Source organism: Cynocephalus volans, chromosome 1 (genome assembly GCF_027409185.1).
Source record: "Cynocephalus volans isolate mCynVol1 chromosome 1, mCynVol1.pri, whole genome shotgun sequence".
Lineage (NCBI taxonomy): Eukaryota > Metazoa > Chordata > Mammalia > Dermoptera > Cynocephalidae > Cynocephalus > Cynocephalus volans.
Genome location: NC_084460.1, coordinates 45,904,039 through 46,025,934, shown reverse-complemented (window position 1 = coordinate 46,025,934; position 121,896 = coordinate 45,904,039). Strand labels below are relative to the sequence as shown.

The 121,896-nt window shown below is 46.2% G+C and overlaps 1 protein-coding gene across 1 annotated transcript; it reads left to right on the top strand.

Annotated features, from left to right (window-relative positions):
* The first annotated feature begins 4,176 nt into the window (after positions 1-4,176).
* Positions 4,177-102,571, top strand: NFATC2 (nuclear factor of activated T cells 2). Its single transcript, XM_063095021.1, has 10 exons — positions 4,177-4,306; positions 22,297-23,326; positions 27,859-28,030; positions 67,075-67,277; positions 68,476-68,648; positions 83,239-83,379; positions 97,039-97,094; positions 97,485-97,611; positions 99,964-100,653; positions 102,513-102,571. The coding sequence occupies exons 1-10, from the start codon at positions 4,177-4,179 to the stop codon at positions 102,569-102,571; spliced, it is 2,781 nt and encodes a 926-aa protein (XP_062951091.1).
* The last annotated feature ends 19,325 nt before the right edge of the window (positions 102,572-121,896 follow it).

Here is a 121,896-nt window from a genome sequence, read left to right as displayed (position 1 = left end):
CAGAGAGCACTCAAGGAGGGACCACAGGGTGAGAGTGTGTGTCTTTTGTGTCCTTCCACTTTTTTCTATCTCCATGGCTACCACCATAGTCCAAGCTCCCATTATCTCCTGCCTGGATGGCTGTAAGAACCTCCTAACTGGTTTCCCTGTTTCAACCCTTGACCCCCACAGATTCTTCTCCATACAGGACCAAGAGCAATGGTTTGAAAACTCATATATGATCATGTCATGTGCTGCCTATTACTCTATAGTCATTCCTCATTGCTTTTAGGTTCAAAATTCTCAACATTCCCCCTGGGCCCCACTTACCTCCCCAGTCTTACTCTACACCATCTTCTTATCCATCCCTGAGCACCTGCCACTCTAGTCTTCTTTCAGGTCTTCCAACACTTCACACTTCCTCCTACCTCAGGGCCTTTGCACATGCTTTCTCGTCTGCTCATTAGTTCTTCCTTCCCATCCCAGCTTAAACATCCCCTCCCTAGGGAAGCCTTTCCTGGATTCGCTGTCTACATCAGGTTTTCTTGATATAAGTTCTGTAACACTTTCTCCTTTCCTTTCATGGCATGGATCTCATGTAACTATATCCCATGTAACTATACACTGGGGTATGTGCTTGTTCAATTGAGCTGAATTCCTGGGCCAGGGTCAAATAGTACCAATGTATGCTAGAAGTTTCACTCTCAGTGGCATCCCATTGCACTTTTGTTGGAGAGGCTGGAGAAAGACTAAAAGGTCAGGCCCTTTGCAAGAAGGTCAGCCACAGGGCACAGAGAAGGTTGGCAGAGCTGTACTGTCAATGTCTCCATCCCTGCCCCCACCCCCTGGAGTGGCCTCTCAGTGCATAAAGTTCATGCAATCTGCTCCTGGGCCTTGCTCCTAAGAGCACAAATTATTTATTTTGGAATTGAAAATATATCTTCCCTCAACCCCAACCGCACCCCAAACCTCCACCTTTAAGGTGACCTTTAGAGAAGAAAACCCTCTCTTCTCCACTGCTACAGCAGAAACTCTTTTATGGGTCGGGAACTAGTCTGAACCCCTTCCCTTTGAAGAACTCTGCTTTGGTGTAGACTTCAAATCCTAGAAGCTTTGAAAATATATCAGGTGTTCAGAGTGAGAGCTAAGGTAATTAGAATCTTATTTAAAATGTCCTGAACTGTCCTTCCTAAGGCTGAAGTTATTGTAGCCCTTAACCAGTTGTGATCTTCCCTTTATTACTTCATCTTATTATTGGGTATTGCAAGAACATGTTGAGTTGGGGGTAAGAATTTGGGTTTCTGCCCTAGCAATTGGGTGGCCAGGGTAAGCTTCAAGACGGAGGACCCTTAAAGAGAAATCTAAGGATCTTATATATACAAGGAGAGTCAAACTCCTCCATCCACCCATCCATAATCTGTTCAACCACGCATCCATCCACCCATCCTCCATTCACCCACAGATCCATCCATCCACCCACCCACCCTCCATTCATCCGCACATCCACTGTACATATTGAAGCTGTGAATGAGGAAATCATGGCCCCTGCCTTAGTGAATCTCATAAGCTAGTGGAGATAAAATTCTCCGATTGGCCCAGCCTGGGTCATTTGTCCACTTTCTTTGCCAGGGGATTTTGGGACAACTGGGTTAATTGTTCTATCAGGATTATGTTTAGAGTAGTTTCCCAAGGAACCCACTAGGGTGCTGTTATGAAAAGAAGTGGGGGAATGATTCTGGACAGGCACGATCAACATGTGTCTACTAGATTAGAGGCATTTAGTCATTATGGGATGGAGAGATGAGAAAAGATGTGTGTGGGGGTGTCACCAGCTTTTCTCTTTATCTACAGGACAAGGGAAGCCTGATTCGTTTCTTTACTCTGGCCAAATTTGGGGGTCTGGACCTTTGGTCCCTGTCATAAGGACCTAAGAGTCCATCTCCTTCTAGATACTTAGCTAAAAGTATCTCAGCTGGGGTCGTTGCTCTCTCTTCCTCCACCTAAATTTATTGGCCATCCTTAAGATGCTTGTTGGATACACACATTCTAGCTGTGAGTATGGTTAGGAAACAAAGCAAGGGATTTCTTTATGTTCTGAGAACCAGAAAGTGTTTCCCAAGACTCTGAAATGAGTCCTGAGCCAGGCCCAGGCCCCTGCAATGGAGTTTGATTCTAAACCAATGGTTCGCACCTCTGGCCACACATTGGAAACAACCAGGGAGATTTTACAAAATGCTAATGCCTGGGCCCCACCCCCCAAACATTCTGATTAAATTGGTGTCTGGTGGGGCCCAGGCATTTGAATTTTTTCACAGCTCACTAGGTGATTCTCTTGCGTAGCCTGGGTCAAGGACCAAGGTTCTAAGTGCAGTTTGAAAACCCTATTCATAGCTGTGCTTCTTTGCTGCAGGGTTTTAATTATGAGGAGGGTGGAGATTGTGCCTTGTGCTAGATCCCCAACATCTGTAGCGGTGCCAGGCGCTCAATAAGTATGTGCAGGATGCATGGTGATGGATGACTGACAGCTTTGCACAAATCCCTTTAATGCAGCAGAGAAGGCTTCCCCCAGAGGGTGCACATCCTCATTCTCCTGGCACTTGGGGAAGGATTCTAGTGACCTGAGGCAAGCTGTGGTTTTAATGGGGATCTTAGGACCTCTCCCACCTAATATTCTGACCCTTAACACCGGCTGCACTTTAAATTCAGCTGAAGTCTTTCAAAAAAATATCTTCAGACATTCTGGTTCAGTGTTTGGATTGCCACCTGGGCACAGGCATTTAAAAGCTGTCCCAGGTGATTCTAATGTGCTGTAAGGGTTGAAGGCCACTTTCTAACCTCCTTTTCTCCTTCTGTGAGTCTGTTTTCTGACTTCAGCTAACTTGGTCTGAGATCGCTGGAAGTATTTTACTGGGGGGTAGGAGGTACTGGGTTCTTAAGTGGTGTTTGCCAAGCATACTGGTTCATAACACTCACTTTGGGTGCTTGATTAAAAATACACATTCCTGAGCCCATACTCCAGACTTTTGGAATTGGAAGCTCCAGGGAGGGGCCTGGGAATCCATGGTTTTAAACAGCATCCAGGTGCACTTGTTACTGCCAACCTTTCCAACAGTACTGCACTCCTGGCTCTGCCTCCAACAAACCAAGCCCTTCTATCTCTTGCTCTTTCTCTTGGTTCTCATTGCCAGGCACACTTCCCCCAGATCTTTCCACCATTCGGGTTCGTTCAAAGGCCACCTCCCCAGGAAAGCTCTCCTTGACCACCCAAGGGACTGAAGCCTCCCCAGCCTTTACCCCATGCCCCTGGTGAGCTCTCTCCTGGCACCCTAAGGAGATGATCCCTTGTTCCCTTGTTTATCTCCTTCATGCCTCTCCTCCTTCCAGAACCTGAGCCTCCCAGGGCAACAGTGTCTGGTTCATGCTGGGTCCCCAGCATCTGGCACATGGTAGGTGGCCAAGAAGTGCAGATATAAGGATGGGACTTGTGCTTTCCGAGTATCTGTGACTCTTTCCAGGCCCTAGGCAATTGAGTTCAGGGGCACGCAGGTGTCTGAAGTGCCAGTGAAAATCACGCCACAGCTGTGGGTACACAGCGGCGCCTGGAGACAGGTGGGCGATGGAAGGGAGTAGGTGACTCCCTACCCCCTTGGAGAAGAAAAGCTGGGAGAAGGGTGGGATCAGATGGTCCCTTAGGGCAAAACTACTAATGGCAGCAGCTTTCTTGTCCAGACCCTGGCTCTTGCAGGGCGCGCCGCACTCTCCCCGGGGAGGAGAAAGTGTGACCGACGGCGATGGCACCGGCCGGTTGCTAAGCGCGGTGGCGGGCGCGCGGCCTCCTTCCTCCCGGGCCAGCCCCGGCCATGCGCCCCTCCCCCCAGCCCGCCCCGGTCCCCGGTGGCGGCCCCGCCCCCGCCGGCCTGGCCGCCCTGTCCCCGCCTCCCCCCTCCCCGGGCTGCAGCAGGTGCCTCCCGGAGCAGGAAGCTCGCGCCGCCGCCGCTCAGCTCCCCCGAGCACGTCCAGGACCCGCCGCGCCATCTCCGGACACGGCGTGCGTCCCCACGAGGAAAGTGACCCCGCCGCGCGAGCCGCCCCTCGGCCCCGCGTCCTGCCGCCTTCGCCACCCCCGGCGAAGGCCACGAAGACAGCCGCGCCTGTCCTCGCCCCCGGCCCTGCAAACCTCCCGCCACCTTGCGCGGCATGGACGCCCCGGAGCAGCAGCCCGACCCCGACGGCGGGGGCGCCCCGGGCCACGAGCCCGGGGGCAGCTCCCAAGACGAATTCGACTTCTCCATCCTCTTCGACTATGACTATTTGAATCCCATCGAAGGTCGGTGCAGGCTCCCTCCGGCCTGGCCCTCGAGCCCGGGCAGGGGCTTGGGCTTGGGCCTGGGGCGTGGGCACAGTCTCCTGTCTGCCCCAGATGTCACACTGACTCGGGGGCCTGGAGGGGGGGTGCCCTACTCAGGTGAGAGGGAGGGGAGGCGGCGTCGGTGACCGCTGCCTCCCTTAGGGGGCGGTAGGCTCACTCTTGCCCTGTCGCTGCGTCGGTTTCCAGTTACTTGTGACTTCTTCCTGAGGCTCAGTGTTAGCAAAGCAATAGGTGGCAGGTACCAAGGCTGGGATGGCGGGCTCTGCTGGCCCTTCGCCTGGGACCTTGTGCTCAGACGGCAATGGAAGTGATTTATTTGCCTTTGGAGTGAAGAGGCGAGGAAGCAAAAGAACAGAGTACAGAGGGGGCCTATGCGACTGAACCTGATGTTCAGGGCAGGGGACTGCTTCTCCTTCTCTCCAGGCACTTAAGTGAGACAGCACTGCCCCCAGCACCTCGTGTGAGCAGCAGTTGTTGGGGACTTTGTGTTGAAACTAAGGAAGAGGTTGTCTGTGTCTAATGCTGGAGAGTGGTTTTACTTTGGTTTATGAGGCCGGCCCATTTCCTCCCTGGGTTCTGCTGCTGCTACGTTTGCAAATCATCCTCAAGTGGATCAGTCTGAACTTTATCAAGGGATCTTCTACTCCTGAGGCATAATGGATGGGGGAAGGGGTGGGGTGGGGAGAGCAGGAGTGTGGATTCAGGAAGACACAGGCTATTTCTGCCTAAACTCAGCGGTCTGTGCCTGCAACTGCCCTCTGTTGCTGGGGGCTGGGGACTTCCCCAGGCTGGGCCCAGTGTTCATCTGTCATTTCACGTGTTCAGCAGGAGCATTCATGAGGAGGTGGAGGTAACGTGCCCAACCTCACTGTATTTTTCTGGTTAGCAGGTTGTCTTGGAAAAAAACAAAAAAAAACCCAACCAAGCTTACTAATTTTCACAGCCCAGCCCAGCCCTTGCTTGCTGAAGGCTCAGGAGCAAGCCCAGTGGTAACTTCCAGATGCACTCTGGGCCTGCCTGCATCTGGTGTGTAGGAAGGGCTTGGGCTGGCTGGCTGGTGCAGGAAGTCTGTCAGGGATACTCAGTGGCTGTTTCCCACAGATGCTGTGTTGGGCAGATGAATGAAGTTTTAATTTTCCTTCCATCACTGTCCTCACTGGCCACCTTAGGTGAGGGGCTTGCTTTGACTTTGGGTATTGTCTTCACTTGAATACCTGAAGATGGTAAATAGTAATAATTTTGTGTTTTGGCAGGAGATGGAAATAATTAGCCAGCCAAAGAGACTAGTCTTCTAGAGTTGCAATCTGGACGACATCCTTTGCTTTGAAAAGATTCAATTAAGAATCTGCAAACGATCCATGCTAACATCAGTGGTCTTTCTGTTCATTAAGATTAAAGTCATGTTTTGCAGTGAACTAATACTTAAACCCCTCCCAGATTTGCAATCAGCTAACATTTGTGTGTATGTGAAGTGGGGGGATGGGGGTGATTTCCGGGGAAATAGTTTCCAAGCCAAATTTGATGGGAGGTATTTTTTATAGTTTTTCTTGGCAAGCAGTGCTTGGTGGCCACCAGATGGGTGTCTAAATGACCAGTGAAAGTCTGGAATCTGTTTTTTTCTTTTTTTTGAAGTGAAATTATTTTTTTAAAGTTTCAGATTTACAAAAAAGTTGTAAAGATAGCACAAAGAGTTCCCATATACCCAGCACCCAATTTCTGCATATTATTAGCATTTACATTAGTATGCTATGGTTGTTATAATTAATGAACTAGTGTGGACACATTATTATTAATTAAAGTCCGTACTTTATTCAGATTCAGAGTCTGACTTTTATGACCTTGACGTTTTTGAGAAGTACTGGTTAGGTATATCGTGGACTTTTCCTCAATTAGGGTCCTTCTGATGTTTTTTTTCCATAATTAGAATAGGGCTATGGGTTTTTTGGAGGAGGGTCACAAGGGCAAAATACCTTCTCATCACATCATGGCAAAGGTGCATACTGTCTACATGATTTATCACTTTTGATGTTTATCCCGATGACCTGGCCCAAGTAGTATTTGTCAGCTTTCTCCACTGTACTCCTTTCCAAACTGCTCTTTGGAAGGAAGTTATTATGTGAAGCCCATAGTAATCTGTTTGTAAAATAATGACTCTGGAATCTGTTTGTAAAATGATGACTCTTTGCTGGGAGGTAGAGAGAAAGGAGTGTCAGCTTTGGGAGGCTAATGTGAGATGTCCCAGATGTGGCTCTGGTTTACCCAGGTGTTAATTGCAGTCACCTCTCTTTGCTTCCACATGGTGGAACTCCCCAAGGGCCAACACCAGCCTTTATCTTGCTCTTGGGCTTTGTCCCAGATGACAGCATATTGGTGACTTATGTGACATGTTGTCCTTAACTCTGAACATGAGCTTGGCAAAAACCAAGTAGTGCAAAGGACTGCTAATGGGATAGACATCATTGTCAGAATTGGTGAAGGTACTTAAGGAATTTTGGGGAAGTTGGGTGCTCATTTTATGATATTTTAGAATGTAGTAGATATTTATTAGCCCATATAGTACCCCTCCAACCCTAGCAGTTAGGAACTATTATTAGCCCCATTTTATAGAGGAGGACACTAAGGCACAGAGGTAAACTAATTTTTCCCAAGAAAACAGAGCTGGTAAATGCAGAGTTGAAATATGACCTCAGGAAGCCTGCTCCAGAGCCTGTGTCCCAAACTACTATGTGATGGTTCCTTACTCCTTCATGGGATGACAGACACACGTAAAGCACTGGCAAGGTGCCTGGGGCCATGTCGAGGCTAGACTTGAACATTTACCAACAGGTTCATCTTAAGCAAGATCTCTGGACCTCTGTTTGCTTATCTGTAAAATGGCTGAATAACTACTTACCTCATAGGGTCGTTGTCTGCCTTGAATGGGTTAACCCATTTAATTTTAGTTAATTAACACAGGGTGTGATTTGTTGGTAGCATTTTATTAAACTCTTGTATTTGTTAAGAGGTGCTCAATTAATGTGAGCCATTATTCGTTTACTCATCCAACTGACTATTTATTGAGCACCTATTATGATGGAACCTAGGGCTACAATGGGGAATAAGATCCAGCTCCTGCTCTCACTGAGCTTGTGCCTCTAGTTATGCCTCTATTCTTTTCTCTTATCTAACTGTGTTGACTAATATCTCTGGTAGAATGTTACATAATAGTGGAAATGATAGGCATCGTTGCCTTGTTCTTGACCATAGCAGGAGTGCTTCTACTGTTGGCTTTAAGACTGAGGTATATGTATCTTATTATGTTTAAGAAGTATCCATCCATTCTTCTTGAGAGTTTTTATTAGGAATGGGAGTTGAATTACAACAAAGGCTTTTTAGCATCTAGGGAAAAATATGATTTTATTCTTCTTAGACCTATTAATATGTTGGCTTATATTAACAGATTACCTAATATTGAGACATTCCTGGTATAAACCCCACTTGGTAACTGTGCATTATTATTAGTTTTTTTTATGGTGGTGGTAGCATTTTTTGATAATATTTTATTTGGGATTTTTTTTTCAGTAATATTTATGAGTAATATTTGTCTGTAACATCCTTTTTTGTGTGCTATCAGGTTTAGGTTTTTTTCCTTTTCCATGCTCAGGAACAAACTGGTACTCTCTGGTGTCTAAAGGTGGGATAGAATTCTTCTGTAAAGCGATTGGAACCTGGTGCTTTTTGTGGAGCTGTTTTTTGATAGCTTTCTCTACTGTGTCCGTGGGAATTAGCTATTTATACTTTCTATTTCTACTGAAGTCAATTTTGGTAAATTGTGTCTTTCTAAGAAATTATCCATTTCATCTCTCTAGGTTTTCAAATTTATTTGCCTAGAGATGTGCAAAGTGGACTCCTATTTTTTTCTAGTGAAGGAGACAGCCAAGTTCATAGTGATAGAAAAAGTGGGTGCAGGGGTGGGGGAGTCCTTACTGGGGCCACTGATGCCCCTTTGGAGGAGGAAGATGTGTGGCTGTCAGCAAACCACTCAGAAGTTGAGCTCTGTGTGTGCTTGTTGATTAAATGGATTCTTGCTGCTCCCAACTTGTAATACACTAGGAGAGACAGGTGAGTACTGGGAATCCCTGGTCACCTCCAGAGGTGCCAAATCTCCTGTGTACTATGTTGGGGACAGACATGTTGGGCGTGCTCACTTCTGGTCTTCCTCAATAGGTCTGGTGCGTCCCTCCTTTGATTGGAATATAGCACCAACTTTGGCCTTTCAGAAGGGAAAACAGACTCTTCCTGGTCATTGCTTGTTGCTTTATGGAATGTTTCCTGTGATCCTTAAACTTTTGGGGTCACAGCCCTATGAAAGCTGCAGATTCCATACACACACATACACAGTACAGGAGTAAATATGCACACACCGTGCATGCACCCTGCATCCCTTTCCTTTGTGCACGCCCCTCCTCCTGCATCCTCCTCAAACGCACACCCCCACATGTGCATTTCATACCATTTTTCAGGGTGAGTCCAGACTTTTCTGTTGTCAATTCCGAAATGTCACCTGCATTTCAATGGAACACCTGCTCTCAACCCATTCACAGAGGACAATGCAAACCTCTTTTTTTCAGCAAACACACTGAATGCTGGGTTTGTGCCAGGATGTATGGGGGTATAGGGACAAATTAGATGTGGTACCTGCCCTTACCTGCCCCCAGGCCAATACAAGATACAGCCTGGTAAACAAATAGGGACAAATGAGGTACTGTGATACAGTATCTGGTGGTGGTTTTTTTTTTTTTTTCTTTTTTCTTTTTGGTGCTTACTAAAAATAGAGTTCTACACTAAGCAAGCAGGTTCACTAAACACATGTGACATTCAGAGATTTTGCCGTCTGTGTTGAGTTAAGGACAGACCTTAATAAACCTGCTTTGGACAAATAAGTCTCCAGGTACAGCTGGAAAGGTGAAATGGGGGCTGGCACTGAGCAGTGGCCTTGTCAGGGAGGTGATGGAAATGGGGATAAAGGGGCCTCAATCATTCCTCACTGCTGAACACATGTCATCCCAGCTTCCAAATTAAAGGCCCCTGTTATTTAGGTGGCCCTAGAGGCTCTTAAAACCTTAAGGCAGTGTTATTCAGATTGTATCCCAAGGCTCTCTAGCCCCAGAAAGTGGTGGGTTAAACACATTTAAAAAATGCAGCATGGAGGCACATATTCTCAATCCTGGCTGTGCGCTAGTATCTCCCAGGCTGCACGCTGGACTAATGAAGTCAGACTCTTTGAGGGCGCTGAGAGCATGCATCAGTAAATGCCAGAGCAGGCCTTGGTTCTGGGCACTTGGGGTCCCAAGTCTGTGCCCTCGGCCCTACAGGTCAGTCAGAAGGAGGCCACTGAGACAGCAGGTCCCCATTTAGAGCTGCAGTCTCCAACTTTGTCAGGTGTGTCCTAGGTATGGTAGCATGTGTGCACGTTTGCCCCTTATAGTTGATATTTACATAACTTAAAATTGTATGTTTACTACCCTCCAAATGGGATTATGCTCATTATAAAACTTCCAGTAAACATAGAAATGGAAAAGTACAGGATTTAAATGGGAGTTCTGCTTTTTTATTTTTTATTTTTTTACATTTCTTCCCACATCTCAGCGGGTTGTCATGTATACCTCCTGGGGTCTCTGTGTCCTTGTTCCCTCAGCAAGTCAGAGCACCAGGTCTAGAATCAGAAAATGCTGTCTCAAAATTCTGCCTAAGCTGCCTTCTACCTGGGTGACCTTGGCTAAGCAGAAGTGCCTAACATATGGCAAACATGCGATAAATACCTGCCGAATAAATGAATGAAAAGTTGCCTGATTCCTTGTTAGTCGAACACTGGGGGGCACGTGGCCTGGGTTCTCTGGGCAGGCATTTTCTTATCTGTGAGATGGGGCTGGTGATGGCAGTGATGACTAGAGCTGACTTGAAGCTTCAGTGAGACTGTGACTCAAGCACAGGCAGCAGGGGCTTCGTGAATGAAGGATGCTGGTGGCGGTGGTGATGGGCTCTGAGAAATCTTCTAGCTCTCCTGAATTCCTAAAGGCGTTGAGTCCTTGGAGGAGAGAGTCTTTCCCTTGGACTCTGATCAATCTCGAACCTTAGAGAGAGATGGGCCAGGAAACGAAGGAGTGTGCTGCCTGGGAATGGGAGAGGAGTGATTGGCTGCTGGGCTGGAGTCTGGCACTATAGCAAGATCTAACTCTCATGCTTGTTCAGTTCTGACTCTAAAAACTCTCATCTGTCCCTACCTCAGCCCTGGAACTTGGCTGGCTGCAAAAACTTCCTCAGTTGTCCAGATTCTGTGGCTGGAAGTTTCCCATGTGGCTGCCTCTCTTGGGGATGCAGGGTCTCCCCAGGTGTCGTGCCCTGGCCCTATGGGACTGCCTGAGCCAGGGCCAGGAAGGAGTAGCCCTGAAAACACAGTGTGATGGATGCACTGTAGCTTCCCCCAAGAAGAGATTTCCCCCTCCCTCCCTCCTCAACACAGGAAATAGCTACAGTCTCCTCAGAGCTCTAGCCAGCCTCGGCTTCCCTGGGCTGGTGCAGGGTTAGATTTTTGCTGATTGTCCCCAAACAGAGCTCAGAGAATAAGGCAACACTTCAACCCTGAAGCTCTTCCTGGGGGGGGCCAGGGACTGTCTGCTTCCCTACAGTTCCCCAAACCAAGAGGAACTGCCTTTGAGTTTTTTCCTGAACTTTTATTATGAACTTTCCCCCAAGTATACAAAAGTAGAAATAATGGTGAAATTAACTCTCATGTTCCCATCACTCAGCCTCCACAATTATTAACATAAAGCCAATCTTATTCTGCCCCTCCCATCCCAATGTATTTTCCCCACTCTCACCCCATTACTTTAAATCAAATCCCAGATGTCATAATATTTTATTAATAAATAGATTAGTATGTATATCTCAAAGATAAGGATGCTTGAGAAAAAATTAAATGCCATTAAACAAAAAAATTACTTAATATTGAATATCCAGTGTTCAAATTTTCCTATTTGTCTCACAAACGTCTTTTCCTAGTTATTTGTTTGAACCAAGATCCTAACACGATCTTTACATTTTATTGCATTGACATGACCATTACATCTTTTTTTCCTATAAAAATCCCCATCAGTCTGTTTTCTTGCCATTTATTTGTTGAGGAACAAAGTCATTTTTCCTGTGCAGTTCTCCACTCTCTGGATTTTGCCAGTTGCATCCTTGTAGTGTCTTTTAACATGTTCCTCTGTCCCCTCTATTTCCTATAAACTGGCATTTAGCTCTAAAGCCCTATGTTTTACACCTTTAATTTTTTTTTTTTTTTGCCTCTGCAAAAGAAATATGCCAAAGGCAGATTATGAGCTACAAGCAGAGCAGGGAGATCGCTTTTTCTGAGTTTGCATTTCAGACCTCTCCTACCTTCTAATCTGAGGTTTTGGGAAAGAGCAGTTTTTCAGCTTGGGCCTATTTTAGGTAATAAAATGCATTTCTGAAAGCCAGCCCTTCACATGTGAATTTTAATTGAGCCATGCCTGAGTGAGCTTTCTGAAGGGATGAAAGTGGCCTGCAAAGCAGGATTTGTAAAGGTCTTTATCAAAATAGACCTGCTTGGGCATGCTTGCAAATTGAGAATGTTAAATGAGTGGGAAAAACCACCTTAAGTCTGAAATGCCTGCAAAAGTTATTTTAAAGGCTATGGAAAGGGACTGTTTACCTGTATAATCCTAAGAAGGTATGCTGTAGGTCTGAAATCCACAACGGGTTACATCACCTCTGTTGCCATGGAGTAGAGAGAAATGTCTAAATGATGAGGGGTTGGCAGGGGCCACTGATTAAGTGTACCCAGCCCCAGGAACATGGCACTGAAATGAAAGCTCCTGCAGAAAAGTATAAATAAAGAACCCGTTGGTCAATAATGTATTAATTTTAAATCTCTGCCTCTGGCCAAGGGTTATGTGGGCCCCACTGTCTTCAAGAAGTTTCCATTTAGATTTTAAGTTGGCTGAAAGAAAAGTGGGAATCAACTTTTTGGGCTGTGCCAGAGTGTGTAGGACTCAATAAGTGGCGAAGCTCTCTGAGGTGGCTGGTGTGAGGGTGAGGACTCTCTGCTAAGTTGGTTAAGAGGTGATAAAAATGGAAAGCGGCTGTCACCCCCCCCCCCAGCCCTGCCCATGTCCCCTTCTGCACGTCTTTGATGGAGGGGGTGGTTTAGCTGTGGCGAACCCTGTTTTCTGCAGGAAGATTATCTGAAGTCTATTTCCAGTTAATTCTTCTGACCAGATCTTTCCTTCTCCTTTTGGTGAGGAAGCCACCCCAAGTTCTGCTCTCTGTCATGCAGTGTACTCTCTTCTGTTAGAAACAGACCTCACTACATCATAAGTGCAATCTTAAGTGGCTGTCTCCTTTAAACATGGAGGGAGTACAGCAAGGTGATTGTATAAATAAATTACGGTGAATTCATACAATGAAAGACTACATGGCATTAAGAGAAATGACTATTGCACACAGTAAAGATAAATCACAATGTCGAGCAAAAGAAGTGAGACGTACATCCTGTATGATTTTATTTATTTAATGGTGGAGAGTAGTTGGACTCAGTTTAGGATGAGAGAAGTCAGGCCAGTGGTTCCTCCCGGGGGAGGGTTACTGGCTGGGTGGGGCCACGAGGGAACCCCGTTAGGGGGCTGGAAATGTTCTATATCTTTAGTGTGTGTACATGTGTAAAAAGGCACAAAATGTGCACTAAATATTTGTGCATTTTACTGCATATGTGATGCCATAATTTCTTAAATTTTTTGTCCAATTCTATGAATCTTATTTATTTTTTCCTTTTTTTTATTGTGGTAAATTATATATAACATAAAATTTTCTATTTTAACCATTTTTAAACATATAATTCTGTGGCGTTAATTACATTCACAATGCTGTGTGACCATCACCTCTATTTCTGAAACTTAGTGATACCACAATTTGACTCCCAGCTTTGCCCCTGACTATTTTTGTGACCTTGGGAGTTTCCCTGCACCCTGAGCCCAAGTGTCCCCATCTCTAACTCAGAGGTGTGGATAGTACCTGCCTCCCAGGGTGGTTGTAAGCTGCAGACAGAGGTAGTACAGGCCAAGGCTTGTGGCACAGTGAAGATCAGCTATTAAAATGAACAAAAATAGGAAAATCTCTGGAATTCTTAAAGGCAGGAGGGCTCCATGAAGTGGCTTTAAACCAGCACGAGGAAGTTCTTCCCATCCAAATTTGAGGATGGAGATGAGTCTTGTGTCTGCCTGATGCCTGGGCCCTGCCACCCCCATCTAGAAGGTGACCTCGAGACCTGTGGGTTGCAGATTCCATACGTTTCTCCACCTCTCTCCAAAAGCAGTATGTGTCAGTGCGTGGGCGCGTGTGTTTTTGCAAACAGCCATGCCAGCAGCCAGTCTGTAAGGCTTGCTGCTTGTGGATCGTCCCAGTCCTGTGTCCTGGGCGCCCGGCCTCCTGGCCACCTGCCTGGGAAGCACTGCTGAGCCCTCCTTTGGGCCCCGTCTGGTGAAGTCAGACAGCTGTCTTAGCTGGGGCAAGGTCAGCAAAGACCATAGTATTCAAGGTGGCTTTTTCCAGTGGTTCCACATTGACGAGACAGGACGGTAAACGTCCTCCCTTCCCTTTCTGGCATTTCTGAACTTGATTTATCTGGATGGAATTTCTCAGCTTTCAGACCTCATGTCTGGATGTGTCACCTCTGAATGGAGGGTGTGACCACCTGATTCTCCATCATTATTAATACACATGATTCATTGATTGGGAATCCAATCACTGTGGTGTGTGTGTGCATGACGGGGAGCAGAAGCAGTCTGGGGGGCTTTTTGGAAAGTTTGCTGAGTATCAAATTCCTTACTTGAAGGCAGTCCATCGCTTTTCAAAGAAGTTCTTTCCTGTAGCTTGTGCAAGCTGGCCAGATGAAAAATCCATTCGCCTTCCCGCTCCTGTTTGCTCCTCTGCACAGCCCCTCGTGTGCAGGAAGTTATGAGAGTGGGCGGGTGGCAGGACCCGTCCCCTCCACCTTCTCCCCTTTCCTCCGGCTGCAGATCTGCGGTGCCAGCCTGTGGCATCCTCAGCACTGCCATGGCGACAGACTGTGATGTCTCACGCCCAGGACCTGGGACTCACACCACCTCATGTGGGTGTGAGCTCATCAAGCGGTGGGTTGGATCCCCTTGGACAGGGATGGGCCATTGCTCTGCGGCCCTGTCACCAGTCTGAGGGGTGTCTAGCCTCCAGGACAGGCCTCAGCTCCTCTCCTCCATGTCGTCGTTCAAGCCTGAAAGCACCTTTTAACATTCTCTCCTCCTCCTGCCCCCCTCGAAGGACAGATGCCTCATGTAGGTTCCCTAGCTGAGTTTCTATTTTGGTCATTGTACTCTGCTTCCCAAAAGTTCCACTGCCTGTAGTTCTAGGCGGAGATGTTCTCTTGCTGTTCCTTTTTTCAAAAGCGATCTGTTGGCTGGTGGGTTGGCACTGAATTGCCACCTCAGACTCATGGCACTGAATGGCCACCTCAGACTCACGCCCAGGACCTGGGACTCACACTACCTCATGTGGTGTGTCCATCTGTGAGGGCGAGCGACAGGCCTGCAGGGAACTCCAGGGGGACAGACACTGGTGGAGACCACCGTGTGGCCTGAGTGTGAGTTTTAAAGTATAACCTGATTTAATCCTGGGACAGATGGAGGGATTGTGAACATTCCAGCAGAAAGGAATTGGTATCTTCAGTTGTCAGTGGCATTCTACCTCCTGAGTAAAACGATGGGACCCCCAGAATAGTTCCTATTCCAGGGTGAACCTCATTTCCCTGTGTAAGGGTTAAGGTGTCACTGTCCAGAAAATAGCCCCTTTCACAAAAAGTGGGGTAGAGTAATGGTTAAGGGGGGGCGGTAGAGGAGCCAGGTTGCCTGACATTGAATCCTGTCTCTGCCACTTAGAAGCTGTGTGACCTTGAGCAAATTACTCACCTTCTCTGAGCCTAATTTTTCCCATTTATAAAATGGGGAAACTCTATCACCTGCTTAATAAGGTTCTTATGAGACAAACGTTAATATGTGTTAGATATGTACAGAGATTTTTGGTATAAAAGGTTATAAAAGATGTGTTAGTTATTATCATTTTTGTTATTACAAGTAGCTCACTGAACCACTAACACTTTAGTAACATTTAGTGGATCCACTTCCAGGTAGTGAGATTTAATTGATCTGCTTCCGGGAGGTGGGAAGTACAAAGCATGGGGTGGAGGGGGGTATTGGAGGCATTCTTTACCTACTCCACATTTTCTGAAGGTCAGCAGAATCTGCGATGAGAAAGAGAATTCCCAAAGTGCTGACCAATCCATTTTATTTTTGTAATAATTTCTTCCTTTTTTTCTTTTTTTTTCTTTTTAAATGCTTTTGAAGGGGTTAGGTGCTAATTTCAAGGGGTTAGGTGTCACATTTTCAAGTTGTTGTGAAACAGAGCAACTCTAGCAGGGAAAGGGCAGAATTTTCACTTCAAAGATCATTCTTTCAATAATAATAATTATCTGAATAGACCCCATTATTTATTCCATGTGTTTTGGGATTTGTGTGGATTAGCAAACTGTCAGGTTGGTATCATCACCTCTGTGTTACACATTAGGATGTGGAGTTTCCCCAGGTCTCACAGGCCGGGGGTGGGGGGGGGGTGGAGCTAGGCTTCTATTTTGGTCATTCTATTCTGCTTCTTGAAAATTCCACTGTGCTTGCCTTCTGTTGACTGAGACCTGGATCTCAGGGCAGATCTCTTGCTGATGGGAGCAAGAGAATTCTCTGACAATCTTGGGAATTTTGACAATATTGGAAATTCTCTGGCAGTCTTGTCCTTCAGTTTCTGGGAGTGACCAAAGACATCCCCCCTGCCTCCCAAGTATTCATGGAGCCTAGATATTGGGTAAGCACCCAGGAACTTGATGAAAGGAAGGGTGGTAATAACGAGAACTTCCAGATGTCTGCTGCAGAGATGAGTTACCTGCTAGCACTGCTGGTGGGCAGACGTCTCATTTCTGCATCGTTTCGGGTTTGAGGGCATGACTCATGGTTGACGCTTCCAGCAGTCTTTGGCCTCTGCTGTGTGCAGGCCCTGTGTGCCATGCTAGGCTGTAAAGCACAGAGCAGCCCTTCTCAGCTGAGGGCAGTTCTCCCTCGCAGGAGACGTGTGGCGCTTGCCTGGAGACATTTTTTGTTGCCACAGCTGGAGAGGGGCAGGGATGCTATACTGGTTTCTAGTGGGTAGGGGCCAGGGATGCTGCTAAACATCCTACAAACCTCCACAACAATCATCCAACGCCAAATGTCAGTTGTTCTGACTTTGAGGTCTCTGGCCTGGGGAGGTTGAGATTAGGTTTGCCTGGGGTTAAGTGGTAGGACTTTAGGCAAGTTAATTCACCTCTTTGTGTCTCAGTTTTCTCATCCATAAAAGGAGAATAAACAGCGACCACCTTACAGGTTGTTGTGAGGGTTAAATAATTTACTACATGGAATATGTTTACAACAGTGCCTGGCACGTAAGTTTCTCAATAAATTTTAGCTGTTTTATAATTATTGTCATTATTAATAATTATTGACATAAGACCCCTATTTGCCTTCAAAAATCTCAGAGTCTAGGGGGGAGACAGACAAATGAATCTGTAGATAGACTTTAGTATGGAACTCTATAGGATCTGGGGGCGTAAAAGAGCTACCTGATCCAGCCTGGGGGATCAGGGAAGGCCTCCAGGAGGAGATGGTTCAAGTCAAATTGTGATGGACCAATAGTGGCTTGTTAGGAGAAGTGAGATCAGGAGGTATGGAAGAGAGTTCTGAGCAAGGGGAATAGCATGTGCAAAGGCATGGAGGCGCAGAGGACCTAGAATAGCAACCTCGGAATCCCCTGTTACTGCTTCCACCTTCTTCCTGCCTTTTGGTACTGGTGCCTCAAGGCATGGCAGGTAAAATGATCTTAGGTAGTCCACAGAGGAGTACATTGCATATAATGAGAGCTCTCTCCTTTTCAGTACTATTTTCTCCTTGAGCTCATCAGAATGAGTGGAGTCTGAGTTGGGTGCTACTGTGTCTTTAACACCTTTCCTTCTAATACTTGCTATTCTCTACCCTTACCTCCAGACCATCACATAGGTAGGCTTTCTGGGGTTATGCAAGTGCTCCATATCTTGACTGTGCTGTGGTAACGAGGGTGTATAACATTTGGCAAAACTCATCAAAGTCTGCACTCAACATTTGTATATATAAATTGTACCTCAATAAAAAAAAAAGGATCGGGGGGATGGGGGTGAGTAAGCCTCAGTCTCAGAGCCTTTGGCCAGCCACTGTGTCTCACTTGAATTTGGTAACTTTTATTTTTATTGTATTTTTACCCTACCTTCTATTTATGGAGGTGACGCTGATTTTCCATTTGTGGTAGTGGTGTAAAGTTTCCTTTTAAAATTAAAAAAAAAAAAATACGTGAGTCAATGTAAATAGGAATATTAAGTAAATAATATTTATTAGTGGGCCGTGGGTAGAGCAAAGATTGTACAAGTGGTAAGAAAAGCAAGATTTTTGGAAATCCTCCTGAGAAAATCTGGTTCTGAGATGAAACTAACCACCCCGTGCCATGTGGCATTGCAATGGCTATGAGAGAGCTGTCTTTAAGGGGAAATAGCAAGGAATCTAAGCTACTTAAAGAAATATTTTACTGATGCACTCCTTGTGAAATTTACTGTCAAATTCCCAATTAAATGATGATCAATTATCTTCATATTCCCTGCTTGCTGTTAAACATTCAAAGTCTTAGGGAGAGGGAAAAAAAAAAAAAAGAAAAACTCTGCTGCTTGGATTAATTAATACCAATGTACACACTTTAAACACTTTGCTTAGCAAACCAGGGCTTTCTGTTTTTCAGTGCTTCCAGGGAGCATGAGCGATGTGTGTTTGCACGGCCATGTTTCTACGATTTCACATCAGCCCCAAGGGTGTGTTTCTGATAAGATGCAGTGCAGTTTTTTGCTCAGAGACTTTTTGTGTTTTGTTTTGCTGGTTCACAGGGCAGCGAATTCTCAAAATATTGTCAGACATGGATTTGACATTGATCTTTTTCTGGATTAAAAATCTATGCTCTGTTCCCTGCCAGGGAAGCGTGCGCATGTGTACGTGTGTGTGAGTTCAAATGCAAGTTCACAGGGAACTGCAGCTTCACAAGAACACCAGGCCCTACAGACTCTAGCTAGAAAGATCAAAGGATTTCGGAGCCAGAAGCAACCAAGGAGACTGATTCAGTTGAGCGCCATTCTGTCATAAATGAGAAAGGGTTGAGGCCTGGAGTGGGTGGGGGACTTTTCCAAGGTCACACAGCTAGTTAGTGGCAGAGCAGGACTAGATTAAGTTTCCTGTTTCATAAACCAGGTTTCACTACTAAATATCATGTTGTGTCAATACCACCACCTATAAAGTAAAATTAAAAATATTTGTTTGGGGATGTTTCTTTTCTCCATATAATATAAAAATAAAAAAACTCCTTTCTGCCATGCTATTGTCTCCTAATTACTTAGCTCCCCTTCCTAGAGGAAGTCACCGTTACCGGTAACTTGCAGAGAACCTGTGCATCCATCAGCTGTGTGCGCGGCACGTGTGCACATGTGAGTGTGTCTACGTGCACACTCTCTCACTTCCCTCTTTGCACCATGCACATTGTATACATCTTGCTTTTCTCCTTTACTACTAAATTTTAGTGATTATTCCATATCGATGCAGAAAGAACTTTTTCAAGCTTTTTAATGGCTGTATTGTATCCCATCGTATGAACCAGAATTTAACCCATCCTCAACTGATGGGCTTCAGGTTGCTTCCAGTCTTTTGAAATTGCTAACAGGGCTGCAGTAAATAATCTATGCACACTTCATTTTGCACAGATGAGTGTGTATCTGTAGGATACATTTCTAAAAGTGGCATTGCTTGGTTCTAAGGGTGCATGTGTTCGGAATTTTGATAGATATTACCAAACTACCCTCTCTACCTTTTGGTCTGGATATGAGAATCTTAGAGTAGTGGTTTAAATATTCCACACTGACTCTTTTGAACTCTCATCATTCATTCGTTCACCCAGCCAACAAATCTTTTTTGAGGGCCTGCTTTGCAGCAGGTCCCACCAGGTGCTGGGGTACAGTGTGAAGCAAGATAGTGGCATTTATGATTGGTGGGGGTGGGGCTGGAGGTTGGGGAGAGGCAGACAATAAACAGAGAACACCACAGTTAATTGGAATGGCGAGAAGTTCACAGAACACAGCAGGGACCATGAGTGGAGCCTGAGCTAGTCAAGATAGTCAGGAAGTCTTCCTGGAGCACATGGCACTTTAGCTGAGCTCGTGGGCATGAGGGGCTTTAGTCAGGTGGAGAAGGGAACCTGGGTGTGGGTGGGGGAGGAGCTGTTGAGGCAGGGGGAGGAGCAACTGCGAGGCTCCTGTAGGAGGAAGGAGCCAGATGCTTTCTGAAAACTGCAGTTTGGCTGGAGTCCAGAGAGAGGGAGGCAAGAGAGTGGAGAGTGGAGAGGCTAGATGGGCAGGCAGGGCCTGGCAGGCAGGGCCTGGCAGGCAGGGCCCAGCCAGGCTGGCCTGGTTGAGGTCACTTATCTTTACTGTAATAGTTGGGGGAAGCCATTTGGGAGCTCTCACCTGGCATGGGGGCACCATCTGGACCCCAGGGGATCAGCTCAGCTAAACTGAACAGCGCTTCCTCTAGGGTGGCCCAGAAAGGGCACAAGCGCCGGTGGGCCCTTGGACATGATACTTTCATTTACTTATTCTCTCTGCCACTCAACAAATGTTGATGGAGGACCTACAAGTGCCAGGCACTGTGGTAGGTGCTTGGCAGACAATGCTGAACCACAACAAACACGTATCCAGCTCTGGCGGAGCTTAGAGTTAAGTGCAGAGTTGCAAACTTCTATAAAGGGCCAGACAGTAAATATTTTGGGCTTTGTGGCCCATACTGTCTCTGTCACAGCTACCAACTCTGCAGTTGTAATGAAAAAGCAGGCTGTAGACCCTATATAAACAAACATGTGTGGCTGTGTTCCAATAAAACTGTATTTGCAAACAAAGTTTGTGGGCTGGATTTGGCCTGTGGGCTGTAGTTTGCCTCTCCAGGTTTAGTGGGACAAGGTTCCTCAAACAGATATCTGATGCAATATGAGTAGGCAGCAGGTGCCATTGGAGAAATATGGCAGGGAAAAGGGGTGGAGAATGACATTTCTGGTGGGCCAATCTAAGGAGGTCCTGGCTGAGCAGATGCATGAAGGAATTAAGGGAAGCAGCCACGGGAAGTTCTTGCGGGGAGAGGGGACAGTGTGACACAGGAGCTGCGTGAAGAATAGTGAAGACAGCAGTGGGGCTGTTCCTGAGCCAGCTTGGGGAAAGTGGGGATGGGTGGGGGTGGTGAGATGGGCCAGGGGACAAGCTGTGTTAGAGACTTTAGGTTCCATCTAAAGCGTCAAGGGGAAGCCTTTATGGTGGGTTTTGCAAAAGGACATTTCAAAAGTCTGCTGTGTGGAGAACAGACTGTGGTGGGGAAGGAAGGAAATGGGGAGATTAGACAGGAGGTGACGGTGATAGTCCAGGTGGGAGAAGATGGTGGCTTGGGTCAGAGTGGATTTAGCAGGTGGGAGAGGCAGGCGAATTTGGTTTATGTCTTGACAGTGGAGCAGTTGGGGTTTGCTGATGGACTGGACATGAGGCATGAGAGCCAGAAGTCAAGGCTGACCTGAGTAACTGCTGGAGAGCATGGAGGGGCCTCTGCTTGCAGATGGGGTAGGGACCGGCTGGCAGCAAGGAACAGTTGGTTCCCTTGCTAACTCCACAGGAATTTCCCAAGCAGCCCTGTGTGCCCAGACCTGTGCAGGATCCAGTGAGGGACACAGATCAGTAAGACAGGTTGTCTGTCTTAAGAATTAAATACCAGTGTGAGGGGAGGGGTGACAATGTCCTTAGACGGTTGCGTCAAACAGTCTACTTAACATTCTTCAGTGGTAGGTCTTTTAGAGGTGTCAGCAGAAGCCTGAGGTAGATGGCCCCTGTTAAAGAAAAGATCAGGCCATTCTGCATCCACTGGTTTTAATAGTTTAGAGGAATCAAGGTAGCCATGACCCTGCCTTTTGGGGTCAGGTGGCTCATCTGCGGGATTTCTAAGCCTGCTACTTCTGTGGGTTTAGGTGAGTCTTCTTCCCTCTCTGGGGCTTAGTGTCCTCATCTGTAAAATGACAAGAGATGAGACATGAGTCAGGAGTCCTGGTTCTATATTATATTCTACATTCTAACACTTGGGTGTGAACATCTGGGATTCAAGCCCAGAGCTCCCTGGGACTCTGGCGCCTATATTGTATGTAGAGAATGACAAGATAGGTCCAGGTCAGTGTTTTTCAAACTGCGGATCACCACCTGCTGGTGGGATGGGAAATCTGTTTAATGGGCTGTGTTGTCACAAAACCACCCCAGGCAGCAGGGAAGGTCAGAGTGCATCATAGCAGCAGGGTAAGTATTGTCTCGGGAAGCTTTTGTTTCAGTTGCGGGTGTATGTGATGGTGTGAACTGGGTTGTGAAATAAAACTCATTTCTCCTAAGGGTTCCATTTAGACGAAAAGTTTGGAGGCACTGGCCCAGCTCTGCAAAGCAGTGTGGCTTGGACGGGCTGTGCTCTGAGCACCTGCACTAAAATCGTCCTATTTGATCTCTTGTCAAGGAATCTGGGATAAAGTGGCCTCACTTTCCTTCTGATGAGGGACGAAGGGTCTGTGTGGGGTTTGGCATGGTGGGGATTTTAAACCAATAAACGACAGAAGGCAAAACCCAACCTGCGATTGCTCTGCATCGGGAGTTCTGTTTTAGAGGCTTAAAAAGACCCCTCCCTCCCCCCTTCTCTTTCCAGAAGAACCGAATGCACATAAGGTCGTCAGCCCACCCTCCGGACCCACATACCCCGACGATGTCCTGGACTATGGCCTCAAGCCATACAACCCCCTTGCCAGTCTCTCTGCCCAGACCCCCGGCCGATTCGGAGAGCCGGATAGGCTAGGGCCCCAGAACTTTCTGAGCCCGGCCAAGCCAGCAGGGGCCTCGGGCCTGAGCCCTCGGATCGAGATCACTCCGTCCCACGAACTGATGCAGGCAGGGGGCCCCCTCCGTGGGAGAGACGCTGGCCTCCTGGCAGAGCAGCCGGCCCTGCCGGGGGTGGCCGCCAGCCCCAGGTTCACCCTGCCCGTGCCCGGCTTCGAGGGCTACCGCGAGCCGCTTTGCTTGAGCCCTGCTAGCAGCGGCTCCTCTGCCAGCTTCATTTCCGACACCTTCTCCCCCTACACCTCGCCCTGCGTCTCGCCCAATAACGGCGGGCCCGACGACCTGTGTCCCCAGTTTCAAAACATCCCTGCTCATTATTCCCCCAGAACCTCGCCAATAATGTCACCTCGAACCAGCCTCGCCGAGGACAGCTGCCTGGGCCGCCACTCGCCAGTGCCCCGTCCGGCCTCCCGCTCCTCGTCGCCTGGTGCCAAGCGGAGGCATTCGTGCGCCGAGGCCTTGGTGGCCCCTCTGCCCGGAGCCTCACCCCAGCGCTCCCGGAGCCCCTCACCGCAGCCCTCGTCTCACGGGGCCCCCCAGGACGACGGCGCCCCGGCTGGCTACCCTCCCACGGCTGGCTCTGCTGTCCTCATGGATGCCCTGAACAGCCTCGCCACGGACTCGCCTTGTGGGATCCCCCCCAAGATGTGGAAGACCAGCCCTGACCCGTCGCCGGTGTCCGCCGCCCCCTCCAAGGCCTGCCTGCCCCGCCACATCTACCCTGCCATGGAGTTCCTGGGGCCCTGCGAGCAGGAGGAGAAGAGAAACTCAGCTCCCGAGTCCATCTTGCTGGTGCCACCAACTTGGCCCAAGCAGCTGGTGCCGGCTATTCCCATCTGCAGGTGAGCAGGGCTTTGAAAATGACTTATTCCATGGTTTAGTTTTTAAGACATGGTTTTCTGGTTATGAGTGTGGGGTTTAGAGTCAGGTGGACTGGATTTAAATCCAATCCTGGCTTTGCCAGCTTGCTGGTGTTGAGATCCTGAGAAGGAAGTTAAATTCTCCAAGCTACAGTTTCCTCATCTGTGAAATGGGTATTATTAGTGTACCTCACTTGCCAGATGGTTGCTATGGGGATGTAGTCACAGGATAAATGAGACCACTCATATGGCACTTTGTGCATTTATTCATTCATTTATTCATTCGACAAGTATTTAGCAAACACCTACTATGTGCCAGATTCTGTTATAGGCACTGGGAAACAGTGGTGAACTAAGCAAAGATTTCTGCTTTCATGGAGCTGACATTCTACTAAGCACAAAGCAAGCCTTAATATGTAAAATCTATCTCATTATAAGAGTCATTGATGTTTGTTGATACCTGTGTGCCTCAGTACTATGCTTGGTGAAATGGAGACTCTAAAGAAAAAATGTGTGAGCCGTAATCCTTAAGGAGCCTAAAATTTTGGCAAGCTGACGAAATGCATATAGATAGCAGCATATGTATGGACTTTGGGGTCTGTTAGGACTGAATTTGAATCCTGGCTCTGCCACTCACTGCCTGTGTGATCACAGGCTTCTCTGTGCTGCCAGTCTGATGCTGTGCCCATGGCAGACATTGCTAATCAATCAGGGCCCGCATTTTTACTGAGCACCTTTCTGCCTCTGTGAGCTGAGGATAATAATAGTAGCTACTTCATGGCATATTTTTCACGTATTAAGTGAAATGATATATGTCAAACTCTTGGCATAGAGCCTGCACAAAGTAAGAGCTCAAAAGGGGACAACTGCTGTTATTATAGGGTAATCTTCTTGCTGTAGGGGAAGCACTTTCTAAAGTACTTTCTCATTGACCAACCTTGTGCTAGGAGATTGAGCTCACAATCGTCTTTAGAGCAATGACAGTGACAGTAATAATCACCCACATTTAAGGATGCTTGCTTTGTGCCTGGTACAATTCTGAGTGTTCTTATGTATGATTTTACTTAATTCTTATATAAACTTGGTTTAGAATTTTTTAATATTCATTTTGCACAGATGCACAGAGGCAGATATTATTCTATCTGTTCTAGTAGATGAAGAATTAGAAGATTTATGCTATTACCATCATTCCCGTGGTTTTCAAACTGTTTTTTGCTTTAGCACATGGAAACATTTAGCAAATTTCTCCCCAAATAAAGTATAGACGGTCCCCAACTTACAATGGTTTGGCTTACGACTTTTCACCTTTACTGTGGTGTGAAAGTGATATATGCAGTAGAGTGTGCTTTGATCAGTACAAGCATTCTGTTTTTCACTTTCAGTACAGTATTCAATAAATTCCATGAGATATTCAGCACTTTATTGTAAAATAGGCTTTGTGTTAGATGATTTTGCCTAACAGAAGCTAACGTTAAGTGTTCTGAGCACATTTAAGGTAGGCTGGGCTAAGCTATGATGTTGGGTAGGTTAGGTATATTAAATGCATTTCAGTTTATGATATTTTCAGCTAATGATGGGTATATTGGGATGTGACCCCTCATAAGTCAAAGAGCAGCTGCATTGAATCAAATACCAAAATAGCTGAAGGTGAAGCTGTTTTGATTGTTGTGAGGTTAAGGGTGGCCCAGGGTCCTGCCCACTGGGTTTTGTTCACCCCCACACCAAAGTGGACTACAGGGAGCAGCCAGTCCGATCTTTCCTCCAGAACAGGTTCTGACAACCAGCAGCACCACAGTAGGTCAATCAGTGTTCCTTAAAAAAGGAGTTTCTGGGTTTAACAGAGTTAAACAGGTGCCCCCCTCTGTGCAGGCCTTCTCAGAGCCTCTCATGTGAGCAAAACGTGCAGAGATTTCAAAGGCCATTTGACTACAGAGTTCTGCGTTCCATGACTGGCATTTCACAGAGCCACTTTAGGAAATGCTGGTCAAGACCAAGCCCTGGTACAGGCTGAGAAATTTGGGCACGGGCAGGTGAAGTGACAAGATGGGAAGCAATCACTAACTAGCTAATCACCCAGCTGGAAACTACAGTCTGGGATTCTTGACTCCTCGTTCTTTCTGCTGCACATCAGTCTCAAAACCATGATTTTACGTAATGATTGAGAGTGGGGCAGAACACTGATATAAAATATGATGGTGATAGGTTTATCTGAGACCTTTGCTTATAAAATCCTTCCCTCTCCATTCTGCAGCTTGATCTGAGAGGTCTGAGTGTTAGAAACTTTAGTTCCCAATCATGTCAGCCAATGAGATATTTGCAAGAATTTTCTATAAGGTTGAGAGGATGGGGCTTTCAGGGAGTCTCATGATAACATTTATCTAAAGGTATGTGGACAGCTCGGCAGAGAGTTGAAATTCAAATGCACAATTTTAGGCTGTCTCCAATGGTCTAATTCTTAAGATTGTATTTCAGTGCCAAATACCTATTTCAGAACCAAACAAAATTGTAAATTAAAACTTGGGGATATCCCCTGAATCTTCTCACTAAATTTTTCGATACTTCAAAAGTTATTAATGCAGGCTGAAGTGATTTTTTATGACTATTATTTTGCAAGCTTTAAAAAATTTTAACTTGCATCCATGATACGAGTAAGATTGTTTAACACATGTGGCAGGTTGGTTGCAGGCAGAAGCTTGAAGGCTGCTTCTTGGCACCACAACTGAGGTAGAAAAATAGGCACTTCGGGCACCCTAAGACAGCAGACTAGGGGGCAATCTGGTTGGAAAGAGGGGATGGAGATGTGCTTGCATAGTGAGGGTATAATTTTAAGTTAGATTCTATGTTCCAGACTCTGGCATTATTGGGGTTTATGGAGGTGCTACCCACCACCCCACCCCCATTCTCCCCTTGGTACTGCTTCATAGAGAAGGGATGGAATTTGCTTTACTGCAGGTGCTTAAGTAAGTCCAGTCGATAATGTCAGCTTCTAGCAGCCCTGAGCTAAGTGGAAAAGAATACTCTGATTGGATAAATGATTTCTGCCATATGTGAAAAATCAGGACACAGTGACACAAATCTATGCATTTGCAACTTCAAAGCTACTTTGAATATACAGGGATTCTTTGAAATAAAACTGAGCATTCATCCACTCACCCCTTGAATATTCACCAAGAACCCACCAAATGTCAGGCATGGTTCTAGAGACATTCCATAAATGAGATATTTTCTTGGACCTAGTTTAAATAAATTAGTCAATGAGATAAGCAGTGTAGAGATGTGACTGGTGTGCTGGACTTGGAGTCAAGAGACATATGTTTGAGCTGTGGCTGTCTCTTGCTGTGTGATCTTGGAGAAATGTCTTTATTTTCTCTGAGGTACAGAGGGAGTGGTCTAGACAGATCTTCAAGAGCTCATTCTACTCTTAAATGACATAATTCTAACCACATATCAAGTGCTTGTTGTATGAGTATGTGTTGGGTAGTGCTGAGACTCTATAAGAAAATAAAACTTAATGCATGCCCTCAAAGATTCAACACCTTCAGATGTAGAGATATGTATATCTAATATCATGACTAAGTCAGATAGTCTATAGGAAGGAAATATATATTGCAGGAAAAATAATTAAAGCTAATATTTATTGAGCACTTATTGTGCTAAGCTCTTTATGTGATGTCTGTATCCCCATTTCAGAGTTGAGGGAGGTAGAGACATTTGCTCAAAGTCACATAGGTGGTTGGAGGCAGAGCTGGTACTTGAACTTGGATGTATAATTTCAGTCATGTTCTTGACATTTAGTCTTCATTTAGTACTAGGCGGTCTGAATGGTTTGGTTCATCTATATCAAAACTAGACCCCTCTCTGTGTGGTTAGATGTTCAACACTTGACCTGATAAGTAATGACTGTGACAGGAAATGACCTCTGCCCCAAATATACTTTTAATTGAGATCATCAGACATAGAAATAAGAGCTGTCATAACCCTCAGATGCCATCTGGCCCTTTGACATGTAGTTATAAGAGACTGCAGATAAGAGAGGTGAAGTTGCTTATTTAAAGTCACACAGCAAGTTAGTGACACATGTGGAGCCCCTGATTTCCAGTTAAGTATTTCTTCTCTCACACTCACTCCTCTGAAAAGAAAAAAGTCCTTGCTTAGGACTTGCTTAGGGGTCTTTTTGAGAGGTGGGAGGTGATGCTCTTCAAAATCCCCAGAGGAAAAGAAGTTATAGCAGTTAGAAACAGGCTAGAACTAACATATAATGAATTTAGCTTTGTAAATTAAGAAGTTGGTCACTCTGTCTTCATCAAGATGGAAGAGAAAGCAAAGAAAGAGATCTCTACATTGTGAAGAGCCATACCTGTAGTGTCTGAGAAATATGCACCTCCTCAACATTCAGCATTTTATTCATATACCCACTGGACATGATTTTTAGGAAAGGGGCTGTTTGTGTTTATTGTACAATTTGACTGATTCCGGTTTATTGTACGCATGACTGATTCTCTTTCCTCCCTCAGCATCCCAGTGACTGCATCCCTCCCTCCACTTGAGTGGCCACTCTCCAATCAGTCAGGCTCCTATGAGCTGCGGATCGAGGTACAGCCAAAGCCACATCACCGGGCCCACTATGAGACAGAAGGCAGCCGAGGGGCTGTCAAAGCTCCAACTGGAGGCCACCCTGTGGTTCAGGTATGGACTTGAATTCTCTTCCTTTTGTATCCTGTGTTTTTCGCTAGGTGATTCACTTCTGCTAAGCCACTGCTCGTTGCTTCTTAGGCTGAGGAATGTGTCTCAGCATCTTGCTCCTTTGAGGGATGAGAAATTTGGGATTGAATCAGTTTCAGAAGCTAATCCAGCTACCCAGAAGCTGGAGAAGAAAGTCTTCTTGAGATAGATAAGGATAGAAATGATATTCATGTGCAAGATATTTTTTTCCTTTCTCTTTCTGAGGAACTGCTAGAGTTTTGCAGAGTTGTGTTGACACGAGGTTTCTGGAGCCATTGTCTTAAGTTTCAGATGAGGGTTCATGGAGGAAAAACAATATATTCATAAGATACAGAAAAGTAAAAATTAATTAATTAATTAAACCCACACATAATCAAACTACCTAAAGTAACTGTTATTAGTATTTTGATATGTTACCTGTTGTCTTTTTTTCTATTCACAAACATGGCAGTCTCTACTACTGTTTATTTACATGCTTGATGCTATAGTGAACGTGTAGTTTGAACTCTAATTTTTTTTTTTTACACATTGTACCATGAGCATTTCCTCCTGATTATTCTTCAATATATTTTATGTCTGTGGCTTTTGATTTAACCTCAGATTTTGTTTTCAAAATAACTAGAGAAGTGTGCTTTTTTCTCAAAAATAGAGTTGAAGTATTTTTCTTAATTGTATTGTCTGGTTAACCAGGAACTGCTGACCAATTAGCTTAATTAACCAGAATCTTCAATAAACTTAAATTAACGTAACTTCTTGTTTTCATTTTTTTTTATTTGCCTTAAAGTGGAAATATTCTATGATAAGAGTCTGGTCCTTAATCCTCAGTATGCATCAGAACCCCTACAGTAGTTCTTAAAAATGCACATTCTTGAACATCCCAGAAACTATGTAACATGAGTAGAGCCCAGACAAGCAAGTGAGCAAGCAAGTCAAAAAACCTCAAATCCACAAATCTCTGCAGGTGATGTGAGTGTGTACCCTGGTTAAGGACTTCTGTGGTAATATTATGAACTTATAAATCCTGGCAGTTGCTTTTTCTAAATCTGCCATCACAGCCATCTTGGAATTTGTTTCTATTTGTTGATAAATTTTTTTTCTCGACCATGAGTCACATTTCCCCCTTTCTTTGTATGTCTAGTAATTGTTGACTGTATTCTGATATTGTCATGATCATATATTGTGGATATTGTAGAGATTTTGGGTTTTGTTATCTTCCTCTAAAGACAGTTCAGTTACTGGCTGATCACCTTGAACTTGTGTAGACTTGATTTTACACTTTGTTAGGGTAGATCTGTGGAAAGCCTAAGGCTTTTCTAACTTAATGGAGCTCAGCGTTTAAACTCTTTTCTCTGGATCTAGTTGAGGACTGGTTTTAGACCCTGTTAGAGCAGGTCTGGAGTAGCCCTTCCTCTAAGGCATGCTTTTTCCTAAGGTATGGCCTTTTTGGATGCTTGCCAGGGAGGTATCTCCACTCTGGTGGGCTGGAAATCCAATGTGCCAGCCCCACTCCACCTCTAGTCTCTCTGTTCTCTTCTCTACCCCACAGCAGTCTCTCTCTGGTAAGGCTTGCACAGTCTCTTTCTGTGCTTACATAGCCCAGCCCTTGGCCAAGAACTTGAACCTCCTCCCTGCCCCCACCAGCAGCTTCCTCCTCTCTGATGCCTTGTCCGCAGACTCCAGCTGCTTTTGTAGCTTGGGACTCTGAACTCTGCCTCCTCAGCACAGTGGGACCACCATGCTCTGCTCAAACTCCACTCCCTGAACATGGTAGGGAAGCCAGCTGGAGTGAATGTGGCTAGTGTGGGTGCTTCCTTTTCTGTAGGGACCACAGTCTATGCTGCCTGCTATCCAGTGCCTGAAAGCAGTTGCCTATATACTTTTGCCTTGTATTAAAGTTTTTATGGTGGGAGGGTTGGTCTGTTACCAGTTACTCAGTCACATCTGAAAATTGCTTTTCGCAAAAGAAAGTCTTCACATCATTACTGATCTAGGCTTATCTATTTTAGGATGGGAACCTCCCGGCTTGGAGGTTGCTATGAGACTGTATGTTTGGGTCAAAGCTTTTGGTAGTAATAGAGAAACTCATTCAAAACAGATTAGGAAAAGGAGGGATGTATGAGGAGGCTACTGGGATATTGCTTAAAACAAGGGCAGCAGATCCAACTCAAGAGTACCTGGACTTGGGAAGTAGGGATGCAAGATTTCTTTGCCTGGTTAGTTCATTCAACAAGTGGATTCATTTTGCAAGTATTTGTTAATCACCTGATGTATGTTGAGCCATATACTGTGCTTGATGCTGAATGCAGTGAAGAATAAGACAGAATTATGGTCTCTTTTTCACAGAGCTCATGGTCTAGTGGGGAGCGAGACATTGACTCAATACTCATGCAAGCGGTAGAATTCGACGCTGTAGCAAGTGTGGCATGAAAGACAAGCAAAAGCATGTGAAACAGAGGAGTTAATGTAGAAGGGGAAGAATATCAGCTAAGATTTCCCTGAGGAAGAGACCAGGGCTGGGAATGCATGGGGGAACAACATGTGCAAATGCCCAGAGGCAGTAGTAGACCATGTCAGAGGCACTTAAGAGGGCCTGTGTAACTGGAACATGAAGAGCCAGAAGGAGAGAGGAGAGAGGTAGAAGGTGCCAGAGCATGCAGGGCCTGGGTGGCTATGTGAGAGTTTGGCTTTTCTCCTGAAGACACAAAAAACAGGATAGAAACATGATCCGATTTAGGCTTTGACAAAACCCCCACTCTGATTGCTCCATGGGGGATAAGAGCTTTGACAGAAAGTTAGAAGGCTCTTCTCAGGGTCTCTATCCATTTGAGGGCTGTGTGGTATCTTCATTCCCTGATCATTCAACAAATGTTTATTGAGCACCTACTTTGTACCAGGCATGGTGCTAGATTCCAGGATATGGTAGATGAATGATGTCCTCCCTCTCTGTGTCTCTGTTTCTCTCTTTTGGTGGTGATTGGAGAGTGTTCCACGCACAGAGCACAGCACATACAAAATAGCCAGAAATTCTCACCCTTTTGAGCTTACATTTTAGCAAGAGAATAACAAACACTTAGGGAGCATGTGATACCCTGCTCTGTGTGCTGTATATGTGTTAACTTATTTAATGGGCAAAAATGCCCTATGAAGCCAGTTACAGTTAGGTCAGGGAGAGGTCAGGGAACTTGTTCAGGGTCATAGCTATGAAGTGGTGGAGCTGGGATTTGGACACTGCAAGTTCCCCTGCTGCATGGCTTTTCTGCTCGCCCACATCTCTCTGCGGTTCAGCTCTCCCTGCCTTCTCACTCATGCAGAGAAAGCCTGGTGAAAAATGCCCACGCCTGCTGCATACTCCGCCCTGCTCAATTTTACATGCTATCCCTGTTCTAGCACTGTCACTAGCTCATTGGTGCCCAAATCCTGACCCTGGTTGGGAAATGTGCCACCCACTGGTCCAGTTAGCTGTGGCCAGGGAACTTGGATCATGTGTGGAGCTAGGCTCAGCTCAGCCATTCCTCAGGGGCTGGGACTGTAGAAATTTCAGGAAAAGGAATGAACTGTATGCACAACCCATAAGACACATGCACCTGAAGTTTATGCCCCTCCCCCCAACAGCTCCCAAGGACCCGTTACTCTTCTTGCCTGTAATTTTGAAAACCCAATGTATGATTTAAACATTTGTAGCCATATACTGAAGAGATGCAAAGTGTAGTATTTTTTCAAAAGTTATCTGGAAAAAAAAAATATATATATATTTTAAATGAAATGTGTTTATTCCTCATTTTTATCATAGGAAGTAAGTTTTTTTAAAAAAACACTTTTTTGAAAAATGAAGAGAGGACTTTAAGACAATTGCTGCTCTTGATTTTAAGTGGGTGTGAAAACCTCTTCTGAAATCTGGAGGCTTGCCCTTTTCATTCCCAGAAGAGAGCATAGCCCTGTTTGTATCTTGCCTAAATGCTTCTGCCGGCTTCTCTCTTCATCTCTGTCTCTCTCTATCTCTACATCTGTTTCTATTTCTGTCCTGCACCGCAGCAGCTTTTCCCCTCTCAATTATTTGGTCCCCACCCTTCTCTTTCTTATTTGCCACACCATAAAACTTTTTTGATTTTTTGCATGCCTAGTGGTTTTATGTTCTTCCTTGTATAAAAAGACAGTGAGTACAAGACCATTTTATTCTCTCTCCTTAAATACAAGGGTTCTTCAAAAAGTTCATGAAAAGATTTGTATTACCTTTTAATTCTACTTTTCCATGAACTTTTTGAAGTAACCTCGTATAAAATTAAAAATCTCAAACATAGGCCATGCCCTTCTCTCTCTCTCTCTCTCTCTCTCTCTCTCTTTCTCTTTCTCTTTTTAAAATGACAATTGGTCTTGGAAGAAAGTTTGTTTCAAAGCCTTAAATACTTTTCAGATCTCTTGACTCACTCATTGGGCAAATGTTTTGTTGAGGACCCGCTGTGTGCCAGGCACTGTGCTGGGTGCCGATAATATTGTGCTGGAGAGATCAACATAGTTCTTATCCTAAGAGAGCTCAGGGGCTAGCAGAGGTGAAGCGTAGACCAGGACAGTTTGGCGTGACTGTTGCTGAGATGTGGGTGGGTCAGAGTGTCCTGAGAGGCCAGATGGGGGCCATCTGAAATGGGTTTGTAAGCTGCCACCTGGACTCAAGGTAAGATGTGACAGCTGATTAGGAGCTCATCAATTGGATTTACAGCTTGGGGGTAAATGCTCCAACAAAATAAACCATGCCAAGAGAGACGGTACTTGGAAGACCTACTTTAGAGGGAGGGTCTCGCGGAGGAGGTGACTTACTAGCTGGAACCTGGAACAGGTGATAGAGCCAGCAAAAAATGAATGATGTCTTCCCTGTCTCTATCTCTCTCTCTCTCTCTTGGGGGTGGTGGGAGAGTGTTCCATGTGCAGAGCACAGCACACATAAAGACCCCAAGGCAGGGAAGAACTCAGTGTCTAAGGAACTGAAGAGGGCCAATGTCATTTGAGTTTTGCTTGGAGGAGGATGACTGGAAGGCCCAGGCTGTGCAGGGCACATAAGCCGAGGTGAGCAGCTAGGGTTTTATTCCAAGGCCTGAGAAAGGGAGTGATGTGTTTTGAGTAGAGGAGGAACTTGAGTCTAATTTAATGTTTTTAAGATCACTTGGGCTTCTCTCTGGGCACTAGAGTAGAAAGAGTTAGGGGAAAAGCAGGGAGATGAGTTTGTTAGGCTGTGGCAATGCCAGGGGGAAGATCAAGGTGGTGAAGACTAGGAGTGGCAGTGGGCGGAGAAGAGATGGATTGTATGGTGTGATCTTCAGGACTTAGCCATTGGAGGTAAAGGAGCAAGTGGGTGGATAGTTCACCTGGATGGATGGTGATGGAAGACTTGGGGAAGAAAAAGTGTTCTTGGGGGAAGATTATGAGTTCAGTTAGGTGCATAGAAGGTATGAGGCTCTGGTGAACCATCCTGCAAAGATGTCAGGTAGGCAGTTGGATAGCTCAGATGCAAAGTCCTGAACTTTCTAACTGTCAGGTCTGTGGAATGCCACAGGACCACACACTCCATCATCAGAAGGCTCGGAGAGCATCTGTTTGCAAGGACTTATTCCCCACACCCTCCATAACAACCTGCCTCAATCCAGAAGCAATGGACTAAGGTGAGAACCAGAGAAGAGACTGAATAAACAGGGTCACAAACAGACAAGCTCATGGGGCTCAGGCAATGAAAGGAAATGACTAAATTGGCCAAATGTCAGGGAGCAGTAGGGAGTGGTGGGGAGTAGGGCACAGCAGAGTATGTGCCTCATGTCAAGAAGGCAGACACTATTCAGTCCCTGTAGGTTGTGCTATGTAGGAGTGTGGGTCCAATGTTGCCTGGCTTTATAGCTTTGTTTTTTCAAGAGGAGCCAGGAATCTGAATTTTTATCTGAAGTTTCTGATTTTGAAGTTTTGGTCACTAAATCAAACTCTGGGTTAGATTTGGCTCAAGGCAGATATCCTCAAGTTCATATCCTCTGGAGTAAATAAGAACAAGAACTGTGCTACTTCAAGGTTTATCACATAGGGAGGGAGGTAAGAGAGAGGCTGTATTATGTGATTTCTAAGAATTGTGCGGTTAGGAAAAGAGTATTGCGAGCAGCCAGATCCAGGTAGTTTCTCCTACAAAGCTCTAAATCTTACTGAAATAGGAGTCTAGGATTCTTTCAGAGGAGCCAGTGAATCTTAATTCATTGGCCTGACTATGGTCTGTAGGTGTCAGATGAGACAGGGAACCACTTGATCCATCTTGAAAGAGCCCCACGCCTTTTGGTGGGACCATGCCATCGTTCCCTCTTCTATTTCAGCACAGGATGCAGTGGTCTTTTGGTGTACAAAACTTCTATTCAAAGCAGCTTTGCAGGGTTTCCATGGCTCTTCAGCTTATGGGATCTAATAATACTCCAGTTGAGAGTGGCCTGTATAATGCCATTGTCACTGAATTCTTTCCTTGCTGCTTCCAGACCCTGTAACCATATTCTGCACAGAGATTCCCTGCAGAGAATACTTTGTTCTATTCCTTATCCATCTCTGTGCTGGGCTTTCAAAAAACGTGATTCTTACGACTTTCTGGGACATGTTTTCAGCTGAAAGAATGATCAGAAGGGCATCCTTTTAGTTGGAGAGTAATCAAAATATGACAGTGTCGAACCATAGCCCTCACCTCCAAAGACAATACTCTTGATTCTTTCAAACAGATGTTCAGACATATGGAAAAAGCATGGGTAGTTCCTTTAGGAGAATTCCTTACAGATGTAGAAACCTGATAGCTCTTTCATCCCAGGGAACAGTAATGAGCTTTGCAGGGCAGAGAGTGAGAGGCTGTGGTGCACCTGTTCGTGTTAATTCCCCCCGAGTCCCAGGCTGGAGGAGGCTGGGGAAATCTCCAGGTTTTCAACTCGTAAAATAGATTGTGGGACACTGATGTTCATTCTGTTGGATTTCAGCTTTTGTACTATCTGCAGCTCATCACTTTGAATGATATCTGAGAAATGGAAAAAAGAAGTTAGACGGGGTTTTCTCCTTTCCTGGCGAAACTGGAATTGTGACAGTAGGCGGCACTCCCTTGGCAATTGGCCTGGCATTTTGGATTTTATTTGACTGATACCATTCTGTGCTTTGTGAGGTCCCCCCCCCCTCCATTGTTAAGACATGAGACAGGAAGCAGGCCTTGCTTATACTCATTTGTCTTGATCAGGGCTGCTGTGTTGGCATCTGCAGAAGGTTCAATCAGACCTTCCGGAGGTGGGGAAGGAAGAGAGGAATCAATTGTGATCAGGAGGTTAGATCTTCAGAAAAGGTTGGAGGAGGAGAGTGTTCTGAGATCCTTGGGGTTTCATTTGCTTATTCATTCATTGACTCAAAATATTTACTAAGCACCTACTAGATGCTAGGCACTGGGAATATGGTAGTGAATGGGACAGACAGAAATCCCTGCCCCCACAGAGCTGATGTTCTGGAGGGGGGCAAGGGGAGAGAAGCAGCACAGCTAATAAATAGGAAAACTAAATAGTATGTTGGAAGGTGATAAGTCCTATGGGAAAAAACAACCATGGTGAGGAGAACAGGGAGTGGCCGGGCAGGCCACTCTGAGAAGGAAGTGCTGGGGTGAAAGGTGCAGGGATCTGGGGTAGAGTGCTCAGGCCAGGCGGACAGCTGAGGCCAAGCCGGGCGTGGTCTTGGAACAGAGAGGAGGCCACTGTGGGAAGAGCAGGAGATGGAGAGGCGGGGTGGGTGGATCATGGGTCTTGCATGCCTCTAGAGGACTTTGACTCCAAGTGATGGGGGAGCCAGGAGGGTCGAGCCTGACTTCGGTCTTAGCAGGATTCCTCTAGCTGCCCTGTGCTGATGAGGACAGGCTGTAGGGGGGCAGGGGAAGACACGGGATGGTGAGGGGCTGCTGCGGTGGGGCGGGTGACAGGATGGTCACTGAATTGGTAAGATGGGGGAAACGAGACATGGTTGGAATTGGAGTATATTTTGAATGTCGGGCTAATGGATGTTTTGAGAGACTGGCTTTGAGTAAGAGGAGGGGTCATCCTTCTGTATGAAGTTGTAGCCTTAGAAATAGCTCAAGTCCCCACTACTTTCAGAGGGAAGACAACTTTTAGAGGTGACTCAATCTAGCCTTTTCCTTTATAGAGGGACTGAGGTGGGATTTAGCAGAGCGGACTGTGCCTTAGGAGGTACTGTCCTGCCCACCCTCTCCTTGTCCATACCAGTCTCTTGATTATAACACTGATTTCATTAAGAACTTTCAAAAGAGTACAGTTCAAACCAAGTACATCGTGGGCTAGTCGTGGCCCCCTGTGTGTCCCCGGCTGAAGCCTGGAGCAGTCGCAGAAGGCCACGTGAAGGAATGGAGGCCGCTGTGCTGGCCTCCAGGGGCGAGCAGGTGGGGAAGTGGGGAGGGGGTGTTAGGCTGGGCCAGAGCAGGCATAGCTGGGGGGTGAGGAGGGGGCCATGGGCTGTGCTAAATCCCCTACTTACCCAAGACACCGCAATAAGTAAGTGGTGCTTTCAGTACACTTTAGAAGACAAATTGTCATACATGAGCCTCAGCAAAACGTTTCCCCCAGATGTAGGCAGAAAACAGCAAGCTTCCAGAATCTTGGAGAAACAGTTGTTCCCAAAAGAGAGATTAAATCTGAAACTTGCAGTATTTTTGGCAACCAATGGGAACATACAGAAGAAATTTCATTTGTCCTACAAACAATTTCTGGGGTCCCTACTCCATGCCGGGGACTGGGGCATAATGGTGAGAGCGACACTTGCCATGTGATTTCCTTAGAGTGACCTATTTAATCTTTGCAGTGATGCCATGGAGCGTAGGTGGTAGAGTCACTATGCATGTTTTACAGGCCAGGATGTTGGGACACATGGTGGTTAAGCAACTTGCCTGATGTCACCCTCGGCTAGCGAGTGGTGGCACTTGGTCTGTGCCACCTCTCAGAGGGATAAAGAGTGGTTGTTCCAAAGAAGGAGGCTCTAGCAATTAGCTTTGGGGTCTCTGGGTGACTCACTGGGCTGCAGTCTCTCCAGTTATAAGGTGATGAAGAAATCACTATGTCTTTCAGACTAGTTGCTTCAGTTCTGTCAAGAGTAGTGAAAATGCTAAGCAAGTGTCCAGTATGGTCTTTGGCACTGAGCAGGCATTTATCCATTGTTATTCTTTCATTGAGAGATGTGGCAGTCGATACATGGATCTGGGATCTTTCGAGCTCTGTTAGCCTAAGATTAGATCACTGTGCCCGTTCCAGCTTTTTCTGGCTGAGTTAACCAAATCTGAGACTAATCTAGGATATAGAGAGTGCTCTTAGGGTTGCTTATTTACATGTTGTTTGTTACATGTGTGACTTTATTTCATCCTTGCAATGACACAGTCAGTTGGGTTATTGTTCCCATTTTACAGATGGATAAGGAGGCACAGGGAAGCAAACATAACTTACCTAAAGTCAGGCAGCTAGTGAGCTTTAACTTCTGGATTCGTATCTTCCCACCTGCCCATTCATTCCTCCATCAGCCGTGGCTGCACGGAGAATAACAAGCACATGGACTGTGTCTGGGCACTGGTGAGCGTTCACAATGGGGGTATATGTGGGAGTGAGATGGATCAGGCTTTAGAAAAGGGTCCTCTGCAGCGGCTTAGGGCAGCACCTGCTGGACCTGTGATTGGAGCACTGGGCATTTGGTTCTGCCGCTGAGGGACTCAGGTGAAGCTGGCTTTCTCTGGTCCTGTAGGAGAGGAGGCATCTGCTTAGGTGGATTTTCAAGCACCTGTCAGCTGCAACGTGTCACAGAGATGGTGGCCGTGCCTGGGACATTGCAGAGGCCCCGAGCCATCTCACTCTGACCCATCTACAGGTCAAGGCTGATGTGCTTTAGGAGCTCCTGTGTCCCCAGCTGGCCCTGCCATCCTTCCGGGTGCCCTGTGGGCTTAGTGGTGTGGAGTCTGAGGCCTCTTTATTGAACATTCAACATTTTCTAATTTGGTCCAATGAATGAGACTCCTCACTGCCTTGCAAGGCGCCAGCTCCATTGACAAGAAAGTCATTAACTGGACCATGGGGGGCTGGGCAGGAAAGCGGGAAGGCGATGGCCTCTCACGGGACCCTGTTCCCTCTGGATTCTGGAGGACAGTGGATGTCAAAGCTGTTCATTCTGAGCCTCTTGGAAGATGCTGGACCGACCCTGGCAGTAACCATATCTGTTTATTGAGTGCTTACTATGTGACAGGCACGGCACAAGGATTGGCTCAGACAGGTGTGTTGTCCCTGCTCCATGAGTGAGGAAACCCAGCTCAAGGTGTTGAGTGACTTCCCCAAGGAGCACATCGTCATGAGGGAAAGCATGCTGACCCCGACGGAACTTTTCCTGTGCACCAGCTTCAGGAGGGATTGCTGCTGTTATTAACCCCATGTACAGATGAGGAAACTGAGGTTCAGAGAAGCTGAGTGGTTTTCTCAAGGTCACAGCACTCTTCAGTGGGGATGATGTTGATGCTTGCCTCCTAGGGTCATTGCAAACATAAAATGGGTTAATGTGGTGACGTGCTTAGAACAGGGTTTGGCACTCACTGCCTGTTGGTACGGTTCCTTCTTATTACTTATTTTTCCTTTGACCATCCATTAGGATTATAAAAAGAGAGAGAGAAAGCATTTGTTCTTACGTGGAAGTTTTGATTTCATGCTGTGACCCCTGAGCCAGAGTGGACATGAGTTGGCTGCTGATGACACGGGTGACATCTGCGATTGTTTACCGAGCACATGCTCCTTGCTGGGTGCAGCTTTCATCCTCACACGTCTTAGCGACTATCCCAGGTCAACAGGCAAGGAGACTGAGCCTCGTGAGGGCAAAGGACTTGTGCAAGGTGCGCAGGCCGGACATGGCAGAGCTGGGCTTAGAAGCGTGTCTGTTGGGCACCTTGGCCAGACCGTCTGGACCATACCATGCAGTCCTCAAGCCCACTGCTTAGTGACTGCTGATTCTGAACACTCTGACATGGGCCTGGAAAAGTTCATGTGTGTGTATATAGATGTGCATGTACATACAACACAGACGAACACACACATTATAGATTTTTAATATATAAACATATATACATATGTATATATGAGGGTACTTCCAAAAGTTCGTGGAAAAATAGAATTAAAAGATAATATGAATCTTTCCATGAACTTTTTGAAGTACCCTTGCTTGTGTATACATGTGCATGTATGTGTATCTGTGCCCTTGCATTTTTATTCAATTATTATTTATTATTTTGTTAGTTCTTTAATATGTACTTATTGTTTAAAAAATACAGGAAAATATAGAAAAGGAACTAAAAAGCGTCCTCTGTCACCTGATGTGAACTGCTGTTACTGCTTTGGAATGCTCCTTTTCAGTCTTCTTTCCTGTGCTGCACACTGAAACTCCTAGCACCAGCTCTGCTTCCTTACACACTCGAGTCTACATCATGTTATTTTGACGACATCAGGGAGGAAATAAAGCATTTACTGAGTAAGGTCAGGAATTGTTTTAAGTGCTTTTTGTGTATAAATGGATGTGATCCTCTGATTTTTTCTAGGCAATACTTGGAGACACAGAGAAGTTAAGTAACTGGCCTAAGGTCACACAGGAAGTGGGTGAACCATGAACTGAACCTAGGTGGTCTAGCTTGAAAGCCCACACTCTTCCCTACTTAGGCCACAAAGAAGAAATAGAAATCATTAATGACCCTGAGATCATTTTCCAGGTTGCTCCCAGGGGCTCTCATTGTTGCTTAAGTATTTTGAAAAATTGAGGAGATAAATCTAGGTTGATCAAGCATGAGGTAAAATTGTTTTTCTCATGAGGTTGCCCAGGCCCATGTCATCCATCAGTGCCTCCCCACCCACCTGGCTTCCTTCTCCCCCTGTGTTTGGCGCCAGCAGCCAGAAGGCCACTTCTGGGTGCAGGCAGAACAATAGCAGCTTGTAGGGCAGGTGCAACCTCACTGGGGCCATGGGCTTCTGTTGACACTCTCTAGCACGTCCTGGTGAGAGGGATGAAGCCAGGGTGAGGAGAATCCAGGGAGGCCTGTGTAGCCGGCACTGTGGCTCTGAGACATCTACACCCTCCAAGGGGATTAGCTCCCAGGTGCAGACAGTGATGATCACACCTGTGCTGAGATGGTTGCAGGACCTACCTGACCATTCTTGCCCTTCAGCCTGAGTTTTCTCCCCATACGAGTGGCATGACTGTGAGCAAGGATAAGCTGATCTCCTGGAGCCTCAAGTTCCCCAACAGCAAATTAGAGAGAATGTAACTTATAAGACTTCTGCAGGAGTAAATGAGAATGTGTGCAGAACACTACTTAGCATTAAGTAGTAAAGCTTGCTCTGGTTTCAAAAATCAATTCATTATACATTAATTTGGGGGGAGGAAATGCATTCATATGGTTCACAATTTGAAAGGTACAGCCTATGTGCAGGGCAAGGTCTCCACCTCTTCTTCCTGAGGTTCCAGTGCCGCTGGTTTCTTGAACATCCTTTCAGAGAGGTCTGTGTTTAGGCTTGTGGTTGTATGCATTGTCCTTATTGCCGTGATCACCAGCGCTGTGATTTATAAAGGATCCAACAGAGTGCCCAGTACATTTTAAATTCCCAATAAATGATCAAGGCAGTTATTACTGTTGAGCTGCAAAAGGTGTTGCATTTTGATTTTCTGAACAGGAATGGAAGCCAAATTGATCTTCATGGTATTTGTTTAACCGAATATGAAGGTACTTCAAAACGTTCATGGAAAGATCCATATCATCTTTTGTTTTGTTTTGTTTTAATTTACCAATATACAATGTAGTTGATTTCTGTGTCCCTTTACGAATTCCTCTTTCCCCCTCCCTCTCACCCTCGCCCCCCACCTACGTCATATCTGTTCACTTGTCTTAACAAGCTTGAGGAATTGTTGATTGTTGTGTCTTCTTGCTCTGCCCCCCCATTTGTTTGTTTGTTTATTTATTTATTTACTTTTAGCTCCCACAAATAAGTGAGAACATGTGGTATTGCAGCATGTTTATTGCAGCACTATTTACAATAGCCAAGAGTTGGAACCAGCCCAAATGTCGATCATCAGATGAGTGGATACGGAAAATGTGGTACATCTACACAATGGAATACTACTCAGCTATAAAAAAGAATGAAATACTGCCATTTGCAACAACATGGGTGGATTTAGAGAAAATTATATGAACTGAAATAAGTCAGGCACAGAAAGAGAAATGCCGTATCTTTTAATTCTATTTTGCCACAAACTTTTGGAAGTACCATCATAGACCTTTCCCTGTGAAACTTAGGTTTCTGGTTAAGTGACTCCCCTTTCTATTTGATGTTTATTATAAAGTGTACATGCTGTTCTAGTGAATACAATTTTTGCAACCTGCATCAGGTGAATGCTTATTAAACCTTGGATACCTGACCCCAGGCCTAGTGACATAAAATAAACCATCAGCATATACTTGCTTTATCACACATCTATCCAACCATCCTTTATCTATCAAAAAATGCTCCAGTAAAGAGAAAAGCTGAGTCCTGTGTAGTATCAGTAAGGACATGGCACCATGATTAAAATCCAACAATAAGTTGAGTAGGATGACGAGTGGTTTCCCTCTTATCCTGTATTTATTCAAGAATTATTGATTGGGTCTATACCACATGCCAGGCTCTGAGCTGGGTGTTCTCTGCTCAGTTTGGTACGTGGATAGGAGGCATGGACATCCCTGGGAGCTTGTTAAAAATGCAGAATCTCAGGCCCAATTGCAGCCTGCTGAGTCAGAATCTGCATTTTACAAGATCCCCAGGTGATTTGTGTGCATATTACAGAGCCTAGACACATTATGCTAAGATAGGACTCATCAAACTATGCCAACCAAACCCAGCCTACCACCTGCCCAAGTTTTATTGGCACACAGCCACGTTGTTTATTTACATAATGTCTGTGGCTGCTTTTGTGCTAAGACAGCAGAGGTAAGTCCTTGCTGTACGGTCTGCTGAGCCTAAAATATTTACTCTCTTGTCCTTTACAGAAAAAGTTTGCTGAGTGGAGAGGGAGATAGAGTAGTGAATAGAACAGACAAAATCCCCTGCTCTCAGGAGCTGGTGTTCTGGTGGAGGGAGACATACAACAAACAAATAAATCTACAATCTTTCAGGAGGTAAAAAAAAACAAGAAGAAAAGTAAGTCAGGAGGGGAAGATGAAAGATGACTGTGAGGTGGTGAGGATGCTATTTAGGGAAGAACTTCTGAAGAGGTGACATTTAAACAGAAATTTGAGTGCAGTGAGAGGGTAAGCTGTGTGACTATCTTGGAGGAAAGTGTTATAGGAGAGGGAACAGTGTAAAGCACCTGAGGCAGGACCTTGCTTGTGTCCTCCTTGGACATCAGTACAGAGGTAGAAGCCAACTGGGTCTGATTCAGAAATTAAACATCGACAGTGAATGTCATTTTCGGTTTCCATGTGAGCTTTACTGTGGTATTTTAGTGCCTTTCATTACACCATGAAATGTAGATAGAGGTCCCCAACTCACAGCCCAGGAAACTCTTCTATATGTCACTGGGTACAGTTGCACAGGCTTTGCACTGCATCTCATGAAGGCACATTCACATTTGCATATTTATTAAGACAGTGTTCTGACATATACCTGCTAAAGGTACAGAGAAAGGGGTGTCTTTTGCTAATCTGCACAAAAAGTGCCAGGCAAGCTAGCAGTGGCCCTGGTGGTATAATTCTTTAAAGGAGGAAAAACAAACAAACAAACAAACAAAAAACAACCTGCATGTGAGTGTCTTTAGGTTAGGACTTTAGTCCCTCAGTCTTTGTACTGGTTGCTGAGCTCATTTACATTACCTGCCTGGCACCTTAAGGTATTTGAATTTAACTCTTGATAGCAAGAAAGGTGTTTCTGCCGGTCTAAAAGACATCCCTCCTGCATTCATTTCTTTTGGACGGGGTGTTTGCTGCTTTCTTCTTCCCACCCTCTAACTGACTTGACTGTCTAGCGTGGAGGAGTGGGGTGCAGGGGTGGGAGCGCTCAGCTTCCTCTTCTACCGGTGCCTCGCTGTGCACTCTCAGCTCACATGCTTCTCCTCTCTGAGCTGTGGGAGCCTCTGCTCTAAACTGAGTGGGAGTGCTCCATGAGCAACCTCCTACCTTCGAAGTGCTTGGTTCTATGACTCAGATTAAAATGTGTGACATGAATAGAAGTGTCTGCTTCAGTTCTGATCTCTTTGAGGTGGGAGTTCCACCTTCCCTTCAGCTTGGCTTGCCTTAACTTGCAGCTCCAGGATTGATTCATTCAGGGACTTGAAGCTTGGTTTTTTTTCCCCCCTTTTTTAAGAACTTGAGGATGATTGAGCTAGGTGGAGACTTAGAAATCATCTAGTTGAATGACTAGTGTGTACAATTCATATATCTTTTTACCAAGGGCTTCAGCTACCCTCTTATCGAGAGCTTCCGATGTGCCAGACTTTTTGCTAAAGTAAAGTTTAAAGTTGTCTCATTCAGTCTCATATCGAGCACTTGAGGTGGGTACTGTTATCATCAGTTTACAAGTGACCAAACAGAGACTCAGAGAGGGGGTGTGAACTATAAAGATGACACAACAACTAAATTGGCAGAACCAAGACTCAGGTTGTTAAAAGTAGGGGTTAGGAATGTATTATTTATTGAGCATGTGTGATAGGTCAGACATTATTTAAGCAAAGACTTGCATTGTTGTAACCCTATGAACTGGGTCCTGTTATCTTACAAATGGGAAAACTGAGCCCCAAAGAAACGTGTGAATTGTCTCAGGTAAGGCTTATGCAGGTAGGAAGCAAAACCAGTTCAAGTTTCTGGTCTTTTTCTCCTTCTCGTCCACTTCTCTTTGCCTTGTGGATTTTTATGTGCATCCTGTTTACCTGTTGGCATCCATCACAGGTCTGTGCATCTGTGCCAGGGAGAGGGATGTTGATACTTTGGGGGCCTCTGGCTCAACCATTTCTTACGTCCTTCCCTCTGCTACCTGGGGCCAAGCTGCCATCATTCTTTGTCTGGGTAACAGCTACAGCCTCCTAAATGGATTCCCTGCCTCTGCTTGTGTGCTTTGTCCAGTCTGCTCGCTGCACAGCTGCCAGAGGAATCTGTTCAAAATGTAACTTGGTCCCCACCAATCCCCAGTTCTGAGCCCTCTGTGTCTCCCGTCCCTCAGTACACACAGACTCCTTACCATAGACTGCAAGGCCCTGTCATCTGGTCCCTGCCCACCTCTGTTCCTCACTGACTCCACTCCCACCTTCTGCCAGCCTCCGCAAGCACTCCGAGTAGGCACCTGCCTCAGGGCCTTTGCACTTGCTGTTCACGTCTCCCAGATATGCACAGGGCTCCATGCTCTGTTTTATTCAGGTCTCAGCTCAGTTGTCACCTCTTCAAAGAAGATTCACTCGATTCTTCTATCAAAATAGTCACTCCTTCTTCTGCCATCCTCTGTCCCTCTCTTTGTCACTTTTTTCAGAGCTGACATGTTTTATCTTCCTTCCCTCCTCCCTGCCTTCCTCCCCTTTTTCCCTCTCACCCATCCACCCAGCTGCTCATCCATTTGTCCTATGCACCCATCCCTCCGTCGTCTCTCCATCATCCCTCTATCCCCAGTCCTGAGCACAGTGCCTGTCACTTAGTAGGCATTCAGTCCGTTGCACACACAGCAGTCGAGTGAGTGCTGCCCAGGCTGACCAGAGTAACAGCGCTACTGTTAACTTTGGGGCACTGGTGAGCCCTGTGAGTCATGGCCCCTCGGAAGATTGATCCCCTGGGAGTTTGGGCAATGGAGGTGCTGACGCAGGCGGCTCCTCAGTGGCTTTCCTGTGCTAAAGGAAGCGGAAGAAGGAAGTCACAATGATTCAGAAGGACCAATTCAGTTCACTAGGATGTGCCCAACTTCCCCTGCCTGTCATATCTGTGGCCAACGTGACTTGGGTTCGCCTGAAGCAAACAGAAGTCGTGACTTGATGGAGTAGTCACAAGTTAGTTTTATAATGATTAAGAAGGGGGAAAAAAACCCCTTATTTTTCACTTTCCTTTTTTAATCAAGAAGTATGCTGTGGGTGTTCCCTTGTGGTTTTGCAGTCAAAGAGCGTATTGTTTTGAGCTCCGAGTTCCCCTAGGGGCTGCAGCTTTGCGTGTATCTGACTTTAACTTTGAACTCATGCTTTTTGGGCTGTGCTAGTATTGGGGGTCTGAGGTCCGTCTCTGAACAAGTCACAGGCTTGTCTATTGTGTGCAGAGCGTGCCTGCCAGAGCTCCCGTTGTCTTCCTGTTTCCGAGGCCCCTCCGCGCCCCACCCGCCCACTCCTCCCGGCTGTCCTTCCCTCCTTGACCTAGGGGGCGGGCACGGAGCTGATTCGGTGGAAGGTAGGAGCTGCAGAGACTGGACTTGGAGTGAAAATCTGTCCCCAGGGGACATGGGATGAGCCATCAGCATCTGGTGGGGGCTTGTGGGCAGGCATTGAAATGAAGGGGGTTTAGGGCTGGGCCAGGGGTTTCTACCAAGTAGTCTTGGGGGGAAAAAGTTCAGAAAAGTGTTATACCCAAGTTCAGACAGTGGCCCCAAAGCAAGCCCGCAAGTGTGTCTCTACTGAAGATCTCTCTTGCATGTGTTCTCGCTCTTTCTTACACACTCGTGTGCCCTCATTCTCATGCACTTTGTCTTTTTGTGTGTATTTTTGGGTGGACTTGTTATTTTCTTGCCAGGGAGCAGGAGAATTAGGCTTGATGCTCATTGACTTTGGCCCTGGGTTGCTGAGGTTGTCAGGCAGGCATGTCACTGCCCCCACCTTAGGCCAAGACATAGCCATGCAAAATGCATTCCCAGGAAGAAGTTGGGCTTTGGGAAGCCGTGACATGTTGAGGACCTGGGTGTGAGGCCTGGCTGCAGCCAGTCCCCTGTCCCCTCTCAGGAGCAGGATGGGAGTGACATTTCTCAGTGGGGTGGTTTTCCTCATCTCTTGAATCCATATTCAAGATGAGATGCTAACAGAGTGGATTTTATCACCACCCCACCCCTGCACCTTGCCGCGGTATCTAGGAGGTCAGACTGAGCAGCAAAGTGCATTCGGTCAACAAACCGAATGTCTGCTGGGAGAGACAGATACAGGAATAATTGAGATCACAAGGGGGGCATTTTAACAAAGAGGTTAATAGCAGGGGATGGAGCTAGATGGACTGGGTTTGAATCCTGACTCTGCCACTTACTGGCTTTGTGACATTGGACAAGTTACTTAACCTTTCTGTGCCTATCAAGTGGGATGATGATAGTACACAAACAAGAGATGATGATTGCAAATCATTAAGCAGAGGTCCAGCCGTATGTGTTCAATAAATGTTAGTGATTCTCGTATGTTTATTGAGATAACAGTTATAATGGAGAGATAAAGGCTATCATAGAGGGAGGGGGTAGTGAGGGTCTGGGTCAAACTGTTCACTCTGCCTCAGTGAATCTGGGATGAATCTGGGACAGCTTCCTGGAGGAGGTGACATTTGAGTGGGGTGTTGGAAGATGTAAAGGAAGAATGTTCCAGGCTTCAGGGGCAGCCTGGTGAGCATGCCAAGGTGGAAGGAACCCTGTGTCTGAGAGCTCAGGGCCTGAGTCTGTGCACAGGTGTGTTTTGGCCCACTCAGGGTTTTAAACAACAGTTGACACTAGTTACCAATATTGACAAATTAGGAGATTTCTCATACAAAGTTGCTTCTAGCTGATGTTAACATCAGAAGATCTGGCGCCACTGGGCCCACTTCCTGCATGGCAATGGTTGTCGGAAGCTGAGCAGTGACCCTCCCTTAAGACCAGGCCTGGGCTGCCCAGTCCCCCAGTGCTAACCAGGCCTAACATACTCATTTACATCCTCACCTAGCTCCTCTGGGCATCTTGCTGGTGACCCTGGGCAGGGGTTCGGAACTTGCTTTGGGAAATTCTTAGAGAACCGAACCCAGATCCTGCTGACTTTAATGTCCAAGTGTCTGCTCAAAGCCTTTTTTTCAGTATAGAAAAAATACTTCCAACTGTAAAGCTGACCCTTCCTTCTCACCTTATCCTCCTCCTTTTAAGTAGACTGGGAGTCCATTCTGATTCACAGATTTTGCACAGAGAAAAAGGAAGGATAATTGAGGCTGAAATTAAATTCCTCTGCTAGCACGTAGAACTGGCCAGTGCAGTTGATGTGAGCTCTCTTATGCCTGGGAGTGGGGAGGGGGTGTGTATACGTTGGCTTCAAACTCAGAAGGTAACAGAATTGAACTCCACAAATGTATAAAAATTGAACTCCACAAATGTATAAAACCAAGTCGGTTTTCCTTGGTCCCTCCAAATTCCATGCTTGCTGAAAATGAGTGCTGTAAAATTTATTTGCATTCTGTCAGTCAGTGAAGGAGATTCCAGCTCAGAACTGGATAAGACAGATACCCAAATAGGAGAGAGATGATATGTACGCACTTACATAGCAATAAGGTTTGTCTTGGGCATTTACTATGAAATTTATCCCCTCTCCCATTTAAATTATGGAGAAGCTGCATTCTCTTTGAACTGAGTATTGTGTTCGCACTCAAATCCCTTTAAGAAAGGAGGCTTTGGGGCTAGCTGGGATTCTGACCCCACAGAGTTGGGCTGGGTCTTATTTTTCCCATCTGGAGGTCATTGCCAATAGCACCATGCCTGTCGAGTGACTGGTGTCCATTTGGGGGCTATGATGGCCTTGTTTTAAGCATGTGTGAGTTGCAGGAAATGGGCACACCCATTTGCAGTCACGTTCAGGACCGTATGTGGCTGTCATCTTGGTAGTGATCTTTCTCAGTTAACAGAGACCTCAGAGTTTGAGCTCAGAATTTGAGCCCAGGCCTTGACAACCCATAAGGAGTTAGAGTGAGCTTTTCCCTCTTATGAAAAATGTCATTTCCCTTTCCATAAAAAGGTTCTTCCTGGAAAACTGTGGCTTCTTAGCCTGTCACCTCCCTGCTGTGGTTCCAAGCCTGGTTCCAGCTCCCCAAACCTCACAGGTCCTTAGCTTCAGGATTCAAGATGGGATGGTGTTCAACTCTTAGCCAGGGTAGGTTGTAGACTCATGAATGAAGAACTGAAAATAGGAGCAAAGGAAAAGGGCTTTCGGGCATTAAATAAAGGGGAGAGGAGGGAGCCACGAGGTTCCCGAGAGAGTTAAATGTGGCTGAGTTCCTCATGAGTGCTACATCTCCACTTGAATGTAAAAGGAAGAGTTTTAAGCAAAGAGGAAATAGGAGGAGCAGGTGTTGCAGAAAGGCGATGAGCTGGGGAAGCCGCCGGACTTGCTTCTGATTTCCACTTGCACTCCTTCAAAGCTGGATAGCTTAGGCAGCGCAGTTAGCCTCTCTGAGCTAGTATGTGGAGACACAGGGCCTGGTTCAGGGCTCAGCATGGGGGGTGGAGCAGGGCAGGGGGGCTTGTCCTTCCTCTGTGTCCATATTCTAAGAAGGACTAATAAACAAACTAGTGGTGACATGAGCTGCCTAGGTGATTTGAAGGAAGGTTTGATAGCTGCTGCTGTTTATTGAGCACTTAACTATGTGCCAGGCACTGTTCTAAGTGCTGTACACATATTGTACCATCTAATCCTCACCATAGCTCATGAGATGGGTGGCTGTTATTATCCCCCTTGTACAGATGGGGGCTTGGAGGCATAGCTGGTGTTCTACAGTCCTGACGAATCTCAGATTGGAGACATGGATGGGGATGGAGAAGGCTGATGGTCAGAGGCACCGTGTTCTGGGTCAGGCGCTTTGCTAAGAGTTTCATACCCATCACAGTGGAGCAGCAGCCCACTCAGGGACCTGGTGCTGAAGTCAGCATGGGTGAGCGAATCATGGATGGACCAAGCTGCCCTCAATTCCTTGGACTCCGTCCCTGTCTCTCAGCACACCCTGCCTCTTGGAAACCTGGCCAGGCCAATTCCCCTATGGTGGCATTGGGCAGGGTTGCTTCTCCTTTAGAGGAGCCTCAGATAGAGTTGCTGGTGGAGCCTCAGATAGAGTTGCTGGTGGCATCCAGCACCCTGGTAAGGGGACTCATACTGGGGGTGGAAAGTTGCACAAATGATGAGAGGTGTGTCACCCAAAGAGGACAGTAAGATCACCATGTCCACGTGGGATGCTCCCCTGTGAGTGGGAAAGTGAGTGGAACTGCCTGTAGGATTCTGTTATGTCATGCATGTCATGTCACACTCAACTGTGACATGATGCCATCGACCTCATACCATGCTCACAACAATCCCAGGAGAAAATCATAAGAATCATAATAGTGAAGATGAAGGGTAGAGTTTATTGTGCACTTACTATGTGTTAGCACTGCTTCTAAGAGCTGCGCTTGTATCCCCTCATTTAATCCTGGTAATTCTGATGTAGATAGTGCTCTTTCCATCTGAACGTGTGTAAAAGCACTTTCGGAGGTCTGAGTACCCTGCCCAAGGTCAACAGCCAGAGTTTTGGGCAGTTGGGACTTCAGCTTAGGTTAGCCAACCCCTAAGCCCCTAGTCTAAACTACTGGGTTCTGCTGCCTTGGAATCTCTTCTGCTAGTTTCCCAATGACAACAACAGGGCCCAGATGGTTTCAGTGACTTTGCAGATGCCACATGGTTAACCAGGGGCCCAGAATGGGAGGCACATTGTTGCACCCTCTCTGAGACTCTGGCTCCAGCTGCAAACTCCATTGCTCACACTACAGTTCTGTGCACACACGGACACATCAGTGACCAGGGGACATGGGGCAACATGAAAGGAACACGCTTGGCCTTGACAGAGGCCCAGCCCCGGCGCTCACTTGGAGACAGTTGAAAGGAAAGTTCCCGATAAGGAGGCGCTTTATCACGCCTCTTGACAGACTGCACTTCCGCCCTTCTGTGCGTGAGCCTTAAACCTCTTCCAAGTCACTGGCCGGGAGCCTGGCCGCCTCCTGCTCCCACTGAGGGCCCTGGGGAGGCCCGTTAGCTAGCGGGAGGGGGTCTGGGGTGGGGGTGCCAGCCTTTGAAATCATCCAGGGGGAGCCCACAGCCCCTTATCTCAGTCTTTCTCTGCCGGAAAAGGGAAGTGCAGAGAGGAGAGGCTTGCTTTGTGGCTCTTGCGTTTGGTGCACATTAGACGAGGCCACTGGGTTTTTGTTGTTTGTTTTCCCACTTTTCAGCGCAGGGATGATGGATGACGCTTGGCGGGGCGCACGCCTGGCTCTCTGGGGCTGGCACGGCATACATGCCACACACACCCGCGCTTGTGCACCGGCTCCTCCGCGTCCCTTCTGGAAGCTGAGGGCTGTGCCAAGTCCCGGCAGGGTCTTCAGGCCCTGGGTCAGCCCCAAGAGCAGCAAGGGTCTCACAGTGCCAGGGCATGGAGGGCTGGGAATTCATTCACTCTGGGGCCCTGGCAGGCGGTGGCCTTGTCTAGACAGGAAAATCTGTGTGACTGGATTTAAAGAGGAGGCTCTTGCTCTTGTTGGGGTGACAGGGAGCTTGGAGCATTGGGGCCAAGGTGATTTGGGCTGTAGTGTCCACCCATTTCTGGGACTCTCAGGGATACGGCCTTCTCTGGGCCTGAGGGGAGCCCAGGCTGGTTGAATGCAGGGGTGTTCATGGCACTACTGGCGGGCTCAGGGGACAGGAAGAGTCTGCGAGTGCGGGCAGGTGGAAAGGGGATCAGACATGGCAAGATCCTTGCACCTTTCATAGGGAGGAGGTCTGGTGACAAGGCATGGGTGGGTGGGATTTTCAATTGCTGGAAGTGGAAATTGGTGAGAGAAGAGAGAGTGAGAGATGGACAGACAGACACACAGATAGATATGCCCCTAAATAGATGTGTGTAGAGACCCATGTACACCCGGACATGTCCCTGAGCCAGTTGGTACTAGCTTGTGAGAGCTGACTATAAAATTTTCAGGAATTCTGCCACATGACATGATAATCTATGCTCTTTTTTTTAAATTTATTTTTTATTTTATTTATTTATTTTTAAATTTTATTTTGTCGATATACATTGTGGTTGATTATTGTTGCCCCTTACCAAACCCTCCCTCCCTCCTCCCTCTCCTCTCTCCTCCCCAACAATGTCCTTTCTGTTTGCTTGTCATATCAACTTTAAGTAATTGTAGTTGTTATGTCTTCTCCCCCCCCCCGTTTTTTTTTTTTTTTGTGTGTGTGTGTGTGAATTTATATATTAATTTTTAGCTCCCACCAATAAGTGAGAACATGTGGTATTTCTCTTTCTGTGCCTGACTCGTTTCACTTAATATAATTCTCTCAAGGTCCATCCATGTTGTTGCAAATGGCAGTATTTCATTCGTTTTTATAGCTGAGTAGTATTCCATTGTGTAGATGTACCACATTTTCCGTATCCACTCATCCGACGATGGACATTTGGGCTGGTTCCAACTCTTGGCTATTGTAAAGAGTGCTGCGATGAACATTGGGGAATAGGTATACCTTCGACTTGATGATTTCCATTCCTCTGGGTATATTCCCAGCAGTGGGATAGCTGGGTGATAATCTATGCTCTTGAGGCTTTTTACGCCCACCGTACCCGTGCAGTGGGAGTGGTATGTAGTGGTGAGCTACTGCACATCTCTTCCCATCCCGTGTTCAATGCGGTCACATTGGTAGCTGGAAATCAGCCATCGTGGGAGTATTTACACCATGGAAATGGGCAAACAGTACAAACCAAGCATTTCCCCTTGGAGAGCTGGTGGTTAAACATTTACCAGCCCACCGCTGCATTCCCCGCACACTCACACATGGAGCAAGGAACACAGATAGAGCTGGCTGATCCCTGAACAAAGGCCACTTCTTGTTTCAGGAAAATACATTTTATACATTGGATGATTTTCTTTTTCTCTACCCTTCTCTGAAGGAACCCTTCTTCTAGCACATGGGCAGAGCAGTAGTATTTTTTCTTCTCATAGTCAGGAGCCTCCAGCAGATCTTCTTGACTCCTTCAGCAAAGGTTTGTAGAGTGACTCCTATGGGCAGTGACCCAGGGAGTTTTCTTAACCAGTCCATGGGTGATCTACTGACTTTGAACACAGCGGCTTCCTACCCTGGGTCTCCCCAGCCCCAATTCTGTTCTCTGGCACCCCCCTGGGATATATTTTGCCATCCCAGTGTCTATAAACTGTAATGCCTTGGGCAGGGGGGAGGTAGATTAATTTTGTGTTACTTAATCAGCATTTTCAACGTTTGTAATTATTTTAATAGCACTTTCATTTTGTTGTATATTTACTCACACCTTTGATTTTCAACTGGTGATCCTGGGTTCCTATTTATGGTTGTGACATAAACTTAAAAAAAAATTCTGTAACGAAAATAAGAGTTAAATTTTAATGAGAAGGATTCACCAACTAATCGTCCAGTTAAAGATGCAACAAGAGCAGAATATCATATAGTGGTCAAGAGAATGGGCCTTGGAGCTAGACCTGGCTGGATTGGAATCCCAGCTTCTCCCTTCCTGGCTGTGACCTTGAGCGAATTGCCTAACCTCTCTGTGCCTCAATCTACTCCAGTATAAAATAACAGCACCCCTCTCACAGGGTGGCTATGAGGATTGAGTGAATGGTATGATGCCCAATATTTAGCAAGCAATACATTACTAGCTGCTACTGGTATTGCTGTTATTATCATGATTAATTATAACATCCCCTGTTATACAAATTTTTCCTAGTTTGTTTATTTTTTGTACGTGTGAATAGGCAGTGCTCCACAAATATTTGTTGACTTGAATTGAATTTTAAATTTTTAGAAAGCTGCCAAGCCTGGCACATTTCAACCAGGAAAAAGCAATTCGGAAACCAGACAGAAAGTAAGCAGCAATTTTATTTCTAGCAAGCATTATCGTCACTCCTGCGAGTGTCAGACAGCTGTCCTCTCCCCACTTTACCTCTCTCTTGGGAATACCTTTCTAGATGCCCCAGATTGTGAGTAAGATGGTGAGAGACCGACAGACTGACTCGGGTGTAGCTACTTGGTATGTTTCGGAGCAGTTGGGTCATTTCACCTTTTTGTACATGGCAGTTTTTCTCAGATTCACTTTCAGCACTGGCTTTTCAAAGAAATCATTTTTTTTTTTTTTTTTGACTTTTTCGTGACCGGCACTCAGCCAGTGAGTGAGTGAGTGCACCTGCCATTCCTATATAGGATCCGAACCCGCGGCGGGAGCGTCGCTGCGCTCCCAGCGCCGCACTCTCCCGAGTGTGCCACGGGCTCGGCCCTCAAAGAAATCATTTTTTATTAAGGCTTTTATAAAGCTGACTGGAGCACTTTTGCCTCTACTGTTTGCACCTTGAGTTTGTTTAAACTGAGGCTCATCTAAGCATGGTTGCCTTCTTCCCATTGAAATGCAGTTGAGGAGAACGTGAAGGCCCGGAGGGCATGATGTTATGGTGATGGGATGATGGGTCTTTTAATTGGACTTAGGTTTAATTGCATCTAACAGAAAACCCCAAATAACAATTGCTTAAACACACAAGAATTTATTCTTCTGTAGAAAGTCTAGAGATAGGTAGTCCAAAGTGCTTGAAGCCATCAGGAATCCAGGTTCCTTCTCAATTCCTCTTTCACGCAAGGTCACCTCCTGATGCAAAATGATTGCTGGAGCTGCAGCCATCACACCCACATCCCAAGCTGTGGAATTGCGAGGAGAAAGGAAGGCAGGGTAAAAGGGGCCCATGCCCCGTTTTGGTCAGCTTTCTCTTAGGAACCCTTCTATAAGTCCTTTGCACAATTCTGCTTATATCTCATCGGCAGAATCTAGTAACATGGCCATGCTCATCTGCAAAGGACACTACAAAGTACAGACTCTTAGCTGGGCTCATTGCCACCCAAGATAACCAGGATCCTGTTACTAAGGAAGGGAGAATGAATAATGGATAAGAGAGCAAGTGTTCTCTACCACAACAGATATCCTTTAAGAAAAGATACTGTAATGATGTTTTTATAGTAAAATTTTACAGTTTTGAGAGAGATGGTCCTTCGTTTGTTACCTGGCTTTCCATAGCCTGTGGTCTAGAGAGGCGAATATTAACTCGTAGTCATGACAGGGCTTTGGGAGAGGTCTCTGTAATGAATGGTTTCCAGGGACCTTTGAGATTCTCTTTTGAGAGCCTGGACCCAAAAGTCAAAACCCCAGCCTTCCCTCCAACAAGCTCTGTCTTTTTCAGTGCTGAGTTTCTGGTGCCCAGAACTGTGTGTGGCATATCGTAGGTACTTTCTCTATAGTCTGTCAAAAAAAAAAAAAGTGAATCTGAGTCTTGGTGTCCTCATCTACACAATCCAAGTGAGCCCTTGTCCTTCTGGATTTTACAGATAGAGCATGTTCCGAGGTGCCAGAGGCCTTTAAAAGTCAGTGCTCAAAGTGCTGGGCAAGGCATGGCTATTGTTACTTTTTAGTAAGATTTTTTCCCCTTATAATAAAGGTAATATATGCTCGCTGTAGGATATTTAGAAAATACAGACTACTCACTATATATTAGGCCCTTTTGTGTAGGGTCTGAGTCCATCCAGGTGGAGACAGGTAAGATCTTAGCACTCCTGGAGTATCTATTCCAATGTGGAGATGGACGTTGAGCAGGTTAAACCATAAACAGAATAATTTTAGATCATGATGAGGCATTTTGAAGGGAAAAAATGGTTGACGTGAGAGAATGCTTGGGGAAGTGGTTTATTTTATATTGAGGTGGTCAAAGGAGTCCTCTCCAGGGGTGAGTTCATTTAAGTTGATATTTGAATGACGATAAGGAACCCGGCAGGTGTGAATAGGAGTGTGTGTTCCAGGTAGAGGGAACAGCAAGTGCAAAGCCTCTGAGGCAGGGTGTGTAGTTGCCTGCCGTGGACACTGGAAGGGACAGGAGGAGACAAAGCTGGAGAGGGAAGGAATCGGCTGGTGCAGGACTTTGCTGGGCATGGAATTTGAATTTAATTGTTTATGCACTGGGAAGCCATTGGTGGGTTTTAAGTAGGGGAATAAAGTAATCTGGTTTGCTTTTAAAAGATCCCTCTAGCTGCTTATGGAGACTCTATTTAGGATGGTGGGGTGGGGGCAAGAGAAGAGGGAGAGAGATTAGCCAGCGGGTGGATGTGGTGGTCCTGGTGAGAGGTGGTGGTGGTGGAACCGGGGAGGTGAAAGAGTAGGTGAGTGGTGAGAGGGAGGACTAGGGGTTTGCTATGAAAGTGCTGCCAATGGCACTTTCTGATGGACAAGGGATATGGCTCAAACCTGCAGAAAATCTGCAGAAAACCCCCCTTCCCTGCAAATCTTAGCTAAATTTAAGAGCGGTTCTCAATGGGGTGATTTTGTCCCCCAGGGGATATTTGGCAGTGTCCAGAGACATTCTGTTATAATTAGGGAGGGAGTGGCTACTGGCTCTAGTGGGTAGAAGCCAGGGATGCTGATAAATGTCCCACAGTGCACAGGACAGCCCCCACAACAAAGAATTATGGGGCCCCCAAATCAATAGTCAATCTTGGTCAACAGTGCTGAGGTAGAAAAATCCCAATTGATGAGTTTCTTATCCCCTTTGTTAAATAAAGTGTGGGGTGATGGTAATCCCAACTGTTACCGTCTGTTGAGTGAGGTGCCCACCCCTTCAGCAAGGGGAGGTGTGTTTTATTCTGAAGAACAGCCTTCAGCTTTGCATCCTTTTCCTGAGAGGCACTCTGGTGAATGAATGACTAACCAGAGGAGTGAATGGACTTGGTACTGCCTCCATGGAGAGGTGAGTCACACTGGACTGGCCCGCAAGCTGCCATCGTGTTTATGAAGACCAGGCCCTGGCGCGTTCTGCACAAGAACGGGCGCCTTGTTCCTGAATGATGAGTTTTGTTGATCTGCCAAAGGGCCCCGCCTCTCCCCAGGTCACCCACAGAGGCCCGTCTCAGAGCTGTCTCGCCATGCTCAGAGCAGAAGAGTTATGCAGAGAGCCCTCCAAAAACCCACCCTTTGAAACTAAAGAAATTGGATCTTAAAATCCCAAAATAGAGTGAGGAAAGGTACACATCACGTCTGCCTTCTCCTTTTTTTCTCCCTTGTGGCAAAAGTGACTCAGAATTCTTGGTCTGGATCCAGACAGACCTGCACAGCCTTCAGAGTGGGAGCAGGGGGTGGAATTTGATTGGGAAAAGCTCACCTTTTTCAGACCTCAGTGGGCTCAGCCAGATCTTCACAAGTCCTGATGTTTGCCATTTAACCATCTCAGGTCTTTTTCAGCTCTTGGCCACAGTGAGAGGGGAGAGGCCAGAGCTTGTGCCTCATCTAGATGTCCCTGTCTTTGGTGGAACATTTATGTGAAGCCAAACTGCGGTTTCCTTGGGGCATTAGTGTCTGCAGGATTCCCGTCGCAGCTTCCTCAGGGCATTCACACACAGCCGTTCTGGGGACCGTCAGGGTCAGATAATTGCATGCAGTTTCTGCAAGCTCCCTTCATGCCTCAGTCTCATCCTCCTGCAGATTCAGTCCTCTCCCCCTGCCCCACTTCTCCCAGAGCCCAGGTCCCCTGTGGACAGTAGACACTTTCTCCCTAAATATCAGGCCAGTGCCCTGAGTGAGAAACTGCTGGAGAAATGTTTTTGAAGGATGCTTTCCCCTTGTTGTCTGGTCTTTGGGCAAACACATGGGCTGTGGGGGGCATTGCTCGTGGATTGCTTTTCCCTCACCATCTCCACAAGGCTGCCAAGTCACTGTACTTTTGACTCAGTCTCTCCCTGTGGCGATCCATAAATGCTGCTTGGAGAAGAGATTGTAAACTTCATTTTTCCAGCTCAAGTTTGTCTCCTCTTCTGACTTCCAATGTAATTGGCCTGGTATAATATGTCTCTTTCATGGGGAGACACATTCCTGCAGACTGGCTCAAATGGTAGTGAATTTAGGCAGACTCCAAATGTGGGGTTTCTCTTCCAGACATGAATAAGCCTCCTTTCTCAGGGTCATTGGAGGATGAATCACTTGGAAATGTGTTGATCCACATAGGAACTCAAGAATCAATCTATTCATTTATTTATTCAACAAATATTTATTGAACGTCTACTATATGCCAGGTACTGTTCAAGGTGCTGGGGCATAGTGATGGACAAGCTTACATTCTAGTGGTGGGAAACAGATGACAAGCAAGTGCCTAAGATACCACTTATCCCTGTCAGGAAGGAAATAAATGGGAGGAAGTGGTGGAGCGGTGCTGGGGGGGTCTCTCCTTTAGTCAGGCCACTCAGAGAAGGCCCTGCATTTGGGCTGAGACCCAAAGTATCAGGAAGAACCAGCTGTGGGAGGATCCGAGAAAGAATATGCAAAAGTCCTGGGGTAGGAACAAACTTGGCCTATTTAAAGAGCAACAAGAAGGCCCATGTGGCTGGATCATAGTGGGGGAGATGAAGTTGGTGACATGCACAAGGGCCAGATTTTATACGCTGCAATGAGGCATTTGGATTTTATTCTAAATGTACCTGAGAATCATTACATTTTATAGCTGAAAGACAACCTTCAAGATGATTTCTTCCAACAACTGAGACCAGAGAAGAGGAATTTAATTGCCAAAAGTCACCCAGCCATTGGTGAAAGAATACAAATGGAAGTTAACATTTATTGAGTGCTTGTTATGTGCCTTAGACATAGCACACTTGATCCTCCCAACAGCCTGATGAGGTGAACACTGTCATCAGCCCCATTTACAGATGAAGAAACTGAGGCCTGGAGGTGTAAACTAACTTCTCTACCATGACACAGTCAGTGCAGGTGTTAGGATGTAAAGCCATATACTCGGACTCCAGGGCTCAGACTCTTGATCTCAGTGTCATCCTGGCTCTATGTGAGAGGAATAGAGAAAGCAGACATGTGAAGTACTTATTTGGCTTCTTAAAAAACAAAACAAAACACCCCCAACTCCATCCAAAGGTAGACTCGGAGAAGGCTTGCATATTTCAATCCAAGACGTCCAGACTCATCTTCTATATGACTCAGTCGCTCCTTGGCCCAGAGAGACAGTTGGTCAGGACGGGAATGCTGGTGGAGAGCCCACGGCTGAGTTGACATTTCTGTTGAGTGGACCAGAAGCTGGAGATTGAGAGCTGAGAAGGGAAAGTTAGTGTTTCCAGACCCTGGGGGAGGGGCAGAACGATCCAGTTTCTTTATTCAACGACCCCCTGGGGGGCCATGAGGAGACTGGGTGCAGCCTTTGGTCCTGAAACCCCATCAGGCTAATGTGCCTTGCCTCTGATCTTTCCACACTGGTTTCTAGGGCTTCCTTGGGGTTTCAAATGTGGACATGGTAATTGGAAACAAATTTAGCATGTTTTGGGCCATCAAGCCTCTCTCAAGTGAGCGTGCTTGCTATGCGGTAGATATGTCTGTTTCTAATTTCCAGTGATGTGAGAAATATAGAATGACTTGATTCTTAATTTAGAATAGCAGGAGAAACTGACTTGTCTTGTTTTCAACCCTGTGCAGAATGTCTAATTCTCTTTTTATAGTTCTCTGAATGATTTCAAAATGTGTCCCTATCAGTGAGGCAGCTGGTCATGATGGTCTCCTGCTGGGCTGGTGACATATCTGGCCAGTGGGGTCCCAGCTGGGGTCAGATAGCAGGCCTGGGGCTCCCTTTTCATTGAATTCTGGAAATGCTATCTCCTTTGTTTGGAACAGGGCAGCTCAGATACCGGTTGTCCCACCAGGTGAATCCTGCCCACTCAGAGCAGGACAAGGGCCTGTGACACAATGGTTACTGTGGGCCAGGAGGAGAATTGCCTAAGATGGAGAAAAGCTGGTATGGGCAGCATACCCACTCTTTGTCACGGGAAAGGGAAGGTCTGGAGAAATCTCAGCTACTCTGGCCCCTCCTGGGTAGCTCACGCGCTGACACCTGCATGGTGTTCTAGGCACTGAGAATGCCACAGTGAACAACACAGAGAAGGCACTGCTTTTGGGTGGCTCACTAGTTTCTGGTGGGGGAGGCAGAAAAAATCAGGTAAATATGTCATGCCATGTCAGGTGGTGACGAATGTCAGGTGGATGGTACAATGTAAAACAGGAGAGGTGGGTGAGCAGGCAAGAGGGGTTGGGGCAGTGATCTGAGGACAGATTTGAAGGAAGAGAGGGATGAGCCCTGTGGGCATGGGGGACGAGCATTCTAGAGCCCTGGGGCTAGAGCCTGCATGGCACATGCCTGGTTCGCTTGAGGACAACCAGGCCGGCGTGGCTGCCGTGAAGGAAGTGGGGAAGGGTGGGCTGGAGGTGGAGGAGCGGGGCTTCTGAGTCCTGTGAAGGACTTTGGCTTTTTGATCTGAGTAAGATGTTTGCCAGGATTTGAGCAAAAGATTGACAAGCTCTAACTTACAGTTTTAAAGATCATTCTGGCTGCTGTGTTGGAAAGACTGTGTGTCGGGGGAGGAGGAGAGGCAGGCAAGGATGGAAGTGGGGAGACCAGGCCCCCTCTTTGACTGGGGGCACATGATGAAGGTGGATTTGAATGGGATTTAGGAAATAGAATTGATGGGACTTTGACATGGATCCAATATGGGGTTGAGGCAGAGGGAGGTATCAAGAATTAGGGTTTTTTTTTAATTGAAGTTATTCATGCATATTCATTAGATGGATATGGAATGCTTACTGGGATGACTGAGATGAGAATCAAATTGTAGTCTAAGTTTGGTCTCTGTGTGTGTGAGTGTGTATGAGGTAGGATTGGGGTATGGGGGGGCAGGTAAGTGCTGTGACTTTTGCATGCAAAAATAAATGCCAAATTCAGGATGCATGTGTGTTTGTAAAAATCCTCTTCTCATGTGCTATGTGGCCATCGGGAATGACAATCAAAACACCTCACTGGGCTTTTCCCTTCTTTCAGGGTGAAATCTTTGAGGGTGATACCAATTTCCTAATATTCCCCATTCAACAAAAATGCTACTTAACATTGTTAATGTTTGATTTTAGTAAAATTCAAAACTGTTTGGCCAGTTGCCGTTTTGAAAATCAATCCCATATTTCAGATCTGAGTTGTCCAACTGAGAATATTTTAAAAGCTCTGAGCAGAGTTGACAGAAAAGTCATTTTCAAGGAAGTACTATTCATAAGAGTTCCCATTGCGGTGTTTGTAATGGGGGAAAATTGGGAAAACCTACATGCCCAGCTGTAGGGGTTAATTAAAACTCTGGTCCATGGTCGAATGGAAAAGACATGGCTGGGACCGGGGTGAAGGAAGTGAGGCACAGGGGACAACATTTAGGGTGGAGCTTGCTTTCAGGTGCCATCACCTGGCATTTGCACAACCCTGGGAGTGAGCTTCTCCTTAAATCATTTGATAGTCTGAGCTCTGGGAAATACTATGCAATCACTTGAGATTGTCTCATAAAGCAAGATTTAATGACAAGGGACATAGTCACACTATATTAAGTGGAAACAATACATTAAAAAAAAAAAAACCCAAATATGTTTATGTGCTTAGAAGAAAAGTCTGAAAGGATATAGCATTTCAGTTAGGTGGAATAAGCATTAGAGAGCTATCGCACAGAACGGTGATGCTAATAAATAATAATGCATTGTATATTTCAAAGTTGCTAAATGAGTAGATTTTAAATGTTTTCATCACAAAAATATTAAGTATGTGCAGTGATGGATTTGTTAATTAGCTTGATGTAATTGTTCCACAATGTGAACACATATCAAAACATCACACATTGTACCCCATAAATATATAATATATATAATTATTATTTGTCAATTAAAAATAAATTTTTAAAAAAGTGACGTAAATAATCTAAAAAATTGTGAATGGGAAAAAGAAGTTTGGAATGATGTATACTAAAATGCTTACTTATTTTGAAGGGGTATTTTCTTTATAATTTATATTGTTTGTTTTTCCTGCAATGAATGAACTCTCACTACTTTTATAGCAAGAAAAAGGAAAAGCCAGAATCAACAGGTATTGACGCCCCTTTATCTTTGCATCAGGACAGTTAAATTGCTGCTAAGAGAGGGCAGAGCTTTAATTTGGGGGTTTGAGGGTTAAGTCTGATCTGCTTTTGCTGTGAAACTGTGGGTCTTGGAGATGTGGAGATCGTGTTTGTTTGCCTCTGTTCCCTTTGCTGAGTCGGTGGGGTGGACCTGCCTGTCTTAAAATGCATAGTCCAGACTCCCAGGGGATTTTGCCTCTTTCTGAATCAGGAGCCAGCAATGAGAGAGAGAAAGCCAACATGGCAGTGGAGGCTGTCGCCACCCCACCACTTAAGAGCTGCAGGATCGTGAGCCTCAACTGTCATCCAAAGAAGGGATAACTCCGCTTTCCTCTGAGCATTGTTATGGAGGTTGAATTAGCTATGCCCGCGAGCTATCAGGATATATAGAAGTCTTCACCTATGGGGACACCAGTTGCTCCTTGTGACCAGGCTGTATGGTATCATGTATGTACTAACTATGGGAAGGGGATGGAGGATGTTTAAATCACCAATCACTTGATCTTCCTTTGAGGTGATTTGAGAGTAGCTGAGCTGGTGAGGGGACAGAGTAGATTATTATTAGCAAAGTCATGTCCCCAAGCCTGCATTTTCCTTTGATGGGAATATTTGTGTATGGAAGTCACATGGAGCTGCAGCCTGGCCCCCTCCCCCCACCACCCCGCGCACACCACGGGCACTCCCTACCCGTGCATCAGCTCTTCATGTCCAGTATCACAAATGCCCATTCTTCCTGGAACCTGGCCGGCTGCCTGGGAAATGACAAGAAGCAGAAAACCCTCGCGCTCACCTTGGCTGCAGGAAGTGGAGCCTCCTTTGCTTCGGAGTCCAGCTGCTCTTGAGCTTCTGCGTGGCAGCAGGGGTCTGCTACGCCTGGAGGGTGACCCTACTTGCCCAGGCCACCGGAAGGACCTCACCTCTGCAGAAGCCTGGAAAGGCCACACTGAAGCCTTATGACCAAGGTCTCCATTTCGTGGGCACAACAGGGAGTTTGGGACCTCGAGGGCCTATCATGTCATGTCAAGGCATCAAGTTCTATTTGCAAAACCCAAATCAGTCAGTTTTTGGAGAAGCAAGTCAATGGCTATGTGCTCTTATCAAAGCTCCAGAGAGCTGGCAAGGTAGGCTTTTCCAGAATGAGCGTGCTGCCCAGTCAGGGCTCTGGGCACATTGTACACCTCCTGGAGAAAGGCATCTACCCTTTTATATATTTGTAAATGCAATGTGTAGATAATTGTAATGCAATGTATATAGGGTGGAGGTGGAAGTGTTCTTCCATGCAGCACGGCTAAGTTTCTTTATCTGGCCCCCTCTCCCTTCCAGCCCTCCAAGTCAGTGACTGTGGAGGCAGCCCACAGAGGGGACTGGAGTCGGCTCTGGGCTTTCCCACATAGGAGGCTGTCTCGGGTCGGTTCTCACCGTGATGGCCTTTCATGTTCATTCTTTGCCCTTCCACTCAGATCTGTAATATCACCTCCGGGTTTTGATTTGTATCATCCTCTGATGAAAAGTACAGTTCTCCTTTCATGGGTACCTACTGTGTGCTGTGCTTTGGTGCCCTACAAAGGTCACCTTATTTAGCCTTCACAGAAGGCCTGGGGAGCCAGAGGTGAAACTCCAAAGTCACACAGCTACTAAGAAGCAGAGCTAGGATGTAAGTTTAGGCATGTCTGACCCAAAGTGAAAAACGCTATTCTTTCTCTCCCACACTCTTTCTGGTGTTACCTGGGGAGTAGGGACCCTCGCCAAGGCGAGGGGGTTCTATCTGCTCACGTGGTAGGAGCTAGTCTGGCTCAACCAGGGGGCTGCTCTTGAACTTGGAGAGGTCCTTCTTGGCTTTCCTAAAGGAGCAGGTTTTCTCGCAAGGAGCAATAGTGTTTATTTGTTTTGGTTGCTATTGTCTATTTCTTTCTCTTCCTGCATCTCTCTCCCCTGCTCCTCCCCTCCTCCTTTCTCTCCTGTTTGGCAGGAAGAACACTCCTGATCTTATAATTTAGCACTTGCTCATGTTTCCTTTGAGAACCTGGACTTTCTGACCTATAGCCATAGATCAGAGGAGAGCTGTGAATCCACCAGATGCCGAGGACAAAGAGAGCCTGGCAGTGAAGGGGGTGGGCTTGGAGCCAGAGAGTCCGGAGTTTGAATCCTGGCTCTGCCTTTTAGTACGCGAGTTGATTGGGGCAAGTTGCCCAGCCTTAGCAATCCTTGGTTTCCTTATTTATAAAATGCAGGTAACGATAGGCTCATCCTACGTGGAGTCATGATATGTGTACAACACTGAGTGCAGTGTCTGGCATGAAAGACAGGTGCCGTTGGCTGCTGCATTATTATTGATGGTGACTGTTCATTTAACAAATAATCATTGTTCATGCTGAGCAAAATAAACAAGGTTCCTACCACTGTGGAACTCACGTTCAAGTGGGAGAGAGAGGTAGTAAGCAAATAAACAATTAACTAAGCAAGGAAATTTGAAATGGTAATGAAGTAAATATTCCAGTAGTGTGCTAGTAAATGTGTAACATCCAATTCTCCAGGAAAAAGCAAAAACCAAAAACCCTGACTTGTAGCATTTGCCAGTTTTTGTGGTGTCAATATTCCCACCATGGCTGGAATATACATACTGAAGTGACCAAAGTGGTGTCAACTGGTTCTTAAAATTCCTAAAAATTTAACAACTGGTTGTTGTAAGGCTAAAAGAGATGGCTGCAGTGCTGGGTGTGTATAAATAATATGGTTTGGATAAGACCCAAAGACTTGAAAACTAAATGTATCACTGGAAGAGTATTCCAGGCAGAGAAAATGGCTTGTGCAAAGGCCCTGAAGTCAGAAAGAGCTTGCTGTGTTCAGGGAACAGAAGGAAGGCTGGTGTAGACAGGAGCCGAGTGGAGTGGCTGGAGAATGCAGAGCTGGGCTGTTGAGAGCCTCATAGACAGTGGGACTGAGTTTGGATTCTATTCTAAGGCCACAGGAAGTCTTTGGAGCATTGTAAGCAGTTTGATTTGAATTTTTAAATAATTTTTTTTAAATTTAAATTTGTTTTTGGGGGGTGGCTGGCTAGTACAGGGATCAAACCCTGGACCTTGGTGTTATCAGCACCATGCTCTAACCACCAAGCTAACTGGCCAGCCCATGATTTGCATTTTTAAAAGATCATTGACTGTTCTGTGAGAGACCAGCAAGAGGCAAATTGGGCAGTGATGGTCACCACTGTGGGAGGTGGTGGTGAGTCAGAATAGGGTGCCAGCAGGGGAGGGGACAGGTGTGGCTGGAGTCAGGTAGAGCTGTGAGGACTTGGCAGGTTTTATCTCCAGGTGTTCCCCAGCTGTTTACTGAGAACACCCGCATGCTATTTCTGCTCTTCTATCATGAGAGAAAGAAGTAGCCTCAGACCATCAGGGCTCACTCTCCTACCTGCTTCTCTCCTTGATACTGTGCGTGCTCTTTTTACTACCTCCTGAGAAATCTGGGAGAAGAGATGAGGAAATATATTTATCTTGGGTCCACATGCAAAGCAAAAACAACAAAGACAAAATTCTTCTCAACTCTGCCCTTCTTCCTTTGGATTGTCACCGAGAACAATAGCTGTGTTTCAGATAAGTGGCTCTGACTCGGATTTCCATCCTTGCCCCAGGCTGCCTCTCGGGTGTGTATCAGACACTTAGGTAAATGCTGTGGGTGTCAGCCTGGAAGATTATGAAAAGGTTATCATCTAGCTCTGCTCCACTCCCAGCCTGTCTCTTTGTATAGTTTTTAGGAGGGGACGCAAGAGCTCCATCTTTCTAGACTGGCATTGTCTGATAGAACGTTCTGTGATGATGAAAATGTTCTATGTCTGTGCTGTTCATCTGGGTAGCCACTGGCCACGTGTGGCTAGTTGCCACTTGAAATATGGCTAGTGGGGCTGTGAGAAACTGATTTTCAATTTTATTTAATTTTAATTAATGTATACCTGTGGCTAGAGGCTCCTACATTGGACAGCATAATTCTGGACCATGTATCATCATCCAGGTCCTAGAGCCTTTGCTTTTTGGCAGGTGACTGGAGATCCTACTGAGTTTTGTAGAACTTCAGAGAAGGGTGGGAATCTTAGTTGTCACTTGTCATAGCCTCCCTCAATTTGCAGAGAAAGGAATGGAGGCACAGAGGATTAAATGATTTGCTTAGCATTCCTCTCTGGGGGGAGTGTAAGATGGGTTAAGTTACGAAACTCTCAGCTCAATGTCCCTTTGGTTTTTGTTATTATAGATTTTTTAAAACTGATATTAAGTTTCAGAAGTTTCCAGGAATACGTATTTCCTATAACATAGTATGTTAACGTCAAAGCCCTCTTTGACAACCTTCTGAATATTGAACTCCTCCTCCATCCCTAGAGGTGATCACAGTGTGATCAATTTGGAGCGCATCCTTCCGTACTCTTTCCTATTGCATTTACAAATGTATGAATAGGTGGGAACCATTCTGCATTGTTTTATAGATTGTATTGTGCTGTATGTATTTTTCTACACATTGCTTTTCTCTTTCAACAGCATGCTCTAGATCTTTCTGGGTCACTTCATAGACCTCTATCTTAATCTTTTTATAATTTTTTGCCTGCTGGCCAGTACAGGGATTGAACTCTGCACCCTGGTGTTATCAGAACCATCTTCTAACCAACTGAGCTAACCGGCCAGGCCCCTTAATATTTTTTAAAACTTCTGCTTAGTATTTGATAGCCTGGGCATATCATATTAGTCACCATCCTATTGATTTAACTAATTGTACATTATTACATTTGTTTTAGTAAACATTTTTGTATATGTCTCCTGCATGCACAGTGTTTCTGTAGGGTGTATACTGAGAAGTAGAATTACTGGGTCACAGAGTATTTATTTATATGTATTTTTATTGGAGCTTCTGCCCCAATAAAAAATAGTCTTTAAGATAGTCATACCAGTTTATATTCCTATTAGCTGTGTGAAAGTGCCTGTTCCCCCACAGTCTCCAAAATACTTGATTTTATCATATATCGGCATGTGTGCCAATTTAATGGATGAAAAATAGTATCTCATGGTGGTTTAATTTTTGTTTACAAGTCAAGTTGAACATTGAACGTCTTTTCTATGCTGATGGCTATTTGTGTTTCTGTGAACTGCCTGTTCAAATAGCTTGCCATTTTTGTGTTGGACAGTTTCATTAATTCCTTCAGGAAATATGTTCTAGAATGCCTGGTAAGTGCCAAGCATTATTCTAGGTGCTAAGGACTTTGTCACAAATTAAATAAACAAATATTCCTACCCTCAAAGAGGTGATAGTTTAGTTGTAGGAACAGACCAAAGCAAAAGGCATCAAGAAAATATGTAGTGTGTTAAATTGGATAAAAAAGAGAAAGCAATAGGGAAAGCCATTGGAAGTGGGACTCAATTTTAAATAGAATGACCAGGGAATCTCATCTTTTACTTACTCTCTTATAGATTCTATGAGCTAATCTTTTGCCTGTCATATGTCACACATATTTTTTCCAGTTTTTAATTATCTTTTGACTTAGATTATGGTACTTTTGTCTTGCTCTTTCTTTCTTTGAATCAGAAAACCCAACTTTGTAAATTGGAACATAGTCATATAAAAAGTAAAAGCCTTTCTTCTAATCTTCCCTGGCAACCATTGTCAAGAGCTCTGTGTTTATCCTTTCAGACGTATTTTCTATCCGCACTACTATGCAACACTTCCTCCACCATCAGTCACCAATTAAGTATCGGCTGTTTCTCCATAAATGCAATTCTGATCTACTTATATCTTTCTCATGGCTGCCTAATATTCTGTTTTAGAGGGAATCCCTGTAATTTAACCAAGCAGTCCCCTCTGGCTGGTCATCAAGGTTGCTTCCAGTTCTACATCTGTCCAGATGATGCAGCAGTCCCATACTCTTCCTACTGCTCATGAACTTCTCTCATATTTTTTGTTTTCTGGACTAGAGCTACCACACCCTGCATGTTAATAATTTTGTTTTCTCCCCCCAGCTCCATGGCTACGTGGAAAATAAGCCTCTGGGGCTTCAGATCTTCATTGGGACAGCAGATGAGCGGATCCTTAAGCCACACGCCTTCTACCAGGTGCACCGGATCACAGGGAAAACCGTCACCACCACCAGCTATGAGAAGATTGTGGGCAACACCAAAGTCCTGGAGATCCCGCTGGAGCCAAAAAACAACATGAGGGCAACGTAAGGGCTGGGGACTGAGGGCATTCATAGAGAAGTGAGCAGGGACCAAGTGGCAGGGATTTGGGAGAGGAGACTTGATGGAGTTGAAGGTGGCAGTTCCCAATCTGTCATCACTACATAGTGCTTTCTGTTTTAAAAGTCTTTATTTTGAAAGTATTATATGTAAATATTTTCCTGTGCCTTGGGAGGAAGAATATTCATGAATCTTTGAGTTATATTGCTTGATGTGAGGTTAAATTTATTTACATTAAAAAAAATTGATTTGACCTAAGAAATTATTAAGTAACAATGCAGAGAGGCAAAAAACCTCACAAAGCTAATATACCTATGGCTACAATTTGGGAAACATCACACACATGTTTTGGGGTTAAAAAAAAAACTTTTTATAAGAAAATAAATTCAAATAGAAAAACTGCAGGAATCATACAGAAAACTTCTGAATACTGTTTAGTTATATTTACCAATTGTTAACATTTTTCACATTTTCTTTATCATTTCCTTTCTCTCTCCATTTTTTCCTCAACCTTTTGAGAGCTGGTTGCAGACATCATGCCTGTTACTTTTAAATACCTCAGCATGCATTTCCTAAGAACAGAGATGCTCTCTTACACAACCACAGTACATTTATCACATTCAAGAGAATCAGTGTTGACGCACTACTCTTATCTGTTGAACAGTCCATATCAATTTTCATCCGTTGTGTATTTGAGTTTTTCAGATACTTCTGAGAACAGAAGAGTTTGCATGAAAAATCTCCCCAGAGAAGTAATTTCCTCTAGGGAATTTCTCTAATTACTTTGCACGTTTTTTACCCCCATCTTGGTATACATTCCTGGCTGAAATACTCATGGGTGTAGGCAATTTCCCCCTGTGGCTGGCCAAAGAATTATTTTGGCTAAGGCGGTGATCTTTCCTCCTCAGTAAAATGGTCTGTTATAAATGGGGTTCTCGGTTTTCTGTATGATTCCTGCAGTTCTTCTGTCTATTTGAATTTATTTTCTTAATAAAAAAAATTTTTTTTAACAACAAAATGTGTGTGATATTTCCCAAATTTTAGCTATAGGTATATTAGCTTTGTGAGTTTTGACCTCTCTGCATCATTACTTAATAATTTCTTAGGTCAAAGTAATCTTTGTGGGTAATCTTTCCTGCTCAATAAGATGGTCCGTTCTAAATGGGGTCCTCAACCTTCTGGCAGCATCGACTGTGCAGGGATCCTGAAACTTAGAAATGCCGACATTGAGCTGCGGAAAGGCGAGACAGACATTGGAAGAAAGAACACGCGAGTGAGGCTGGTTTTCCGGGTTCACATCCCAGAGTCCAGCGGCAGGATCGTCTCCTTGCAGACTGCATCTAACCCCATCGAATGCTGTAAGTCAGCCCCTGGGGCAGGATCTTTCTTTGGCAAGTGCACTGTACGTGAGCTTCCACTCTGGGCAGCGTACCCTGGCAAGGTACCCAGGGTGGCCTGCAAGTATACCCAGGACCCACAAGGAGAAAGAGTTGGCCTAAGATGACCAAAAGGGCCAGAGACAGAGCATACTTAAGGGTTTTCTCTCTGCTTCTGTTTACTTCTGGAGGGTTTTGTGGCCTCACAGGAAATTAAAAAAATAATACGGCTAATGAGTAGCCTACGGCTTTGTTTAGAAAATTCGAAATGTATAAATATTGTGCTGGTCTTCAAAAGGGTAGATACATTTGGAGTGAGTTCATTGTACATAGTTTCCCTTTTTTCTTTTCCTCTTCTCTCCTTTCAGTAAGTGTGACAATGATATCACAGTGGCTCGCGTTTATGGGGCTTTGACTCTGTCAGTCACAGTTCTAAGTGCTCAGCATGCAGTCGCTCATTGAATGTTCACAGCAGTCCTTGACACTAGCTGGTGTCCTTATGCCCATTTTACTGATAGGGAGGGAGAGATGTGAGGGGTTGAGTAACCTGTGCACACAAGCGAAAAGCGGCAGGATTGGGATTTGAACCAGAGCTTTTAAATATGGCAGTTGTGCTCCACCCACACCCTCAGCCCATCCTGTGTGTTTACCGAGGTCTGTTTAGTGTCCAGCATTGTGCCAGATGCTGGGGATCTGCAAACGAGCAGGACGTTTCCTCTGTCTTCAATGAGCTAACAGTATGGCGAGGAAAGACACCCAAAATGGTTGTAAAGTTGGAGAAGATTTTCAGAATCCAGCATGAAGTGGCCAAGATCTGCTGTTTACAACGACGCTGAGCAGAAACCTGGTTCAGTTCTACCAGGTTTCAAAAGAAGTAGCTTTGAGCTACTGAAGCACTTTTCAGAACAGTTTTGTTAGTTTCTGTAATTAGATGCAACAAAGCTTATTGTCTGTTCAGTTTTTGAAAGTTTAGAAATTATTTTTAAAAGGATAAAGAAGAAAAAAGTTACCATCGTTCCAGAAACAAAACAGTTTATATATTTTTTAGTCTCTTTCTTCTAAGAATATTTTGGTTTATGTTGTCATAATTACGTTTCGTATTACATTGTCTCAGGATGTTTTTCTTTTTACCAGCTATTTTACTGTAACGAGGTGTCACAAAATCAATTTCCTACAAAAGCCAGGGAGGTCATAGAAATGATTGAAATGGGTTGGGTGGCAGGTAATAGGGAATCGTAGAGATTGGCGTCCAGGATGGCACATTCCCCACCTAGATGGGCTGCTGTTACTCAACTCCAGCCAATATTTCTGCATGGGAATGGAGACTCAGTGTGACCAACTCTTCTGACTTTTTTAAGATAAACCAAAAATCTCCTGATTAAAAAAAAAAAAAAAAAAAGGCAACAAATTCAAAATATTCTGTGGGTCCCACAAAATCTTCACGTGGCTTCTATTAATCAGAGGTAGTTTTGAGACAGTGAGCAAAGGGAAAGCATCAAGTTTTTATGCAGAATGGGTTGAGGCAGACAGGCCCTCAGGATTAGAAGCCAGCTAGGAGACTGGGTGGACCGCTCTTTGGGAGAGTAGCCACAACTTGGTCTTAGTTGGTCTTTGGGAATGAATGAAGAAGCACTCTGATTTCCTCTAGCCTTGTGAGTCAAGATGTAGACTTGGTGATGCGTTGGTGACTGCATTGGTGGCAAGTTTGTACTCTGATGTTAGGAGAGAAAGACCCAATAGCAGAAAAGAAGAGAAAACAAGTGTTGAAAACCACATCATTGTAGAAACTTTGGAATTCCCCTATTCTACTTAGCAGACCCCACCCCTGTCCCCCAAATACTGGTCATGGTGGCTGCCCCACACCCCTGTCTTGGTTTTGAATATCTCAAGATGTTTTTGGAAGGAAACTCAAGCTCTTCCTCAGTGATACGGGGGATTTTGAGCAGATAAGGTCTCCTCTTTATGGCAAATGACTCACTCTCCAGGATGAGGCTGTGGTTTTCAGCAAGGTGGGGAACAGGAGGTGTGATCTGGGACTGTATGTGGGAACTCATGTTCCTCTCCGTCTTTGGGTTCCTCAAGTGAACTTATCTTTCGTCAATCTAAGACTTGAAGGATCATCATCGAACTGTGGGTACCTCTAGCAGGATCTTCAGGGTATGAGAAAGTTGGTAGAACTTTGAAAAACATTTTTTCTTTTCTTTTCATAAAGCATTTGGCTGATTCACTTACTTTATTTTTATAGGGAAACTCAGACTTTCTTGGTAAAGTGATTCACTCATTTTTACTCTGTAGGTGTCAAAGCCAGAGTCTCCAACTTTCTAGTTCTATGAAATATCTTTCTTTTGATTTCCATAATGTTCAGCAGTACCAAGCTGAACTACCAACTGGCCACTCCCCCTCTCACTCAGAATCTTCTGTCACTTTTATTTCCTTCTTTGTTCTATTTTCCTAGACCAGCGCCTGGTAGTTCCATAAATATTCATTAGCTAATTGACTTAGTGTATACCCTCTGGGGAGGGTGAGTTGGTAAGAAAAACACTTAGTGGGCTGGTACTTATTTGTAAGGCTAACTTATTTACTTTGGAGGTGCCTTTTATGTACCATCTTAGGAATCAAGGATAAGTCCTCCGATTCTAGTTAGAAAAAAAACATGAACATCTACCTGAGGCCATTCTTTGGAAAGTGGACTGATTCGCTAGAAATGCAGATTCCTTATATTTATTTACGGGCCAGCTTGTCAGAGGTCCAATCTCACTTTTGCACAGACTGGTGCCCACATGTTTCTAGTCTTCTAGAAAGGCCATAATGGTTGTCAAGTGTTACCAAGGAGATCCTTCTAGTTGCCCCTGCTGCGCCCTGCCTTATTCTCAGCGAAGTCTGTTTCCAACCTTCTCCAACCTTCTCCAACCTTCTCCAACCTTCCAACCTTCCAACCTCTGAGTGCCACCCCCGCTCCTTCCCACTCCAGGCAGATAAGCACCCCTCCCACTTCTCAGGGAATATGGAAGAGGTCGAAGGGAACAACCTTCTCTTCCCCAGCAACAAGGCTCCACGGATCCCGGCTGCGGGCAGCCTGCCCTGCTGCATCCGCTTGACCCGGGCAGTTCTCTGTCCTCTGCTCAGCCCCACTGCCCCACCTGAGCCGGGGCTCCTCTCCCCCCATGCCCCTCACTGTTCTCATCTTCAACTCCAGCTTCCTAGTGGTGGCTGAGCTAGCCCCTGTTTCCTCCTGTGCTAGTTTCCTAGGCTGTCATAACCAATGACCACAAATTGGGTGACTTCAAACAACGGAAATTTACTTTCTCACAGTGCTGGAGGCCAGAAGCCCGAAATCAAGGCATTAGCAGGGTTAGTTCCTACTGGAGGCTCTCGGGGAGCAAGCGGCCCGGGGCCCCTGTCCCAGCTGCTGCTGGCGCTCCCTGGCGTGTACACGAATCGCTGCAGTCTCTGCCTCCATCTTCACACAGTCTTCTTCACCATCTGTGTGTGTCCCTTTCTGTCACTTACAAGGGCACTCATTGGAGTTAGGCACCACCCTAGTCCAGGACGATCTCCTCTCCATCCTTAACTTAATTACACCTGCAAAGACCCTATTTCTGAATAAGGTACCTACTGAGGTTCTGGTGGACATGAAGTTGCAGGGGTCGGGGGGGGGGCATTCACCCACGATGCCCCCTCAGCTGCATCTCTTCCTTTCCTGTCCATCTCGACTCCCAAATGCACTGGGATCTTGCACTGACTTCTTGGCTATTGCCCGTGCAGTCACCTCCATCCAGAACACGGGTTCTCAAACTTGGCTGCACATTAGAATCACCCAGGAGTTATTAAAAAATCATACTGATGCCCTGGTTCCCTCCTCCTCCCCCGTGGAGACCCTGGGGTGTGGCCTGGGAGAGACTTTTGAGGTTCCCCATTGATTCTGATGTCAAGCAGAGTTTGAAGAGTGCTGACCTAGAGACCCTGCCCCGCATCCTTCTGTCACTTGTCTAACTCCTCTCCATCTAAGACCCCAGTTTAAGGGCTCCTTTGGGAGGATGCATTCCCTGAATCCCCAGTGTACGGGGTCCCCTCTCTGTGCTCTGGTGACCCAAGTAACTTGTTAGTGTCTCTCCTGTAAGGGCTGGGCCAGCTGGTGTTGGCCAGGGCTTGACATGTAGTGACAGTCTCTAGAATGTTGAAAAAGCGAGAGAGGAAAATAAGCATCTCCACGCTGCCTAGTGGGAGAAAAAGGCAGCAGTGAGACAGAAAGGAGATGTCCGCAGGAGACCTCGCAAGATACCTTGTCCCATGAGAACCTTCCAGAACCTCTCCAGCCATGACTTGCTGTGGCTCTGCCCAAGACCTGTGGGCTTTCTCCCTGCCCTACAGACAGGCCTCTCCCTTCATCACATTTCAGGGAACACCTAAAGTAATTTTATACCAAGCCCTGCCTGCTCAGAGCACAGAATGTAAATTCACTTTGTGCATTCCACAGGGGTTGGGGGGTGGGTATAGGGTGTGGGCTCAAAAATAGATTTTCTCACATGCTCTTTTCTCTCTCTCTCTCTCTCTTTGTGACATGTATTTTTTACTGATGTAATTAAGATACAGTCTATTGCACAGAGTTTGAGTGTTTAATGATTTTTGACAATAGTGTATACCCATGCAACTACCACTCAACACCAGATACGGATCATTTCCTCCAGTCCTCAGAGTTCCCTCGTGTCCCTTCATTCAGTGCCTCTGCCCCAGCCCCCCACACACAGGCAACCACTGTTCTGATTTCTATCACCATTGATTAGTTTCCCTGTTCTAGAACTTCACAGAATGGAGTTATACAGTATGTACTCTCTTGGGTCTGGCTCAGTGTGTTGTTTTTGAGATCCATTGCTATTGTTGCGTGATTCAGAAGTTCAATCCTATTTATTGCTGAGCAGTATTCAATTGTATGAATATAACAATTGTTTATTTACCATTACTAGACACTTGGGTGTTTCCAGGGTTTGGGTATTACGGAGGTGTTAGTAACATTCTTGTTGAAGTCCTTTTGTGGACAAATGCTTTCATTTCTCTTGAGTAAATACCTAGGAATGGAATTACTGGATCATAGTGTAAGTATAGATTTTGGCTTATGTATTTTCAACATCATTTTACACTTGGTTCCAGTTGCTCCACATCCTCACCAATGTTTGGTATTGTCAGTCTTCTTATCTTTAGCCATTCTAATGAGTGTAAAATGGGATCTCTAGTGGTTTTAGTTTGCATTTCCCTCATGATTAATGACATTGAGCCCCTATCTGTGTGCTTGCTGGCTTCTTGGTGAAGTGTCTGTTCAGATCTTTTGCTCATTTTTTTTATTGAATTACTGTTAATTCCCTCAGTCTGGCTTGGGAGATGCATGATAATGCAGCATTGCTTTAGGAAAACCCTTAGAATTTGTGGGGCCAGGATGGCGTGTTGACTGTGCTTTGCTTTTAACATTTCTTTATATATTCTGGATACAAGTCTTTTGTCAGATATATGTATTGTAAATATTTTCCCTGGTCTGTGGCTTGCCTATTTATTTTCAGAGTGGTATCTTTTTATGAGCACTCATGTTTTATTTTGCTGAAGCCTAATTTGCTATGCTCTTTTCTTTTGGGACTAGTGCTTTTTGCATCCCCCCAAGAAATCTTTGTCTATCTGAAGGTAGAAAAGATATTCCCTATGTTTTCTTCTAGAAACTTTTTGGTTCTGGCTTTGATGTTTAGGGATATGATCCGTCTCTGATTTTAGTGTATGGTGAAGAACCACTGTTTTCGATGTGCAAATTCAGTTGCTTTATGTGCCTTTTTTCCAAAAGCAAGAGCTTAGAAAACCTGTGACTGTGTTCCTCCCGTCACTCCTTCCCTTTACACCCCCACATCACTCCCCTCGGTCTGGCTTGGGAGATGTGTGATAATGCAGTATCGCTTTAGGAAAACCCTTAGAATTGGTGGGACCAGGATGGGTGTTGACTGGGCTTTGCTTCATGAATCAGAAATGCTCTTCTTCACCTGCTCTTGCCAGAAGCCGAAATGACCCACATCATTCTCGTGGCCTTCCTAGTATTCGTTCTTTCAACTAAAAATCTATTTGGAGTGTGATATATACTGGGCACTGGGGCTACAGCAGTGAACCAAACAAAGTCCCTGCCCTCACGGGTCATTTTCTAGTGGGAAAAACAGACAATGAACAAGCCAACAAAGACTACATTTGAAACAGATTGAAGTAACATGATGAAAATAACAAGGACCATGGTTGGTGGCTGGAGAGGGGGGCGGAGAGGACAGCAACACTAGTCATACTGACCAGGGAAGGCCCCTCTGGAGAGATGGCATGTTAGCCTGGACATGAGTGGTTGGGAGTGTGGTCCATGTGGGAGGTACAGCAAGTGCAAAGGCCCTGAGGCAGGGATAAGCTTGGGGTCTCCAAGGAACAGAAAGGCAACCAGGGAGACTGTGTGTAGTGAAAGGAGGGGAGTAGGAGTAGGAGGTGAGGTCTGAGACCAAGCTGGGGACTTTGGATTTTATTCTAAGTGAAATGAAGCCTTGGGTTCCAAGTAGGGGGCTGACATGTTGTGATTTATATTTTAAAACTCTTTCAGCACAGTGTCTAACACACAGTAGGTGCTAGTAAACACTTGAAGACTAAATGAATGAAGGAGATGAGAGGGATAGGACAGGGAAGAAGTGAGGGAAAATGAGCAATCCTCCATCATCTACTGTGTGTCAAGCACTTTGTTGCCAAATCATTATAAGGACACCACCGGAAATCTGAAGCACAGAGAAGCAAAACAACTTGCCTGCAGTCACACAGCTAGTAAGGAGCTAAGCCAGTGGTGACATCCACATCTTGCTGAATCTCAGGACAACTAGGTTGAGCTGCATCAGGAGTGACAGATTAATTTGGGCCAGAAACCCAAAGGGTGGCATGATGTCATTGTAAATCAAAGGCTAGCTCAGGGACCCCCAGAAGGCTGTGGGTATCGTCCTACCACACGGCACTAGATTGTCTCCCTTGAGATCCTGTAGCAGTTAATCTTGGATGAAATTTGAGCATTGGGCAGAGAGCAGGTTGACCAGGCCTTTGTATGCCTCTGCTCTCCAGGAAGACTTTGAAACTGTGACCAAGAAGCCATGTTTCAGAAACACCAGAAAACTATGTGATAGGGAGAAGTGGTTTAGAGCAGTTTTAGGAGTGTGGGTTCTGGAGCCAGCAGCCTGGATTCAAATTCTGCTCTGCCACTTACTGGCTGCTTTGTCCTGGGGAAGTTACTTAACACACTGTACCTCAGTTTCCCAATCTATAAAATCAGGATAAGAATAGTGCCTACCTTGTTGTCGTGAGGGTTAAATGAGTATGAATTTGTGTGTGTGTGTGTGTGTGTGTACACTTATACACAGTCAGTGCCAGCTGGGATCACAATAGGCTCACCCAAGTGCCTCTTTCGTGGTGGCCCAGTCTGGACGTATCTCCTTTTACTGCCTGCAGACCCCCCCCCCCCCATAGCTCTGCAAAGCAGACTTTACAGACCTTTGGCTGGTGCCCCATTGTTGCAGGGAGACCATAGCCCAGGCAGCAGCAGGCAGGTGTGGGAGTTGAGCAACACGAATTGTTTCAGGTGAGCAGGCAGCAAGCAACACACCCTGCTGCTGAGCAGGAACCTAGATGGTTATCTGGCCAGGGGAGTAGGAAAGCTGGCCAGAGGAGAGCCCAGGATTGGGGTGGCTTTTCTGCTGATTGATATGCTTGCCTGCCCGGTCCCTTACTGAGCCAGTGATGTAGGAGTAGGGACGACAAAACTACCCTTTAACGAACACCTATGGTGTGCCACAAACTCACATGTATAACTCATTTCCATCCTCACTATAGCTTGGAAGGCCCATCTTAAGACTTGCTCAGATCGTTCATTCAGAACTATTGAGCGTTGCAAACACCAGTGGCAGAGGCACAGAGTGCTACCTCCACAGAAGTGCATATTCCAGCAGGCTGAGGTTCAGAAAGAGTGATGTGCTGCAGTCACGTGGCTTGCAAGGGGAGGGACGGAGCAGAGGGTAAAGCCTGTGCTCTTGTCTCGATCCAGGCTGCTTGGGTCCCTCAGTGGCCAGGAAGCTCATCAGTCAGATGGGGACTCATGGAGCCCTTATGTTACATGGAGATATGTGGGAAGATTCTGGAGGGGGCTGCCTGTTAGTAGATGGCAGAGTAATGATCTGGTCAGGAGAGAAAAATAACAGCTCTGTACCGGCTGCCATGGGGATTGGATGAGCTGAGATACAACAGCCTTGGCAGGCAGGTATCACTGCTTTATCTTCCATATGAGGAAACTGGCCCCCTGAGTGCCACAGCTAGAAGGCGGTCCCATGCCCTCCAGATCAGTGCATTTGGGCCCACCAAACGCCACTCCCATGCTGTGCATGGTGACAGGTCCCTCACAGAGCTGAGCCCCATGCTAAGGGAGAATTGGGTCCCTCTGTCCCACCCTCCCACTTTCCATTGAAGACCTGGGGAATGGTCAGAGTGGGGGCTGAGGGGCCTGTCTGCTGGTCCTGCTCACGGCCCCTCTCAGGTGAGGCCTGAGTCAGCACCACATTCTGGGCCCAGCCAGGCCCACCCGGGCCCTGCTCGCAGCCAGGGACAGGGCCTGACATAGAGACAACAGGCTTATGGCATCTGGAACACTGGGCAGCTGTGGCCAGTGTGTAGTCCAGAACAATGGCCCACTGGGGTACGGAGGACCCTTCTTGCCTGGGCTGGCCAGAAGGATATGGTATCCTTCTCCATATCACTGAAAAGAGGCCCCTCGGGGTAATGGGATCCCACAGTCTAGGTCTAAATCCCGCCTGTCTGCTTACTTAGCTGTGAACTCTCAGGCATACCCCTTCTTCTCTGGGAGGCTCCTGCTTTGTGGTCTTGTGAAGTTTAGCAATAAAAACAAACATAACACCCATTGTGCCACACACTTCCCACACATTGGCTTATTTAATCTGCAAATGGCCCAGGGAGATTGGTGCTATGATTATTCCCATTTTATAGATGAGAAAATGGAGGCAAAGCGATTAAGTGACTTGCCCAAAGTTCCAAAGCTGGGATGTCACCCAGCTGAGCTTTGAACTCCAGCAGTCACACTGAAGCATCCTTGTTTATACCTGCCATGCGCAGTGGCCTCATGCTGTGTGTGTTTTATAACATGAACCCAAGGAATGTAGGACTGTCTGTGACAACTATCATTGCTCGCTGGTATTAACAGAACCTGCCCCTGCTGCAGAAATGATTTCCCTGCCCAGCCTCTCCTGCCTCTCTCCTGAGGTTCTTGTGTTGATCATAATTCTTGGCCGCCCAACCCTGTGGCAGGGCGACATGCAGACAGTTGGGCAGTAATGTCATATGTCCAGGCCCACTTAAACTGACCTAGAGGACCCCATGCCGGTATGAATTTCCCTCCTGGGCCTTTGCAGCGGTCACTGCCCTGATCTGCCCCTGCCCTGTTGCTAGTGAAAGTAAACACCCAAACTGGTTAAACCAACAGCACCCTGTTGATTCAGAGCTCGTAAAATACAGGAGCCTCACGCCACTTTATGACGTGCCAGAATCTGGGGGCGGGACTGAAGCCCAGGGAAATCACTTTGCCAGGGCCACCTTGAAGCATAAGCTGGAGCAAAGGTCAAGGCTTCACCCAGGCCCTCTAGGATGGCAGCAAAACTGAGGCCCCTGGTCTGGTTAGAAAACTGCAGGCTATGGAGTTTTCTTGTCTGGATTCTCTAAATGAAGAAAAGCTGGATGGGATTCTGCAGGGGCTGGTTGGGGCGGTGGGTGTGTAGGCCTGGGAGGCCCATAGGCTTCTTGAGAGCCCTTCTGTGGGTCCTGGACACATCATCCCACTCGCAGCCATAGGTGATGCAGGTTGCATCAGAGATCAACAGAGAAGTAGACCCAGGAGGGTAATTTTGGTTGCTGTTCGCAGCTCCTCAGTTCCTCTTTCGGGGGCTAATTGGATTTGTTTGCTTTGCCTCTGGGCTTTCTGTGGACTGGCACCTGCCCTGAGGAGTTCCCCCTGTCTTCAGGTGGCCTCTTCAGTGTGGAACTTGGCGAGTCACCTGGAACGGTTGTTCAAATGCAAATGTCCAGCTTCTGCGTAAGAGATTAGGCACAGTGGGTCAGGGGTGTGGCTGGGGCTTCTGCATTTTGATTAAATGCCTCCCCCCCACTGGGAGATTCTGCTGCAGACAACCCAGGAGCCACACTTAAGAAACACTGACAATCGGGATCAAGAAACCTGAGTTAAGAAACCTGGGTAATGGCTCAGGATCCAGCAAGAGTACCAGTAACTACAGAGGTAATCTGTGTAAACACGTGGATGTGGGCAGCACATCCTTGGTAAAATTTCTAATATAAGACAAGTGTTTAGCCTGTGGCTGGCACAGGATAAGTTCTGAAGAAGCTACAGCTTTTAGTACCATTAACCTTCCTGACTAATCTTGATCGAGCCAAAAAGGCTTGTTGTAAATTCACCCATGTAATCCCCTCACAACAAGGTGAGACTTTTAACAGCCCCATTTTACAGATGGGGAAACCAAGGCTCAGAGCTGTGAAAACCTAAGGATCACCCATTGGGGTGTCCAACTCTCCAGCCACAGGCAGGAGCTGACCCCTGAAGCTGAGTTCTGGGCATCTGTTTTCTGCTCTGTAAAATGGGACTAATATTGTCTTCCTTGCTGCTCCAGGAGGGCTGTGATTTAAGAGAGTAAAAAGACAACAAATTAGAAAATGTTTTGAAATGACTAAGAAAGAAATGGAATTTTGAAAGTTAACGATAGTAATGATTATTGTTTCTTGAGCAATTACTGTGTGCTGGACACGGGCTGTTTTGTCTTATATTGGGTATTTTCTTTTATTGTGGTAATATACACGTAACATAAAATTTACCATTTTAACCATTTCAAGGAGTACAGCTCAGTGGCATTAAGTACATTCACAGTATTATGCAACTACCAGCACTATCTAGTTCTATAACTTTTTCATCACCATAAAAAGAAACCCCATACCCATTAGCAGTCATTCCCCATTCCCCGCCTTCAGTCCCTGGCTGCCACCAATCTGCTTTCTGTCTCTGTGTTTGCTTATTCTGGACATTTTGTATAAATGGGATCGTACATTTGTTCTTTTGTGTCTGGCTTGTTTCACTTGGTGTCACATTTTCCTGTTTCACCCATGTTGTGGCAAGGAATTAGTACTTTGTTCCTTTTTGTGGCTGAATAATATTCTGTATGTGTATACCATGTTTTATTTATCCATTTATCTATTGATGGATATTTGGGTTGATATTAAATATTTTACCAGCTACGTACTGACCACGTCCACATATTTACACATAGGACTTCTCGTACTGCATGAAACAGATCATGAGGTTCTGTTATGATTTTACAGAAGAGGCATCTGTGACTCAGAGAGGTGAAGTGACTTGCCCAGGATCACACAGCAGGGAGATGGCAAATACAGGACTCAAAACCATGGCTTTCCGGTCCTAGAGCCTAAGCAGTAAACCGTGTGTTCCCTCACACTCCCAGGACTCTGCACTGCCTGCAGCAGTGGTGCCACAGATCAATCAAACCTGGCTGTGGCCCATTGGAATCATCTACAGATTGTTTTAAAAAAAAAAAAAAAAAAAAAAATCGATGCTGGGGTCCTATCCTCAGACCATTTAAGTCAGAATCTCGAGAACAGTTGTTCTTAACCAGGGCCGATTTTGCACCTCTCCTCCCTAGGGGACATCACTATGTATGGAGACAATTTTGGTTGTCACAGCTGGGGGATGGGGTGCTACTGGCATCTAGTGGGAAGAGGCCAGGGGTGCTGCTAAACATCATCTAATGCACAGGACAGGCCACACAACATAGACTAATCCAGCCCCAAATGTCAGTAGTGCTGAGGCTGAGAAACCTTGCTGTAGAATTAGGGCCTGGGTGTCAGTATTTTTAAATTCCCCGGCTGAGGCTGATGCGCAGCTAGAGCTAAGCAGTGCTTCTCGAGCTCGATAGTACATATGAGTCACCTGGATTCCTTGTTAAACTGCAGATTTGAGCTTGAGAGATCTGGGTGGGGTTTGAGGTTCTGACTTTCTAATAAGCTGCCCGGTGAGCTGCACTTGGAGTTCTAAGACTGCAGGATGATGGAAGGCTTGCAGGAAGCTGACTGCACTCTTGTGGTTTTTTCTCTTTACTATCACTTTACATTTTCATTTACGAAAGAAAGTCTTCCTGCAGGTAAGGAGGTAGGAAAACTTGGCAAAGGTTGGATCAGCTAGTGGCTCGCCACTGTGAGACTTTCAGGAGGGAGCAGTGAGGTTGCTCGGGGAGATAGCCCGCTGCGTTCACAGCAGCACACAGTGATTCACAGAGCTGCCTCCCGCCCAGTGCCGGGCGCTTGCACCCCTTCCAGGCCCAGGCCTGGCTGGCTGCGAGCCCTTGGCCGGCTTGCTCCATAATGATGACTCAGGCTTTCCACCTGTGAAGTGGGAGGGATGACTCTTGCCGTCTCCCCACCCATCCCCGGAGCCAAAAGCCCCCCACCTGCCCCCCAACTTCATCAAAGGCAGGTCTTAAAAGCTGGGACCTGCAGCGGCTGTTTTCACTGCTAATAAATCTCCATTTGTGGCAGCTCAATTAGGAAGTCGTCACAAAACTCCAATATTGAAAGAAAGGATTAATAACCCAGCCCATGTGGGAGAAATTAGCAGCTTCTGCGGAGAGGCCTTTTTAATATCTGCTTGTAACTGGCAGCCCCTTGGAACAGCACTGGCGGGCTGCTCTTTGGGAACAGAGAGCCAGGCCAAGCTCAAAACCTGTCAAGGGGATTGCTGCAAGTCTCTGGGTTGCACTTACAAAGTGAAGTGTCTGGAAGCCTCTGGCTGGTACATGACAGACTCCTGAAATGTCTGGGGGACAGTGGAGGGGGTGCTCAGCTGCCTGGAGGCCCAGGCAGACCAGGAAGAAAGGGTTAGCTTGGGCCTCATGTGGCTGCTGCCCCAGCTCCCGGATGGGGAGGTCCACGGGCCCCTGGCATGGAAAGGGCTGGGCCCCTGCCCAGTTCTCTGGGCTCTGGGAGGCATGCCAGGAGCTCCGAGTGACTCACCCAAGGCGGAGGGCCTGGCCCTTTGGCCCACGCTGGAAGGCAGGGCCCAGGGAGGTGGGGCCCCAGCTGTGGCTGGGTCCTGTTTCTCACCTGCCCAGGGAAGGCAGCTGGACTTCTGGAAGTATTGGGGCTGACTAGAATAGCTGAGAGATTGGGCTCCAGAGCTGGATAAAGCTGCTTCTAGGGTTCACATCTAAGCCTTGTCATATACCTTTGGCCAAGTGATGACCTGACTTCTCTTAGCTTTAGTTTTCTCCCCAGTCAAATGTGAATAATTCTAGTATTTGCTTCCTCAGAAAGTTTTTGTGAGCGTTCAAGTGTGACATTCTGGTTCAGTGCGCAGCATAGGCCTGTTGCAGTCCTCCATCTTTCATTCATTATAGATACAGATGAGGCTATAGATAGAGACATCAAGATATATGGATTTATCTGTGTCCACGTCTATCCCCATCCATCCATTCATCCACCCACTACCAAGTCCTTCTAAGTCCTAGGCACTGTCCCTGGCACTAGGCTCATAGCAGTACACAAAGCAAAGCCCCTGCCTCCTGGGGCTTATATCCTAGTGGGGGAGAGATGAAGGAAGATAAACCAATAAAAGCTACATATCATGTATCTGAAAGTGAAAAGTGCTATGGAGAAAAGGAAAGCAGGATAAAGCAGGGTAAGTGTGACAGGCAGATGGACAGATGGATGGGGTGGGCACTGCTGTTTTAACCTTGGGTTGGAGGGGTGTGGGTTGTGTTAAGAAAGCCTCTCTGAGGAGGTGACATCTGAGCAGTAACCTGCAAGAAGTGAGGGAAGGAACCATGCAGGTGACTGGGGGAGAGAGGCACCTGCAAGTACAAGTGCTCGAAGGTAGGAGTGTGCTGAGTGTGTTTGAGAGACAGAATGTTCTAGAAGTGTAGCTGGAGCAGAGTGAGGTGAGCTCTAGAAAATGTGGTCATGGGGCAGATCATGGATGTATGAAAGACCATGTTAGGGATGGTGAGTGAGTTCTGAAGGGAATGCGTCTAAACCCTTCAGGAACTGGGTTGTGAGTTCTGCATGCACAACACTTTCAAGATTGGGCTGAAGTCAAGTGCAGAAGGAGAAAGTATGCTTTCAGAAAGGAACCCTCTTATGAAAAAGTTGTCTTGCCCTCTCCTTTATTAAAAAAATGCAGGTGCCAAATTCTCATTCACCCAGCCTCCCTGTAAGGAGATGAAAATGAAACATGTTCTGAGAAGGAAATCAGCTCAAATCATTTCGGACACTTTTACAAGGACATACCATTTGTGGAATCACCAGTTGTCAGGGGCAATGGTTCCACGTTTGTGATGACCACAGGTGATGAGATGGGCAGAGCGTGTAATATCTCATTACCGTTAAATCAGACCGCCTCTCCCTAGCACAGGTGGCCCCTTGTCACAGTGACTTCTCCTTCTCTTGCCCTCAGCCCAGCGATCCGCCCATGAGCTCCCCATGGTGGAAAGACAAGACATCGACAGCTGCCTGGTCTATGGAGGCCAGCAGATGATCCTCACGGGGCAGAACTTCACGGCCGAGTCCAAGGTCGTTTTCACTGAGAAGACCACAGGTCAGTGGCTTTTTGAGCTCTTTCTTTCTGTTCTCTGGAGCCAAACAAGAATGACCACCTCTTCCTTCTACATAAGCTTGACCTGGGGGGAAGATGCCATGGTGTAGAGTTTTATACCCTGCTCTTTTTACTCACTGCATCTTCAGAGAGGATGTTAGCCACACCATTTACTATTGCATGCATATGTCCTATGGATTTTAACTGATCCTGGCTGTTTTAATGGATACTAAGGTTGCTCTCCCCAATACTTAAAAAAAAATTTTTTTTTTCAATGGAAAAGCAAACTTTTGACTATTATCAAGAAGGGAGGCCAAATGACAGGTGATTAAGCATGCATGCTCTGGCTCTGGATATACTGGGTTCAGATCCTGGCTTTGCTACTTGCTTGTTCTGCGATCTTAGGGAAATTACCTATCCTTTCTATGCCTCGATTTCCTCATGTATAGAATAGTAATATGAAGAGTTCTTATATTTTGCTAAATTTCCTTCCAGAAATCCTCAGATCGAAACTCCTACCCTCTCAGTAATAGTCTCACTCCATCCCAGAAATGGTATCCCTTTGTACTTTGCTTTTCTTTGCTATGAGAGGTTTAAGGTTTTTGTTTATTGGCCATGTGTATTTCTTTCATGAACTGTTAATGTCTTTTTCCAATGGGGACATGGTAAAAAGATATTGATCTGAAGTGTGAAAAATATCAGGTTATGCAATTATTTGATGAAATGTGTTGTTAGAAGGAAATTAGCTCAGATAACTTAGGGCACTATTTTTTGATGTTAGACCTAGTTTTTATCCCTAACAGACATGATTTCAGTAGGTTAATTAAAAGGGATGTTGGTATTTGTTGATTTGTTTGTTGTCCTTAGGATGATCCAGAGAATATAATAGGCGGGTTGTGCACTGCACAAGGGCACCTCCTCTGAGGGCTGCCATTCAAGTTGGATATATCGTCAGTCTGTATATTACTAAGACAACTTCTGACAGGTGGAAGCAGAGTGTCTTGGGGAAGGGGTACTTCTTCCCAACTCACACAGAGCCTTCTTTGGGATGGGCTGGCCCTTTGACCAGGGTATAATAACTGCTTTCTCACACATTGAAAATATGCTAGGAGGCAGAATTTATTTTAAAGAAGTTTTATGAAGTCATTGCAAAAAAAAAAAAAAAAAAAAAAAAAGCATTATGTGAGACTGTGGCCGGGGGAATGGAGCTACATAGATGTGTTGGGGAGGGGTGGAGAAGGCAGTCACGGTCAGTCACAGAGGGTTTGGTGGATGTGGTGGATAGTGAGGGGCTAGGAATGCAGAGTGTGGAATCAGCCAGGCCAGTTTCCCAGCCCAGATCTGCTGCTCAGCAGCAGAGTCACCTGCGGAAAGTCTCCTTCATCTGTCCCCAATGGAAAGTGGGACAGTCACAGTGCCTACCCCCAAAGGTGGGGTCTGAATGAGTTAAGGCAGGGAAGGACTTGGCTCCAGAAGTGCTCAGTAAGGGGCACTTTGCTGGGATTTAGTGCACAGGACAGGAGGTCTGGGTGGGGTGAGCTTGGGCCGGGATGGCGGGCTCCATTTTGGATGCAGAAGTGCCAGGGCTGACATCCCATGTGCCTTCTTGGATGAACCATGGTCTCACCTCTGTGAAAAGGTGAGAGGTCCAGGACGGGGTAAGCCATGTGGTCTGGGGTGCTACGAACCGCATCACTGAAAGGGAGCTAAGGAAGAGTTGTTATAGCGGAAAGCGGACAACCGGGGGAGCCTGGCATCCGGAGACCAAGGAGAGGGTCAGTGGAGGCCAGTGATGTGGGATTTGACCTCAGGCAGCCTGGCTCCAAAATCAACAGCCTGGACTGTTAGCTGTTCTTCTCTGAAAAAGCTTAGAACCAGGTTAATTTGCCCAAAGACTCTTCAGCAGCTCTGAGCCATGGACTTGACCCATTTTGTGGGAATAGAGACCCTTGAATTCTTCAGCAGGTCACCCGTATCGGAAGAATTCGTTTCAAACCCTTTCATGCCTAACTAAAGAATCCCAGGTGAATGTAGTTCCCAGATTGATAATGAGAGACAAGCAGGGGCATCTGAGATGTCCCCAAACCCTCAGAGAAGTGAAATGTCTGGATCTGATGGCTTGACAGGGAGGGGGCTTGCCTTGCATTCGCAGGGAGCTGGTCCTGCTCTTTTGACCCCCAGAGCTCACCTCCCAGGCCAGGCCGCCTTCTGCAAGGGGAATCCCTGTTGCTCAACTTCTTTTTTCCAAAACGTGTCCCCGTTCCCATCTCCATGGACGGTTTGGCCAGAAGGGCGCGATGGGGCGGGTGGAGCAGTTGAAGTTTTCCAAGGAAGGGGAATCCCAGCTGTTTCTCACATTAAGAAAAGGTGACAGCCTCCTGGGCTAATCTTAGCCCCTGTGTTTGGTCATCGGCACCACCAGCTCCAAAGTTCTTTTTATAGCAGTCGACTAAAATGGAATTGGCAGTTTCCACTCCAGCAAGATGACAAATTGGAGACCGGTGGAAAAGCAGTAAGAGAGGGGCAGCGTGGTGTTTCTTAAGTTAGGAAAGCTCAGTGTTTTGGAAAATGGCATCTTATTTATAGCAGCAGTAATAATAATGATTATTATGTTATTTTATTTTATTTTATTTTTTTACTATTTTTAGTTATTTTCATGACTTACAAGAGCCTGTGTGATCTGACCCTTGCCCGTCTCTCCGATCTCAGCTTTTTCAACTCTCCCCTCTGCTCACTTGGCTGTGGTGACACCCATCTTCGTTCTGTCCTCAAACACCCCAAGCTCATTTCTGTTTCAGGACCTTTGCTTTTGCTGTTTGCTCTTAGAATGTTCTTCTACCGTTTCTTTACAAGGCTCCTCCCCCCACTCCTTCAAGTCTCAGCTCAGAGGTCTCTATCTCCACGAGGCCCCCCACGACCATGCGTTCTGAAGTTGTTTGACCTCCTCCACAACCCTGTCACCTTCTGTTCCATCACCCTGCTCTGTTTTCTTGGTAGCATTTAGCACGACTGAAATTATCTTGTCTGTTTGTTTACTCATTTATTATCTGGTCTCCCACACTAGACTCTTAGTTCCTTGAGAGCAGGGACTTGGTCTTTGTTGCTATATTCTCAGCAACTAGTACAGTCCCTGGCTCATAGCTTGTGCTCATTTATATTGTTGAATGAATGGATCAGCTCCTTTAGTTGTCACTCCAGCCCTGAGAAGCAGGCAGCATTATTCCCATTTTACAGATGAGATAACTGAGGCTCCTAGAGGTCAAGTCATGGGCCCCAGGTAAGCCCACAGCTGGAATCCCAGGGCAGCATTTACCATGAACTCTAGAGTAATTTCCCTAGCCATGTCAAAGAGGACAAAGAGAAACCAAACAGAACAATCCTATTTATCATACTTAGTAATTGCTGAAAAGCCATTTATATGTTCTCTGAAATTTAAAAAATGTGTAACCTTCTAGACAAAGTTCACTCTGGGAAGTCCAGGCTGTTCCTGACTTCAACTGAGAACCCTGGCCCCCAGCCACCAGGCCCCAGGCAGAGTTGGGGGTCCCAGCAAAACATTGCAAAACAGGAAAAAATCTAAGGACACAAAAATAAAAGTGATGTGGCAGCGGAAACGAGGTTGCCATGGCTTTGAGCGACTCGCCGTGCCTGGGTGGAATCCAATGTTTTGGAAGGTTCCTCCACATGACACAGGGTTTTGGAATTTTTCAGCTGGTAAATCCTTCTTAATTCAGGGCCCCAGCCCTGGCCAAGTAGCTCCCTAGCTCTCTGTGTCCCGCGGGGGCGTAGGTTGGAAACTGGCCTGCATCGGATTACTCAGCTTTGAAACTTAAATTGTTTGAAGAGAATTTTTGTTTTGTTTTGTTGGATGATTTTCTTGGAATGGTCTGATGGCAGAGGCTCCCATCACCTGTCGAGAGGGCAAATTGATTTTTTAAAAAGGAGGCGTAGGTGGTGGAATTCCCTCTTTCCCACTGAGTCATCATATCCTGATATGAGTCATTTTATTACTTGGAGGTCCCCAAATGCTGTATTTTGAGCTTTGTTTAATAAATATAAATGCATGTGCTTAAACTAATTTTTTTTTTTGCTAAATTAAGTATTTTTCCATGAATTAGTATCCTGGAAAAATTGGAACTATCTTGGAGGAGTCACCTCCTTCTCCACCTGTTTCTCTCCCTGGGTGTGGTTTTGCCTGGCCTGGTGTTCTCTGAAACAATAGACCTGGTATGGGAGTCTCTCTAGATTGGGATTCCCTCTGGGAAATGTCAGATTCCAGGCTGGGCTGGAGAGTGACTAAGGCTCTGCGGACCTTTGCCCTCGGTGACTCACGTCCATGGTGTCATCGGCCCCCTGGGCTGGATCCCACCACCTCCACACAGCTTGGCTGGGATACGAAGCTTTCCTGCTAAGACAGAGACCAGATCACAACTCCAAAGCCCCACTGGAAATAGAGAAAATGGTCTCATTTTCAGGAAGCTAAATATTTGCCTAAACTTGGGTCCCTTTGCCTTTAAGAACAGACATTCAAGTAAGAATCCTGCAGTTCATTCTGTTTGGATAACTTTTCTGATTAGAAAACTCATTAGGTCTGAGCAAATTGTTCTGGGTGCCAAAGGCCTTGATATAATTCACAGTTAGCAGCCTGGATTTTGGATCACCCAGTGAAGTTGGCTGGAAGCCTGGATTGGTCTCAAACTATATACCTTGGGACTCAATTTCTCCATCTTTAAAACTTAAAAAAAAAAATCATTTGATTTATAACATACTAACAATAATGAGTAAGAAACTGCAAAAGAACATGTAAAATACTTACATTTTAATGTAATCAATATTTAGAGTCAAAGTAAAGAAGACTACAAAACCTTGCTCTGGGATGTTAATAGAAGTCAAATGGATAAACATGTATCTGCCAAAGTTCTTACTACATGCCAAAGACTGTTCTAAGAAGTTTATAAGTATTATTTTATTTAAACCTTATAACAACCTTATGAGATGAGTACCATTATTATTAAAATGGGTTTTTTAAATGATGGTGTTTTAGCAATAAAAGGAGATCAAGGAACTGAAAGTGTCAGGCACATACATACTAGGTGCTCAGAAAACACTAGCTGCCCTTATGCATGCTGTCTGGGAGCTCAGAAGACAGGGCCATATTGGTTCCTTGTCTGGGAGAAGAGTCCTTCCTGGCACAGGTGAATTCCCTTCTCACTCCTGAGGCATCGGACTCCTGGAATCACCTGGCAGCTGGAGGAAGCTTGACTAATGGTCCACTCCTCCCCCTCCCCCATTTTACAGATGGGGAAGCTGAGTCACACAGTGTGGTTGACAAACTTCCTTGAAGTGACAGAGTTTGTTGGTGGAGGGCTGAGCTTAAAACCCCAGTTTTCTGGTTCCCAGTGGGACCGGCTGTCTGAGACGTGTAGGGGTCAGCTGTAGATGACGTCTGATCACTGAGAAGCGTCATGCCTGGGGTGGGTTGGAGAGGAGCTGAAATTGGCATCTTGTAAAATTGACCTTGACTAAGCATGTTTGTTCTTTCAGCCTCGCTCCACTCACTCAGCCCTTGGTGTTCCCATAGTCATTCCCTAGATATTTATTGAACACCTACTGTGTGCAGTCCATGCCAGGCACTGGGAGCACATGACAGATGAGGTCCCTGACCTTGGGGGTGGACAGCCTCAAACTTGTTTGTAAGCAGGACACTCTCAGGTGGGGAAAATGCTATGAAGCTAGTGAAACCAGGTCAGAGGAGAGAGAGCAAAGGGTCTGGAGTAAGAGGGGAAAAAATACAGGACACCCAGTTAAATTCGAATTTCAAACGATGAGTTTCTTTAGTAAGTCCCATGTAATGGCAAGCAGTCTGGGATATACTCGTAGTAAAAGTGTTTCATTATTTTCTGAAATTCACATTTAACTGGATGTCCTGTATTTTTACTGGTTAATCAGACAATCCTAGATAGAGAGCTCAGGGAGGACTTCTCTGGGGAGGCAGCTTTGAGCAGAGCCATGAAGGTGGGAAAGAGAGCCCTGTGGACAGTGGGAAGAGAGTACCAGGCAGAAGGAACCGCCCAGTGCCAAGTATAGAGCAAGTGTCTCCCCAGCATGGAGATGAGCTTGGGGCGTTTGAGGAACCAAAAGCACCTGCACAACTGGTGTGTGTTGTGAGCGTGAGCGAGGGGAGGGTGTTGGGAGAGGTGCTGAGGGTGAGATGGGGGATGGGCAGACTGTGCTGGGCCCTGTAGACATGGCAAGTTTGGATTTTATTCCTAAAACCATAGGTAGTTGTTAGAGGTTTTGAAGCAGGGGAGGGACATGATCTGTTGGACATCTTTAAGATTGTTCTGGTGATCTGGATGAAGAATGGACTTGGGGTGGGGGGTGTAAGTAGAAGCGGGAGGTGAGTGAGAGGCTGCTCCAGTTCTCCAGGTGGGGGCAGGTCGGGGGGAGCCCACTAAGGACATTGTGGGGCAGGGGAGAGGCAAGATTTGGGAATCGAGGGACGTTCCCCCCAGATCTCAGTAAATCCATTTGTGCAAGGTTACCATTTTTGGATGGGTGAAATGCTAAGCAACAAGGACGTTCCTGATCCCCCCAGTCTGCTGGGCTCGTTAAGCCCATGTGTCCAGGGAGGACACGTTTTTCTGCTAGTTGGCCGTCGTAAAGAGCAGACCAAAATGACTTCAACCATCTTTATTTAGCTAATTTTTCAAAGCAGAGCCAGAACTGGGAAGCATCATGCACGGTCTCCTAACATGAGCTGACACTTTGATTTCCTCCCCGTTTGCCTCGAGCCCGATGGCATGCTCACGGCCCAAGTGAGGACAGATTGGCCTCCCTCCTCCTGAAAGCCTGAGAGTTCCTCCTGCGAGTGCCGACATGGGCCTAGGCTCGTCCGGCTGACTGCTCAGACTCCAGCCCCAACCCAAGGCCAACCCTGCTGCCTCCTATGCCTGTTCCAGTGCAAGGATGAAGAGTTGCCTGCAAAGAGAAGCCATTAAACCAGCTGAAGTAGAGGGGCCACCCTTTAGCAAACAAGCTAGTCATTGATGCCCGTCCCTTGACATCCCTGTAGGGGTTTCTTCTTAAGTTTGTGCTGCAGTGAAGTCAAAATGAAGGCTACAACGTTAATTTAGACATGCCCCCACCCCATTTTCTTTTTTCCTTGCAGAATTTTGCTAAGTCTTCTTTAGGCCCAACCCCTTTGCCCAAAGCAGTTGGCTCCTTTCTCTTGTCCTCTGACTAAGACTTGGAAGAGCCTTTTTCGTGCTGGCTGCTAGTTCCTGTTAATTTAGGACAGGGAGGAAGTTTGCCTGAACATCTGCTCAAGAGCCCAAAGTCCTTTATTCCATCTCTGCCAGGAGCAGTCGACATGCTTGGTTTTCTCAGTCCTATTCCATGTGGGCAGGTCTGCCCAGAGCCCCAGACCTGGGCTATGGGTTGGGAGCAGATTGTACAGAACCCCTAGTCCATGGCACCTAGGGCACCCTCTGGCTCTGACTGTGTTTGATTCCTTGTCCACACCTGTATTCCCAGCTCCTCCCTCATCAGTTGTTGCTCCAAAAGGACTCTTCAATAAGGGCTCGACGTTTCTTCTTTGCAGGGTCCTTTTGCTGGAGAGGTCGTGGTCAGATGTTTCTTGAGCTCTGGTTAGGGGCCACACACTGGGGAATCCTGAGGTCAATGTGTTCATTTAGTCAGCCAGTATTTATTGAGCAACTGTTACATGTCAGACACTGTAGTGCTGGGGACAAAGCAGAGAATGAGATAGGTATGCTCTTTGGGAGCATATAATTGGGGGTGGGGAGACAGCAAACCAATAGGCAGCTTAAATGATGTCAGAGAGTAGAGGGGAGGAGTGGAAAATGATGGGGGATTGTTCCGGGTGGGGACTTCCCCAAGCTGGACCAGCAGAATGGGAAGCAATCGGTTGTGGGAGGTCTGGAGAAGAGCGTCCCTCCCCAGGAGGCAGCAATAGTGTGTTCCGAGGTCTGGAGATAGAGCAAGCATTGCTGTTGGAGGGGCAGAGAAGGCCAGGGTGGCTGAAGCTAAGTTGGGGGAGGAAATGGGGGTAGGGTGAGGCAGGGCCTCCATCTCAGTGGCCCCAGTGGAATGTCGGGCACTGTCTCCCCATCTGGGAGTCCCTTGAGGGCAGGAAGGTGTGTGTGGCTCATCTTATAGCCCCGGCATCTGCACAGGGCCTTCTGTGCAGAAGGAACTTAATTAGAACTGGTCGGCCCTGCCCCGCCTCCATGTACAAATGTGGCCCGAGGGCTCCTGGGAGACAGACAAGTAAACAGGCAGTTGCAATGTACTTTTTTTCTTAAGAAAAGAACTTTATTTTTTAAAAAAACCCAGAAAACAATAAAATGCAAACCAGTTAAAGTCACCCATAATTCTACATGTTTCTTGAATTAATGAAGAAAAATGTGAAGGTGTCACCCACAGATCCAGTCCCCGTCCTGGAGGTATAACCATATGAGTAGCTTGGGGCACAGATTCCCTAATTTAAGAAGACATGTTTATAGACTTGCAAAGTGGCGTCATGTGGTACATTTTTAAAAATCTGCTTTTTTATAACAGGGACATGTTTCCAGGTCAGAAAATGTGGATCTGCCTTTTTCTAAGGGCTGCCCACTAGTCTTATACATAATATGCCTGGTATTCCTTACTAATTACGTATGGCCCATAATTAATTCAACCAGCCTCCTATCAATGAATACTTTCTATGGACATTTTACTTATTTGCAATGAGGACTGTAATGCAATGAAATGAATGGAAAACTTTGATACCCACTGGAGCACTGGAGGGCCAGCCAGTTCTTTTTCCTGGAGTCAGAACAAATGTGAGACTCCAAATTCTAAAATAATAATAATGATAGTGGCACTAACTATGGGCTGGGAATTTTGCTAAGCATTTTACATATACTATCTTTTAATTCCTGCCGCAACTGAGGTCAGTGATATTAACTTTACCATTTGCCTATGAGGAAACAGAGGCACAGAGAGGTTAATCTACTACTCCAAGGCCACACAGCTAGTAAACAGTGACGATAGGACTTGAACTTGGGCAGAATGATAGCAGGCTGAGATAAACCCTACCAGCATTTATTTTCAACTTCACTACCTCGTGGGAGTGCAATTCAGAGGCTGGGATTAGTGTGTCCTCCTGATGAAACCCCAAGACTTGTGCACCAGCAGACGCAGCGTGGTGGGAGGGAAGAAGACATCAGGAAAATGGCTTGAGGTATTTTGCAAACCACACACTTCCCTTAGAGACCAGCCTCCTTGAATGTGTCATCCACGTTGCTGCGTAAAATTGAGAAGGACAGCAGATGTTGGCTTTCACTTCCCATTGGGGATTTGTTTGTTCAGGACTGAGTATGACCCTACATGAGTGTGCACAGGCTGGATTTCTGAAGCTGTCTTTTGAGTTCCTGACACCTAAAGCGTGCAGAAGAAAGAAGCTAGACTCCTGGCTTGGGCTAACGACTTCAGTTTTGATTTCTCATTCGTATGTGGTCTTTCTCTTTTTAAAGTAAATAGTGAAAAGACCCATTTTTGTAAAGAAAGATAATTAGGCACCATGACACCATGTTACCTAACAGATATTATCCCTTCGTAAATTTCCTGCAGCCCATACCTGCAGGCATAAGTATTAATAATTGCAATCGGAGAATGTTTATTTTCCGATTAAAAAAAAGTTTGTGTCTTTTTCAATAGTAACACGTTGTGAAATATACACACAAAAAAAATGATAAAGAAGATAAGGCTTAAAATCTGTTGCCACTAGCCATAATAATAACATGTCTGTCAAACATTTATACACTGCATGTGCCTAGTATTTTATTTAATCCTAGGATGACCCTATGAGGTATAGGAGCTAAGATTATCCCCATAGTTTGGATAAGAGGCAGTGGGAGGTATAGGTATCTTATATAAGGTTACACAGCTAACTGGGGGCAACAGGGATTCAAAGCAAGGCCTGTCTGCTCTAAAGTTTGGGTTACACAGGAATAAAATGGGAGAGCACTGGGGTGACAGAGGGGAAGTTAGTTCTGGCCACAGGACATGCCCAAGAAAACTTGAGGTTACAGTCGATGTGTCGGGGGAGGCCTGACAGTGCTGGAGTGGGCAGGAATTTCTTCCTGCCTCCACAGGCTTCTTTCCTGACCCAAAGCTGCTGAGCTTTGGGGGCCTCAGGATGGGGCCCCGCTGCCTTGCTGCTGGGACATCCTGAGGAAGAGCTGCCTTGCAGGTTCTGTTTGCTCAGGCTGGAGCCGGGAGGAGAGGAACTTGCCTTTGGAATTGCACAGCACAAGCATCCAAGGCCCAGCTACCTGGGTTCAAATCTGGCTTCTCCACCTGCTAGCTGTGTGACCTGGGCCTATGCTCATGCCTCTTTGTGCCTGGGCGTCCTCACCTGTAAAATAGGCGTGAGAACCAGCCCTGCCTCCTAGGGTCGTTGTATGCATGAGACAAGTCCATGTCCGCGAGGTGCTTCAGTGATGCTCAGCACTGAGTGTTCATAAGATTTGGGGTAAAAATGGTGCCAGAGAGAAGTGGGCACAAGGGCAGCACCCAGGTCATGCAGGACCTTGAAGACTGCTGTGGAGCTTTGATGTTTTTTGAGGGCACAGGGAAGCAGAGAAGGGTTTGAGGAGATCTGCATGAATCTTTGTGGTGGCTGTAACCCTACGAGGATTCTAGCCAGAGCTGGTAATCTTATCTCTGCATAACAGCCTTGGAAACAGCTCCATTATTGGATGGTGCCAGCTGTTGCTTAAGGGCCTCGATTTAATAACTTTCCACTGTGTGTCTTTGCACCACCCCTCTTCCTTCTGTGGGCCTCAGTTTCCTCATCTGATAGTGTTGGACCGGCTAATTGCTACGGGCACTCTCAAGCACCTGTGTGTTGGAATTCTATGGCTGTTGGTGGATGGAGTTTTGCTTACTCTCTATGCCCACCAGAGATGGGGGAAAGGTCTCCCTCCCATTTCTTTTGGGTCCCTAGTCTTGGAAAGGAGATTCCCTGAGAACTCTCCTCTTGGTGACAGTTTTTCCTTACAGCGCCATTTTGTGTTCTCTGTGTATCATCTGCCACTTACTGGCCCCGGGGTCAAGGAAGAGAGCTGGGTGTGGAAGCTTTGCAGACCCTGCTTAATACTCCCTGACCACTTCTCTGGGTACTTCACTCTTTCCTCCCAAACATGAAACTTCTGAAAAATATCCTTTCTTTTTAAAGGAGGGAAGCTCATACAAGGTACTGAGCCAAACCAAAAGAACCGTGATGCTCTTGGTGGCAGAATTCAGTTCAACCAGTGAGGCAAGGCTGAGGGTGGCAGATAAAATGTGAACACATTATTGCTCCCTTGATTGATTTCTTCATCTTCTGGCTCACTTGGTAGGTAGTGAATGTGACACACTTTTTGCCGAGGACCACACTTGTACAGCCACGCTCCTGGTGGTAACCTGCACCTGGGAAGGAGGCACATGTCTCTGGCAGATGACCTTTGACTCGTGCTTGACAAAGAAATGAGGACTGTCCCCAACTAGTTCTGTCCAGGGCTTTGCACACTGAGAGGACCTAGGTCCTGATAATTTCAATTCAAATTGCTTGATGTCCATCTGTCTGTCCTCTCTTGCTTCCTTTTGGGCAGTGTCTGATATTAGCTTCTGGCTTTTTCCTGACCCCCATCAGCAGCCTTTGGAGGCACTGACACTTTTGTATGTTCAGTTATGAGATGTTTATTAGGCACCTGTAATGTGTTGGGTGTTGGGAGATGGTGATGGATGTAACTTGGTTCCTCCCGCAGGGATCTCATGCTGTAGTGAGAGTCTGTGCATTAACCACCTCTTCTTCTTCCCTTTCCATGGAAGCCTGTGTCTTCCTTAGTCACTGCAGAATTGTACCTAATAGAACGGTGAGGCCAAGACCTGCACACTTAATTGTTACAAAGAGCTCTAGCTTGTTCGTTGCTTGTTTCTTGTTGAGACCATCTAGATTGCATTAGCTTTGGTAGCAATCACGAGACTTTTTGCTAATTATTTTTTGGGGAAATATGTTCTATACTAGTAAGTTCAAATAATGCTTAGAAGCCAGATTTCTTTGGGTGAACCTTAGAGCTGAGACTATATGGGTTTGAATGTCAGCTATCACAGAAGATGCTAATAGCTGTGCTATAAAAGGGGGAGGGGTTCTTAGGTCACATGTTGGGACACACTACTACTCTAGCCCACCTTGGAGAGTTACTCTGCACTTGAGCATATTAAAGGCTCTGAGATGTCCTGCAGTAAAGGAACCCTTTTGACCATGACTCAGCATTTTCAAATGCTTATTAGCTTGTAAAAGTTTTCCCCCTTCTCATAAAACCACTTAATATCCTTCAGAATCAGTGTTGCACAAAACACCCTGGAAATACTTGTGGAAATGATTTGTTTCAGCTGTAAACTGTCCAATGGCCAATGTAGGTGGTCAGCAAGAGAAAGCTATTATTTGCAAATGAAAAGTTTTGTTTGGCCCAAATGAGGGAAATAGCACTCTGCTCCTGGGAAGGAGAGTTTACTATTGAGCAAAATCTTCTCATCAGTTGTCGTGACTCACATGAGCTCCTGCCTCTGTTCACAGAAAGGTTGGGGGTGGGCTTGTGTGTTTCCATGCTCTGCAGTGACTCACAGGTCAAGACACCATTTATGTTACTACGTTTCCCTTTAGCACAGAATACTTAAGCCACCTATGTTCTCAGACAATCGGGAAGGCATGTCTGGGACAGCCAGGGACCCATTATGGGGTCCCATGACAGTCTTGGTATATGAAGGACCTTTTGGAAACAGCCTTCAGTTGAACAAAACATGTAATAAAGTATAACATGTAATGTTGAGCTCTTTTACCTGCCCGTAATCCTGCCAGCTACGTCAATTGTCGAGCTAGAGCTGGGTCTGGAGTTCACAGACCCCTCAAGCCCATTGTTCAGACTGGGTCACAAACCCTTCACACGCCAGGGTGGGTCACCAGACCCCTCACATGCAGGTCTATGTGCTAGATAACTGGCTAAAAGGTCCTTGGGGCCATAGGATGGAGAGCATGGCTGCGTGGGGAGGACGCCCTAGGCAGTAAACACCAGCCAGGTGGTGGCCATGCGCCACTAACTCCACCCACACACAACTCATTTACAAAGAATGCACCGCACCACCCCCAACTGGACCTGAGGTGAGGGGGCCTGATTAAATTATTCTATTTTCCAATACTCTTTTTTTTTAAAAGAAAGAAATATATATGCATTCAGATGTAGAGGAAAAAGATACTGATAGTAGCATTCTGGACCATTTTTGTTTTTTTTCTTATTTTTCCAACATTGCCCAGTTTTTTATTGTCAACCTGCCTGCCTTCTGGAAAAAGAAATATACATATATATATATATATACATATATATACATACATATATATACATATATATATATACATATATATATGTATATATATGTATGTATATATATGTATATATATATAAATATACATTCACACACACATATATATGCATACACACCTTACTGAAATGATATAATACATAAACCAAAATCAGCATAAATTGGTGAGCTTTTGTCTTAAATCTTTGGTTTTTAATGGCTTCTTCAAAGTCTGTCATTTTGTAATTTTTCCAGATGGGCAGCAAATTTGGGAGATGGAAGCCACGGTGGATAAGGACAAGAGCCAGCCCGTAAGCACACGGATGAGATGACTGTCCCCAGCTGATGCTCAGGAACCCCTGTCATACTTTCTTTCCTTGGTGATCTTTCTCCTTCTTCCTTCCTTCCTTCATCAAAGTCCCCCAGTATTTTGGACCTCACAGGTACTCAAATCCATGTTGAGTTGACCAGTGAATTAAACATTTATTGAGCAGCAGGCCCTCTGATTTGTTACTGTGACATCTTAATATACTTTGGTAGAGAACCTTACATTGCTGTTGCTGAAAAGTTAAATCTCCCTCAAATCCGATTTCTCTTGTAAACATAGGGACCATGTCAAGACTCCCATTAGATGGGCTGACTGTCTAGGTAGGAAATTAGACATTGTCGCAGTTAAGTTCATGACAACTCCTTTTTTCTAGAACATGCTTTTTGTTGAGATCCCTGAATATCGGAACAAGCACATCCGCACGTCTGTGAAGGTGAACTTCTATGTCATCAATGGGAAAAGAAAACGAAGTCAGCCTCAGCACTTCACCTACCACCCAGGTGAGGAGTGTTCTCTGATGGTCCCTTTGGTATTGAGAGGCAGCACAGGCATGGGGCTCAGGACTCCTGAGGTGTGTTCCCAGCTGGGCGACCTTGGGCAGGTGACTTAACCTCTCTGAGCCTCAGTTTCCTCATCTGTCAGATGGCACCTTACTTATACGAGTTAAAGAAATCAAATGCACATAAAATACTTAGCACAGTGCACAGTCAGCTGATGTCCATGGTGTTAGCTATGATTGTTATTAATATTTTCCTTCGGGGGCTGGGAGGCAGGCACGTGTAAACAGGTATGACAGGAAGTTGCTAAACAGTTGACTCCTGTTCCTGTCTTAGATTTGATCGTGACGGGGGTAGAAGGTGAATATGCCCTGAAACCTGCAGAATCTTTAGTTGACCCCACAGTGGGTAGTCACTGTGGGCAAATGGAGTCACTGGGTGGATAACCAGGCCAGGAGGTCTCCTTCCCACAAAGTTCCACGGTCAGAGAAAGGGTGATGAGTGCCATTTTCATTCATTTGTCCAGAAAATATTCGAGTGCCAGGCACTGTTCTTGGCTTGTAGACATAGCAGTAGACAAAACATTAAAAATCACTGCCCATGTGTAACTGACATTCTAATGGAGGAGATTCAGATAATAGGTAATATTGGTATTAATGATATGTTAGATTACAATAAGGGCTGCAGAAAAAGTGAACAGGAATAGCTAGGGGTAGATGTAATTTTAAATTAAAAAATGCTTCTCTGAGCCCTCCCTTGGGAAATAGGCTATAAACTTCCCAGGCCGAGAAAGACCTGCTAGCCACCTTTCCAAGATTGGAAACCTATAATCTGAGAATATCACCCGGGGTGTAATTTCCATCCAATGACAATTTCACATGGAGCGTCTTGGCTGCAGGCAGCATTAAACCGAGAGGATGTCCTGGCAGCCTGGCCTTGGCGGGCTTGGCTTTGGTGAAGTGTGTCAACAGGTTTGTGTTGGCCCCTGTGAGCGCACCACTGTCCTGGGACTGATGTCACATCTGTCAGGACCAGTGGTCACATCAACCAGGCCTAACAGGACACAAAACTATGGGAGGGCCCTAGACTGCAGCTCAATGACCCCTTTTAACATAGAGGTTTCAATTATGTTTTACGGCTCTCTCTTCTCTCATTTGTGGTAACGTGGCCTCCCTGGGCCCAGCCTTGGCACTCGCTGGACCCAGTGTAGCCTGTCTGTATTCTCAGTCCCCCAGTGGGGCCAGGGACCAAGATGATGGCCTTCAAATGGCATCTTGAGAAACGATTTCTGTGGTTGGAGTCAGAGCTGCTGAACCTCCCTGCCGCCTCTAACCCCCAACACTCAGAGGACACCGTCCCACCACCACACACACACTTGGTTACAGTCCTGTCACCAGTTCATTTACTCTAGTGAAAAGAAAATTGATTCCTCAACTCCTGGGGCTGGTTATGCTTTACTAACCATGTTGGAGGGGGGGCCAGTTCTGGTGATGGGCACTGGGCGGGGAGAAAGGAACAGTGACAGCGACTACACAAATAGTAGTAGTAGTGTCATAACAGTAAGGTAATTGTAGCAGTAGCAGCAAGCATTGAGCACTTACTGTGTGCCAGCCGCTGTGCTAAGTGCTTTGCACACGCGTCTTATTTAATCTTCCCAACAACCTCACGGGGTAGGCATGATTGTTGCCACCAGGTAACAACAGATGGAGAAACTGAGGCCTGAGCCAGCAGGTCACATTCTCCCCAGAGTCCTACATAACTGAGAAGGGTGACAGTCACTATTTAGTCATTCCTTTGTCCAGAAAATATCTGTGTGCCAGTTAAGTTGCAGGTGCTGTTTTGGGCCCAAAGGACCCAGCACAGAATAAAACAGACAAAAGTCCCTCCTTGGAGGAGCTGACATACTGGGGAGGAGGGAGATTTTGATAATAAATAAGCACATAAAATAAATGCAGTGTTTCCATGGTGATAAGTGGTATGAAGGAAAACAAGCAGGGACAGGGGGCAGGACCTGCTGGGGGAGTGAGGGGAGTGGAGGTGTAATCTTTGCATTCTTCTCTGAGCTCCTGCCCTGGGGAAGTAGGCTGTAACAACCCAGGGCTGAGTCAGACCTACCAGCCAACTTTTCAATACTGGGAAAACCTATAATTTGAGATCATGGCCAGGGTAAAATTTCCAGCCTAAGATAATTGCATGGGGAGCCTCTTGCACAAGGCTGATAAGTGACAGAGTCCACTGCTTGGTCCCACTCATGCGGACTCCCAAAGCCACATTGCCAACCTCTGTCCACTAATCCTCTGTGCATACCTGCGGCTCACCACAACGGGTGCACCATGTACTTCTCTCTCCTCGCAGTCCCAGCCATCAAGACGGAGCCCACCGACGAGTATGACCCCACTCTGATCTGCAGCCCCACCCACGGAGGCCTGGGGAGCCAGCCTTATTACCCCCAGCACCCAATGGTGGCCGAGTCTCCCTCCTGCCTCGTGGCTACCATGGCTCCCTGTCAGCAATTCCGCTCAGGGCTCTCATCCCCTGATGCCCGCTACCAGCAGCAAAACCCAGCGGCTGTCCTCTATCAGCGGAGCAAGAGCCTGAGCCCCAGCCTGCTGGGCTATCAGCAGCCGGCCCTCATGGCTGCCCCCCTGTCCCTGGCAGATGCCCACCGTTCTGTGCTGGTGCACACTGGCTCCCAGGGCCAGAGCTCGGCCCTGCTCCACCCCTCTCCCACCAACCAGCAGGCCTCGCCGGTCATCCACTACTCACCCACCAACCAGCAGCTGCGCTGTGGAAGCCACCAGGAGTTCCAGCACATCATGTACTGCGAGAATTTCGCACCCAGCACTGCCAGGCCTGGCCCACCCCCTGTCAGTCAAGGTCAGAGGCTAAGCCCAGGTTCTTACCCCACCGTCATCCAGCAGCAAAATGCCACAAGCCAAAGAGCTGCCAAAAATGGACCCCCAGTCAGTGACCAAAAGGAAGTATTACCCCCAGGAGTGACAATTAAACAGGAGCAGAATTTGGACCAGACCTACTTGGATGATGGTAAGATGATTGATTTTCTCATTTCCATAAAGGTGATGTCTGAAGCATCTCCCCCTCCCCAGAAAGTTCACTATATGGCCTAGGTATATTCCTAGGCCATATAGTGTCCCCATTTTAACTTAAGCAGATTGAATAAGATGACCTTTAAAGCCTCCCCCAGGTCTGTGCAAGAATCATTCCCCAGAAGGAGTTTCTGGGGTGGCTGGCAAGAGTTTTGGATGCCCCCCTATAGCCACCCCAATAGAAAAAGCAACTGAGGGCAGTTTTGGCCACAGGAGCGTCCCCTGGGTCACGAAGTGGGTCCATTTAACTGCTTCCACTCTCTTTCCAATTGCCAAATTTAGATCGAGGACAGGAAAACAGAAAAGAAGGAAAGCTAACCCCCTTTTATTTCTGTAGAGAAAAATCCCACTCTATAGCCCTTCTTTGTGTATTCGGGGGAGGGAGATGGAGAAAAGCAAAGAAGAAAGCTTATTGAAAGTGGCCCTGTCAGCGTGGAGCATGAATGGGGGCTCGCGGGCAGACTGCGGGCGTCTCTCTGCCATGTGCGGGTGGGACAAGAAGCACATTGATGGGAGGGAAGCCTTGGGTTCCGCTGTGGGAAGTTGGGTTCCCAGCTGATGGGTCTGTGGGGCCAAGGAAGGGATGCAGAGGAGGCTTTGTGTGAGCCTCTAGGTGCCCAAGTTTGCTGGCAGGGCGCCCGGCAGAGGGTGGTCTCATTGGAGCAGCTGAGATTCAGCGTTCACCTGGAATCTCAGGGAGGAAGGGCCAGTTGTGCTGGTAAGATCACCTGGGAGTGGCAGGGTGCAGCTGAGGGACAGAGGGTGGGGCAGGCGGAGCAGCCTTCCCTTGGGGGTGCCGGAAAGAGGAAAACAGGTGGTTGGAGTTTCTTAATAGGAGAAGGAAAATCTAAATCACTGGCTGCCACCCCCAGCTCCAGCCTCACATTTTATAGGCAGTAGCATCAGATATACCCTGAAACTGCAATTATTTAGGAAAATTAACTCTCAGGAACAGGAAGGAACAGGAAGTAAGGCAAAAAGCTTCAAACAGCCACAGTGGTTTTCACAAAAACCAGGTACTAAATTGCAGATGCTCCAGTGACAGGGAACCCTTTGGTTCTTACTCAGAGACTTTTACTTTACACAAAATCTTGTCGAGCCAGGTTTTCTGGGGATTCTATGACTTCTAGCAGTTTCCATGCCCTGTCTCTAGTACAACTGTCAATCAAAAATATCCCTTACACTCATCAAGCACAGATCTCTGGGGCCACTTACTGTAGATCATACTGCTCACGTGCTTTACAAGGCCAAGCTCATAGTGTTGCTGCATTAATAATTAATCTTTCTGATCCTGAGTAATCAGATGCCAGTTGAGCTGGGTCACTGTGCTCTGTTTGGAAAGGTAAACGCGGGTGCCATCCATCCTTCCTTGAATGATTAACATCCAAAATGGTTAAGATAAAGTTTTGGTGCTTATTTTAAAGGAGGTTATCATGGAGAGAATCCAGCTCACACAGAGTGCCTGGTAGTAGCAGATCAATGAAACATGGCTGTAACTGGACTGGCAATGAGGTGCTTTATAAATAAATGAGTGCCTGAGCAGGGGTAGATCATTTCCCCCAGCTGACTCTGTCCCCAGGGTTAGTTTGGTCTTTGGAGCAAGAAATGCGCTGGCCCCTCCCATCCCATCCCTCATCCCACATTAAAGATGAATGACAAATGCCACTGTTAGGGAACCGCTAACTGCTAAGGGCCTAGAGTAGTATCTGATCCATAGACATGTTTGCTGTTCTCACAGAGAAAGTAGCTGAGCGTGGAGACCCTTTTGGGCCTCCTGAGGCATCTTTCTGAACACAGGCAGGATCAAAGTCACTGTGAGAGTGAACTCCCTGCAGGTCAACGAGAGTCGACGCTGAGGATGTCTCAGAGGACTGAGTGTGGTGAAATTCCTTCTGCTGAGGGAGCCTTTTCTTACATATGTTGTGCACGACCCTGCCCATGGGATTTTAGGAGGCATTCTCTGAAGGAAGTTTCTATGGCTTGAAAGGTTAGAAAAAAAGAAAGAAAAACAGCTGTGTTAAACAAAGTTTTTACAAATGTGTTTGCGGGACTTATCAGAGCCTCTAATGTGCTTGGACATTAAAAATCTCTGAAACGAGGGGTGTAGCTCTTCTCAAAATGACTTGATCACAGACAGGGGAGTGCATTCCACCCTCCAGGGGGCACTGTTCACGTTACTGTATCCCTTGAGAATGGAGCCCCAGAGTTGTACCACACGGCAGGCCTGAACCCGTCCCCTCCCCCTCAGTTGGCAGAAATAACCTCAGGGAAACTCAGAGTTCTGAAGCCCAGCACTGCCCCCTCCCATGGGCCATATTCAGGCTTCTCAATTATTGGGCTTCGCATACCTGGGCTAGAGCATGACGAGGGAGTAGAATAATTTTTGCCCGCATGGCCTCCAAACGGCAGTGGTGTGCTGCTGGTTAGTGTTCAGTGCTCGACTGGCCTGTCCCCAAGGCTCTGCCCAACCCAGGGCCCTCCAGTGTGAGGTCTCCTTGTGGCCCGTTGTGCCCAGTGGTGAGGGCCACGCTGCAGGCTGGGAAGGTGTGGGTGCAGTTTTGTCTCCCAATTGCTGGATGTCAGAGCCTCCTAACAGAGCCTTCTGGTCTATGCATCCATGGGACATTTACACACATGCCACCGTCGGTTCTGTGGATGTGACATTCGGACTTCTTGGTTAGTTGTTCCGTGTTTGTTTCTGATACATAAACTGGGGTCATTTCTCTGCTATTTGGTTGGGAGACATCCTAGGTTTTAAAGATCTCTTTCTGTCCCTTTCGTTTATTGTTCAAAGGTGGTCTCTCCCACACAGTATGTATTTGGCTGCACAAAGCACATGTAAATTCCAGAGTAATGTGCTTCCGGTGTGGGGGCATTTCTGATTTGCCATTTATTTGCCTTGGGAGTTTGCCAAAGGAGGCTTTGCTTGGAAACTTCGTGAGAGCTCGGTGCATGTGTTTTGAGGGTCGAGGGAAGGTTCTGCAGCTAGAAGAGGAAGCAGTGGGCATGGGGCCTCCATCTGCAGCACTTTGAAGCTGGCCCGACCTGTCCCCTGGGGTCCAGGGCAGCCCGGCGTTGGTTATCTCTTCCTGCACGTTGGCTGCTGACCCAGCGTCTCGTCTGGGCCCCCATCCCAGCCCCATCCTGGAGCTTCTGCTCCTCACCCCGACTCCTCCCAGCCTGCATTCCTGCACACAGACGCTGGCTGTCTGGACCCCGTTCTTTCTTGGAACTCCAACGTGCTGTTTCTGCTTTCTCCACTCCAAGGATGTGAGATGTTTTCAAAAAGTCTCTGAAATAGCAAAATAAGTGATATTCCAGGGCACAGTGTTCACCGCCCCCCTGCCCCCCACCCCGGGGTTCCTCCACTGACCACAGGTCAGGAACTTTCTTACAGTTCTTTGGAAATAAATGATTTACACATTGTCACCTGTTTTCTCTGTGCTCTCTTGTCCCCCTTCTGTGACTAGTCTCTTGCTCTAAAGCCCAGGGTGTACCTGGGGAGCAACAGTAGCTCCTAGCAGTAGGAGATCCTGTGACCAAATTCTTCCTCCCTCCACCCTTCTCTCCTCCCAACCCTCTGTGCCCTGAACCCTTCCACCTCTTTGTCCTTGACCCTTGACCTCTCTTTCCTTAACCCTTCTTTCCTCCCTCCCTAACCTCTCTCCCAAAGGTCTTTATTGGCTGCCTACTTTGTGCCACGCACTGCTCTGGGACTTAGGGATACACTAGTGAGCAAATCAGACAAAATCCTTGCTCTCATGGGGTAAACTTTCTGGATATTAGCACGTGAGATAATAACTAAGCTAACGAATTTCAGACAGCGATAAAAGCCATGAGGGGAGGTTTGCACAAAGTTAGGAGCTTGAGGGTGGCTGGATGGGGTGCCTTTGGCCCCTGCAGCTTGAGTGGATGCAAAGGCCACTCTGGAGAGGTGGCCTTTGGGGTCAGAGCCAGTACTGGGAAAATTTGGGGGAAGAGTGTTTTGGGGAGACAGAATGGCATGTGGCAAAGGCTATGAGATCAGAGAAGAGGACTAGCATTGGTGAGTTTTCAGCAGCAGTGAAGTGTGATTTGACTTTTTGAAAAGATCACTGTGGCTGACTTTGAAAAATGGACTACGGGGAGGCAAGAGTTAGAAGGAGGGAGACAAGTCAATTTGATGTTTTTAGGAACAAAAGGTTTACTTTTAGACAAAGCCAGCTGTGAAAAGAGTGAAGCCGGGGTAGGAACGTGATGGGAGGGGTGGCAGATCGTACAGAAAGTGGCCTTATGTGTTCTTTCACTAGGGGTAATTGGAATTGTCAAAATTATTATGTGATCAGTACACAATGAGTTCTTACTCCTTAAAATGAAATGAAGGGTGGCTGCACGTTTTGCCACCCAGGAAACAGGCAGGCGGGAGAGACATTGGGGAAGGTAGACCCAGATGTGACTTTCACCAGGTACCCTCGTTGACACAGAGCCGTGTTAATGCCACAGCCTAACTGGGGGCTCGGAGGTCATTGGGCCATCTTACCACCAAATCTACCACAGCGCTTGTAGTAGTGAACTCACCCGGCAGCCTCAAGACACGGTCACAGATGAGAGGACCAGGGTAGGGATGTGTCCTCAGACTCAAAGGAGATCTTTGACCCCATTCAGGAAATGTCCCGGGGAGAAAGGATGTAGTCTAGTAATGGCTGGAGCCCCTGCCAGTGGCTTGCCAGGACAGCAGATGGGGTGTGCGTGTGGGTGGGTGGGGGGTGTATGAGAGAGTGTTTAGAAAGAGCACAAATCCATCTGCTCATTTTTAAATCTACCTCTGCTCTATTCTTCATATGAAGTACTTTAAATTATTTATTGAAATATATTGATTGAATGAATTTGAATATTTCTTTTTGTACTTAAATATTGAAATATGTGCACATTCAGAAATCAGTAGAATACCCTGTATATTTCACAAGTGGGTCACCCACATAATTACCACCTGGATCATGACAGAATCTCAGAAGCCCCCAAGTGTCCTTCTTTTCCTTCCACAAAGGTGACTACAGAGATTCGTTTTGCCATTTTGTGCAAACAAGTCATACGGTAGTACTCTTTTGTGTCTGGCTTCTTTCTGTCCCCGGCGAGGTTGTGAGATTTGTCCATAATGTTGAGTGTAGTCGAGGTTCATTTGTTTGTGTTGTGGTGGATTATTCCATTGATGGAATATCCTACAATCTTTTATGCATGTTTCTGCTGATGGACATTTGGGTTGTTTCCAGTTTTATGAATAAAACTTTATGAACTATTCGTTTGGTGCCCACACAAAAACATTTCTGTTGAGTTTGTGGTCAGGAGTGGAGCCCCTCCCAGACAATTTCCCAAAGTGCTTTGGTTATACACCCAAGGCAGTGCACAGGAGTCGTATGAAGTAGTTTTAAGTGTAGTCCAGCCCCCACTTCTAACGCATGTGTCTAGTTACAAGGGATCTGAGAGGCCAGACTCGGGGAGCAAGATGTTTGGGTGTCACCTGCTCCAGCCCCTGCTTGGGCCAGCTACTTAAACTCGGAGCCTCCATTTTCTCACCCATGAAAGATACCTCTACCACTCAAACTCCCAAACTGCTAAAGATGCAGTAAAAGCTGAATTTGGAGTTGCCAGCAAAGGACATACGGCTCATAAAATATGTTCAACAATTGATATATTTACATCCTTAATAAAAATCATGATGACAACAATCGGCCTGCTTATCATGAAGTTTCTTGTAGTGCCTTCTACAGTCTTACCTTTATTTTGGCCACTTAAACACTTTGGCCTTCTTTATTTAACACGAAAGAACCGATCTGCAACTCTCAGTGACTGGTTTTGGGGCAGCAAAGAGGCAGTCTAGGAGTTCTGTTCACCTCGGGGCAAAAACAATCCCAAGCATCCCTTCGCACATGAAGGTCGCGCAGCAGAGCCACTTGGGGCATTTGGAAGAGCTGACCCCACCACTTCCATGTGGAATCCTCCATGGAGCAACTGCTGGGGACAGCTAGTGGCATGGAGCAGAGGTTCAGGCCAGCTGCATAGACCTGAATGACGCGGTGGCTGCTGTGATGCGTTTTCTTTTCTCTCTCTGCTCTTGTTTTCATCTTCCCTCTGCCGTGTTCCCAGTTCACAGTATTTACTCAGAATGTCGCCATCAGACAGAGGATGCTAGCTAGCCTTGGGTGTCAGCTCCACCGCTGACTCTGTGGCCTAGGGCTAGTTATGAGCCTCCTTGCGCCTCTGTTTCCCCATCTATAAAATGGAGATGATCTTAGTTCCTCTGTCCTAGGGCTCTGCTGAGAATGAAATGGGTTAATGCACATCATGTGCTTTGTGTTTGGCACAAAGGAATTCTCGATAAATGGTAGCTGCTGTTTTTATTTGTTTGTGAATTTAATGCCTTGTCTTCTTGTAGGACATAGTTCAACTTTTAAAAATACATTGGTATAGGAGAAAAACAGTTGGTAATTCTGGTCTTTGGAGATGGGATCACTCACTCTTATGCCCTGTGTCTTCCATGTGGGTAGAAGTGTGGGTTTTAGTGGTGGGGACTCCCTCCCCCAGCTTCCTCCGGGGACCTCAGGATGCTCATTTGCACAAGGGGAGGGTGTCCTTGCCCACTGAGAACTTTAATTAGTGCATCCCTTGCTGTGGGCTCCCTGGTGGAGTGTGGACCAGTGGCCAAGTTTGCTAGTTGTGCCACTGACAGAGGGGCCAAGGGCATCCTTTGAAAAGGCTCCTTACCCAGAAGCTGCATGTGCCAGTGCATGAGAAGCAGGCAGGGAAGAACGAACAGAGAGACACACCCTCTGAAACAGAGGAAGTGAGGAAAGGAACCAAGGGATGAAAAAGCATTCTGTAACTGGCCCCACTTTGTTGGGTAGGGCAGGGATCTTTCACTGGGGCCACTCAGGGCCCATGGCAAACCTGTGCTAAAGCAGCTCCTAGGGGGTAAGGTGTGTGAAGCCCTGGAGAGCCTGGCTGCCACTGAAGGCTGCCGTGTGCCCACCATCATATTATTCCCTGAGGGCTGGGTCTCTGGGTGCTGACAGAGGTGAAGCCAGAGCTTCTCTCTTCTGATGAGACCCAGGCAAGGTGGTTGCCTGGCTGAGTGGCCCAGAGGCCATGGGCACCTGGAGAGGCCAATTCAGGTGTCTTTGGGGCTACCAAAAACCACTAGAAACCACCAAACCAAGTTTAATTCATACGTCCATATGTGCCAGGTCCCTGCTGAGGGCTTATGCCAGTATTCTTTTTACGTTCATTAAAAAATATATTTAAAATGTATTTTATAAAGGCAACATGTCCATACGTTTGGGAAAAAAACTATAAAAAGATATCCAGCAGAAGTCTTGTTCCCATTTCTGCTCTGACCTCTGATATTAGTTTTTCTCTAGCCTTCTAGAACATTATTTCTCAACCTTTTTTTCTCATTATAGCCACCTCCCCCTCACCCAGGCCTTTTTAGACAATTTCTTTTTCTAATCACCACCCCCATGAAATGTCAGTACCATAGATGTACTGTATATCTGTTTATGTACAAAGTCCCTTTGCAGAGCCACAAAGCATTGTAATGTGTAAGATTTTTTCATCCCTCTCTCCTCCCAAGATTAATTTTTATCCCCTTAAGGGCAGTCATCTACGTTGAGAATGCATGTTTTAGAGTTTCTTTATGTAATCATAAGCAGATGCAAATACATATTCTTATTTTCCCACTTTCTTCTATAAAAGGTAGCAAAATATACACTCAGGTCACCTGTGGATGGGAACTTTGATATCACTTGCTATTATGAACAGATTGTCATATACACTCATCATGCAATAAATGGGTGCCCCTTCTCAGGAATGAGATTGCTGGTCCCAGGGTCCAGCCTTGGTTCTAGGCCTGCTGGGTTATAGACTTTCTGTGGTTGTCCTGGCTGGCTTTCAATTGGGTCCCACTACCTCACTTTTCTGAAACCCTGGGCAAGTCACTTAAGGTAATGATCCCCAACTCTCAAGTTATGTAAGAACAGAAATGGGAGCACCGTTTAATGCACTTTAACCAGTACCCAGTATGCATGGTAAGCACTCAGTAGTTGGTAATGTACTTTTCCTCCACCATCACCACCCCCAGCAATCTCATCACCTCATCATCAGCTCTGGCCATACAGGTAGTAGAGGCAAAGCTGGTCTTTGAAGAAGAGCCGTGAAGCTGACTCTTAGCCTGAACTCTTATTATCCTGTCTGGTTACCTCTTGTTAATTCAGCAGAGGATAGTTAGAGTCTCATTAGAAAATTCCAAAGCCTGAAAAACTGTGCTTGCCTCTAGTTGTGCCCACAAAATTTGCAAGAGTTGCTGTTTGAAGATCACTTAATTGAGCGAGCAGCAGGTCAGTGTCCCTCTCCCAGGAGGGTAAATATCGTGTAGGTATCTGCCCCAGGGCATTTCTATTTTGCCCCTCTTGATGTTCCCTTCCTCCCCTCCTAAGAACCTCAAATTTACACCTGTGCCACTTAGTTGTTCTTTTATCCCAAATGATGTGTACTTTGTATTACTGGCTTATGTAAGAGCTACCCTCCAGCCGACTCCAGACCCAGAAATGCTCAGCCATCTTTTTGAAATTCTGCAAAGCAGATGTTTCCAAAGGAATGTGCGCTTTCGTTTGGAGGTCAAAAGCCACCAAACCACAAGAAAGTTCATTCCCAGACTTGCTGTCCACTCGGCCCACATTCCAGAGCAGCATCTGACCCACAACAAGCAGACAGCTCCAATAAAGAGGACCAGGAAAGACATCATCCAGTGTCATTCGACGGCCTCACAGTCCTCCACCAGAACCAGTGCTTTTGATTATTCTGAGTCATTGTTGCTGCATTTGGTTTTCACCTCCCAGTGAGGCTGTTCTCTCATGGTAGCAAGCGAATCCCTGGTGAAGGAGGAGGTATCAGGTGCTCAGGTTAGCAAGATTTATGAGTAGGCGAGCACTTAAAATTTCAAAGGCCTTCTCTGTACTTTCATTCTTACTAGAATGCAGTGCAGAGGTGCTAAGACTCCCTCCCCTGCCTCGGTGAGCATGGTGTGCTGGATGTGCCAGAGAATGTGCTCATCTCACAGTGTGTGGCAACTTGGGGTGATTGTCTTTGGCAGCATCCCACCCAGGGCCGTAGGCTGGGCTGGATCTTCCTCATCCCAGGCCACAACCCAAGATAATCCAAAATTGTGTTATATTAAAATATATATATAGACATTCCCAATGTCACCTCTAGTTGTAGTTTGTTTCTCTCTGGAAAAGTAGAACTTGAAAAGCAGTTATTTGAGGCTATGTACTAGGTGGGTGGCAGTTAATCAAATCTTATTTTTATGTACTAGATTTTTCTCTGTACTCCCTACCTCCTCCCCCATCAATAAACCTATTTTGGATAATGAGAAAGTTTGTTTTCCCAGGGGGGACACACACACACACTCTCTCTCTCTCTCTCTCTCTCTCTCTCTCTTCTGTTTTATGAAGTAGCCGTAGTTTTACTCCATTCTATAGAATTGAGATTTGGGTGCACTTTATTTTTTGTTGCCTTTAGTTGTGATTTTGGACTCTTTTCTTGCTCCAGGACCTATTCAGCTTTATTTAGCACCAGTTTTCTTCTCCTTTTCAACCTTTTAGAAAAAAAAAAAAAAAAAAAAAAAGAGTGGCTTTGTTCTTGGGGAATGATGAAACCATTTATCTGGCTCTTCTCCACTGCATTTTTGACACTTTAATTTTTTACTGATTTGGGGATCTGGTCAAGTTGAGAGTGTGTCTATAAAGGGAGGGCTGGGCCTGTTTTGCTCATTCACGGTGTGTAAGAAGTCCTTTTCTAGGTGCAGTCAGAGACAAACTGAAGGTTGAGTTTGAAGGAGTCTGTTCCAGTCCTCAGCAACGAATCCTGCCATTTTCGGGTTTGGGGATGACATCTGTCTCATCCCTTTAAACTGCCATGAAATCAGATCTCTGGCAAGGCAACCAAAGCAGAGAGCTCCCTGACCATTTTATGATGAGTGTCGAGCACCCCAACTTGGTTTTATGTCACGATTGTCTGTTGTGAGCAGTTTGGACTTTGAGTCCCAGACATTCTGCAAACCCAAAAATGTGTTTCATATGAAGCCTGTTAGTTCCACTATCCCAGGAAGACTGAAAGGACACTCCCTGGTTCTTAATTTCCAAAACTCTGGACCAAGCGGAGGTTCTGTTGCATAAGCCAATGGTGTGTAAGACGCCTTTGAAACGTTCTGCAGCCGGTTCTTATAGATTTCTGGAAGTTGATGAATTCTCAGCTTTTTTGGATGCCTAAAAAAGAATTGACCCAAGATTGATTAAAGCACCCTTTCCACTTTGTACAGATGGATTGAGTTGTGGTCTGCTTTAGCACTTGGAAAAGGGGCAGCCAACTGGTGTTCCATGGGCTGCATTTAGCCTGCAGATATTTTGTTTGGCCCACACGGTATTTAAAAAATATTTGGATTAGATGCCAACATTGAAAAACCAAGGGATTGCACTTAAAAATACAGATTTCCAGCTTTCCTTAGAAAATTCAAGGATCTGGCCACCTTGGGCCCTTCACGCTGCATGGTGGCTGCCTGCAGACAAAGCCAAGGCCGACTCTGAGTAGAGACCGCCTCCTTCACACAGAGCACGGACTTGCCCTCGTCCACAGTCCTCACCGCTGCCTCTTGTCTCCTGACATAGGTGGAGTGTTCGTTGTTATCACCCTTATTCTGCTGATCCCCTTGTACTTGACCAACCTCACTCAGTCAAGGTTCTTATCTGGACCCATTAGGCGTTTGAATTGGTGACCCATTAGGCGTTTGAATTGGTGACCCATTAGAGAAGTGCCACTCACATCTGATGCTGCCTAACCCAGGACCTGCACACAGCGGGGGGCTTCGAAAGTGTTCGTGCCCTCTGTCTTTCTTCCCCTTCTTGTGGCTGGGGAAGATTTTTAAATGGGGGCAAGATTTTAAAAGCTTTTTATTACAAAATACTTCGAATATATATGAAAGTAGAGCAGCACAACGTATCCCCACGTACCCACTATTCAGCTTCAATTGCGGTCAACTCATGGCCAATTTGTTTTCTTCTGGACCTCCATCACCTCCGCTACATAGTGATATTTTGAAGCAACTCCTAGGCATGTATATCATTTCATGCATAAATATTCAGTACATATCTCTAAAGGAAAAGGACTCTGAAATACGAGACCACTAGCACACATGAAAATTAGTAATACTTCTTTAATAATATCATGAAATATCTAGTGTTTAAACTTCTAGTTGCCTCATAAATATCACAAAAGTTTTTTCTTCTTTGTTTATTTATTATTTTATAGTTTGTTTGCATCAGGATTCATACCAGGCATTGTGTATGGATGCCTTGGTTTTTAAGTCTATTTTAATCTAGAGGTTTTTCCTCTGGGTTAGATAGTAAAACACTTTTTTGATTTAGTCATTAGTATTATTTTGTAATTTATATCTTGAAAAAAAAAAGTTATCTATTCTGTGAAGTTTCTCCCAGTTTGGCTTTTGCCAATTACAGCCCCATGGTGAGGCTTAGCCCGTTCTTCTGCCCTCTGTAGGTCCTTTAAATCAGCAGTCAATTTGAGAGGCTTAATTGATTCAGGTTCAGTTGTTTTGGGCAGGACTGCTTCATAGCTGTCTCTGTCAGGAGGTACATGTTGTCAGGTTGCTTTTCTTTTGGTGATGTGAGTAGCTGTTGATAGTCAATGCCTAGCTCCACTAATGCAGTGGTGCATTAATTGAAAGATGGTGATATTCTATTCTAATTCTGCCACCCCTTCCTCTTCTGTTAGCTGGAAAACTTCTATAAAGGGAAACTTCCCTTCATCAACAATGGCAGAATTCATATAGGAAAAGCAGGATGAATGCTTGATTCTTTCCCTTTGTTTACCAGTTTTTCAAAATAATGGGTTGGTTCATTAATATCCTCCAGTGGTGATCAATTAGGGTTATTTGTGTTCTTGGCTTCTTGGTGGGCTTTTTTTATTTTTTTCTTCTTGGTACCATTATGAACTCATGGGTTTAAGCATAATTGATGTTTTAAGATTTTAATGGGCTTTTTTTGTTAGTTCCTTTTGTCCTTATCATTTGATGGATCTAAATAATATGACTTCCTCTCCTTTCTTTCTCTGGCTTAGCAATGTGCTCAGATATTTTGAGGCTTCAGGGAAGAAAGAATCCTACATATAAACCAAGGGTTACATCCCCTACATGTGTAAAGGGGAAATCATAAAATAGCTCGTGAATGTGTGCTGGCTGAAATATTCCTTGAAGCATTATGGAATCTTTAAATGTGATTTAAGAACAGTTAGAGTTAGGAGGGCAGGGGCGGGTTATGTATTAATTAGGATGTAGAGGGCTGCTATAGCCAAACCCAAAGTAACAGTAGCTTTAACAAGATAGATGATTTCTTTCTCACGTACCAGCACAGGCATAAGCAGTCCATGGCTGGTATGTTTGATCCATGGTGCCAGGAACCCAGTCTCTTTCTGTCTTATCACTCTACCACTCTCAAGGTGGTGAGCTCATCTCCACTGTCCAGGATGGCTGATGGATGGGAAGAGAGGGTGGAAGAAAGAGGAAGGAAGGAATGCCCCTTCCCTTAAGGGAATAACCTGGAAATCCACATATATCCCTTCAGCTAATACCTCATTAGCCAGAGCCTCATCATGTGACCACACTGAACCACAAAGGAGGCTGGGAAATGTAGTTTTTATATTTACACAATTATGTGAAGTTAAAACCTGTTACTATAGAAGAGAGGGAGAATGGATTTGGGGTCTCTGTGTAGGATGCATGATCATGATGGGAACTCCAAAAAAAGGTTTGATATTTTGTTTTCTTTAATATTCTTAGGAGTTTCCTCATTTCTTTCACAAATATTTATTGAATGTCTCCTATGTGCCAAGTGCAATTTTTAGGCCCTGGGGACACAGTAGCACATGAAACAGAGTCCCTGCCTTCATGGAGTTTACCTCTCAGTTGGGGAAACAAACTAAATATACCTTATAATGTCAGGTGGTATGGTACTATGAAGAAAGTCTAGAACAGAATGACAGACAAGGTCCTAAATATCCAATTATAGCTGATTTTTTCCAGATTCATGGAGCTCTTCATCTCAGGGTCAGTCCACAGCAGTGACCCCGTGGATGGGGTCCTTTCCACTGACAAAGCTGGCTTTGTAGGGGGAAGCTGTTCATAAAAAGCCAACTGATAAAAAATGAGAACTCCAGATGGGGGGAGGACTAATCACTCTGAATAAAATAGACAAGGTGACAATGGGGGAAGAAATAACTTCAGATGGGGTGGTCAGGGACAGCCTCTTTGAGGAGGTGGCCTTGGATTTGAGGCCTGAAGGAGGAGGTGAGGGAAGGGAGTTCCAGGCTGAGGGAACAGCAAGCTCAAAGGGCCAGAGCTGGGAAGAAACGTGGCTTGTAAGGAGGACAGAAAGAGGCCTGGCATGGCTGAGAGTCACGATGGGGGACGAGTGAAAGGCAGACTTGGAAGGCAGGCCCGACCATTTAGGGCCTTGTAGGGCGGTGAGGTTGGGTTTTATTCTGGGAGGGAAGGGCCTCTGGCAGGTAGAAGGTTGTCGTTTGGGGTGTGTTTGCTAGTCTGGCAAGTACAGGAAATAATTATAACAATCCCTCCCACTTAATGAGCACCTTAGGAAGGCAGGGACTAATTATCACCTCTGAATCACAGGTGTGAAAGCAGGCTGAGGAGAAAGAGGCCTGGCGTGAGGAGAGAGGAGGGATTTGTCTGAGGTCACAAAGCCAGAGGCACAGAGGAGGTGTGGCTGGAGGCATGCATGCACATGCGAGGGAAGCAATCTCAAGTCCATTTATGAAGAGAATAGAACATTTATCTTGGGCCTGTCCCCCCACCCCTCATTGTCTTTTCACTCTCCCCATCTGATGAGATTCCAGAAAATTGGCTTTTGCTCCAGACCCACCAATCCAACTGCCTCCTGGACATCTCCACATGGATACCCTGCAGGAATCCCAGACTCAACCAGTGCAGAAGTGAAATCATGCCCCTGCCCTGCTGCCCGCCCCCTCAGGTCCCATCGTCCCCATCTGTAGGGCTGCCTAAAGATTTGGGGGTGTAGTCTTAGGTGAGTTACTTAATGCCCATGGCCTCAATTTCCCCATCTGTAAAATAGGATAGTAGTAGTGCTTGAGGTTTTAAGGAAATGGTATATGGAAAGCGAGTGTGACAGGGTCAGCCACATAGTAAATACTCCATATAGAGTAACTATCTTAATCAGTTCAGGGCTGTGGAAATGTCTTGTCTCTGCAGTTGGGACACGTCAACCCTTCTTTAACATCTTCTCACCAGTTCCTGGTTCCCACGCAGCCTCTTCTAGATTTGAACAGTCTCTTTACTCCAGAGAGATGTGAAACCCCTTCATGCTGACTTCCTGCTTCAGGGGACTGACAGGGGAGCTGAGGGACACTGGGGAGTGGCCCCTCAGCCCGACAGGGTGACACTCAGCCAGACAGGAGCTGGCACTGGGCTGGGGTTGGCGCCCTCGCTGGGCTCAGAGGGCAGGTCCTCAGAGGCCCAAGGGTCCTGGCCCAGCTCCTCTCTTCTCTCTGGACCTTTACAGAACCAAGTCCCTCAAGCTATCTCTGTGACTCTCTAAACTCCTGCTGTTCATCTTTCCTCCTGGACTTTCTGTTTTCTGAACATCATTTTCTGTGCTTGGTGTAGAACTTGTCCAGACCAGGCCCGATTTTTTCTCCTGTGGGATTGGTAAGAAAGGAAGGAAGGAAGAGATGGGAAGGGAGGTTGGAGAAGTGTAGTGTGGGTGGGGTGCCGTTAGTGGACTGGTAGAATCTCTTTTGGAGGGCAAATTGGCAAAATCTCCCCAAATTCGGCATCCTTTGACCCAGAGCACCCCACTTGTAGCCACCTATCTTGAGGTGTTCTGGCACATCTGCGGCTGGGCACCTCGTTCATTCTGCACCACTGCACAGCATTCTCTGGCACAAACCTCTGTGACATCAGGAGCTGCTGGCTTTCCTGGATCACTGGAGACAACTTGAGGCCGCCTATTCAAACACCATAATGAGCCTCATGTCTTCAGGGACCCTGGCCTGGTCCATCTGGACACCCTACTGCGTGTGGGGTGTTGATGGCAGTCTTGTCGTAGCAGAAGGCTAGAAACAACCTCAATGTTAAGATACAGTCTCATGAGGGACTACTGAGCAGCTGGGATAGGACACAGGAGACTTTTTCCTGTTTGTATTTTCATTCTTTTGGATTTTCTTTTCTTCTTTCCCACATGTATGTATTACTTAGGAGAAAATTTTTAAAAGGAAGAGGCAGATTTCAGGTCCTAGACATGACATTAGAGGGTACTATTTAAAAAATCGGGATTTAGAAAGAGAAACCTTTTAGTTCCGCTCCGGGGTATCTCTCCCATCATCTGGATGTGTGGTCGATCATCCTTCTTACCCACCCCTCAGCTTTTTTTTTGGCAGCTGGCCAGTATTATGGGAATCTGAACCCTTGACCTTGGTGTTATAACACTGCTCTCTAACCAAATGAGCTAACCAGTCAGCCTCCCTCCCAGCTTTGAGTGGAGGATAAGACATGGCTCTGCTGAGGCTTTCTTGCCTCTGAAACTTTGCCCAGGCCATGACCTCTGCCTGAAATGCCATCCTCTCTCTCCTGTGCTTTTTGAAATCCGGCCAGCATTTCAAGACCCTGACAAGGTTTCCTTTCTCTGCAGCCAGACTGTGAGAACTCTGAGGCTTCTGAGTCCTGGGATGCATATGGTCCCTTTCGTGTTTCCATTTATTTTTTCTCCCTCGCTCAAGTCCGAGTCTCTGAGTAGTGAGGACTAATGTCTCTGCACCCCCCACTGCCCCCTGGCTGACTTTGCCTGTAGTGAGCCCTTGACAACATTTGCTAGTGTCCACCCTTTGCTCAAAGCCCAGCTTGGCTCCAGCCTGCACTTGAGATGCTCACCAAGTATTTGTGGAATTGAATGGATATCCAGGAATGAAACGCAGATCATATTACCACCTGGTTTTTAAATGATTTAAAACTATTTATCATAAAACAACACAATAATAATAGCAGCTAATCCTTAGAGGGCGCTTACTGTTTACCAGGCACTATTCTAAGACTTTACCCCACTAACTCATTTAACCCTCACAACAGCCCCACGAGGCAAATACTGTTATTCTCCCCATCTTACAGATGAGGAAACTAGTGCAGAGAGGTTAAGTAACTGGCCCAAAGTCACACAGCAAGTGAGAAAATTTGTAGATGTTCTTTTTCTGGGTTTTTTTGGAAAGATGCTACACACCTCTCTGGGAGTTCAAGAGTGCAAATAAAAAACTGTAGCATCTGCTAACAAGATTCCACAGTATATGAAACCTGAGGAGAGACAGCCTCTGTCCTGATTCTAGAACCAGGCTTTTATTTCCACTCAGCAGCTTAGGAACCTGTGGAGTGTGCAATGGACTTGACAGAGGCAGATGCTTGGGGGACTCCACAGACCAGGCCCTCAAAAATGTGCTGGCCTCTGAGCCCACTAGGAAATTGATCTCTCTCCTCCAGCCAGCAGCACTGCCCAGTGCAGGGCCATCCCGAGGTTGTTGTGACAGCAAAACCAACTGCCATGGAAAGGACTGTGAAACTCCCGGGAGCAGGCCGCCTGTAGGGTGGGGCAGCCGGCTCAGCTGAGCAGGCAGGTCCTCGTGTGTTTCTCCTCCCGTTCTCTTGTTATTCTGTTGTGCTTGGCAGAGGCTTGCTTTGGATGCAGAAGCGTTCTTTTTGCAGGGAGACCCACGAGATCGCTCCCCCTTTTCATGCTAAGAGGCCGGCCCAGCTGGCACGCAGGCCCCCTATTCCGACTGCTGTGTTCCAGCTCCCTTCTCCTCCCGAAGATAGCATCCCCATGGACCCAGCTGGCCGAGAGCGTGGGGTGGCCGGGGACGCCCAGGTCTCGGGCATCTGAGCCGGCTAGGGCTTCCCTCTGTAAACAGCGGCAGTGTTTGCTTCCCCAGCCTGGCCAGGGCTCTCCCGACCCGGCCAGCAGGGCCTCCTGCCCGCTGTGGTTACAGGCTGTTTCTGGGGGTGGAAAACAGAAACCAGCTCTGTGTTTTCCAGGCTGCCAGGGTTCTGAGAAATTCGTGCCTCAGCCCAGGAACCGGAACTCCCTTCTCCTGCCCTCCCCTCGGCCCCTTTGGAGAAGGGGGCACCAGCTCCTTCCACGCTGGTTTTCTGTTCTGTTCCGATTAGTGAGAAGGTTCTGAGGATGGTCTTTTGACTCAGAACACAGTTGGCATTTTCCCCTGCAGTGGCGACCCCTTTGGTCACCAGCCCCTTCCCCTATCCTGTCCCCCCAAGCTGTGTGATGCCACAGCCCTCTGGTCCTGGGGCTCACCCCAAACTGGCCTCTTGTCTGCTTGGCTCTGGCCAGACCTGGCCTGGAAAGAATTCCCGAAATTCAATCTCTAGATCCCATAGCCCTCTGGTTATTTAGTGATCAGAGTTCTTAGATGTTCAGGGGCCCCTCTGATGGCTGGTGTTGGCAGAGGGGCTGAAAGCAAAGCAACTTGTTGAAAGTAAATCCTGCTGGGATGGGTGTGACTGATCAGATTAGGGCCTCTCCTGTGGGCCCTTTGGATTTCAAAGAGGGGCTCATTCACACTAATGGGTTTCATTGTAACAGGGAGAAATGGGATGGGATATTTTCTTACTAAGGGTGGCATCTCTATTTTGGAAAGTTTGGCATCCTGATCCAACTTTCTTGCACTGTAGTCAGTCCCAGTCAACACATTTGCTAAGCGCTCACTGTGTGCCAGGCAGAAAACAGGTCAAAGTGCGTGGATTAGTAACTTGCTTTGTGGTTTGTAGTACAGCTAGGTGTAGTCACACTGTGTATACGTGCATGCCTATGTACACAGAAAGAAACAGCCCTGGAGCTAGTATGGGCAGGAGAAGTAAATTGGCTTAATAAGATCCTCCTGGAACTTCAGTAGTTAGATCATTTTAGGCGTGAACAAAAAGCTGCTTTACTATTATACAAACTTTTATTAGCTTAGCAGGAGTCCAGGGTAGGCCCTGGAATCAAACCACCTGAGTTTACATCATGGCTCCACCACCTGCTAGCTGTGCAACTCTCATGGAGTCTCTTCACCTGTCTGAGCCTTGATTTACTGAACTGCAAAATGGGAATAACAACACCTACCTCATGGGTTGTTGTGAGCATTGAATGGGTTAATACATGTAGATTTCTTAGAACAGAGCCTGGCGCAGGGTAAGTGCTCAGTAAGTGCCAGCTGCTACCACTGTCATCATCTATCAGCACCTGCTGCCAGCCAGGTACATTGATAGCTGCTGGATGAATGAAGTGACCAGCTTCTTGTGAATCTTACAGTCTAAAGGGGAAGAGGAATAATAAATACAATAAAGAAGTAGATTTCAGGGGGTAAGCCATGCTATGAAGAAAGAAAAAGGGTGCTGGGAGAGAGGAGACTTCAGGCAGGGTCATTAGAGAAGGCCTCTCAGAGAGTGACATCCTCCTGCCCCCAGGGTGCCAGATGACCTGGGATGTGCTGGCACGTGCTGGAGTGTCCTTTCCCTGAAGGGACAGCCACTACTGTGTTCCACATCCAGTTCTTGCATGACAGAAACTTGTATGTGCCTTCTTCTGTGTCTACCTGCCTCCTCCCTTCTCTCTCCTTCTCCCCAGCTCCCCCCTTGCCATTTCCCTTCCTCCCCCTCCTTACTTTCTCCTTCCTACCTTCTTTTCCCTCTCCCTCTCCCTTTCTTCCTTCTTTCCTTCTTTTAAATACTAAATTGCTTTTATTAAATAGATGTAAATATGTTAACAATACAAATACAGACAACAACACAAATAGATACTGTGTACCCCCTTCCCCACACACAAGTTTAAAGAAAAATAGAATAACTATTACCTTTAAGCTGCAAACCTTTCAGTTACATTTCTCTAAAAGATGACTTTAAAAAAAATCCACTTTTCCCCACTCCCATTATGTACCTAAAAATGAAGAATTCTTTAATATCCTCAAACTCAACGTTCAAATTTTCAATCATAAAAGACCCTAATTTTTTTTTTTAAGACAGTTTGACACTGGATCCAAGGAGGGCCCAGATAGTGTGACTGTTTGAAGTGACTTTTCGGTTTCTTCCATCTGTCCATGTGTTCCATTCTTCTTTGTTCCCTTGCTGTCTTTGTGCTGAAGCAGCGGGTGGTCCGCCCTGTAGAATTCTCCGCAGTCTGGGTTTTTCTGATTACAGTCCCATGGTGTCGTCAACATGTTGCTCTTTCCTCCATATTTCCAGGAAATTGGTAGTTGGAGCTGGAGGTGTGATCAGAGTTGGCTTTGATGCCTGTGGCAGGACCACCTCATCAGTGGCGGTGCGTTCCTCTGCCAGGAGGCACGGGGCTCTAGCTGTCTCTTCTCTGTGACATTCACAGGTACCATGCTCAATGCCTGGATTCAGCTTGTAATTTTGAACATATCCTCTTCACTCCCACCTTAGAGCAATTGCTACCCTGAACCTTCTGTTTATCACTTCCTTTTCTTTGTAGCTTTACCACACTTTTGATTCCCTAAATAGCGCATTTCATTTTGCATGCTGGGGAACTTTATGCAAATACAATCATTCTATAAGTAGTTTCCTGCAACTTGCTTTTTCCTTCAACATTAGGTCCTTTGAGATTCACTCCTTTTATTATCTATAATTCTCTCCTTTTCTCTGCTGTGTAATATTCTACTGTATTAATCCATTCGGCTGGTGGTGGACATTTGATTGTTTCCAAGTTTTTCCCCTTGGTGTTACAAATAGTGCTGTCTGGAATGTTCTTTGTTTCCTGGTGCATGGACATAGAGGAGTTTCTGTAGGATTATGCCCACAGTGTAGCTGCTTGTCACGGGGTGTACACATCTCCAACTTTAGCAGACAATATCAAATTATCTTCCAAAGTGGTTATACCAGTTTACACTCCCGTCAGCAACACATAAGTAATTCATTGCTCTACGTCCTCACAACGTTCAACACTGTCAGACATTTAAATTTTTTTGCTTGACTGGTGTGGGTGAAATGGTATCTTTTGATGAACAGAAACTTTCCGCACCATGAAATCTATTTTCCGAAAAGTTTGAGCTTTTTGAGTGTAGTTTAGGATGGTGCTACCCAAAATGTGTCATTGGACTGGCAGCATCAGTGTCACTTGGGAGCTTATTAGAAATGCAGATATATGGCCCCACCCTAGACCTGCTGAATCAGAAACGCAAGGGTGGAGCCAGCAGTGTGTGCTTTTACAAACCCTCCGGGTGATTCTATGCTCATTGAAGTTTGAAGTACTGGTTTAGGAAATCTTTCTCCACCCTGATGTCATAAAGAGATTCTCCTACATTGTCTTTCAAACATAGCGCAGTCTTACCTTGCACACTTGTTTGTAATCCACCCAGAATTGATTTTTGTGTCCAGTATGAGGTAAGGTTGTAATTTCATAGTTTTCCATATGGATAACTAGTTGTCCCAGGCTATCTACTGAGAAGTCCATCCTCTCCCCACAGGTCTATAATCCCTCTGTGTTGTAAATTATTGTAAATATCTTTCCCGTGAAGTGCGGGCCTCTTCCTGGGATCTCCACTTTGTCCCATAGGTCACTCTGTGTCTGGCCAATAACACACTGTCTTTTTTTTTTGGTTGACAAATAATTGTGCAGGTATGTAGGGTACAAGACACACTGTCTTCATTATAACAGCTTTGTAGGAATGCTTGATCTCCAAGAGGTTCAGTTACCAGCTTCTCGTTCTTCAGAAGGGCCCTGGCTGTCCTGTCTTTTGCTTTTTTGTGCACCCACGAGAGTCAGCTTGTGAGGCTCCATGGAATTGCATTGAACTTCAGATCAACGTTAGATCCTGAGTCTCTAGCTCAATTAGGGAAGAATGGACATGGTACAGTACTGAGTTTTTGTGGGTTTTTTCCAAAGTCTGCTCAAGGTCTTCTTTCATAATAACAGAAATAGAGAAAGGGCCACCTCTCACAGGGGCTCACTGTCATTCCCAGCCACTACCCCTGCCGCGTGGGCTTGGATATCCCTCACACACTCACGATGGCCTTGCAGCTGGTCTCTCTTCTCCCCCTTGACACGTGGTG

Coding starts and splice junctions, on each gene's coding strand:
- NFATC2 (XM_063095021.1), top strand. CDS start 4,177: ATGGACGCCCCGGAGCAGCAGCCCGACCCCGACGGCGGGGGCGCCCCG. Junction 4,307..22,296: donor CTATTTGAATCCCATCGAAG/GTCGGTGCAGGC, acceptor TTCTCTTTCCAG/AAGAACCGAATGCACATAAG. Junction 100,654..102,512: donor CCAGACCTACTTGGATGATG/GTAAGATGATTG, acceptor TTCTGAACACAG/GCAGGATCAAAGTCACTGTG.